We start from the raw sequence: 139,990 nt of genomic DNA, 5'->3' as shown, positions 1-139,990 counted from the left end.
TGCAGCAGACAGAGACCTGTCTACCAGCACTCTCCTAGTGTAGAGCAGGACACCCTTGGCCACTATAAGCACAGCTCTCGCAAAGCGGTCTCCTCTGATACTAGCTACTTGCCATATAGTTCTGAGAACTCTCTCACGAGGTCCTCTCACTCTTTCCCAGGCTATGGAGTGCCCGTACATCTAGCGGGTGGCGGGCATTATAGCATTCCCAATGAGTATAACACCGCAGCACGACATCTTCGTGAATACTGGTCTGAGCCGTACCAAATGCCTGCCACATCAACACGACCTAGCAACATTAGAGACCCTCACCCATTGCCGAGAGCCCCAGGGCCAGCGTACGGTGACCAGTGCCAGTGGGCCCTGCCAGACCGCTTCGCAGAGGAGCGAGCCAATGTGCATGTGAAACTCTGTGGCATATTCCACCCCCATTTAGTAGATGCTGTGATGAGCCGTTTCCCTCAGCTTTTGGATCCCCAAAGACTAGCTGCTGAAATACTGACGTACAAGTCTCAGAACCCAGGTATGTGAGGCAGTCGATGTGCTGGGAGCAATGTCTCTCCTGTGGACAGCACAGCACAAATGGCATGGCTGCCTCCGTGAGGGTTTTCACCTTCCTCTGAAGCACCAGGTCCAAGATGAAGGCAGGATACCAGACTCAATGGGCCAATGGCGTACTCTGGTGTGGCCAATTCTAATGCACCTCACAAAACCGCTTGTGAGGAAACTGTCCCATCCTCCCCTAGGGCATATTAGCAGGAATCTGGGGAAAGGGGGTGGATTTTGCCTTTCTCAGGAGCACAGAGCAGGGATTCCCCTGTAGGAGCAGGTGGGTATGTCCTGCCCATTGAGCTCCTGCAATTGTCAGTTGGGCACTTCGGACCATGGTTCTTCCCATTAGCCTGCAGCATTCAGAGGTGGCGTAGCACACAGTCAGATGTATGGCGCTTTGAGAAAGATCTGACAGTTACGTTTGAGTGAGTGGGGTCTGTGGGGTTACTCTGAGACGGTGCCTTTTGCAATAAGTGTCTGTGTAACTACATCTCGGGAAAGGCTGGAGTCTGTGCTCATTGTCCAGTCTGCTCCTTAGTTCTTAACTGAGTCGCTTGCCTTGAACTCCCATCAGCCATCTTCATTTTGTCCTTGTGAGGAGACGGCAGATTCCAATAGCTGGCTCGACCATTTTTACGGCCTTTCCGTGCCCTAACCACCCCTAATGAGTTGGCCTTATGTGGGGCTGCCCTGTGAATAGGGCAGTTGTTTCACCTGCTGCAGGGCTCCCGCTAATCCAAAGAGTGAGGAGTTAATCTTATCTCTGCTTGCCTGGAAGGGCCTGGCACTGCACCAAACCTCCATGTGACTTGTATTCTGGTCTCTGGAGCCTTGCCTCCTGCACTTTCTCCACCAAAACTACATTCTGTACCAAACTTCAGAGAAGAGCAGGCTTGTGCTGCTCTTCTAAAACACGTCCCTTATGCCCGGCCGTGGAATCATCTGTATAGTGCTGAGGAGAGGCCTGGAATGCCTGTGATATTAGCTCCCCCTTCGTCATCACCCCACCATAGCTGTGGGGATCAGTAAAATGAAGTGACTACGGTCCCACTTGGACTTGCAAGTTGTGTGTCTGCCCTTTTGCCGGTACAATTTTGATGGCTCCTCCAAATTCTTGGCAATATTCAGTATTTTCTCTTTGAATTTGCCACTCCTTTACCCTTTCACTCCTATATATTGTTCTCTCCCCACCCCCACAAGCACCCTTCTGACTCCCAAGATCTCCAAAGCGGTCTCACTTTTGTTTATGACTAATTGACCCTCTTAAGTCTGTTTCGGTTAAGGATATCTTTGGTGACTTGTAGATACTGTAACTAAAATTTTAAGATATACAAAAGCAAATACTGTAGCAATTGCTTCTGGTCCCAGCATTTTAATTAGGGTGCAAAGGAAACTTTCACTTGCAGGCCAGAAGCAGTTGACTTGTTGATACATATTGTATCTGTGTGGCGGTGTTTTTTTAATTATGTCCATCTTGTGGTTAAATCAAGGTCCTTCTAAGTGGCAAACCATGAGAGGGAGAACTGCGCACAGATGTGGCTGAGCCACCCCACTTCTCAGTGGTGTGTTGGAGGCTATTCTGTTCGCTGGTTCTTACCACTCAGATTTCCAGTGGATGGCCTAGCCAAATTGGCACCATGTGCCATGGAAACCACAAGGACACAGAAACCCTGTATACCTGGTTAATTATGATACATTACAAAACTGTAATGTTTCATGTTAGTAAGCAAAATGCTTCTTAATCTTATGTAACCTGATAACTTTGCATATTTGTAAATTACAGGAAAGATGTTTTTTAATGGTATTGTCCAGAAACTTGTTTGATACTATTTTACTTAGTACTGTACTTAACTCAGCCATTGTGTGTTAGTAGTGTTTTCTGGAAGAGTTAATAGCAATATATACTTGTTCTATTGCAGTCAAAGATCTTAGACACTTTTATACTTAAAGTTGACAGTTATTGAAACTTGCTGTATCACTTGGAGTCCACGCAGTCAGCTAGTCATGTGGAAGAGGCAGCCCTGTGTATGTCATGGCAAAGTAAGAACTTGCATTACCCAAATAAAAATGGCTAGGTTGCGTGGCTAGGTTGTTGGGTCTCTTTTTGATGGCTTTTGGGAAGACTGTTTTACAGCTTGGTGGGGATTTTTAAGGAGTGTACCACAATAGGCTTCTGGAAAGGCAGCTGTGCTGTTAAGACACTGGACTGAGACTTGGGATCTCTGGATTCACTTTCCAGCTCTGACACAGACTCCCTGGATGACCTTGAGGAAAATCACTTAATCTCTGTGTTTCGTCTGTGAAATGGGCATGAGACTTCCCTGCCTCTGGGGGGCTGGGCATAGAGACTCATTCATGGTTGTGAGGCTGAGGACCATGAAAGTGTTGGGATACACCATGGTAGCAAGTGTGGGGTTGGTCCAGGGAAGTGACACTTTGCTGGCATGTGGGTTTTTCAGCAGGCTGTGTGGGGAAAAGTCTGCTGTTGTGTTTGGCAGCTGCCATAAGTGACCCAGGATGCTACAGCCTGTTTTTGTTGTTGTTTTGGTAAAACTCATGAAGCCTGCTTCTCCTCACCCCTCCTAGCAATTGTTGGACAGAATTTAAAAACAAAAACCGGTTTTCTGTTCTGCTCACTAATTCAAACAGAACACTCAAAGCAAAGCTCCCAGCCTTGGCTTCTGCAGCTTTGTGATCTACATAGAGAGATTAGTGTAAACATCTGACCAGAGAGCGGCGATCTATTAAGGATGAGTACCAGTGCTCCATAGGCAATGAAAGGGGTCGGGGCGCAAGCAATGTTTTTTTAACTTTCATCAATGAAGCAGCAAATGCAGAGGTGCCAGGGCTATGAACCACCAACCCTAAAGGAGCCGGGGCTTAGCCCTGGCATAACTTAAGCACTGTCTAGCACCATATCATTTATGCAAGCTGTTGATATAAATCTATCACTATAAATCATGACACCACGCCATATGCAAGACTTTCTTGGCAGGGGCCTTTGTTAGTTTAGGAGGAAGTCTAGTAAGAATTTAACACTCAAATTTCTCCAGGGGAATACTTCCTCTCCCAACCCCACCCTCTAGAGTTCAGTACAACAGAGTTTTATCTGACTTTGTAAATTATTTTATGGTCTTTTATTCAAATGTGCTCCCTTGATCTAGTACAGTCAGATAGCTCTTTCCAGCTGATATGAAATAAATCCCTTCCCTAAACTGGAGGAAAAGAGGGACCTCCTTTGAAGGTAGTGGTGTATCTGTGTTCTAATGGGAATCTGAGAGCAGCAGCTGGGGAGGGGGAGGACTGGGACTCAGAAGGCCTGGGTTCTGTTCCTGGCTCTGGCTCTGAGCTGCTGCATGAGCTTGAGCAAGTCCCTTCCCTCTGTCAGGCAGGTGAGCTGCTCAGCAGTGGCAGGCACCTAGGGGAAGGAAAACTCTGATTTCAAACCAAAAACATCAGCCCTGGTCAGCCAGGCTGGAAAAATGGCACCAATCACACAGGCTCTGTGTCTGAACTGCTGACCCCAATGAACAGGATGAGGTGAAGTATTCTAATAAGAATCTGCAGTTTTCCTCTGAGCCCTACCGGGTGAAAGGGCTTTTATTGGTTGGGTAAGGGAAGCCCTTTCAAGGGCACATTTCTTCTGGAAAGTAAGTGTCACGGAGTCCCCAGTGATGCTCTGGAGCTGCTCCCCATGAAGCCAGTCAGGACTCTGGGGCAGTCGCCTTTCTGTGAGCAGCCTGTCTTCAGGACACACAGCTCACGCAGCTTCCACCTTCCTGGGTCTGACCTCGGAGCATTCAGCATCCTCTGCCCCTCCGTGCGCTTCCCCCCAGCGAGTCCGCTCAGGCGGGGCTCCTGGGGAAGCCAGAGGGTCCTGCACCCCAACTTCGCAGTCAGACGTGACTCTCAGCCAGCCAGTAAAACAGAAGGTTTATTAGACGACAGGAACATGGTCTAAAACAGAGCTTGCAGGTGCAGAGAACGGGACCCCTCAGCTGGGTCCATTTTGGGGGGCAGTGAGCCAGACAACCACATCTGCACTTCACTCTATGTCCCAGCCAGCCCCAAACTGAAAACCCCCTCCTCCTCTGGGCTTTGTTCCTTTCCTGGGCCAGGTGGTCACCTGATTCCTTTGTTCTCCAACCCTTCAGCTCTCACCTTGCAGGGGGGGAAGGGCCCAGGCCATCAGTTGCCAGGAAACAGGGCGTTGGCCATTCTCTGTGTCCAGACTCCTCCATGCCCTCTAGGGCTCTGCAATGATCATACACCCTTACTCCACCCCCTAGATACTTAAGAACTGCCTAGGGGAAACTGAGGCACCCCCACACTATTCAGAGGAAACATTAAGAACAGTCCCACTTCGTCACATCTCTCCCCCCTTCGAGATCGAACTGAGCGGGGTCACTTTAGCCGGTGACCTGGGGAAGTTCGAAGCCACCAACGTTCCCATGGATGCCCCAGCATCTCTCCCATTCCTTGGTAGGAGTTACACCAGGCCCTTCCAGTTTCACGCCCTGCCTTAGGTCAGGGTGGTCGATAGCACTCGCAGGCCGCATGTGGGAAGGTTTATGCAGCCCATGCCCTTTGGCCACCCCAAGAATGTCTCCCCATTGACCATCACCTTCTGCTCCCACTGGAGGTCCGAGGGGCCTGGCCCCAGGAAACTCCACACAGACATATAGGTTGGGGTCAGGAGTGGGAGCCTGTCCACATCCCCAACCATCTGGCTGACGGAGTCTATGGCCTTGGGACCCAGTAAGGGAGCTAGACACCGGGGCTTTTCCGCAGGGTCCCCTTGGTTCAAATCGCCAGCCTGCTCAAAGGCAGTGAGGTGGGCATCCACACACCCCCCCCTCCTTAACCAGGGGCAGCAATTTAGTCTCAAGGTTCCCTGCGGAACTGGCCCCCCGGGATCTATCCCCACTCACCCCAGGGAGGTCCCCTAGGCCTCTCCGCTCCCCCACCGCCAGTTCATGCTGCTGCTGCTTCTGCAGCTCTTTCTCGGGCTCTCGCTGTCTCCCACGGTCCTCTTGCTCTCTCAGACTCCGCTCCAATCCCGTCCGTCTCGATCCCCCGATGGGGAACCCGATCACGAAGACCCCCGTCTGGTCGGGGACAGGAGTCTTGGCGATGCCTGGCTCCCGCTCCAGCTGCTCCCAGATCCTGCTATAGCCCCATTTGGGGTCAGGAGTCTGTTCCTTAGAGCGGTCATCCTCCTCCAGCTGCACGATTAACTCTGCTTTGGTGAACTTTCCAACGCTCAGCCCTCTCTTTTTGCACAGGGTTACAATGTCCTTCTTAAGGAGACGGTGACAGGCCATCACTCCGCTCCTCCCAAGTTGTTATGGACTCACAGGCCCGTGTGTTCTCAGCTCCCCACGGTTTCCAGGGAGAACCCCTAGTGTGCCAGCCCTTCTCCAGGTCACCACCTCTTTGCCAGGGTCGAGCTGCAGACTCCTCCGCCCCTTGGACTGCTCGCTGCAATCCCCAGGGGAACCCTGTTACTGCAAAAGTCCTTCTCTCTCCCCGGGCCAAGCTGCAGGCTCCTCCGCCCCTGAGACTGCTCACTGCAGTCCCCAGGGGGACCCCATTACTGCACAGTCCTTCTCGCTGGTCACACACTCCCAGGGGTTAACCGCCCCCCGAAACCGCTCCTCTCTGAGCCTTCAGCAGGTCTGGTCCTCGGCAATCCCCCTTCATGTTACTGCTCCCCAGTCACTTACTGCAGGAAGCGCCACCCATGGGGTGCAGTACATCCCACCGCTGCCACCAGTTGTCACGGAGTCCCCGGTGATGCTCTGGAGCTGCTCCCCATGAAGCCAGTCAGGACTCTGGGGCAGTCGCCTTTCTGTGAGCAGCCTGTCTTCAGGACACACAGCTCACACAGCTTCCACCTTCCTGGGTCTGACCTCGGAGCATTCAGCATCCTCTGCCCCTCCGTGCGCTTCTCCCCAGCGAGTCCGCTCAGGCGGGGCTCCTGGGGAAGCCAGAGGGTCCTGCACCCCAACTTCGCAGTCAGACGTGACTCTCAGCCAGCCAGTAAAACAGAAGGTTTATTAGACGACAGGAACATGGTCTAAAACAGAGCTTGCAGGTGCAGAGAACGGGACCCCTCAGCTGGGTCCATTTTGGGGGGCAGTGAGCCAGACAACCACGTCTGCACTTCACTCCATGTCCCAGCCAGCCCCAAACTGAAAACCCCCTCCAGCCCCTCCTCCTCTGGGCTTTGTTCCTTTCCCAGGCCAGGTGGTCACCTGAGTCCTTTGTTCTCCAACCCTTCAGCTCTCACCTTGCAGGGGGGAAGGGCCCAGGCCATCAGTTGCCAGGAAACAGGGCGTTGGCCATTCTCTGTGTCCAGACTCCTGCACACACATGCCCTCTAGGGCTCTGCAATGATCATACACCCTTACTCCACCCCCTAGATACTTAAGAACTGCCTAGGGGAAACTGAGGCACCCCCACACTATTCAGAGGAAACATTAAGAACAGTCCCACTTCGTCACAGTAAGTCCTCCAGCTCCCAATGGATACAGTGAGTACATCACCATGATTTTGAAAGGTGAGGTGGAGCTGTGCACGTGCATTTGAGATCAGGTACTGAATGAAATGGCCCTCTACCTTGTTGTGCTGAGGTCTCAGGGTGAAAAAAAGAATTGCAAGTGGTAATGCTGAAATTCACGTGCAGCTGATGCTTGAAAGTTGTGCCCTAACAACTACTCTCACAAGAAAACTTTTTAAAAGCTTATTGTAGGAACTCAAGAATGCACTTCTAAATGAAATGCCTCCTTTATATCGATGAAAGCTCTCCCTTTCTAGGCCATTCCTATTTGTATACTGGAATCGAACCAAAAACTGATCCATGTTACAAACAAGTTGGTAGACAAATCCTGAGTAAATTAGTGCCGACGTTCTCAGGTTTGCTAACATAACTTGACAGGGAAGGGAGCTGGGCCCGTTCTGTTCAGGCGGTGATTGCGATGGAGCTTGGTCTTGCCTCTGTTTCTGCAGCAGATTTTGTAACCGTATCTGGCTCCCGAGGGAAAGACTTCAGGAGTGAGGGTTCTAGAGTTCAGACCCCACCAAGCAGCTTTTGACAGCTGAAGGCAGCAGGGGAGAATGGGACAGTGATTTGCCCACTGTCCCACAGCAGGGCCATGCCTAAGCTGGGCATGACATGCTAATCTCCTGACTCCCTGTCCCCAGGAGCAGGCTACCAGTCGAGCAGCGTTCTGCACTCCTTAGACAGGGCATGGCTTTGCTGTTCTGCAGCATCTCGCTGGAGCCTCTACAGGCATGCCCAAGTAGCGGTTGCTCAAGCTGGGCCTGCTGATGAAATGCTGCCCGTCTGTTTCCTGGTGGATGCAGTTGTCCTTCCTCCTGTTGTTGAGAAGGAATGGGCAGCGTTTATTTGAACTGCTACATGTATTGGTTCATCCTAAACTGCAGCCACAAAGAAACCTGCCCTAAACCCCTCCACACTGGTTCTAGTATATTCTGCTATTGTGTCATTTTCAAGAAACATCCGGTGGCTTACCACTTCCTCTTGGGTACCTCCGTGCAGATGGAACCCGGTGTCAGATGCGTGGTGATCATGGCATCTGCATCATATTCCTTATCTCTCTAAATAGGTTATCCCCTCCTCTGCAAGGTGCAGATCTACTCTTTTTAAAAAAGAGGTCACATGCACACACGTGCTCTGAAAAGCGTGTTGCACCTCGGCTGGGTACGCGGCTGGCTCAGTCTGGGGCACGCTGGATATGTTCAGCCCCTAAATACAGAACCCCTCAAGCCTATGTCTGAGCAACAGTCCCACCCATTGCTATAATGCAAGGAAAAATGTGGGGAACTCCTGCCTTGCTGCTGGGAAGCAGGGGCCATGGGGTAAGCAACAAATGCAAGGGAAGTCTTGTAATGTTGCACGGCAAGTCTGGGTATGGTGCATGGGGCAGTAGACTCCAGCGGCGCAAGATGAAGTGGAAGAGCAGGAGCCACTCCTGTAACACCCCAGGAAGCAGGGGCCGGACAAAGCTGATCAAGCAGCTCTGAGCCCTGCAGAACAAGTCTGACCAGACCTTCATTATCTGTTCTCTGTCCCTCCTCCAAACAACTGTTCTTTTCTTTACCCTGCTGCAGTATGGGTCAGTATGATTTCTCTGTGTCCTGCTTGAGTGTCTCCTGAGCCATACAGACCTCTCAAATCACTAGGATGGCTGAGCTCAGTTCTGCACATTCCCATCTCTGGAAAGGTATGGCAGAAATGGAAAGGGCTAGAGATGGCTGATAAAAATTAAAGATCTGGGCAAACTCTCATATTTAGTGAGACTAAAAGCACTGAGATTGTTCATCGTAGATGAGAGCCATGAGAAATGTACACAGGTTATGGTGAATGACCATCTATTAGGCTAATGTACAGGGGCATGGGAACATTCAATTAACTGGAAAGATGGTTACTTTAAAGTGGATAAAGGCAATACTTTATCACATGATGCACAGTTAAGCTGTGGAATTTACTGTCACAAGGGATCACTGAGGCCAAGAGTGCAGCAAGATTCAAAAAAGGAGTGGAGTTCTTTATGGATAACAAGAACCAGTAGAGTTTAAAAAACAAGAGTGCTGGAAGGGCTGGAAGCCTTCCTGGTTTAGGGCAGAAGCCAATCTCCGTGTAGGTTAGGAGGGAAGCTGCTTGTGGGCAAGTGCAATGCTTTCTGCAGGGTTTCTTCCACCGCTCTTGGAGACTGGCTATTAGACCTCTGTCTGATCCAGTCTGGCAATTGCTATGTGCTGTGTGTTCTGAGCTATGGGGCTCCCGATGACGACGATACCTAGCTCAGATACCGTAAATCCCAAAACGCTTCACCAACGGTGGCAAGTGCCATTATCCCCATTTCCCAGATGCAGAGACTGAGGCACAGAGGTGAAGTGATTTGCCCAAGGTCACCTAGAAGGCCCATGGCAGAGCCAGGAACAAGCCCACGTCGCCCACATCCCAGTCTACGGCTCTGTCCACTCAATCTCACTACCTCCTGATCAGGGGAAGAGGTTGCTTCCCCTTTACACTGGGCAATAGCCCTGACCCATTCACTGATATGTTTTTGTTGAACAGCGTGGGGGGGAGGTCCCTCTTCAGCCATTTTGATGTTTGACATTGGGTTTGTTTTGAATTTTGCACTAAATGCAGGAGGCGGAGGCATGGCCTGTGCAGGAAACAAAGACTAAAAAGGCAAAGCCCAGAGAGGTCTGGTCCTCAGGCTGCAATGACCCAGCTGGGAAGAGCCACAGGGGAAGAGAGTGGGATGGAGCATTAACCAAGGCTCCTCTTTCAGCTTAGCAGGGCTGCAGGTAAAACACCAGGCAGGGTGCAGGCTGTTTCTCAGAACCAGTGAAATTCTTGCCAGGAGTCTGCACTGCACTGGTCCTACCCCTGGTGCCCTGCAGCACTGACCTGCTCCTTAGGGGGCTGTCTGCCTTCCCTCTGCAGAGACTCCAAGGCCAGAAGGACCACTGAGGTCATCCAGTCTGACCCCCTGCATAGCCCAGCTGGAGAATCCTCCCTCACCTCCCAGTAATTCTTATCTGTTAGAAAAATGGCCAGTGATGGAGAATCCACCACCACCCTGGGTAAGTTGTTCCAGGGGTCCATTCCTCTTGCTGTTAGAAAGTTATGCCTTATTTCCAAAACTGGACACAGGATTCCAGCAGGGCCTGATTAACACAGGGGCTTTAGGGGCTGCAGCCTCAGGCTAAGGGGGCCCCTGCAAAAATAAATCCATAATTATATACAATTCAGTGGTCACCAACCCATTGATCCTGGAGCCTCTGCTCTGCTCTGCAAATGGGAGCTGCGAGGACGGCGCTTGCGGGTACTGGGCAGCGCACAGAGACACGCTGTCCCCCTCCCACCAGGGGCGCGCAGAGACATGCCAGCAGCTGGCTGCTTCCGGGAGCGGTGTAGAGCTATGGTAGCAGGCAGCCTGCCTGAGCCATGCTGTGTTGCCAGCCAGGAGCCGCCTGTGGTAAGCACCTCCAGGACGGAGCCTGCACCTCGCACCCCCTCCTGCATCCCTGCCCCAGATCCAAACTCCCTCCTCCACCCCAACCCCCTGCACCAAACTCCCAGAGCCTGCACCCCTCATCCTCTCCTGGAGCCCCCTCCTGCACCCAAACTCCCTCCCAGAAAGAAACTAATATAACAGCTGTTCTAAGGTAAGACGTAGGCTATTTTGCATTAACTTAACTATATTCTACATGTTTTAAGACTGAAATGTAACCACAGAACGGCTTTATGTTAATTAAAAGGCAAGTTTAGTATAGCGTTAATAGCCTCAATGCCATAATTGTGATCATTTTGTTTTAAATTAGGAAAAAGACTTGTAGACAGGGGTCCCACACAATCTAATAGCCCCAGGCCCACAGGAGAGATAATCCGGCCCTGTGCACCAGTGCTAAATATAGAGGTAAAATAAGGAGATTCCCCAGTTTATGCATCCTAGGACTGCATTAGCCCTTTTGGCCACGGCATGATAGTGGGAGCTCATGTTCACCTGATTATCCACCATGACCCCCCAGTCTTTTCCAGCATCACTGCTTCCCAGGACAGTGTCCCCCATCCTGTAGGTATGGCCGACAGTCTGTTGTCCTAGTTGTGTACATTTACATTTAGCCATATCAAAACGTAGTGTTTGCTTGTGCCCTGCTTACCAAGTGATCCACATTAGTCTGAATCTGTGACCGGCCCTCTTCATTAATTACCACTCCCCAATATTTGTGTCCTCTGCAAACGTTATCAGTGATGATGTCATGTTTTCTGCAAGGTCATTGATAAAAATGTTCAATAGTGAAGAGCCAAGACCCTAACCTTGATGTTTTCCCATTTACAGTGGCAAGGTGAGACCAGCTTTCAGTCCATTTAATGTGGGCCGAGCTCATTTCACATTTTTCTAGTTTTTTAATCAAAATGTTGTGCAGTACCAAGTCAAAGGCCTTACAGAACTCTTAAGTACATTACAGCAATGCTAATACCTTATCAACCAAATTTATAATCTCATCAAAAAAGATAGCAAGAGAGCTTGGCAGGATCTATTTTCCATAAACCCCTGTTAATTGGGATTAATTACACTGTCCTCCTTTTAGTTCTTTGTTAGCTGAGGTTTCCCATGCCTTTCTTTGGTACTGGATGTTCCTGTGAATTCAGCAGGTTCCTGGAGGGGATTTCCCAGAACCCAGGAAGTGGCTGGCTTAGAAGTAGCTTCCCTGACTTTAGTATGTGGGTGGAAGATGCAGCTGCACCTGCTAGAAATGAGCAACAATTCACAGTGGTGCTGGACAGGGATTCCTGCCTGACTCCTGGGGCCAAGGGAAAGAAGATGGGGCTTGAGAGCCCTGTTGTTTGAGCTGCTGTGCCCCCCTGCTTTCTGACTGGAACCTGGGGGTTTAAGGCACCTTAAACAATATTATGCAACAAGGGAGAAAGTCTCTGTCTTTAGCAAGGTGTGAGTGAGGGCCTCTGCTTTGACCCCAAAGGCTTGACAGGCGTCTGGGAGAGCCAGCCAGGCCCCACCCTCTCAACCTCCCCATCTCTGTAATCTGATAGAAGCGTGAGGGTATCCACTGAATAAAGGAGGAAGGAAGTGCAAAAGTAAATATGATACTAGGACACAGACAAAGGAACAGCCAGAAGCAGGGCTGGGTCCAGCAAAAGGGAAGGAAACCACCCAAAGGAGGAAATGGGGAGTATGTGTAAGGGTCAGAACAAAGATCTACTGCTGTATAGGAAATCTGGCTGGCTGGCTGGCTGTCCCCGTTCACACCCCTCTATCCATCTATGGGTTTTGTATAATCATAGAAATGTAGGGCTGGAAGGGACTGCGAGAGGTCATCAAATCCTGCTGTGGCAGGACCAAGTAAACCCAGACCATCCCTGACAGGTGTTTGTCCAACCTGTTCTTAAAAACATCCAATGACAGGGATTTCACAGTCCCCATTGGAAGCCTGTTCCAGAGCTGAACTACCTTTCAGAGTTAGATATTAGGACAAATTTCTAACGATAGCTCCCTGGCTGCAGATTAAAGCCCGTCATTTCTTGTCCTACCTTCCGTGGCCATGGAGAACAATTGATCGCCATCCTCTTTGTAACAGCCCTCAACATATTTGAAGACTGTGATCAGGTCTTTTCTCATGACTAAATGTTCCCAGTTTTTTTAACCTGTCCTCATACGTCAGGTTTTCTAAACCTTTGATCATTTTTGTTGCTCCCCTCTGGACTCTCTCCAGTTTGTCTGTATCTTTCCTAAGCATGACACTCCGTACTCCAGCGGAGACCTCACCAGGGCTGAGTACAGCGGGACAATGATCTCCCGTGTCTTACGTACAGCAATCCTGTTAATACACCCCAGAACGATATTAGCCTTTTGGACAACTGTGTCACACGGGTGGCCCATGTTCAGTTTGTGATCTACTATAGTTAAGACTACGTTTTAGTCACGGGTATTTTTAGTAAAAGTCACGGGCAGTAAACAAAAATTCATGGCCCGTGACCTGTCCATGACTTGTACTATATACCCCTAACTAAAACTTGGGCCGGAGGTGCTCTGGGGGGGTAGTCCAGGGGCACTGGGGTAGGTGGCCTGGGACCCCTGCTGGTCATGGAGAGTAAGCCGGCAGTGGCGTGCAGCCTGAACCCCTGCTAGTCTGGGGGGAGGAAAGTTGGTGGGCAGCTACAGAAGTCTGTGACCTCCGTGACAGACTCACAGCCTTAACTCTAACGCATATACATGATCCACCATAATGCCCCTCACCATAATATCCAAGTTTTTTTCATGTAAATGGCACTGGTGTAGCAAGTTCCCTACTGGGTCTCATGGCAATGGGGACTTCCCTAAATACACCAGCACTGAGCAGAAAGCTGTGGGCTGTTCTGTCTCACTCAGAGATGCAATCACAGCAAGGTGACAAAGGCACTTTCTTGCCATCTCAGACATTCTCTGGGTAGAATTCCCTGTGTCCTTTACCCTAGGCAAACCTTCCCCCACCGAAGCCTTGGGGGGTAGACAGTGATCAAAGGGGCAGAGGGCCGGTCAGTATCAAAGGCTAGTAATGAAGCCATCAGCTGCTAAAAGAAAAGGAGTACTTGTGGCACCTTAGAGACTAACAATCAGCGGCAGGTTCCCCAGCTGTGCGGAGCCCCCACCTGCTCCCCCCACCCCGGGCATGCCTTGCACAAACACGTCAGGGGAGATACAGCGTCTTGTTGAGCAACATTTCAGGAGAATTTGCATGTTGTTTTCACCCAGGCACTTGGCCTGGGGGGAGGTTTACGGGATCAGCCAAGCAACTGTTGCCCAGTGTGGAGATAAGTGGTGAATATTGCTGCAGCTGGGAGCCGGGCCACCACGACTGAGTGGGGAAGAGAGGCCGTGTGCATGCAGTTCAATGCTGTTTACCTCCATCCTGCAGTTTAAAAGTGATCTCCAGGAGAGTCAGTGACCCACGTGCAGCACCACCCTGGGAGGCTGTTTCTAACGTGGTTCTGTGGTTGACTGTAATACAGCTGAATTGTAGCATGGCTGGGATTTGATGTGCTGTGTGTGTCTGACATCTCAAGCACTCCCATCACGCACCGCACTATCCCAGCTGCCTGGCTGCTCATGATTTACTCTGCAGTAGTGTCTAGAGGCCCCAGTGGGGAATCAGGGACCTGTTCTGCTGGGGGCTGTCTACGCACATGAAAACACAGTTCCTGCCCCCAAGAGCTTTCCATCTTAGTGCCTGACACAGCAGAATCTAAGCACTGAACCAGCTACAGGCTAGTGAATGTCTGGGACAGGGGTTGCCAGGTGTCCGGTTTTCGACCGGGTGTTCCGGGACCATGGTGGCTCCGGTCAGCACCTCTGACCAGGCTGTTAAAAGTCTGGAGGGGCGCAGCAGGACTAAGGCAGGCTCCTTTCCTGCCATGGCTCCACACAGTTCCCAGAAGCAGCGGCATGTACCCCCTCCGGCTCCTATGCGTAGGGGCAGCCAGAGCGCACCGCATGCTGCCCCCGCTCCAAGTGCCACCCCCGCAGCTCCTATTGGCTGGGAATGGCAGCTCCTATTGGACGGGTCAGCACACAGAGCCACCTGGTTGTGCCGCTGTGTAGGAGCCAGAGGGGGGACATGCCGCTGCTTCTGGGAGCTGCCTGAGGTAAGCACTGCCCGGAGCCTGCACCCCGACTCCCTCCCATGCCCCAACCCCCTGCCCCAGCTCTGATCCCCCTCCTGTCCTCAAACCCCTCGGTGCCAGCCCAGAGCATCCTCCTGCACCCCAAACCCCTCATCCTTAGCCCCACCCCAGAACCCACACCCCCAGCTGGAGCCCTCACCCCTCCGGCATCCCAACCCCCTGCCTCAGCCCACAGCACCCTAAACTCCTCATTTCTGGCCCCATCCCGGAGTCTGCACCCTAACCCCAAGCCAGCCTGGTGAAAATGAGTGAGTGAGTGAGGGTGGGGAGATCGAGTGAGAGATGAGGGGGGGCAGGGCCTTGGAGAAGGGGTGGGGCAGGGCAGGGTTCAGGGCAAGGGTGTTCAGTTTTGTGTGAGTAGAAAGTTGGCAACCCTAGTCTAGGACTAAGAGTGAGGACCTCTGGCTCCGTTCCCAGATCTGCCACTTACTCTGTGTCCTTGGACAAGTCATTTCACCTGTTGATGCCTCTGTTTCCCCACCTGTAAAATGGGGAGATCTTGACTGAGTATTGCTGAGGACTGGGGGCTGGCTCCTGCATGGGCTGATTGTGGTGTATATTTTGGATTGTTGTTCTTGTCTTTTTTAAAAAAGAAATGCTTCTAAAAGTGTCTAGTGGCTCTGGGGCTAAGTGGTTGGAAGGAAAGCTGTTACATAAATACCTGGGTGACTTGGGGGAAGGTGGGGGACATTGTGGAAGTTAATTCATTAACAGTTGTAAAGGGCTTTGAGTGCCTGAGATGACAAGGGGACAGTATTGTTAATTAGGTGTAGTAGGGTGATTATTATTTTCCTGCTATGCTGGTACTAATTCCAGAGCAGGAAGGGGAGCACGGGGTTTGGGGAGTTTGCCACATGCTCACCTACAGCTACTGTGTTCCCGTGCAGGTACAATATTGCAGACGAACACCCCAGAGGCTGTCTGAGCTGACCCTCCAAGGGCACAGATGTGCCGAGGTGGGGTTGTGTGTCTGGATGCCATCTAGACTCATGTCAGTGTGGACATGATTTGGGTTTTGCAAGACCTTGTGGGCTGGGATTTTGATGTGACCCAACACCAGCAGGGGCTCAGGTCCAGGTCTCACACTATTGAACACCGAGTTTTGGTCGTTCAGACACGTAGCATTTTGTCCCATCTCTAGCTCCTAGTGCAGACAGGTCAGTGCAAACAGTGTGAGTCATGACTCTATTATCTGTGTTGCAGCCGTGCCCAGAATGTGCTGGGCGCTGCACAGACCTGTTGGGAGAGACAGTCCCCACGCTCTCCTAGCCTGTTCCCTGATTCCAGGTATGTGAGCTGGCTCTCAGAAGGGTGGTGCAAAGACTGGGGTAGGATTGTGCTCGTGCTTGCAAGGGATAGTGAGAGGGACAGGCCCAGCTTTGCCATAGCCAGTTATACAGTGCTGCTGGTCAGTTTCACCACGAGACCTTGGCAAATAGCTTCCAACAAACCCGTATCTCCTGGAGAGTAAAAGCCAGCGTAAGGCTCCATGCCAGAGGCCAGAGGTATGGAACCAAGAAGCATCACATCTCACTAGCTGACCTTAAACATTAGCCAAGCCAGATGAAAAGCACCAGACCAAAGCAAGCACTGATTAGGGAGGGACTGGAGCTTTGGGATCCTTGCCTGCATGCCAGCAGAGAAGAGCCATTTGCCTGTGTCAGGTGAGGTGGTTACTGTGCTGAGCTGGGACCCTTTGTTCATTAAGAGCTCAGAGACACTCTTTTGGGGCATCAAGATCTAGTCATTACGGTCTAATGGCTTCCAGGCTCTGCTGTTTGTCTGTGCTGGCCAGGGCGACACATACAGGCAGGAAGCTCAGTGCTCAGAAATCAGGAGTCTTGGACAGGACCCAGCTCTGGGGGAGTTCGGGGCTGGACTTTGTCCTCACCGCAGAGCTTGGTGCAGTTGGCAGTGTCTGCACAAGAGAAGCCTAGAGCAGGAGTCTGTGCGGGAGCCCAGAAATGGAGACAGCTTTGCTGCAGGTCAGGCACGAGCAACCGGCGGGGCTCAGGGACAGGGAGCAGCCCTGGAATTGCTGGGGGCTGCAGGTCCCGACTGAGCTGGAACAGCAGAGTGCGGCAGTCAGGGGATGAGTTGCATCACAGCTTTGGGAGTCAGACTAGTTCCTAAGGTGCAATTGTCCATGGCACCAGCCCCACAAGTGGCCCTGAGGGGTGCTCTGCAAACTAGCCTCGAGACTGAGAGGAGGGCCCTGCAGGCCAGGCTGGAGGCGCAGAGATGGAGCAGTGAAGGGCTGGCTTGTGCTGTGAGCGGAGAGAGGTCACTGCTGCCCAGGGCCCCGGCACCAGCCTGAATGGCAGGCTCAGTAACAGCTTGTTTCCCAGACAGTCATTTTGTATCTGGCACAAAAAAGAAATTGCTAAATCCAGGGGTTTCCCATCAGTCTCCCCCTGCCCTGGGAGGCCATTACTGCCAAGGGTGTCGCCGGCAGATGAGCGGCAGAACCTAGCTGTGCAGAAGCCCGCAGGGAAGGGCCTGAGAGCGGGATTCTGAGCCGCGAGCCATGGCAATGCTGCTGAAAGGGGGTTGAGCTACATCAGGTATGCGAAGGCTGGTTTGCCCAGACTCCTCTTAATGGGGATTATCTCCAAGACACAAGGTGCTGCTGTCACATGTCATCCCTTTGAACAACACAGCCCTGTCTGCAAAGTTGCAATGAACATTTCCGTGACTGTAGCACATGCTGATCTGCCTGGGCAATTGGCCAGGAGCACGGGCTTTCCTGCCTTGACAGAAAGGTGGAATCAATCCACTGTTTGCTGAACAGACACCTCGGAGCCCGCCTGGGAATGTGCATTGGTATAAAGTCACAGAGCAAACGGCCAGCCCGTCGCATCAACTCCAGTGCTTGGGGAACGGACACTTGAGATTAGCTCCCACCTATCCACGGCGTCCCAGACTTGCACAGGCTCAGAGAACTCCTCAGCTGTCCATGTTCCCAGCTGCTCCCGGCACTGCTGGTACAACCTGCGTTGACCCGCCGGCCTGTTGCTCCACGGCTCTCAGAGCCTGGAGCTCAGTGAGCACCAGAAACGCCCCATTTCCTTTTGCACCAAGATGGTTAGTTTGTGCTCCTGCCTGTATTCCGAACAGCCCAGAAGCAAATTGCCCCGTAGGCTGGGGACGAGCTCATCCAGACCCTGGTCCCAGGGAGAAGCTTCATCCCACCTGAGCGTCTTATTAGGATCAGGGTCATTTACTCCAGTAGGAGAGACAATAGCCGTAATTCCCCTTTCGCTTTATCCTCAATTTAAATATCATTATAACAGTGTCCAGCAGCTGCAGCTGAGGGCTGTGACGGGCTGGGTCACAGAAACCCTCTGATGGGCCAAGGCTACTTCTCCCCTGCTTTCCTGCCCTGCCAGCTTTGGACACCAGCGCCCTGCCTGGTTTGAGCCAGACCCACTAGCCTGCTGCAAACCCAGACCCAGGTCTGAACCATGTCCCCTAACAGCTGTAGGCTTAACTGAAAGCAGCTTACAGAAGCGTGCCTGTCCTTGACACTCAGATGCCCAACTCCCCATGGGGCCCAAACCCTGAATAAATCCATTTTCCCCTGTATAAAGCTTATACAGGGTAAACTCATAAATTGTTCGCCCTCTATAACACTGATAGAGAGATATACACAGCTGTTTGCCCCAAGTATTAATACATACTCTGGGTTAATTAATAAGTAAAAAGTGATTTTATTAAATACAGAAGTAGGATTTAAGTGGTTCCAGGTAGTAACAGGCAGAACAAAGTGAATTACCAAGCAAAAATAAAATAAAACCCACAAGTCTACGTCTAATAAAACTGAATACAGACAAAACCTCACCAGTTCCAGTAAGCTTCCTTTTACAGACTAATCTCCTTCTAGTCCGGGTCCAGCAATCACTCGCACCCCCTGTGGTTATTGTCCTTTGTTCCAGTTTCTTTCAGGTATCCTTGGGAGAGGAAAGGCTATCTCCTTAGCCAGCTGAAGACCAAATGCAGAGGTCTCCCTTGGGCTTAAATAGACTCTCTCTTGTGGGTGGAGACACCCTCCTCTCACCTATGCAAAGTCCAGCTCCAAGGTGGAGTTCTGGAGTCACCTGGGCAAGTCACAGGTCCATGCAAGACTCACAGTTTTTACAGGAAGAAGCCATTGCCCACCTGGCATCTTGAACATCTCCAGGAAGACTTCTTATGTGGACTGGAGCCTTCCAAGATGCACTGTTCCTTAAGTGCTTCTTGATTGGGCACTTAACTTTGTGAAGTCCTTTCTCCAGGAACTGACCAAATGCTCTACTAAGGTTATTTAGAAATCAAGCCAGTACACGGCCAATATTCATAACTTCGAATACAAAAATGATACATGCAAACAAAAAGGATTGATAGATTCAGTAGATCATAACCTTTACAGAGATATGTTACATGGCATATGTAGCATAGAACATATTCCAGTTATGTTATATATATTCATAAGCATATTTTCATAAAGCCTTATGTGGAGCACCGTCACACAGGCCTGCCCAGAAGAGTTCACAGTGAAAATAAACAAGACAATAGGTGGGAGAAAGCAAGGATCGTCATCGTCATCTCCCTGTCGTGGTTAATAGGATGATGTGAATCTGTTCCTGCTACCCTCTGCTAGGTCCTTAAAAGCCTCCAGGCAGGGAGGCCACACCTCGGGCATTTTGGAGAGGGGTTAGTCACATCCATGACCCTTAGTTTTATACCAGTCAGTGTGCGGGAGGGACAGACCCCTGTGCCTGTGGTACGGGCCACTTTTCACACCCAGCATGAGCCATCCGGTGACTGTGTTTCCTGCTGCAGAGGGTTAGTGGCTTGTTTGTTTCCAGGTCCCAGATGCAGTTCATTCCATGTGATTAAGGAGGAATGAAGTCACTGGGGATTAGCCGGGTCACGTTGGTGCAGCGTACGGCACATGGACACTCCTGGAACAGGGCTCAGTCCAGTCTTCCAGTGCAGAGGGCTGACTTTTGCCACTTTTCTTTGCAGACTGAGCTTTGCTTTCATTTGGGGTAAGAATGAGATGCTTAAAAATCTACAAATAGATGTGCACTTCAAGGGCAGCAGCCCCAGGGGGCTTGTTCCTCCACGTGCAAACAGTGTGTCTCCAAGAGGCCAGCGGAGAGTTACAGAGAAGCTAACAAAGGAGATTTATCTGTCCAAGCCAGGCAGTAACTAGGGCAGCGCCTGCATTTTGCAACCCTTCCATTGCTACAGCTTCTCCGGCTTGTGAAAGAGACTCATCCAGGCAGACAACAGTGGAACCACTGAGTGACTGTTCTGGCCCTATCCCTCACAGGAGAATTCCTGGAGGCTTCCAAGAAATTGCTCAACATTAAGGAAGCTGCCTCATGCAGCCATGTCCTGACTAAATCTTAGGCCCAGAGGAGATGGGCCTGAGCGCACAGGAGGTGGAAGTGTGGGACTGAGCTATGGTGCAGGACCTGTGGGGGGACTGGCTGGGATGGGGGGTCGGGGCGGGGACTGAGGTTCGAATGTGGTGCTGGGTCCAGACACTGACCCAGAGAGCCCCTTCTGTACCCGTGGTTGGGAAACCTGCACTGGCCTGGCACTGGGCAGGTGCTGCAGGAGAGCAAGTGCGCACAGCACCTGAGCTAGCCCATCGGCCGGCTCTTGTGGTAGAGATCCAGAAGTGTGCCCTTGTTTGAAAGGATGATGTGTGTCTAACGGTCCATTGTCTTTCTGTAGCTCAAAGCCCCTTCTTCCTGCCCCTTCAACCTGGCCCCGTCGCTCAGTCTCCTCGGAAGCTCACAGGCCGGCTGCATTTGTTTAATGACAACCCGTTTCCTTCAAAGTTATTAACGGTTTTAGCTGTGGCAAGTTCTGGGTTGGAGCCTGTGCCCACTGGTTTGTTCGGCAGTTCTGGGCCCAGTCCTGCTGTCAGGGAGGTGGGTGGCCTTGGATCACAGTGGGAGCAGGGGTGGTGCCCCAGGGGCGGATCCGACTTTGCGTTGTACCCAGGGACGTCATTTGCACCATGCAAGTGGGTGCCAAGTGCAGCCCAAACACAGCTCCTAGACAGCTCGGCTTTGAGCTCTGGCGGGAGAGACCTGTCTTTCGGGATCTTTCGGGCCTGGACTCTAGTCCCTACGCTCCAGGCGGATGCGGGCTGTTAGCAAGCGGCGGCAGCCCCCAGAGCGGAAATCCTCACGACCCCAGCTCCAGGGCTTTTGTCCTCACTGAGAGCCGGCAGCCCACTCCGACTCTCCAGAGCAGGCTCTAATGAGCTGTTTGGGAGTGAAAGACTGCAGCAGGCCCTTCTGAGCTGTGCGTGCCATGTGCCTAGGGGTCTGCGTGTCCCTCTGCCAGCCCTGTGCGACCGCACACCCAGCGTGTACGGACTCTCACCGGGTAGCCTCCCTGTCCCTTCTAAAGCCACGTTGGGCCACACACACATTAGAAATGCCAGCCAGCCAGAGAGGTGGGCAGTGACTGGCCTCGTTCAGCAGGCGGCTTGCAAGGACAGGGATCTTACAATGCTTAAGAAACTGCAACTAAAAAACCAAACAACTCGATGTGATTCCTGACAGAGGAAAGAGAGCGCTGCCCATGCGCACACCCTAGGGCAGCGCCACTCCCCCTGGAAATGCATTCAGTGACCACCGGACCGATCAGAGCCTGATGTATCACTTGGAGATGGTGCCTTTCCACAAGCAGACGCTTTCGACAGCAACATTGCGGCTACGGGTGGAATATGGGCCCTGACCCTGCAAATACTTAGCTACGTGCTTACCTCTGCACGCTGCAGAAGTCCCATTGATTTCAACAGGGTAGTTGCTCAGTGCATCAAGTAAAGCACATGCATAAGTCTTTGTTGGAAAGGGGCTACTTGCTCCTTTAATTCAGCTGCCCAGGAACCCTGCCACCCCACTTTGTTCTTCTTAAGCCATGTCTCCCGTCACCTGCTCAAAAGGGAAAAATGAAAGATCTTAAAGAACAAAAACCCGGGGGGCTCCAAATGTAAAAAAAGGTTTGGTTCAAAATCCAGGCAGGTGACAGCAGCACATTCACCTCCCAGGCCAGGCCAGCTACAAAGCCCCGGTGTTTAAAAGCAAAGCGGCGAGCACTTCAGAGAATAACGCTCCCAGTCACCATTCGCACAGTCAGCGGTGCCTGTCTGGCACATTTCTCCTGGGGCCAACAGCTAGTGGCACTGGCTGCAGGTTGTGTGCCATCTTCTCGCTGGATAACCACAGGCTGCCAGCCTCTGACTCAGTCCCTGAGCTCGTACGGAAACAGTAACACAGTGCATCCAGAGCTGGGCGCTGAGCTCTGACTCACGCAGCCAGTCAGTGGAGGTGCAGACACTCACTAGTGTGACTCAGGGCTGCGCACTGGGACTCTGCAAATAAACCCAGTGACTTCTGCCCTATCTTCTGGTCCCTTCCTGTCAGTGGGAGGCCCAGCAGGAGCCCTGTGCCCTGAGACTTGCAGCCTGTGAGCTTTGCTCCAAGCACTTGCCTTCGAGCATCCCGTGGATCAGCGACAAGAGGAAGGATTTTAACCAGCCCGCTCTGGTTTACAACTTTGCCTAGGTTCGAGCAGATTCACTCTGGACTTCCCCTGGCTTTGCACTCTAATAACCTACCTCCACCCCCCATTGCAGGACGCCACTCCCAGATCACTAGCCCCTGGTGAAGATAAGATCACAGTTCCTCTCTTTTGCTTTCTAAGTTCCTCTGACTCCGAGTTGGAGTCACCACGCATGAGAGGAGAACTCGTCTGTTGTGACCTGCCCTGCAGCTGGCTCCAAGGGAAACCATGATGAGCAGGTGTCCACATGCATACTGTGTGAGGCCCTGCTGGCCACTGGTCAGAGCAGGGGACTGGGTTATAGTCCAAGCTTTGTCTCATGATGAGCTGTGCAGCTCAACGCAAGTCCCTCTCTGTGGCTGTAAAATGGAGCTAATAACCGTCATCCACCTGAGACCTGCCGATGAAGCAGCTGTAAATGCTGTTGTTAGTTTAGAAGAGCCAGGCCTGCAGCAGACACTGGTGCTGGGAGGGCACCTCTAGGACAAAACAGGGCCCATGGGAGAAGCCAGCCTAGACCCACTCTGCATTGTTCTGAGACATGCACAAAAAGCCAAGGCGCTAAGAACGTAGCTTGTAAGCACCTTAGGACACAGGCCATGTGTTTGTACAGCACCTAGCACAGGGGGGTCTGGTCTACAAGGGCTTCTAGGAGGTATGCTAGTGTAAGCAGATTCAGGATGAGCTCCACCCTGACATCTGGTGGTGAGGTGTGGCAAGTTGTGGAAAAGAACTTTAGGGACTGATCTCATTTGCATAGACACACCCACCCCACCTAGCATGAGGCCATAGCTGCCCAAATGGTCACTTTGGCTGCTGTGGGATCCCCAGTGTCTCTGTTATTGGGGCAGGAAGAATAAATTGTTATTACCCTGATTATGGGAATCAAGGACAGTGGAACTGTACTTGGCCTTTTGTTATGATGGAGGGACTCGCCATCAACTAAGTAGCACTTGCTAGGCAAGGGACATGGGTTCCAAAACTCTGTGAATTGAGAGAGGTTGGGGGGTAGGTGTTAATATTTGGTGGCATGGGTCTCCTGGTGAGGGCTTTACATGCTAATTGCTCTTCCTCCTCTCTCCTAAGAGCTGAAATCATTGAGTGTTGTGTTAAGTAGTGGGGGAGCCTGAAGATATATGGTGGAGCAGTTTGCAGGATGGTGAGCCAAGCAGCTGGTGGAGTAGAGCAGTTTGTGGGATGGTGAGCAGAGCGGCTGGTGGAGCAGAGCAGTTTGTCGGATACACAGAGCAGCTTATGGGGTGGCTGGCAGAGCGGAGCCCAATGGAGAGGTGGGGCCATCAGCTTTGGACCATGTAAGGTGCCCCTTAAGCCCCACCCCCCCCCCCATCTCCACCCAGTTTGGGAGGAAAAACTCTGTAGATAAACTTTTGAACTCTGGGGCTGCCCTGACCAGGGACAGAGACTTTTGGGTTGTTGGACTTTTGGGACTTCGGGTGATTTTGGGTTGCTGGACTCAAGAACCAAAGGGAAAGGACATGCCCCAGTTTGCTTGGGGTGGGTTTTTTGCTCATGGGTTCCATTAGGAATCCTGTTGGTGGTGTTTCCCCCAACATAATGCCACATTGTTTCTCTCTGTTATTAAAAAGAAAAGGAGGACTTGTGGCACCTTAGAGACTAACCCATTTATTTGAGCATAAGCTTTTGTGAGCTACAGCTCACTTCATCCTTTTCTTTTTGCGAATACAGACTAATACGGCTGTTACTCTGAAATCTGTTATTAAAATGTTTTTCGCTACACTCAGACTCTGTGCTTGTGAGAGGGGAAGAATTGCCTCTTGGAGGCGCCCAGCGGGGGTGGTATATATTTGTCCCAGGTCGCTGGGTGGGGGCTCGAGCCGGTCTTGCATTGTGTTATTGGAATGGAACCCCTAGATCCTGACCCTGGTGCTTGTTGCTGCCAACTCCGACAGGCAGAAGGGTTACACTAGAACTAATGACTGATCTCAGCCTGGGCCTGAGCAGCACTAACCTCAGGTCTGACTTACCAGAACTTGCTGGCCGTGACGCTGCTCACGTCCAGGTGCAGCAGGGCGTCCCAGAGCCTAGCACAAGCCCTTGGCACCTCTTAAATCCCACTTTGGCCATGAGAATAGACTGATCGCTGACCCTGCCTGCCCAGGTAGCCCAGTGCCCCCTCATTCTCCGGTGAGGACGTAGCCTCGGTGGCACACACATTTCCCACCCCTAGAATGCGTTAACGTAAAACCCTGTGCCTGAAAGCAGCAGGAAGACACCACTTCGTATGGAGCTCATCCCCTCCAGCTGCTGGCTCCCAGTTTGCCTCCCACGCTGATTCAGAGTCTACCTCCGCATGACCTGCCCAGATAAGTGAGCGGAGACAGCAGCCAGGACCAAGGGTGGAGCTGGCAGGAGCTGCAGAGCAAGTGTCTTCAGCCGGTGGGCTGGGCTGGGCTTTCTGACCTGCATTGTCAAAGAGGTTTGTCCATCTCAGGTGGTGGGAATGAGCTGAAAGATGGGCCAGACCCACCCAATCACCCAGACTCCAGCATCAGGGCCACTTGCAAGCCACCAGCTTCTCAGCTATTACACAGCCTATCTGGGAAGCCCACAGACTGGCTGGTCAGCCCCTGCCCCCACAGAGCCTTGTGCTCACTGCTTTCGCTGAATGTTTGTGGGCATCCACTGGCTGCTGAGCGACAGAGCAGGAGAAGAAAATCTGGCTTCTGTCATCATTGCCTGGTCTTGGCCACAGCAGCTGCTGGAGAGGAAAGCACCCAGAGAGAAGCTTTCACCACGCTTGCTCTGGCGGAGGTGCAAGCAGGGCAGCCACCCTGTGGCTCTTAACTAGCAGAGCTCGCATTAGGGCTAGGTGCCCAGCACTTTCCTTCACAGCCCAGACCTGCAAGTCTTTATTTCCTCTTTTTGGAAACAGCTGCAGTTCTGCTGGCTGGGCTGGAGGAGGGGGGCCTGAGCTTTGCAGAATGGTGACTGAGAGAACCTGCAGCAAACCAGAACTGAGAGCTAGACAGAGACTTGCCTGTAGCCTAGATTAATTCCTGCCAGTGCCAGCCCATAACTACAATGGCTGGGCCAAGCTGAGGGGCTGGTGAAACACACAGGGGTGTAACTCTGCGTTAAAGGGTTTGTCAGGCCTTCTTACATTACAGTCAGAGACCCAACCATGGGGGTCGCTTCATGCGGAGGCGGTGGTGCTCCTCCAGCTTGCCACTGCTGTAGCTGAGAGCAGGGCTGGGCCAGGCAGGGATGATAGAGCGTGTGAGAGAGTCACTCTGTCTGCTGGCCAGAAAGGCCTCCTAAGCAGCTAGGACGTTCAATGGGAATAACAGCTGACCAGGAGGGAATCGTGTCTAAGCAAAGCAAACCAAAGGGCAGAGTCAGTGTCCTCTCCTTGCTGGCCCTGGGGTTAGTCTGGCCAAGAAACCCATCTCCAAACACTGAGACATCGAACCCAGGCCAAGGCTGAATGGGCCCTAGTGACCTTAGTTGCTGTCATTCACCCTGGCTGGGTCCAGTGGTGGAAGCAGACGACTAGCCAGGTCTGGGCGTGTTTAGGGCTCTGCACTAGCATTTACCCCATGGCTACCACGGGGCAGCTGTAGCCTGCTTGAAACCTGGGTACCATGTCTCTTAGTGCAGCTAGGCCCAGGCATGCAGTCCAGGTGTGACCACCGGTCCCCTTGGGCTCAGCAGCAGCCAGGATGCAGCCTCCAAGTGCCTGGGCAGGGACCCTGGCTGTCCATCTCACTGCCTCCTTTGGCGGCTTGCCCCCAGTTTGTGCCAGCATCTTTGTGTGCAGCGAGTGTGTCCAGCTCACTGCCCGAGTGGGTGTCTGGCAGGCTGGCTGGCAGCCGACTGAGCACAGAGCAGGAACAGCTGTTTGGCTGTGACCTTTACAACGGCACAGTGTCCTGGAGCAAATGCAGCCTTTCCATGCTACTGCTGCATTGTCTTTTATTCCTCTTTTCTAGGTCACTGGTCAAGCGTTAGCCCCGGAAACGGCTGCTGGTCTGGGGTGGGGCTACCTTTGGCGAGCATGCAGTGGCCAGGGCCAGGGGCAGACGGGGGAGTAGGGGCAGGGATGAAGGGCACGTGAAGATGGGGCTGGGGCACAGTTCGTCGCCTAGAAGGTTTCCTCCCTGTTCGGTCGTTACCAGTGTCAGGGTGTGGCCAGGATGGGCGAGCAGGACGAGGGTTTGGAGGGGCTGTTGAGGTTGTGGACAGAAGCTGGATGTTTCTCCAGTATCTGCATGGCTTCCCATATGGGAGCCCATAAGCAGGAGGGGGGCGCTCACCCCAACTGCCTCTCCATCCCAAGCAGCGTCTTCTGTGCCCCTGTCCAGACGCCCCGGAGCAGCAGAGCGGGTGTCTGGCCGCGGGGCTCCCCGACCCGCCCGAGCGAGCTGGAAGCCCTGCGCTGGGCGGGCAGGACAGAACGCGGAGGTGCCCTGCAGCGGGGAGGTGCTGCTCTCTCCCCGCCGCGTCAGCAGCATGGTGGCAGCAACCGTGAGGTGGGCCTGGTGCCGTTGCCCAGGGGCACAGAGCTTGCAGCAGCAGGATGCCCGGTGCAGCCTGGTGCGCTAGCAGCATGACGGGTGTTCTGTAACTCCTGGTGCAGCCAGCATGCCAGGGCCACCCCTGCCGTGGGCTAGGCCCCGGTTTATGACTTCTCGCTGAGCCCTGATCACTACCGGGAAAGGGCTGGGTAGCAGGAAGGAGCCTGGGCTGAGGACAAACCACCCAGTTACAAAACAGACCTGCTGGGAGCGCTGCAGGGCCAGGGCTGGGGGCGGGAGCTCTCTCCGCTCGCAGCAGGGCTGGGCCTGGCCAAGGGGCCTGCATGAGCCCACTCCCAGTGCTGGCCGGGGCTGGTCCCCTCCCTTGGCTCTCTGGGCGAGAGGCCAGGCCTGCCCCAGCTCCTGGCAGGGCAGGTAAGCCCGGGCCTGTTTGCTTTGTTTCCTGGCAGTCACTCCAGCCCCGTTTGCTGATACAGTTGTGTACCCAGCTGGCAGGAGCTGGGGCCAGTGCTGACGTGACATCCCTGGAGCGGGACTGCCCTTGGCTCAGCCTGGCATGTCTCTGGTTCCCCTCCCTCCTGTGATTTCAGTTCTCCCTAGGCTGGCTGCTCCCAGCTCCCCATGTTTGTGGCTGGTTTGGGTTCCCGGCAGCTGGCTGGTGGGCAAGACACTTCACGCCTTCCCGTGAATCAGCCTAGCCTGCTGGAGCCAGCTGCCAGCAGGCCACAGCTTGTCCTTTCTTCTCACCAAAACCTGGGGCACCAAAGTCAGGCAGGTGACGCCTGAGGCCAGGGCCTGGCGCAAGGTAGAGCCCCCCTGCAGGGGCATCATCCCCCCCCAGGGCCAGGCAAACACCGACAGACCAAAGGAGTGACTAGGGTCATGCAGTGAGAGTGGACCCGGGGGGGCGGCATAGATAGACTGGGCTGGTGCAGCTGCTCATGGGAGCCTCACTGCAAAGACACCAGGGCTTGGTCAAGCCTGGGGAGTTGGGAGTGGGAGGCCTCTGTTTCCAAGTGAATTTGGTGGGGAGGTGGTTTCCTGGCTCCCCACCCAACAGATGCCGCACATGCAGTTACATGTGGCCCCTGGGGCCAGTATGTAGCCCCACAGCCCAGCCACGAGCCAGTGGTGGGTGGCACCATCGGCAGGCTCTGCCAGCCCGCGGGGGAGTGGGTCTGTCGGCCTTTCAGAGAACGCGGCACACAACCTGAGGACCACGAGTGTGGGGGCCCAAGTCGCCAGTGCCCGACCCTTGGCCACACATTGTTAGTGCCCCATGTGAGGGGCAGGGGGTGTGTGTGCAGGGAGCCCTTATGCTGAGACGCGAGGCAGAGGGAGCAGTCCCCTGACCCAGACGAAGCTACTCCAGAAGTAGCTGAACACAGGCAGAGAGCCCAGAGACGGTCCTCTGAGAGGTAATCTGGCTAGCAGGGAGCCTGATCCTTCCCCTCAGCTCTAGCCTTGCCTAGCGGGAGGGCAGTGGGCTCTGCGCAGTGCAATGGCCCCTGCCCAGGCGCCTGCCCTGCCGATGGTGCTTGGTCGGGCGCTCACAAGCCGAACCTGCCCCAGCCTGGTGTTGCCCTCTCGGAAGTGACAGTCCCCAGGGTCCCAAGACGACCTGCTGCTGGTGGAACGGGTCCTGCCGTGCGTCTGGCTTTCCACACGGCTCAGGCCCTTTGCTCCGGGTCTTGCTGCAGCTCAGTCATGCTGGGCTCTTCCTCCTGGCCCCTCTTGTGCCCCATGGGCCCAGCCCTGGGCAAAGGCCATTTCCTGTCGCCCCGCGAATGTTTCCCGCTCAACACCATGCCGAGGGTGGGGGCCTATTCCCCGACCATCAGCGTTTTGCGGAAGGGCACGAACGCTCCATGGCCGGCTTTGCTGCAGCAATAAAACCACAGAGACACAGCGCGTGAAGCTGCTGCCAGGGCTGCCGAGAGCACGGCTGCCGTTCGTACAGCTCAGAGCATGGCCCCCGCAGGGCTGGCTCATCCTCTGCAGGGCTGGGCGATTCCAGGCCACTTAGGGCTGCAGAGACTTCTGCCTGTGCCCAGTCCCTGGCTGGGGCGATTGCAAAGGGACCAGGCCCAGTGCCTCAGCACTGCTCTCCAGCGCCCCCCACTGGCTGCTGCTCATACCAGCACCCACTCCGCAACCTTGGTGCACGGGGCTGCACGCCGCTCCTGTTGTTCCCATGGGCGTCCCTCCAAATAACCCCGCCTCCCTCCATCTGTGGCTCCCCTCCCTTTGGCTGAGCCTAAACTACGAGCGTCTTCGCTGTGTGGTGCCAACAGGCATCCCAGTGTGCAAGGGAGGGGCCCCAACCCTGGGACCAGCCCCACGAGTGCCCAATGCCCGTGCCCCGCTGAGGAGAGGAAGGACCCACCAGGGGAAGCAGCAGTGCCCCACCAGGACATTGTCGTGTGCCCCATGACCCGGGTCCTCTAACTCCACTCCCACGGAGACCTCGGCCTGGTCGGGGAAGACCCCCAGGTACCGGACGGTGCCCGCACCGACCCCGCCTGACTGCAGCAGGACCTTGTCTCTGTGCCCGAGGCGCAGGTCCCATGGTGAACGTGGCACGGACGCCCGGGTACCAGGGTGCTGCTGGGCCCTGCGAAGCTGGGTGCTGCAAGAGACAGCAAAGGGGACACAGTTGGTGGGGCAGCCCCCTGGAGCGAGTCCCCGCTGGGCCCAGGAGCACAGTCACTGAAGTGGGGGGAAGCCAATTGCCCATCACACCCAGCCCGGCTCTGGCAGGGCCCTTCCCTGGAGGCTGTAGGAGCTGTAGCCCTTGAGGTGGGGGCCACGCCATGGACTAGCCCAGGGGGCTAGTGGCCTGTGAGCCTGGAGCAGCCCCAGCAGGGCTGGGAGCCGGGCTGGGGCGCCAACGTGCTGCGCCTGCCACCTGCTGGCAGCTGCCCGAAGCTCACGGTTCCCCGTCAGCACCTGCCTCAGCTCATTGCAGCTGCATCCTCTCCCCTTCCACAGCCCGGCGTTGGGCCTGAGACCCTGTCCCTCCTCCGCCCCCCCCACACGCACACCAGGGCCTGCCACACCCACTGACACTGGGGCCAGGGCCTCTCCTTTCTCCCCCCACCCCCCAGGGCCTGTCTCCTCCTCCCAGCCGGGGCACGAACCTGCAGCCCCACTGGGGCCGAGGGCCTGTCCCCCACTTCCCACACCAGCACCAGGGCCCATGGCCTGGACCCCCCACCCCCTCCAGCACTCGCCATACGTGTTTTGCCTGGGCTCTGTAGGAGGGACAATACACTGCCCTTGCCCACGGCACTGGTGTGCTCTGGGGCACGGCGTGCCTGGTGACCATGTGAGGGGGTAGGCGCGAGCACCATCCCATGGAACAGGGACTGGGGGCTTGTGAGGCAGCGAGAACTGGGGCGGGGGGGGGGGGGGGTTCATTGCTTCTCCCCTTCGGATGTGAACTGGCCACTGCTGTGGGGAGCAGACTACAGGGAACAATCCTGGGGGCTGGGCCCTGCAAAGTCCGGGCTCCACCTCCTGACCATGCTGGGGGAGCTGGGCCCAGCTCAGCGGGTGAGGCCAGGGGAGCGAGGCTGGCAGCAGGAGCCTCGCCGCTTCCCCCTCGGCCCCATCCACAGCAGCTTGCACTCAGAGTGCAGGGCCGGAGCCGGAGCCGGGGATGCACCTGCCCACGTCCACGGGTGCTGAGCTGGGCCTGGGGATGAAGCATGCGAAAGCCGAAGATGCGGACGCCCGGCCTGGGCAGCTGGCAGCAGGACAGCGCTGAAGCGTGCAGCAGGGGCTCGTGTCTGGCCGGACAGGCTGCGGCCGCTCCCCTGCGAGGCAGCAGATGGGAGGGTGACTGGGTACGGGAGACGGCAGCCAGGCTCGGCCCATGGGGCATCCAGCAACAAATGCCACCTGCCCGACCCCTCCCCCCAGCCACGTGCCAGCAGGCCACGCCGATGCAGCACTGGGCACCACAGCACGCTGGCCACCTCCCCCTCTGCATGGGCTGGGACAGCCGCTGGCCCCGCAGTCCCCCCTGCCCTGGCTGTCGCCCTGGACCAACCTGCACCAGAGAGCCAGGTAGCGCTCATCGCCCAGGTGATGCTGCACCCTGGGTGAGGCTGGGGGCGGGGGTCCTTCCCCCGGCCCCCACCCCCGTGGCACACTCATGGGGGCACACCGTTCTCTGCGCCTCCTGCCACCCCAGTCTCCCGGAGATTTCCTCACCTGACGGCGTCTGGAGGCCCCAGCCGCTGTCTCCCATGCACCACCCATCAGATCCATCCGCACTGGGAGCCTCGGCTTTGCTCTGCATCTCCAGGGTGTCCTTGGCCTCGGGCCCCTGGCTCCGTCCCCACTCCTGGAACTGGGAAGGGGAGAGCAGGTGAGGAAAGGCCTCCGCCCCCTGGCACGCTGGGGAGGCAGCCGTGTGGCTGTGGCTTTTGCCTGGGGCCTACCTGTTCACGGAGCTCCTGCTGCTCCCTCAGCAGCTCCAGGTACCTGCTGCTCCACAGTAATTTCTCTGCATGCAGCTCAGTGCTGACATACTTGACCTCAGCCTCCAGCCCCATAAGCCTTTCCAGGACGGCAGTGCTGGCGTCCTGCAGCCTCTGCAGCTCCCCACAGCCTAGGAGACAGCAAGACAGCCCTGCTTGTGCAATTGCCCACAGCCACGCGTGATGCTCCCCGTGGGGACGCGGCCTTATGCTGCCGAACGCTCACACTTCTCCCGGCTGCATGGCCTGACCCAGCTGATTGCTGCAGCTGTAAGGCTGAGCACGTCCTCTGGACATGTACAGGGAGAGCCTGGGCCCCAGGGCCTGCATCTGCTGAGAGCGAAGTGACTAGAGAACCAGAAAGCCCCCAGGGCCTGTCTCATTGCAGCCCGGCACCTGCCCTGCAGCCCAGCACACCCAGCCTTCGCTGCCCGGTGGGGAAAGCCCAGGGAGCCCGCAGCACGACCCGGGCGCTGCAGGACACTGCCGAACCGGGGCAGGGCTTTGTGGCTTCCCAGAGTACTGACCTGCCCCGGGCTGCTGCCGGCCAGGAACAGGTATGCAAGCGCCACCCCCATCGCAATCTTCGCTACAGCTCTCCAGCCACGATCCCAGCGCTGCGCTGACCTGCAAGCCAGTCGGCCCCAGACATAGTCAGTGGGGCAGCACGCGCAGCCCCAGACACCGAGATGGCCAAGACTGGCTCGGCCCAGCCCAGCTCACTCCCTTCGGCCTGGGGCCCCCAGGCAAACACAGCCCAGGTCGTCGCTGCATCAGGTAGTGGGGGAGGAGGGCCCAGAGGCTGCCTGCTCGCTGCTTGGGCATCAGACCCTTCCAGGAAGGTTCAGACCCACTGAGACACACACGCCTGTAGCCCTTCCCTGGGGCGCAGAGACAGGGGAGTGAAGTGCACCTGGGTCAGAGCAGGGCTGACCCACCAGCGCAAGGCACAGACTCACACTGGGTGCAGGAGTGACTCTGGGTGTGCGATATACTGGATGCAAGTGAAACGTTCTGGGCGTCACGGAGGGTCCTCGGCAGGTGGCAGGTGTCTGTACCCCTCCCCAGTAAGTGCAGGGATCTGGTATAATGGATATGAATGGGTCTGAGAGCTAATTAACGCCCCCACACTCCGAGACCCCTTTCCGGGTGGTGGAAGCCAGCCTGCCCCTGTTTTATAAGCACATTTCCTCTACTCGGGATGCGCTGGCTCCATGCATCTTGGCTCCGAGTGCATGGGAGGGTGGAAACGTTTGGCAAAGCTCCGATGGAGACCCGTGTGCATGGTCATGGTTCGGAACAAGGAACACCATGCGAGCACGGCTGTGAAGGCAAGGGACAGAGCCAGCATTTGCAAGTGCCATTTACCTCACGCACGAAATGGAACACGAGCTCCCAGAAAACCTTGTAGCAGAACAACACGTGCTAGAGAGGAAGAGGAGAGATGGGTGAGAATAGCGTCAGCATGAGACGGGAAGCGCCCGGCCAGGACAGAGGGCAGGCGGCCCTGCACCTCTCTGTCTCTTGGAGCCTTTCCCGGAGCGCCTCCGGCTGTGGTGTCTGGGCTGGACTGTGTCCGCCGGAGTTACGCCAGGCTGGGCACACGGCGGTCAGAGCCTGTGGGGACCAATGAAGCTGGGCTGTTATTGGACCGGGGCATAAACTCTATTGGGAAAAGCAGAAGGCATAGAGGCAGGATTTCCCAGCTGCACCACCACGAAGAGAATGAGGCCCAGCCAAGCCCTGCCATGACCACAGTGCTGCCCTGTCACTTTTCCCAGCACAAATCCAGCATGAGCTGCACTTAGCGAGGGTGGGACACGCAGAGTGATCCAGGCCTCAGAGCTGAGAGCACCCACTCCCTGCCCCAGGAACCCCCAGCTCTCCCTGTGCTTCCTCCCCCAGCTTCTGAGCAGTGCCCCTCAACCCTGCCCTTCCAAAGGGAGCCGTGACCCTCCACAGCCGGAGTCTGTTCACCCTGCCCCTACCTCACTTCTGGGGATGGCGCGGGGGGAAGGGGGTCGTTGCAGAAGGCACACTCCCCGCCCCGGGTAGGAAGACAGGCCCCCATTAGATCTGAGTGAAGTACGGTTTTACATTGAGTTGGGACATTAGCATGAACAATAGGCATGGAACCAAAAAGCGTGAGAGCATGAGAAAGACGACTCGTGTCAAACTTGTGGTGACCCTTCGAAATACCAGTTACCTTCCTTAAGATTTGGGCAAAGTAACAGAAATCAGACATGGTTAATAGGATACCAGATGCAGTAAATAATTTATATTTAAGAAACTCCTTCATTTGGCCATGGCTAGTAATGACAACACATGATTGTCAAAGGGGATGAAAAAAGTAACCTGTGAAAGGGTTCATTGCTGATATCTGCCGACCACACCGGAGCCATCCCATAAGGGTCTCAGCACCCCTGGGGTTAGTCCGTGGGCTGTGAAGACGTAGTCAATTGCTTGTTCTTTAGGCATGTTTAGCATAATTGTGTAAATACTATTCCGCTTTCAGAGTAGCTGCCGTGTTAGTCTGTATTGGCAAAAAGAAAAGGAGGACTTGTGGCACCTTAGAGACTAACCAATTTATTTGAGCATGAGCTTTCGTGCTTTCGATGCATCCGATGAAGTGAGCTGTAGCTCACGAAAGCTTATGCTCAAATAAATTGGTTAGTCTCTAAGGTGCCACAAGTACTCCTTTTCTTATTCCGCTTTGGATTTAATAAAGGAATTTATGGTTAAATTAGTGTCAGTGTGATACCAGCCATAAATAATAACCATTCCAGCAGCCTGCCTGGCCTGGGGTGCTCCCAGCCACCCTGAGGTGCTCCCAGCCTTACCCGCCCAGGGAGCAAGCGCTCACACCTGGAAGTCAACACTCAATTGTGTCTGTGAAACCTGCATTTCTAGGAAGGGCAGGAAGCTCCCACTATTGTCAGGGTGTGGCCCAGCTGCTCCCTTCACTGCCTCGGATGACACTAACCCACATCAGCCTCCAGAGCACCAGCAGCCCAGACAGGGTCGTCCTTACTAGAGACAGGAGCCACCTGCACCAGGCTCGCGAGCGAAGCAGCCACCAATGGGGCAGTGATGGGGAGCTAGGTTTCCTCATTGAGTCCCTAAATAGGAGAAACCAGGAAGAAGAGTCAAGGCCAGGCCCCTGCATTGTTATCACATACACCCTGTGGCCACACACTGCCGCCAGCCGCTCGCCGGATCAGTTCTCATTCCCTTGATTGTTCCCTCTCAACTATGTGCTGCATGCAGCTTCCAAAAAGGCTAATAGTGTCCTGGGGTGTGTTAACTGCAGTGCAGCATGTAAGACAAGGGAGGGCATTGTCCCACTCTGCTCGGCACTTCTGGGGCCTCAGCTGGAGTCCTGTGACCAGTTCTGGGTGCTGCGCTTTAGGAAATACACGGACAAATTGGAGAGAGGCCAGAGGAGAGCAACAAAAATGATCAAAGGCTTAGAAAACCTGATGTGTGAGGAAAGGTTAAAAAAAAGGGGCACGTTTAGTCTTGAGAAAAGACTGAGAACAATCTTCCCATATCTTAAGGGCTGTTACAAAGAGGACGGTGGTCAATTATTCTCCTTGGCCACAGAAGGTAGGACAAGAAGCGACGGGCTTAATCTGCCGCAAGGGAGCTATCATTAGAAACTTTTCCTAATGTCTAATTCTAAGGACAGTTCAGCTCTGGGACAGGCTTTCAAGGGAGGCTGTGGAATCCCCGTCACTGGAGGCTTTTAAGAACAGGTTGGACAAACCCCTGCCAGGGATGGTCGGGGTTTACTTGGTCCTGCCTCAGAGAGTGCAGGGGACTGGACCGGAGGACCTCTCGAGGTCCCTTCCAGCCCCACATTTCTATGATCCTTTAATTACAGTCAAACATGAACTATTCCCTGCAGGGGCTGCAACTCCCTTTAATCCAGACAACGAGGCTCCTGTATAGAATGGTGTGTACAGAAGGGGACAGGTGCCAGCACCATCCCATCCCTTACCTGCTTTCAGGGCGCCAGAGCTGCAGGAGTTGGGAAGCGTGGGGCACGGAGCGAAATGCTCAATGGAAGAGTCTTGCACTTTACAAGGTGCTGAATGGGCTGGGGAAGGCGGTGACCAGATCTGCTGCTTCCTCTCTGCTGTTTACAAGCTCCTGGCTGTTGCTAGGCCACCTGCTCGGGACTGATAAACTCCTGGCTAATCCTCTTGGTGACCAAGGCAGTGAAGGGAATTAGTGGATTTTCCCTGCTGCCCCTGTTGTGTCTATAAGGAGTTTCTCCTGTACCAGCCCATGCCCTGTGCAATGGGAGAGAGTGGGTCTGCTGCCAGGAAAGGATGTGTCCCCCCTTCTCTTCAATGCCTTTTTCATTAGCATGTATATAACAGTCTGCCTAGATACACGGCCCTGTGGGCATATGCAATCAACGCACAGGGCTAGGGGCAACATACCAGGGTTCTATTCTTAGACAGCTTTGAAATCTTTACATTTAATCATTTCTGTTCATTAGAAAAAAAAGTGCACACAGGGAAGAGCAGAAGTTCCAGGTTCAGGAGGACACGGTCAGTTTCTGAATGCTCCTTTCCTAACCCTCGAAATTAACTGGTGTTTTGTTAACTGACATTGCATAGCGTCTCATCTGCTTTCCATGCTGAATACCCAGCTGGGAGAATGCTATTGAAGTGAAGGACACAGTGTTGGCTCTTACTCTGACAATCAGATATAGGAATGAGTCCCTCTGCCAGAACAAGCCCTAGGGAACGAGAGCGGGTCTGGTCTTTTCATTTCTCCTGTCTCTAAATGGCTACAGTGCTGCTATAATTCAATATAGCCTGAAAGGGAGCTGCTGGATATTAATATAACCAAATTTGCTTTGACTGTGAGCAAAGCATTTGCCATTTAATTTGCATACTCCAGTCACTGAGGTGACTCCTGAAATGTCAGAGGCTGGGGAAAAAAACATCGCTCGTTGAGGAGTGAGCTTTGCCTTTCTTTTTCTTTTTTTTTTCTTTACAGTGACTGATGCGGCTACAGCTCAGATTGTCCAGCCTGCCTAGGGCTGGGGATTTCTGCTCCCCTAACACACTGGGATAAAGAAGTGAGTCAAAACGTCAGCAACGCACAGAAGCCCGGGGAGGAGTGAGCAGCTCCAGCAGAGGTAATTACAGTGTATACATTACATATCAGAAAGGGCACCAGGTCTTCAGCTCTAAAACCAAAACATCTCTGCAGCTAGGCTGGGTTGGGCCCAGGACTGATGGGTGGTCACATCTCTGTTCAGCACAATATCGTTAAAGGGAACAAAAACCACAATGCATGGGACCTGCTTCCAAAGGCTGCTCAATCGCAGTTCAGTGTCTGCACAGGTACAAAGCTACCGTCCCATGCCCTACCCTGCTCCTGGCCTCACGGGGCTCCTGGCCCAGCCTGATCTCTCTGTCCCTGTTGCTGAGCTGAGTAGGGCACCAGACAGTTTGCATCGAAACAAAGAGATTCAGGAGCTGGTGCGGGCGGAGAGCACAGGCCTCTTGGGAAAGGGGACAGTTGGCTGTTTGCTGAAAGTCATCACCTCCCCAGAGATTCAAAGCCCAGGCCCCAGCCCCAAAATGCCAATCCCTAGCTCTTTGCTGATGGCTCTGCATTAACCTTGCTCCCCTTTATAATCATTACAGTACAAATCTCCTTCTGCATAGGTGTCTAGGGAACTGTAAGTGATAGCACGTATCCACCAGCCAGAGCACAGAGCAGTACCCACTGCTGGCACCACCAGCACAGCTTCCATTCCAGCACACTGTGCCCGGCTGCCAATGCAAGCTGTGTCCACCGCACCCTTCCCGCCGACGCTGGCTGGGAGCGGCAGCAGGTTTTCCGAGGTCGGAAAAGGTTCGCCAACGATACTCTACCAAGTTCATGCCTTTCTGCAGTCCCTGCGTTGGGCCAGGATAAGGGGAATTAGCACAGGAAAAGCTGTTGTGGGTTTTCCATGCTACCAAGGCCGAGTAGCCAAAAACTCAAGGCCAGAGCTGTTCTTATTCCAAAGCAGCTGGGGAACACAGGGCGATTTTCAGGACTTGTCCAGTTTCTTGGATGTTTACCCATCCCTAGTTTTAATCTTCTGACACTGCCAAGTTATAATGCAAGGAAGAACAGATTAGAGAAGAATAAAGCAGAACAGGTGTGCCTCTTCCTCTTAAATCAGTGTCTCTCAGCACTAGCCAGCACTCCACGATAGCCAAAACAGCAGCCGCCCCTGCCCAGAGAGGCTGCCTACAGGAATTGCCCAGCTATTACAGCAAGTGTGACTCTGTGGGTGAACCCAAGACTGGAACGTACAATAAGAAGGGACTCAGCCGCTGCTGCTGTCGCTTTGGACTTTCCCCGCAGGCAACCTGGCCTTAAATGAGTGTCTTAGTGTAGAACGGCACCTAACAGTCCTTGCATGGTATTGAAGTCAAGCCTCTGCTACTCCACTGGCAAGGGCAGAGCTGCAGCCACCCAAGCAAAAGCTAGGAAGCAAATGGAGTCCCCAAGAAGGCAAGGCTCAGTAACATGGAGTCTAATACGGAGCAATTGAGGGGCACAGCACACAGACCTCATGGCAATTTGGAGAGGTTTAAGCAAGTGGGCACAACTCCCTTCCAGAGACTGTAGCATGAGAACAAAGGTGCTAAAACCCCACTCAGCCCCAGGTAACACTGGTGAGCGGCACTCAAAGCTCTGCCCCCAGGAAAGGGCAGCACCACATTCCTGACCCTGGTTAGGACACCCATCCCTGTGCATGGGCGAGCTGGTTCAGAGAACAGTCAGGGCTGCTCACCCATTACCAGGAGGTATTCCGGCAACATCAGCAAGTGGTCATGTCTGCCCAAGATCTCTCTAGTTGTGAGCTGTGAATAATTAGCACAAAAGGAGGCTAGTTCCTGGCTCCCTTGACAGTCACCACTGTGTGTGTATACAAGGAGGAGGAGTAAAGGAGACAATTCCTAAGAGGCTCATGGAGCTGCATAAACACATGCTGTACCTGAAAGTAGAGGAATTCAGGAAAACCTCACAGAATAAATGGAGAAGAATGATGGAAATTCTTGAGTGGCTTAGAACAAACAAAACACAGAAACATCTCCAACTGCAAAGCAAGACATGAGAAGAGAGACAAACGTGACTTTTATTGTTTTATATACAAATGACAGATGTTTGTATTAAAAAGAGAATCCACCCAACCTTTAGGAGCAAGATGGCTTCAAGGTCCAACCAATCCTTGTAGCTCAGTGCCCCGAAAAAACCGGAGGGGAAGTGTTAAGATCAAAGATGAAGGAAAGGGGTGAGCCACTTTCTTCTCTACTAAGGTAAGAATTCAAGTGGATCATTCTGAAAAATGAACAGCCTAATCAGATTCAAGAAGGAAAAATCAAAAGCCAATTTGTCAACTGTATAGTTTGGTTTAAAAAAACAAACTAAGTATCAGTATTAAAAAAATAACCTAACAGATTTACAACCTGCATGGGACACACAGAGCCACGCCCCCATTCCGGTATAAAATGGAACAACAGCATCTCTCAATGGTTATTACAGACAATGGTGATGGCAGCAGCAAAACCAGCCGATTGCAGGGTGTGTGTTGCCAGCTGTGGGGGAAGAATGTCGCACTCGGGAACCAGAGATTGGTGACACCACAGCTTAGTCCTCCTGCATTTCAGGTGATTTTAAAATGACACAAAGTACATGGTCCAATGTAGCCAAACAAGACTATCCCCCCCCCCCCGACCCCCCCCAAACACACACACACTTTAGTACTTTTGAGTGAACTATTCCTATGTGCAGACACTCGGTGGGAGAGCTGCCCATTGTGCTCATTCAGTCGACTGATGTTTTTCTTAGTGTGGACTCAACGTGGGGGCCTAGATCCGGGAAGCTTCGGCACCGATGAGTCTAGTAGTCCTGCAGAGAGGGGAAAGGGCAGGACATTAATACCCCCAGAGTAGCTTTCACAGCTTTCATCAGCTTTCACACGCAACGGCATGAAGCACACACATCATTCTTTGCACGCAGGCAGAGAGAAGAGAATTTTAATGTAGCTGAACACCCTCATCTGCACTTCAAAATCTTCAACTAAGAGATATGTCAACCAATCACCAATAGTTTTCAATTTACTAGATTAACAATCACAGCTGGAAAGGGTGTGAAACAATTTTTCTTGAGTAAAATATATGGGGCTCTCAACTGTCACCAACATCTGGTAACAAGCAACAGATAAATCCAGCTATGATAAATCCACAAGGAAATTGCTCATTTCACGCTAACTATTCCCCCACCATGAAAATGAGAGAGCATAAACCATGGCAGATGCAGACTCTAGAGTGCTGGGGATTAGCCTGCAACCTCAGACTACAGACTAACAATAAAAATAATGACACAGGAGGACGGATACTTACAGCTCGTGGCTTTTTGTTTAACTTGAGATCAATCCTGTGATGGGAAAGAGAAGAGAAATGTCCATTTCAATACATTACACTTCAATGGGAGTTCCAAGAACCAGCTACAGCATATGGCACAGGCTACAACAAAGGCTATTTGGTTAATTCAATCCACGTTCTCCGAACTGGACGAGCCAAATCATTGTCCCAACATTACTGGGCAAGGACCAAAAACATCAATGAGAGCGGACTCTTTACACCTTGCCGAAATGCATATTCCACCCACTCAATCAGAGAAACAGTTATCAAAGGTTCATAATAAAATCACAGGGAAGTTATGCAGCGTGCAAAAATGGGATTAAAATGCATGCTCTATGTTAATTTGTTAAGAGATAGATGTAACTATGCCACAGGTAATTATTCAGACATAGTGGTAATAGTTACTTACTTGGACTATACAGAGAAAGAGGATTTTGAGACAACAGGTATTATAAAATCAAGGGGATTGGCTTTATTACATTTCTCCAGAGGAAAATATCCAAATTTATGCCACTAATTTCTTTAGGAAGCAAAGCCAGAAATCAGTTTTTAACTATTTATTAAGATAAAGTTTATCTGTAGTTTTAAAAACAAAATAAAGAGGCAGAAGAGTAAAGTTGATTTAATTTTGCTGAAGTTATTAAATAAAATGTTACCTCCATCATGTTTTTCTGTTTTTTAAAAAAACTTCCCAGCCTAACCTAATATACATACCTACAATTAAACAGATAAACTATGGGTTAGAAAGGTCTCAGAAAGGCACATCGGTGTCTACACACTAACAAGACAGCACAAGTACTAATTCAAGTCAAACTTACTCAAAGTCATAATCAAACATGCCAGGCGGGCTGAGGGGCAGCATTTGAAAGGAAGAAAGCAATAGCCATTAATATACTAATGAATTCAATAAATAGGTTGATTAGCCACCCTAGCGAGATTATAGAAAAAAATAAAGCCAATGTCCAAATGCCATAAAGTTCTTATTTTATATAGAATATGTTATTTATTTATTTACCAGAATTTGGCACAAAAAAGCACTCCGGACTCGGCAGTGCAGAGCCCCCCTCCCCAAGTGGATTGCTGGGAAATGAGGTGTTAAACAGAGGAAGAGTGGTTTATGTAAGGTATTTTTATACGCAGAGAAAGGAAGCCATCAGCTATTTGGAATAGCACATTAGCTTCCAGACGGAGACTGAACTTTCGATGCACGCAAAGACAACCAAGTGGGCACTCAGAAAGCAGAGGCTCTCTCTAGATTATTAGGGCAGAAGCAGAGAAGTTGGTTCAGGCAGCTAGATGGAGGCTGTCATAGAAATATTTAGCAATTTCGCATTCAAATATGGTTGTATGCACACACGCACACACACACACACACACTTACTTTTCACTTATAAACCTAAAAAGAAAACACTGTGAATTGTTTGAATCTAGGTACCAAACAGTTACACTCCCATCAGCAGACTCTAGCATCCATACACACATGCTCGCACATCCACCATGGCGCTCTGTTTCCAGAGAGCTCCTCCTGGAATCCAACAATTGTATTGGTTAGAAAGAGGGGAGTTAACATGACACTTCAATGGTATTAAGTCCTAACTCAGTAGCCTTGTTGCAACGGAACGTCTAAGAGGAAGCAGCATTCCTGCGGAAGGTGAGCTCTCCCTCGGCTGATGCAAGTCGCTGAATTCGGGACGGTTTGGTAGGGGACGGTATCCCTGGCACTTGCACAGCAGAGTGGAACTAAGGGCCCCCATGAGCAACGGCCAACGCCGTTCACCTGGTTCACCGTGTTCAGATGCCGGACGTGAGAGCTGGATATTCCCGCCACGCCGGAACAGCACCAGTACTGCTAGCAGAGCTGGTGAGGTATGAAGTAGGAAAGCTTGGACTACTTTGCAAGCAGTGTCAGCCATGCCTGAAGACAGCCCATTCCAGCGGCCACCAAAGCTTCAGTCAGCACTCAGCTTATGCAAACGACTGGGAGAGCCGTGAATCAGGATTTGCAGTCAGAGGGCAGCCCCAGTGACAGACTTTCAAGATTTCTTATATAATACTTTCATCTCAGGACATTCAAGAGAAATGGGCAAACAAGGAGGTGTCTGTTTCCAAAGAGCATTTCCCAGTATATTTCATTTCAAAGCACCTAGAGTTACATCATTAATTTCTTGCGACTAGCTTCACGTTCCTGGATGGTGCCTGGAATTTTTCCTTTGCTGGAAGGATTTTAGGAAGTAGTTAGTAAGAACAGTCCGTTTTAACGTCACAGAGCTGTATCAAATACAGTTAGACTTGTCAGATTCAGTAACTGGCCACACTAAGGCATTTTAGAACAACAGTCAATTAATTGTAAGTGACTTTGTATTATTTAGATTTCTCTCTCTGCTTTACATTCTAGGATCATAGGAACTGCCATACCAGATCAGACCCGGCTTCCATCTTGTTCAATGTCCTGCTTCCAACAGTAGTCAGAATCAGCTGCTTCAGAGGAAGGTACAAGAAACCCCGTAACAGAATAACTGGCCCAGAGTGGCAGTTTCTTTCTAACTCCTGGTGCTAGTGGTTGGCTTATGCTCTGAAGCATGAAGGTTTATAAAGTTTTTATCAGATCTAATGTAACTGTGAACTTTCTTATTGCCCACATAAAGGCTTACTGCTATTTGAATCCTACTAAGCCTTGGTCTCAAAGATCTCTCACAGATGGGAGTTCCACAGGTTAAGTATGCTTTGTTTCAAAACTAGTTCCTTCTGTCAGTTTTAAATGTGCTGTCTATTAGTTTTACAGGATGTCCCTTTCCTCTCATATTGCAAGAAACCTATAATGTTATCTACCCCTTCACATAACACAAGAACCAGTGGTCACCCAATGCAATTAATAAGCAGCAGGTTTGAAACAAACACAAGGAAGTACTTCTTCACACAGTGTTCAATCAACCTGTGGAACTCAATGCCAGAGAATGCTGTGAAGCCAAAAGTATAGATAAGTTCATGGAGGATAGGTCCATCCATTGCTATTAGCCAAGATGATCAGGAATGCAACCCCACGCTCTGGGTGTCCCTAAATCTGACTGCCAGAAGTTGGGACTGGACAACAGGGGATGGATCACTTGATAATTGCCCTGTTCTGTTCATTCCTTCTGAAGCATCGGGCACCAGTTCACTGTCAGAAGACAGCACACTGGGCTAGATCATTGGTCTGATCTAGTATGGCCGTTCTTATGTTCTTAAACTATTGTTACTTCTGAAATTGTTTCTAGCTACCTACAGGAAAAACCAAAAAGGTCTTTCTAGACTACTTCATGATTCCTAGCTCATGAGGAACTAAAAGGAGATATAACTGAGCAAACGTTTTTAAATTGTAATATTATAGCAGGAAGGAAATCCTGGATCTAAGAATTAAAGAGACACTGACACCGCAAAATCCAGTCAACTTCAAAAAGGGAGTTGAATGTATCAGGCAAAACACCTGCCCATAACCCAGCAGTTCCCAATTGTGAGTTGTGACCCCAAATGGGGGTGCGCCTCCAGCAGACGGGGCAGCAGTGATCCCGAGTGTGCAGAGGACGCCATTTTGCTCTGCAGTGTGTCCTCACATGTATGGTGCATGCGAGGTCACACAGCCTGGAGGACACCATTTTTCTCGACAAAATGGCATCCTCCACACAGAGTGACTATGAATGCACAATACGTACGAGGTCACATTGTGCGGAGGACATCATTTTGTAGAGAAAATGGCATTATCCATGTGGTGTGACATTATCTCTAATAGGCCATCTCTAAAGCCACCTATTTCGGAATTGGCCACCCAAGGGCAACCAAGTGAAGGTTGTGAGATCTTTACTACTTCTTACATGGCTGTGAGGTCAGCTTCCTTACAACTGCGTTCAAATGAACATGAAAAGCAAGGCAGCTCCAGAACACCACATGGAACAGAGGCTCAGTCTGGAGCCAAATGACAACAAAAATGGCTCGGGAGCAAAGTTTGGGTGAAAATATCCAGGATTTCCAGGACTTTTATAATCACTGGATTCCCAAAGCGTTTTTGTTTATTTCCCGATCCTCTTCCCCAGACAGATCTGTCAACGTCCCTACCTCACTCAATTCCAGAGAACAAGATGCAGGCACCAAGGGGACTGGATTGTAACCTCTCCCCCTGGGAGGCAGGCCAGTATTATTCTGCTTTACAGATTGAGAAATTGAAATGGCACAGAAAAGGGAGGGGTCCTGTCCCAAGGCCATACAGGTATCTTATCAGAGCCGGGATTAGAAATCAGAAGCTCTTGCCTTCCAGTACCCTGCTCAGTCCACTAGCCCAACTATTTCTAAATGTCTCCCACTCTTATCCCTCCCGGAGATTATGGGAGCGGGGCCAGATAGGTTGTCTGATGTCACCCAGTGAATGTAATAAATTTGATTCAGTGATTTGCAGGTTAACATGAAGCGAGAAATCAGATTGTCATTTGCACTTAATGACCCCAACTAACCAGTGGTCTGAACTGCTCATTGCTTGAATACATTTGGCTACTTTCAGGCCATAATGCCATTTGGGCAACAACCAGCTGTTCAGAGGACGTGGTGAGGGCAGCTGGCCCCACTAACCTGTGTCGATTTTTGTTCTTCCGTTTTTTGTGGCTGCTGTGGTGACTCCCGGAGGAGGTGGAAGATGCGGCTTTCTGCGGTTTCACTCCCTGCACAGTCCCATCCAGCTCTTCAGTATCCTCCTGGCTGGGCTCATTCTCCTGATTGTGAAAGTCTGGAGAAGCATCACTCTCTGTGCCACTACCTGGCTCCTCTAGAACACAACAAACCCACAAGAGCACAGCTGTTACTTCCCATCCGTTCAGCCCCACCGCAGACCCTGGTGAATCCCTTCGCACCCAGAATAAGGAAGCGCTGGAGCCAAATCCCAAGTGCAGCAGCAAACCGCATATGGAAGCCACATGGAGGGCAGCTTAACGTCTCCAGTAGATAGCACAGAAAAAGGTCACTAAGCGGGACTAAGCAGCATTTCCTCAGTGTGGCAAGTTACCCCCTTAGAAACAGATGCATGCTAGAATCAAATCCAATTCAATCAACACCTGATTCAGGAATAACCCGGGTAAAAATGGATTTACTGCATACCAATTTCTATAGTATATGCCACACAATGCCCTTAAGCACCCAAGAAAGAGCAAAAACTCTCAGCCCCAAAGGCAGAGAGCCAGCACCAACAATCCCTTTTATCGTGGCTTAAAAGTTGGTGCACTCAACCTCTACATCAAAGCCGAACAGTGAGCGATTCTGCTAACTCAGGAGGGAAGATGTAAACTTGTGTGAAACTTGTGACAGATGCCAGGGGTTCTGGGCAGCAGGCACTCAGATCCACTGACAATTACTTACCATTTAATGTCAGGAAAGAAAAAGAGCCAGAGCTTCAACCCCCAGAGCCTCACCTCCCAAAAATACCAAACCCACTTAAACACACTTCACTTGCAGTCAGCAGTTCAAGCAGACACAAAAGATAATGCCATTGCTAAAAGAGAGGTCTACATTTTAACATATACACTTGTAATGAGTACAACTGTGACCTTATTTAGAGCAACACAATTGCTGGGGTGTGAAAAGCAGCATACCTAACCAACAGGGAATCACAAGGACCAATTAAAACAGTGCTGGAAGGGGAACCCTCTAACAGGACCATAATTACCCTTGGTCGTGCACCTGGTAAGGGGAGAAGCATAGGCGCTGGAGCACCCACAGGAAAAAATTAGCTGGTGCTTAGCACCCACCAGCAGCCAAACTCCCCCCACCACAACTCCTGCAACAGATGGCCCCCGCTGATCAACTCCTCCCTCTCCCTCCCAGCGCCTCCTGCACGCAGAGGAACAGCTCCGTGGCATGCAGGAGGTGCTGGGAGGCAGGAGGAGGACCAGCGATGGGGCGTGCTCAGGGGAGGGGGCGGAAAGAGGCGGAGAAGGGGCAGGGGTGGAGTTGGGACGGGGCCTGGGGCTGCGCAGGGGTTGAGCACCCCCAAGGAGAATTAGAAGCCGGTGCCTATGGTGTGAAGAGAACAGACACGTGACCTAATTCCTCAGGAAGCAACTTGCTTCATTCCAAGTTAGTCAGGTGGTGAGAGGAAAGAAGTAGCAGCTTACGCTTTTCAATGAGCTGGTCCTGAACTCCGGCCAATGCACTGACTGCCTAGAAAATCAGAAGGCACATTAATAAAGACAGATTCCCATTTATTATTTTTTTCAAGCTCTCAAAAGCATGCAAGGCCCCTCACAGCACAAGAGGTGGTTCTTTGGTCTCTGCTCCAAAGACCCTGCAGTCTAAACTCAGCATGTCACGACAGGAGAGGGCATTAAAGCCAAAAAGGAAGAGAAGGGAGAATGCCAATGAGGGCAGAAATAGGATCGTGAGACACAGAAGTTTCTTGATTGGTCTGTCCCCCACTCCCTCCTCTCAGAGACATTTGGGCATTGCGGCAGATGTGAATTTTATGGGCAGATGGGAGATGCTTGTGAGAGGAGAAGACAGATCAACAGAGCCACTGAAAGGGCACAAACTATGCCAAGGGGACTAGTCCTAAGAACAGGGAGAGATCAGCCACCCCAGGGTTTCCTCTCAATGAGGCCAAAGAAAGTAGAATAAACAGGCTATTTTCCCCTTGTTAGGTACAAAGTGAACAACTGAAGGAAACTCCATGAAGAACAATTCAGCACAACCTGGAAGAAAGGAGAAGAGTGAGAAATGATGGAGGGGAGAGTGTACAATATAGGATCTGTTCAGCTCAGATTTGTCCTCCCCGATGTTCATGGGCAAAGGCCAGGCAGTTCTGCCCAGGAAGCTCAGGACTTGAGTTGGCGTTGCATGCTGCCAGGCCACAAGCGCCGTACTCACTGCTGCGGAGGTGACCGAAGATTTGCTGAAGAGTCGTTCAGCTTCTTTAAATTTCCGGTTCCTTCGGTCGTTTTTGCTGTTCGAGTTTCTGAAATACACAGCATGGCCTCATTGCAAATACTCAGTCACCATGTCAGACGGTGTTCTGTTCCCTTATCTACCCACGCAAGGCATAACCTGCAGGTTAGGACAAGGCAGAAAGACACTGCAGCCCAAGGACACTGCACAAAAGTCCCTAATGGACCAGTTACTAATCCCTGAGAATGCCCTACACCTATGTCCTTACAGTTATCTGAAGAGAAATTGTGCCTGTTACATGCTGTGTCCCCTGAAAACATATGGAGACTTGGGGAGCTCCACGAGTCCCCGGTACCCATAAGGCCCCCTTTAGTGCTGGGAAGAGGGAGACAAGATGCAAGTGCACAGAGAAGTTTTACTGGCTGATGTAGTTTCAACTGGTCCACACACAAGCCATCTTAAGAGAAACAATGCCCTGTGTATTAGCTAACCTCAGGGACCATCCCAATCTCTTATTTTTTTAAAAGTTCCACTTATCAAAGCTGTTTAGAAACCAGAACCTCAGGACTGGGATGGAAACATATTACGAAGCAAAAAGCCCAAATGTTACATGCCAGAGTGAAACTACTATCCCCTGAACCAAGGCACCCAGAAAAGTCACCTCTCTCCACTCACTTCTGGTTTGTCAGGTAGCGGTCCCAGCCACGGATGATGTTGCCGTACATCTGGGTGTCCTCTAAGTAGCTGCCCTCAAAAGCATAGATCTGCCTCTCCAAATTCGCTAGGGTCTCCTGGTATAAGAAGCACAGAACAAAAGAAGACGAGGCTAACGCCAGCATATCCCCAGAGCCGGTCAATGATCCCAGGGGTACCAGAGCTGGCCACTGCCAAGGGACTCCCAGGAGTCTGCAGAGGCTGTGAGCGCTCTGGACGTGGGTCAGCTCCCCCAGATCTCATGGTTCATGCCTGCTGCAGGGGAGCAGGCAGGGAGGGATGGGCACAGATGGAAAAGGGGGAAGGATGCAGGAGATGCCCGGGGATTCGTGCCTGTTGTCATGGAAGCGGGATACCCCCCAGATACCGCTACTCTCCAATGTGCCCTCTATATCCCCCCCGTTTTCTAATCCCCCTCAGATTCCCCCATCCTCACTGCCCCCCAGAGCCAGTGCACCCCAATCCCCACCGCCCCCAGAGCCGCTGCACCCCCAACCCCACTTCCCCCCCCGAACCGCTGCACCCCATTCCCCACCCCAATCCCCACTGCCCCCCAGAGCCGGTGCACCCCCAATCCCCACCCCCCCAGAACCGCTGCACCCCCAACTCCACTTCCCCCCCAGAGCCGGTCCCCCCCATGCCCCACTGCCCCCCAGAGCCGGTCCCCCGGCCCCTCCCCTGGGCTCTCCAGCCCCATCCCCCAGACGCCCCCCTGGCCCCACGGCGGGGCTGCGGGCCCAGCTCGACCCGGGGCGCGGGCGGGAGGCCGGGGGGGGCGCGGGCGGGAGGCCGGGGGGGGCGCGGCCTAGCCGCCTCCCCAGCCCGCGGCCTCTCGTAGCGCGGGCGGCCGGGACGCGGCGGGAGCGGGGCGGCCGCGCCCCCTGCCCCTCACCGCCAGCTCCTGCTTGCGCTTCACCAGCTCGGCCAGCTCCCGGCGGGTGTCGGGGATCTGGGGGGGGCCCCCGGCCTTGGTGTGCAGCGCCGCCATGATGGGCTGCGGCCTGCGGCGGGGCGGGAGCCGCGCCGGGGGGAGGGGGCCGCAGCCGGGCTGCGCTGCCGGCCTGGGCCGCCGGGGGCAGCGCTGAGACCCGCCCGCGCCGGCCGGCCGGGCCCCGAGCCGCGGAGCCCCAACTTCCCGCTGCCCCGGGAGGGCCCCCCCCCGGGTCCCCCCGGCCCCCCCCGCGCCGAGCCCCCCCGGGGCCTCCCGCGTCGAGCCCCCCCACAGAGCCCCCCTGGGGCCCCCCGCGCCGAGCCCCCCCGGGACCTCCCGCACCGAGACCCCCTCCCAGGACCCCCCGGACCCCCCCGCGCCGAGCCCCCCCCGAACCCCTCGGGGACCCCCATCCACCCCGCGCCGAGCCCCCCCCGGGACCTTCCGCACCGAGACCCCCTCCCGGGACCCCCATCCACCCCGCGCCGAGCCCCCCCCGAACCCCTCGGGGACCCCCATCCACCCCGCACCGAGCCCCCCCCGGGACCTCCCGCACCGAGACCCCCTCCCAGGACCCCCCGGACCCCCCCGCGCCGAGCCCCCCCCCGGGGCCTCCCGCGTCGAGCCCCCCCCGGGGCCCCCATCCACGCCGCACCGAGCCCCCCCCGAACCCCTCGGGGACCCCCATCCACCCCGCGCCGAGCCCCCCCCCGGGACCTTCCGCACCGAGACCCCCTCCCGGGACCCCCATCCACCCCGCACCGACCCCCCCCGGGACCCTCCTGTGCCGAGCCTCCCCCCATCCACCCCGCACCGAGCCCCCCCCCGGGACCTCCTGCACCGAGACCCCCTCCCGGGACCCCCATCCACCCCGCACCGAGACCCCCTCCCGGGACCCCTCGGACCCCCCCGCGCTGAGCCCCCCCGGGACCCCCATCTACCCTGCACCGAGCCCCCCCCCAAACCCCTCGGGGACCCCCATCCACCCCACGCTGAGGCCCCCCCGAACCCCTCGGGGACCCCCATCCACCCTGCGCCGAGCCCCCCCCGGGCCCTTCCGCACCGAGCCCCCCTGAACCCCTCGGGGACCCCCATCCACCCCGCACCGAGCCCCCCCTGGGACCTCCCGCACCGAGACCCCCTCCCGGGACCCCCATCCACCCCGCACCGACCCCCCCGGGACCCTCCTGTGACGAGCCTCCCCCCCATCCACCCCGCACCGAGCCCCCCCCCGAACCTCCTGCACCGAGCCCCCCCCCCGGGACCTCCTGCACCAAGACCCCCTCCCGAACCCTCCCGGGACCCCCACCCACCCCGCACCAAGCCCCCCCCGAACCTCCTGCACCGAGACCCCCCCCCGGGACCCCCCTGTGCCGAGCCTCCCCCCAGGACCTCCTGCACCGAGACCCCCCTGCACCGAGACCCCCCCGGGACCTCCTGCACCGAGACCCCCTCCCGGGGCCCCCATCCACCCCGCACCGAGCCCCCCCCCCGAACCCCATCCACCCCGCACCAAGCCTCCCAGGACCTCCTGCACCGAGACCCCCCGGGACCCCTCTGCCCCCATCCACCACGCACCGAGCCCCCCCCGAACCCCCGGGGACTCCCATCCACCCCGCACCAAGCCCCCGGGAAGCCCCCATCCACCACGCACCGAGCCCCCCCCCCCGAACCCCCGGGGACACCCATCCACCCCGCACCAAGCCCCCCCCCCAGCACCCTGCTGCCCTGGGACCCCTTTAGGACCCCCCCAAATCTCCCAGGCACCCCCATCCCCCACGCACCAAGACACGCACACCCCATATCCCCATCCACCCTGCAGCGAGCCCCCTGGGACCTCCTGCACCAAGCCACCCGCCCAATATCCCCAGCCACCCTGCACCAAGCCCCCCCGAATCCCTCAGGGACCCCCATCCACTGCACGCCGAGCCCTCCCCCCGGGAACCCCCCGCACTGAGACCCCCCCGGCATAGAGACCCCCACCCCAGGACCCCCATCCATCCTGTACTGAGAGCACCCTGGCACCCCCCCCCCAGAGCTTTCCTCCAGCCACCCTGTACTGAGTCCCCTATGGCATCCCTATTCACCCTGCATTCAGAGCCCCCAGCACCATCCACCTGAGCCCTACCCACACTTACCTCCATCCAGTGCCCCCCCGTCCCATCCACCCTGTAAGCAAAGCCCTCCCCAGCCTCTGGTGCTCTCATCCAGCCTGCACCAGAGCCCATCCCTGGCACCCCCATCCAGAAACTCCCCCACCCAGCCCCTGGCACCCTCATCCAACCTAGACCCAGACAAACGCTAAAACCTGCCACCCCCTACTCAAGTTCCACCCACCACCCCATCCACCCCTCAACAAGCCCTTCGTATGCATTTTGAAGGAGATTCACTGCTTAATACTTTCCTAAAGGAAACAGTTTTCATTAGCCTAGTCACCCCTTGCTGTTCTCTGGAGTTAGGTTAATCTCTTACAGTGACCTCACTGTAATCGTATCAGTTGTTCTCCGAATAAGCTTGTCTTTAATTAGCCCTGGTTACTAACTATGCAAACCTCACACGATTTTGTTTTGCTTCTCTAGCAAAATGATCATTTTTTTCTACCTGGCAGTTAGTTTCTTGTAAAGAAAATGTACATCCCAAGGGACATTGTTGGATAGATCAGAATTTTATTGAGATTTTTGAAGGAGTTTGGAAGTTTGTAATGTCCTTCATTGTCCCCTTGAACATACTGTAACCTGTCAAGGGCTCTGCTCCTGCTGCACACAGCAATGTGGACCTCCCACTCTGATTTCTATGCAAATACCACTTATGCTCCAGAAGATTTAGAAATACTAAAGCTGCCTCCAACAAGGGGCTTCATTTGCTCCATTTTTGCTGAAGATTCAAGTTTACTGACACCAACTAATAAGCACGTGACACACAGGAGGGCCAGCAAGGCCCTGTCTGCACTGGAAAGTTGTACTGCTCTAGCTCTACTGGTATAATTAAAGCATTACACTGCTCTTGTGTGGATGCAGTTATGGGGCTATAAACATGTCCCATCCCCACATAGCTATTCCTGTATAGGAAAGGGAATAAGCTATACTGGTGTAACTGCATCCACCATTTGTACCAGTATATCTGTATAATTTAAAATACAAAAAAAACCACCTCCCCCCCAACATAGTCACATCAGTACAACTGTCAGTGTAGACAGGCCTATGGCACTGACGTATTTCATAGCTCTAGTCATGTAGCATGGATTAGGGTTATTAAAGTTTCTCTCTTGGCCGTAGTCAGATATCCAAAGGGGCCAGTAACCAACAGCATTAGTTTCTCATTTGTTCTCTTTATAACCTCTACACCTGCCCAGCTGATCCCAGCTCCTCAACCCCTCCCCCCAGTTGAGGTGGGAAGCAACTCCTCTCTTCCTGCTCCATATCCTTCTGAAGACTCACCTCTCCCAGGACACACTAAGAAATCAGCCAAATTACCGATGGCTAGATTAAAGGGTATATGAACAAAAGGCTATATTATAAGAAATATTGATATGTATTCCCTTCCCCTGCGCTACTGCAGTATTAATAAGTACAGTAATAGCCTTGCACCCAGCACCTTTGTTAAAATAACACATTCACCATGCCATTTAAAGCAGGTCGGATGAAATTCTAGAATTTTAATTTAAAATGGATTTTATACATTTGACTTGATACAAATGTAACATACTTTTGAACATACTGTATGCTAAATACTGTGCCATTTATAACAAAGTGTAGACACAACCATTCAAAAGATACAACTGGTATATTTCCACATACTGTAGTAAAACACTTTTCCATAGGTAAAACTCAGTTCCAAAATGTAAACCTCTGTGATGCTTAGCAAATGGCAGCTAGCTTGAACTGCCGTAAGATATTTTTAAAAGATGCAAGCTTTTAAACAATTTAAGGAAAATTTAATCATATTTGAATCAATACTTCAATCACCAACAGTAAAACATCACATTGCATTGGTAGTTACTGAGCTGGTCCATGCCCAATTGGGGCAAGCTATTTCCCAGGAACAGCAGAACAGAGCGATGGAAAGAAATACTGAGTAAAATTCTCATATTGTCCAAGCAGGACAATTTATGGGCCCAATCCTACAAACACTTAAGCACATCAGTTGCATAATATTAATAGTTCTAACTTTACACACATGCATTTCTTAGTGTTTTCATGGCCTGATACAAGGAGTCATCAGATTTTACACTAATAAAAAAAAGGGCAAGAAATCACTTGCACGTAAATTTGGATGTTGCATTTAGAAAGAGGGTTGCTTTGGTTTTCACACCACCATAGAGAGTGTTGGTGTACCTGTTGTTGGATTCCACCACAAGAAACCGGTTTGGTCTAGCATAAAAAAACCCCCAAACTGATGCAGTACAGCAAAATCAAGATAATAGTTTTGTGCTATTGTACACAGTGGAATCAAGTCTGAAAAGGGTAATTCACAAATCACCACATTGTACACTATTTAGGAATTTCAGTAGACATTTCATACATCCAGACCCATGACTGGACATGGCTTCAGCCTGAAGCAAATCAATGCCACTCCTTAGATGGAGCTGAAAGGGTCACAAATCAGCAACATCAAGAAGTGTATAGTGAACAAATCTGAAAAAGTGTTCTACTCATATTTTTCATCTCACCTTTACATCACAGCTATGAGTATTTGAGCTCTGTCTCTTCTCTTTGTGGAAGGAAGATCCATTCTAATGGGCCAGTGTCATATTTATTAAAAAGAAATCAGTACCGCACTTTATTAGGCTTTATATGTTGTTTTGTCTAACTAGGTTAAACCTGTTGAGCTAGTTGCAGCCAACATTTTAATTTTAAAAATAATCCAAATGTGCTGGTGACGCTTTCTGAAAAAAGTAAAGATTTAGGGCAAACTAGCCCACTTTCATAGTATTGGTTGAATCTGTCAAGTCATATAATCTGTTTGGTGATCTAGGCACCCCTTAATGAATATATGTCCACATTCCAGAAGACACAACACAACAGGAAATCGCAGACACTAAACTTGGTTAGATGCCATGCAGCCACGCAAGCATTTCAGGCATTGCCCAGCAATAGCAGATGTGCACACAGCTCTGGTTTGAGCCATATGCACCCCCTCTCACTTTCAGAACAAACTCACTGCATTTTTAAGAGTGTACAGATAGGATCTGCCAGAGTAGAACATAAAATCACCTAGCTGGAGTCTTTGTTGACCTCAGTACCTGATGGGTGTACAAGCAGATTACAAAAGAAACACGCAACAGCACACAGACACCAAAAACTAGGATGGCATGGGTGCTGCCGGTAGAAGTGAGAGACTGCTCAGCTCTGCGAGAAGTATAATCAGCACTGGTTTGAATTACATGTGATCACTCCGACTTTAAAGCAGACACACAAAATAATCTTCAAGTGTACGCACGCAGATCTGCCACTGAGCCATGAAACCACATTAATGCCATTTGTAAAGATGAGAGATTTCATCCTACGACTGGTACTCCTGCTTTTTATGACGAAATAAAGTAGTACTATAGTATTAACAAAAAATAAAAGTAATGAATTACCAAACGTAATACAATTCTAGAATTATCTATGTTTCACCCATCTAGCCTTTCCTTGAATGTATTACAGCATTCTAAACAATGCCTACCCTCAATATTAGAATTTCCCCCACCCTCTCTTTTTGTATTTGTGCGTTTTTATTAAAAATATATATAGTATCTATTTCAGAAAATATAAAGCAAAACCAAGCTGGACACTAGAAAAACGTTACAACTAAAGGCAGCTAGGGCTAAATTTACAAATTCTTTATTTAAAAACCCCAGAGTACATATAAAGGACAGTCTGCTATCCAAAGCACATTCTTCTTATACCTACTGTTTGAAAACCCGCATGTACACCCCATATTTACACAATAAAATTTAGTTGTGTGTATAATATACAACTTATGTATATACACACAAGAAGTATATACATAACACATGAAGACAGTATGTGCCCATACATCACAAATACGAGGGAAAATTAGTAATCAAAGTGAAATAAGTTACATTTCTTATATCACAAGGTAAAACTCAGGAAGCAGATGTCTGAATATATGCAAATCTAAATAGTTCCATGTTTTCAAAACGTTTCTCTGAAACTTCACAATTATAAAATATTGACTGTTTTCTGTTACATGCAGGTGAAAAACTATTTCAGACATGACAGTACGATATTTTCCATAACGTAAAATTTAAAAAAAAAATAGTGCAAATTATGGTTAAAACATTGGATATTTTTCTTTTTGATGGTAACATAATTAAATGCAGAAATTATGTGAAATGATTCATGGGTCAGAGTGGTGTCAAAGTAAAGTGGCTTCAAATATGGACAAAATCAGCATCCAGAGGCAACGTCAGCAAACATTTGCAACATACTGAGTGCATACAGCCTTCGACAGCAAGCCACGCTATCATAGCTTCAGGTCCCATGAAGCATTTTCTTTCTTTTCAAGCTACACTGCTTATAAATTACAAGGTATTCTGGTGAAATGTCCTTCCCTGAAAAATCATTTCAATGCAAACTGGCTACCCAAATCATATGAATACTAAGAGAAGATTTGCAACATTTCCTTTTCAGTGACACAAACCTGATCAATTCCTCTGCTTAGTGAGTGGTTTGCTGTGCGTACAATTCAGCAAATCACATCAAATAATTGGACACTACAAAACATCAGATCATGTTCACTGTACCTAAGATTCTAGTTAAGAATAAAGGAGCAATTTCAAAGGATTGTCGACAAAAGAGTTTGCAAAACCATGTTCTTTTTAAAAATGCCTATTTTGTTCCATATTCTTTAAGTACAACCTTACATATTTATTTTTACATGTGATGAAGAGCTCCATCCCTGGAACTCTCACTTTCAGGTGCCTTCTATTTTATTTTCTTTTTATTAGGGAAAATCCTCTTAAAGCAAAAGCTGTATTTCCTGATGAATTTCAAAACTACAAAGGAGATGAGTAAGTCAGGAGTTTCCCAAAATTAACTACAGTGACAGCTGATCAGCAACAGAGGAAAGACTTTAAGGCAATAAGAGGCATCAGTGCTGTGATGCTCCAACGTTCACATCCAGATTCAAGTTCTACTGGAAGAAGATCTCTGAAGTCTCTTTCTGATCTGTTAACTGTCTGACTCTTCCTCCTCCTCTTCTTCCTCCTCCTCCTCCTCCGGTTTCCTGTCCACCTCAGATGTATCTGAAGATTCGTGGAGAAGGACATATTCCCTGCTGCTGAACCCAAACTTCAGCACATCCTTTTCTTTCAATTCATAGTAACGCTGAGGTTCAATCCGTTGGTTATTTAGGAAAGTACCATTGCCAGAGCCAAGGTCAATGATGTAAGGCTTGACTCTGCGCCCAACTGTACCATCGGCACGGGTGTATTCCACAAGCCTGGCGAAAACAGAAAACCTTTAAACCATAATGATAGTATAACCAGCAACTTTATGCTGTTAATAAAAATGGAGATGGATCTTTCAGAATAACTTCAAGATCGCTAATACCTCAATTTCCAAAAATCTCATTAAATACAGAAAGTTAAGTCTCTGAAAAGATATGAGGCACTCAGCCTGCCTAAAAAAAATTCTCTCCATATAGAATGAGCTGAAGTTAAACGAAAGCCTGTGCCATGTTTTAAACATTAAAAAGATCAAGATTAGTAATATACAAATTGTTAAACTAGAATAATTAATTCCATCAACAAACAGCAACTCTGCCTCCAGCGGTGGGCAATCCCTGCTGCTTCAAAGGAAAGCCAGCACCCCATATTGTGTTGGGCCAATCTGGAAATGCTCCTTTTCACCTATTAAGCAAGACTACAAGTGTTACTCCGGTTCCAATGTATGTCTAATTCTATTTTGACTACTGCTGTACTCTTTGCCTTACTTAAAGGCTGCCTATGGTTAGATGTGAGGAATCAAAGGTAATTTTGATTACCGCTAAAAGGATACGCAGCTGTTGTATGTAAAATCTGGCTAATTCTGAAATAGAAAATAAATTTATAAATTTACTAGTTTGCAGAGGATTTTGAGTACCCTACATGCCATTCACTTCTAGCCTCCACTACAATCCGGTTTTCTAGGCGGACACAGTGAGTAACACTTACCGATACTGAAACACAGCATGCTGTTTGGAGCAAGAGGGGTGGTCAATAGGAATATCTGCGATTCTTCGGTGCCTGCCCAGCAGGTAAGCACTCTGTCTGTGAATGTACATGACTGGGAGAACCTCATCATTCTTAAAAGGGTAGAGACGCCATCGTTTCTTTGGAATCCGAGCTTCCGGGGGCTCACTATATTTAATCACAACACCTCGGAAGGTGTTTGAATCCTCTAGGAGTGCACCAGACAGTTCAAAACTTGGTTTCTCTTTATTGGTTGGATCTTTGTCTTTATTTTCACCATCAGGTTTCCCAAGGTCCAGAGTCTCATCACCACTGCTTGCTTCATTCTTCTGGCGATGCTCACGTCTTCTCTCATTATAAAATTCCCTCTCATCTTGCTGCTCACGGAGATTTTGGGTATCCCTCTCTCTTTCATACCCTCGACCTCCTGGCCTTTCATTGGGATTTTTCCTTCTCTTTGAATGATCTCTGTGTCTGTCTCTGTCACCATTTCTATCTCGTCTGTGTTCTTGCTCTGACTGACCTCTGTGCTGTCGTTCCTCATGTCCTCTCCGGGAATGGTCATCTCGCTCCTGTAACAAAGAAAACCTTACAGTGATCTATTTAGAATTAAGGATGAAAAAACACAGGGAATTTTGTTTGGTCTTTAAAATTTCAATTTAATACGGAACTATAGAACAAAACTCAATCATCAAGTATACAGGTTTTTAAAAAGTGGATGAAAATTACTTCCTCATTCACCTGCTAAGACCCATGTTTAGGTCTCTGAGTTAGAGCAGATAACATTAGCTCCAGAAGAGAATACAGACCTACAATCCCTGCATTGAATTAGGGGGTTGATGAGATGACTGACTGTTCAGGGAATATGTAACCATGAACTCATGTTTTGTAAGATAAATATAAGCAGAATAGTTTTTCAGTTACTTTATTCTAAAAAGTAGAGGTTCTTGAGTTACATACAGTTTACTAGTATTTGGCTTCTTAGCTTAAATTGTATATTATTATAAACATTTATATTATGGTAGTACCCCAAAAGCCTCACTGAGGATTATGCTGGGTCCTGTACAAACAGAAAAGATAATCCTTGGCCTGTAAGGTTTACAATCTAAAAAAAAAATTAAATTAAAATATTTGATATATTTTCTATGGTCTAACAGTTTGGTCACTTCCACACATGGGGAAAAAAACACCTAAACCAAGTTTCCAAACCACTGCTCTTCTACTGACATTTCACAGAGCAATGTTAAGAATAAATTTTCCTAATATTTTGTCTATTCAGTTTTCTGCATGTTTCAGTACTATTGACACTTGCATAAACCCTAAATCTTTCTTCCCTCAGAATTCTTCTGCTTTGCCTGCTTATTCCTTGCCTGAACTCAACAGCCACAGTTTTCTAGTCATTCCATTATGCAACCCTCTTTGCAAGAGATTCTTCTCATGGTTTATCTCACTTACCAACATCCCATATCTTGGTTCTCACAGAATCACATGTGGGGAAACTGAGAACCAAGATATGGGATGTTGGTAAGTGAGATAAACCATGAGAAGAATCTCTTGCAAAGAGGCTTGCATAATGGAATGACTAGAATAGACCACATGTATGAGTAACACTCTGGAGGAGCACTGTACAATATTAAAGTTGGAAAAATAATCCCCAACTATAACAACTCAGTAATTTTTATGTTAACGATTTAGGCCCCGTCTACACTACAACTTATGTCAGCAAAACTTATGTTGCTCAGGGGTGCGAAAAAACCCCAAAACACCCCCTTGAGCAACGTAAATTTTGCCAGCGTAAGTGGTAGTTGTAGAGCTTCTCCTGCTGACAAAGCCACCATCGCTCATTAGGGGTGGTTTCATTATGTTGACAGGAGAGCTCTCTTCTGTGGGCAAAAAGCTGCTGGCTACATAGAATCACAGAACGAGAGGTCATCAAGTCCAGTCCCCTGCACTCAAGGCAAGACTAACCTGCTCTTAATCTCCAATGATGAAGATTCCACAACCTCCTTAGGCAATTTATTCCGGTTCTTAACCACCCTGACAGTTAGGAAGTTTTCCTAACATCCAACCTAAACCTCCCTTGCTGCAATTTAATCCCATTGCTTCTTATCCTATCCCCAGAGGTTAAGAAAAACAAAGTTTTCTTCATCCTCCTTGTAACATCCTTTTACGTACTTGGAAATGTTATCTTGTCCCCCCTCAGTCTTCTCTTTCCCAGACTAAACAAATCCCTTTTTTTCAATCTTCCCTCATAGGTCATGTTTTCTAGACCTTTAATCATTTTTGTTGCTCTTCTCTGGACTCCAATTTGTCCACGTCCTTCCTGAAATGTGGCACCCAGAACTGGACGGAATACTCCAGTTGAGGCCTAATCACAGCAGAGTAGAGTGGAAGAATTACTTCTTGTGTTTTGCTTACAACACTCCTGCTAATAATTACAACGCAGAATGATGTTCACTTTTTTTGCAACAGCGTTACATTGACGACTCATATTTAGCTTGTGGTCCACTATGACCCACAGATCCCTTTCCAGAGTACTCCTTCCTAAGCAGTCATTTCCCATTTTGTACGTGTGCAACTGATTGTTCCTTCCTAAATGGAATACTTTGCATTTGTCCTTATAGAATTTCATCCTAATTTACTTCAGACCATTTCTCCAGTTTGTCCAGATCATTTTGAATTTTAATCCTATCCTTCAGAGGACTTGCAACCCATCCCAGCTTGGTATCGTCCGCATCCAATAATATTAAAGAAACTGGCACATGAAACTGCAAGGCCAATAGCAAGGATTTGTAATAAATCCCTAAACAAGGGGCACTGGCTATGACTGGAAAATTGCTAATATAGTATCATTTTTAAGAAAGGGAAAAGTGATCCGGGAAACTACAAACCTGTTATTTTGACCTCACTTGTATGAAAGGTCTTGGAACAAATTTTGAAAGAGAAAGTAGTTAAGGGAATAGAGCTAAACAGTAACTGGGATAAAATACAACATGGTTTTACAAAAGACAGACTGTGCTAGACCAACCTGATCTTTTTCTTTGAGAAGATAACGATTTTTTAGACAAAGGAAATCCAGTAGCTTTTATCTACCTGGATTTCAGTATGCATTTGATATAGTTCCACATGGCAAATTATTAGTTACATTGGAGAAGATAGGGATTAATATTAGAAAGGAGTTCCTCAGGGATCAGTGTTGGGACCTATCTTATTTAAAATTTTTATTAATAACCTTGGCACAAAAAGTGGGAGTGTGCTAATAAAATTTGCAAATGACACAAAGTTGGGCAGTACTGCCAATTCCGAGGAGGACTGAAATATCATACAAGAGGCTCTTGATGACCTTGAAAACTGGAATAATAGAAATGGGTTGAAATTTAACAATGCAAAGTGCAATTAGGGACTACCAAGAATTTTTGCTATAAGCTGGGGACAGATCAGTTGTATGCGACAGAGGAGAAAGACCTAGGTGCATTGGTTGATCACAGGATGACTAGGAGCATCAGGTGAGGTATTTCCTGCAGAGACAGGGAAGTGTTATTCCCATTATACAAGGCACTGGTGAAACCTCATCTGGAATACTGTGTGCAGTTCTGGTCTCCCATGTTTAACAAAGATGAATTCAAATTGGAACAGGTGCAGAGAAGTGCTACTAGAATAATCAGAGGAATAAAAAGCCTACCTTACGGGAGGAGACACAAGGAGCTTGGCTTGTTTAGCCTGATAAAACAAAGGCTGAGGGGAGACATGATTGCTCTCTATAAATACATCAAAGGGATAGATATCCAGGAGGGAAAGGAGTTATTTAAGTTAAGCACAGCATTCCACATTTTCAGTAACTCAGCCAGAGATTGTGGGTCTAGTATAGGAGTGGATGGGTGAGGTTCTGTAACCTATAACATGCAAAAGATCAGACGAGATGATCATAATGGTCCCTTTTGGCCTTAAAGTCTATGAATCCTGCTGCTGTCACCAAGGCCCCAAGAAAGCGTACTACTCCACCTGATCAGAATCCTGTACCTGGGTGTGACAACACTGAAATCAACAGCACTCTGTGCAAATGGAACAGCTTGCACGGTAAGGTGTACCATGACACAGTCCTGATGTTCTTACTGAATCATTAATAGCTAATTCCTGTGGATACTCAACCATTTACAGCAAAATCTGAGGTAGTTATAATTTGTTTATTTTTAAGAGTTAAATATAGGTTCCTAAATATACAGATTACAACAACTGATAAAAGAAAATACTGGGGTAATCAAGTGACACATTAGTCACATCGCCCAATTTAGACCCAGTTCCCACATGTTACTCCATGGAGACAGATAACTGTGGTTTCACAGATCCCCACAGACTTCAAGAAGGAGATTAATCATGTGGAGTAATTTTCAGCACTGGGCCCTTAGTAGTTAACATCCAGTAAATTACCTGCTTTACTTTGACTACAATATGATGAGGGCTTCTACTTCTTTTACTTCGAGGAGACTTGCTTCTTTTAGTAGAGGACTTGTTCTTTCTTTTTGCTGGTGACCTTTAAATATTAAAAAGATAATTTGTTGGGTCCACAGTCCCCAAGAAAAAAAGGAAAGGGAAAGTTTGTGCGAAATGCACAGGGTAATTTAACCTTGACCTATAGCTACCCCTGCACTGTATTGCGTCGCGGGAGGATGGGGTGACGGTGAAGGGTCGGAGGGCCCCCCACTGTGCGTACTGGGGGTGGGGGAGATGAACGGGCCTGACAGGAGGAAGAGGGGGATGAGGAGGAAAGATTTGAGCGGGGTGGGGGATGGGAAATCTCCGGCGGGGGGGCTCTCCCCGGGGGCACGGGGTCCCCTGAGCACAAGGCGGACCGGCAGGGACCGCCCGGGAGGACGAGCGGGGTCTGGCGGCCGGTACCTGCTGCGGCCCGGGCGGGCCGGGCCCTGCTCGGCGGGGGGGGACTGGCTGCCCCGGGCGGAGCGGGGCCGCCGGGGGCTCCGCTTCTCCGCCGCCTCCGCTGGCTCCTGCCGCCGCCGCTTCCGCCGCCGCCGCTCGGTCTCGGCCTCCTCCATGGCTGCGGCCGCAAGCCCCCGGCAGCCGGGACGCAGCGGCTGCGCGAGGCCCCGCCAGTCACAGGCCAACGGGAAGAGAGACTCCGTCCCCGCCCGCGCCCGCTTCCGCTTCCGGGGCGCAGCGCGCGCGCCCAGCCGGAAGCACTGCCGCCAGGGGGCGGGGCCGCGCGGGCCCGGCGGCTCCGCTCAGGGCGCTCCCGCAGCGCGCGGCACCGCCCTGCGCGGCACGCGCCGGCTGGGATGGGCGGGGCGCAGGGGCTGGGAGCGAGCGGGGGGGCGGGGCTTGCGCGAGGGCACGGGGGAGCGAGCGCGCCGCCATATTGGGATCCCGGAAGCCCTGGGCCCGCACAGCCCCAGCCGGGCTCTCTGCGGGGGGGCCCGCTCGGGGGGCGGCTGGGCCGCGTGGGCCCGAGGAGCGGTTCCCCGCCTACGGAGGCAGCGAGTGACGTCCCTTGGTCTCGCTTACGTCTGAGGGGCCGCCCGAGACGCTTTACACTCTACGCATGCGCACGGCGCAGGTGCAGTCGTCTACCTCCCCACCCCGACACACCTGCTACGGCGCATGCGCGTCCAGCCGGCGGCTGCTTTTTGCATATGCGTCTTCGTGGCTTAACCGCTCGCGAGCGCGGAGGGGGGACGTCATGACGAAACGACGCTGCGGCGCGCGGCCCGTTGTTGCCATGGTGACGGTACACCGCTCACGGGGGGAGTGCGGGCCCCTGAGCCGCCATGATCCCCCCGGCGGACTCGCTGCTCCGCTACGAGACCCCGGTGCTGGTGAGCCGCAACCCGGAGAAGCGCTCCCCGAAGGTGAAGGACTGCGGGGGACGGGCCCGGGAGGCGGGTGGGGGGCGAACTGGGGGATATTGGGGGGGGGGAGCCGTGGGGCGGGGGGGGCTGAGCTGTGAGGAAGGGGGTTCGTGGGGGGGGGGCCGGGCGGAGCTGGGGGTACGCGGGGAGGGGGTACGCGGGGGGGGCTGGGGCGGAGCTGGGGGTACGCGGGGAGGGGGCTTTTGGGGGGGGCCGGGCGGAGCTGGGGGTACGCGGGGAGGGGGCTCGTGGGGGGGGCTGGGGCGGAGCTGGGGGTACGCGGGGAGGGGGCTTTTGGGGGGGGCCGGGCGGAGCTGGGGGTACGCGGGGAGGGGGCTCGTGGGGGGGGCCGGGCGGAGCTGGGGTACGCGGGGAGGGGGCTCGTGGGGGGGGCCGGGCGGAGCTGGGGTACGCGGGGAGGGGGCTCGTGGGGGGGGCCGGGCGGAGCTGGGGGTACGTGGGGGGGGGCTGGGGCGGAGCTGGGGGTAGGCGGGGAGGGGGATTTGGGGGGGGCCGGGCGGAGCTGGGGGTACGCGGGGAGGGGGCTCGTGGGGGGGGGCCTGGGGCAGAGCTGGGGGTACGCGGGGAGGGGGCTCGTGGGGGGGGCTGGGGCGGAGCTGGGGGTAGGCGGGGAGGGGGCTTTTGGGGGGGCCCGGGCGGAGCTGGGGGTAGGCGGGGAGGGGGCTTTTGGGGGGGCCCGGGCGGAGCTGGGGGTACGCGGGGAGGGGGCTTTTGGGGGGGCCCGGGCGGAGCTGGGGGTACGCGGGGAGGGGGCTCATGGGGGGGGCCTGGGGCGGAGCTGGGGGTACGCGGGGAGGGGGCTCGTGGGGGGGGCTGGGGCGGAGCTGGGGGTAGGCGGGGAGGGGGCTCTTGGGGGGGCAGGGCGGAGCTGGGAGTACGTGGGGCGGGTGCTCGTGGGGGGGAGGGGAGAGGTATGTAAAGGATGGAGCATGTGAGAAGCCTAAGATGGGGACTCTGGGGGTGACCCTGTTGTGGGGTGGGGGGTGTATGAGATGGGGACATAGGGAGCCTGTGTGTGTTTGTCAGTAGAGTCCTTAAAGGGCAATAAAGAGCCTGCTTCTCCCTACTTTTCCTTCCCCACGTGTGCTGACAGTCTTTGTGGGGAAGGGCTTTCTCTTTTCTCCTGACTTGCATAGATCCTCTGAACATGTGGGAGAGGGGTGTGTGAATGGGGGAATGGGCAGGAAGGAGTGGGAGTAGTGGAGGATGAGGGGGAGGTTGGCTTCCCTTGTGGGATCAGTGGCCTCCTTCTCTGCCCCAGTGTCTCTCTGGGGTCTGCTTCCGCACACGCTATGGTTGGAATGTGTGCCCTGCCTGTATAGTCCCGGGATGTTTCTCATTTGCAGGCGCGTTCTTTGAAAGTGAGTCCTCAGCAGCCTGTGTCAACAGGACCTGTGCCACCTCCTCCAAAACCCAAGACAACTCCTACATCTGTAGATCCAACAAAACAAGCAGAAGAAATCTTAAACGCAATCCTGCCACCAAGGTAAGAAGCTGCTCTTTCTCCCTTTCACCATGGTTCTAGGATCGCAGGAAGAGTCAGCAATGTATAATTCTGACCTGGAGGGCAAGGGAGAGGCAGGCAGTGAGGGGATCTGGAAGTTGGGATTCAGTGAATGTCACAAAATGGTGTTGGGGAGAGAGTGGTGGATGGATTTCTAGCTAAATGAAATATTTGTGCCTGTCAATGAATGTGGCCCATCTAATAGCTGGTTATTTGTGCTGGGTGATGAGTGGTAGTTAAGTAAGTATGTTGTCTAATTTGTAACAATATTGGCTCTTTCTGAATCTGACAAAGATGCTTTCCTCAATGACGTACTGAGGTAGCAAATGGCCCTGATTAATTATACATCAGTTTTTAAAGTAATATAATCCAAATTTTTTTCCTGACGTAGCATCAGACACAAATCAGCAGTCTCCAAGCGTTTTTAAGTCTTGTGTCTTGCTTGATGGTTGTGTAGTGTGCAGTTAGCCATGTTTGCTGTCATCCAAGTGTTGTGTAGCTAAAAGTTCCTGCCTTGCTAGACTACTTTCAGGGATCATTTCTATAGTTTGTAACTAGAGAAGTGTACATGCATGTGTAAAACGCCGGCGCTCCCTCTGCTGTTGAAATGCCAGTTCAGCAGGGATAATGAAAGATGTGAAGGCAGCATTTGTTTAAGGATCAGGGCAGTGATCGGAAGCTGTGCTGACATTGTCTCTCAGTTGTAATGACTATGGAGGGTGGAGAGAATGCTTGCATTGCACACTTCTGTGAACAAAAAATGGGATTCTTTCAGTCTGTGGTGGAAATCAGTGCTCAAGCATATGCTTGATCAAACCATATCCAGAGGCAGCTCCTAGGTTGTTGCTGATAGCAGTCAATGCTTGTTATTGGCAGTGAAGCTATTATGAAAGCCATGAATATGGCTAACAAACTAAGCTGTGCTGCTTTTGTGATGCAGAGAATGGGTGGAAGACAATCAGCTATGGATTCAGCAGGTGTCCACCACTCCCAGTACCCGAATGGATGTAGTTCATCTGCAGGAAGAGCTGGATCTCAAACTACAGCAAAGACAGGCTCGAGAAACTGGGATTTGTCCTGTCCGCAGGGAACTCTACTCACAATGCTTTGGTTAGTGAATACATCCAGGTCCCAGAAATCATAGCAAAAGGCTTATTTGAATGATACTAAAACACCTGAAGTTTCTGAATAGCTCAGGACATAGGGAATGGGAAATAGAGACTTTCATCTAAGGTGGTACGGGTTCCAGTCTACCCTGGTCAATAGGGAATGAGAATCATTACCATCCCATGCCTGTTTGATGACCTGTTGATCTCGGTTCAGTTCCTGGTGCAGAGATCGACATCAGAATTAACACAAGTAGGGCTCTGTGCGAAGTCTCAGCAAAGAACCCAAGGTTAGAATGGACGTACATTCTAGAAAGAGAGAAAGAGAAATCTAAAGAGAAATTTTCCTCTTTCAGCCTAAATGGGTCCTACAGGGCAGGGTTGAGGCACACTGGCAGGAGACAGTGCATGTGGGAAGCTTGCACTGTTATTAAACATACTGTACTTGCCCTCTTGAGGCTGCCCAGTCTGTCACTCTAGCATCTCTCACTACCATGTATAGATGAAGCACTCCTGTTGCAACTGGGCTTCCTCTTAGTGTCAGCTTGTATACAGAACAGTATTTTTTAAAAAAAAATCTATATACAAGCTGACACTGAGGAGGTGTTACTGTGGCAACAGAGCATTGAAGAGTAAACTGGGATTTGTTGCATATTTGCATGGGAGGGAAAGATTCATCCAACCACACTTAGATCATACTCCAGTAACTAAATTAATTCATCTTAAATTATTAAACATCTTGGTGACACTATGCTAGTCCTCCAGCTGCTACAGACCAACTCCGGAGGCTGGAGGAAGACACCAGCCACTGGTTTAGAGAGAATTCTTATTAATATAATTGATTTGTAATTCCTTAGCAATAGGAAGCTTCAGGTCTACACTGCCTTGCCTTGAACACCTCAAATGTCATGGCCATAATTACCTTGCCAGGCACACTGGCCCATGTCAAAATGTTTGTCTTGATACTTATGTAAAACATTTTCCCTCTATCTTTACTGTTATGCCCTTTTTATTTAAAGATGAACTTATCCGTGAGGTTACGATTAACTGTGCAGAGCGGGGACTGTTGCTGCTTCGAGTCAGAGATGAAATCCGAATGACCATCGCTGCCTATCAGACACTGTATGAGAGCAGTGTTGCCTTTGGTATGAGGAAGGCATTACAGGCTGAGCAGGGCAAATCTGACATGGAAAAGAGAGTAAGTGGGGCTGATAACTTCATAATGTACCTGTGATCTGGCACACAAATGTCTCTTATCTTCCTCATGCTGGCTCAGCAGATCATATTTTCTCACATATCTAGTAGAGCTTTCTGACAATTTTTTGCAAACAAAATCAACCAACAAAACCTTCACCATTTTTCAGTCAGCTCCACTACTCACATTTGAGTCGTTTTCTGATTTCATCAATAAACTCGTTCAAAGTATGCCATTTAAATTTTTTTTTTAACTTTCTAGTTCCACTGGGTGGCAGTACAGATCATCAAAACACACATCTTGCTGATTCCCTGAGGCTGCTTTTTAATGGATAAATTGGCTATTATCATTTTTATTCTTCAAAGACTGTAAAATGCATAACTTATATCTTCATTGTATTTCACAAATATAGCAATGAATGTCAGGCATATCTATGTTCTTTAAAAGATTTCAGAATTAGAAGATGAAAAGCGAGAGTTGGAAAGACAAGTGAATGAGCAGAAAGCTAAATGCGAAGCTATTGAAAAACGTGAAAGTGAAAGGCGGCAGGTAGAGGAGAAGAAACATGGTGAAGAGGTGCAGTTCTTGAAACGAACTAATCAGCAGTTGAAGGTTAGTAAAAAACCCTGACGGCAATGTCTTAGTAGGAAAACAACTGAAATATTTGCTTTGTAAATAACAGGGAGTCTGGTGGCATCTTTAAGACTAATATTTATTTGGGCATAAGCTTTTGTGGGTAAAAAACCCACTTCTTCAGATGCATGGAGTGAAAATTACAGATGCAGGCATTATTATACTGACACATTATTACACTTCTCTTCATGTGTCAGTATAATATCCTATCCACCTGCTGACCTTCACAGCTTGCTTGTGGGTCAGAGGCAACTTTGGGATTTAGTTGAAGAACTTTTGGATAGGTCTTTTGTTACAAATTTAAATGTGTGGGTTTCCAGTAGAGGGCAAAGTAATTGTTTGGAAGAAACTTGAATCTGAACCTGTCACATGGGCTGATTCTGTGAACCCCTAATTTTTTATAACCACATGTCTTCAGCTGCATTGGAATCTCAATCTTTAGGGGAACTCGTTGGCAATATCACTACATTTTCTGGGAGCTTCCCGTCTCTCTCTCCTGTTGTGCAGTAGAATTACAGATAGTAAATGGCAGTGACACATTATTAACTAAAAGGAGTACTTGTGGCACCCTAGAGACTAACCAATTTATTTGAGCATAAGCTTTCGTGAGCTTTACTAACTGGGTTCCTAAGGCAGGAAGCATTTGCTTTGGTCAGATTAAAGCATAACTACTGTATTGTAACTAGTAGTACTTCTCCAGTTGTCTGCTAGTGCTGTCTCCTGGAGCCAGAATACGTCAAAATAACTCTTCCAATGGCTGTGCTTCGCTGGTTGATACATGTGGATCACGGCAGTCTAGTTCTCTGAGACAGAAGGAGTAACTCTCACTCTAAAACAAAGCACCCTGGCTTTGGCAATTAAGATGCTTCTCCAGGCCAAAAATATTTAATTTGATGGAAGCAGGGTTTGTGTTAGCTGATCCCAGGATAACATGTCTTTCTTTGCTGTTGAAAAGTTACTTCATGCTTGTGGTAAAAATATCTATTTAAAGCAACCCAGAACCTTCCTGGCCAGAACTAAATCTCTTTACTTAGCACTCAGAGCTACTTTCCTTATCTTTGACTTTATCACATTTACACTCAAGACTTCCTCAGATAATGTTAGTTTCAGACCACCTTGCAGAGTCTTAGGCCACAGAATGGGGTAGCCATTAGACCAAGGATATGCTGCTACCAAATCCATATTCCTTTCCTGAGCCAGAAGTATTTATAAAGAGCTGTACACTTACAATTGCTACCACTTATTTTGTTGATTTAAGTACTGGAAGTTACATACAGTACAAGCTCCCTGTGCATTAGTAGCAAGTTCTTTTATCCAGGACTTGGGCGTCAAGTTGTCTCTGTGACTGAAAAATTTGCAGTTCCCAGATACTTTTGTCTCTGAGTCAGAGCTTGCATTCCAAACCCTGAGAGCCAAGTGTTTAATTTAGCAAGCATAATACAGCCTGAAATCGGAGAACAAACGACTTTTTCAGCAACTTTTATTTAATTTCATTTTCAATACTTTACGTTATAAAATGGGTCTTTCACTGAATAGAACCAAGACCAACTTTTAGTTTTCTTCTTATAATGCAACACATCTGTTCCAAGAATGAAACAAACTAATTTATAAAACATGGAGTAAGGAATGAAATAATCAGGAGAAAAATCCTGGCCTGGTTCCGCTGGAGTATTCAAATAACTTCCTAGCATCCTCGCTTTGGAAACAATGGAAAACTGTCACCTTTCAGCAATGGTGGGTGGGGGTGTAGATTGAGTCTAGTGAACTTAATGAGTTGTTTGTCTTTCAGGCCCAACTTGAAGGTATCATTGCACCAAAGAAGTAGATTTCCTTGTGGGGCCCTGCAGGAAGAACTCATGAAATCTTTCTCTCAGCAAGGCCGTTGTGGTTAGTGACCCAGGTCTGTCTCCTTCATAAAGTGATCCTGATTTCTACACTTAAAGTAACTAGAAACATTGCAATTGTATTTCTTCTCCCCTTCCCTAGTCTAATAGATTAAAATGTTTTGCTAATTACTGTGACCTCATTTTCAGTGACTTTTCAGCATCCAGCTCTTTGTATGCTGAACATGTCTGGGATTTGCCTCTGTGATTCTCTAACCTATCACTGTTAAGGTCATACTATTTTTAATAAACTTTTTTTACATTAGCACTTCTGCCTCTCTAGATCTGTTAGATGCTGTACAGATTTCAGAAGTACCATACACAAAGCATTGGACTAATATCAAATGGAGTGTACCGTTCAAATACTCATTCTGCTAAAATGAGTGTATTTTGTTTCTGGGGTGGAAGCAGGTCCAGACTCCTGAGCTTTCTATTAAGCTGTACAACTGCCAGTACGGCTGGATGTGAATGGTAAGGGGCCAGCCTGCTTTCTGCTCTTCTGAGCTGTATGTGTGGGAAAGATGCTGTAACATTGCTAGCCTGCTTTTCCTCATCCCAGTCACTTGTCTGGCCCAGCACCTTCATTGCTACTGTATAATGCATCCCACATCTCACTATTTTCCGTGCATGTCTGTGACATGCTGTACTTCCTGCTGAGCTCTAGCATACATCACATGTACCTCCCTGGAATAAAAATTTATAAAACAGGACAGAATGCAACTGGGTACCTTTGGCTCCAGTGTTCAACAGGCAGTTGGTGGGGCACTCTGACCATTTAAAAGTGCTGGTCTTAGTTAAGGAATGGCAGGTTTCGGTGCATTTTCTGCCTTTCCTAGCAAGGGCCATATCTACCCCAATGGAAGGTTAAATTCTTGGAACCTTGTTATGGCACAGAGCCCAGCTTGGTTCCAACCCTGAGTTCTCTTTACTATTCTGTTTATAGTTCATCACTAGTGTTAAACATGCACAATTACCACATTGCCCACCCAACCAAAAGTGTGATCACTTGGTGTCCTCAGTTCCCTTCAGCAAGTAGAACACCTACGTAATCCCCAACCATCCAGCCAAGGGGGTGCTCTTTTCTCACTGCCTGCTGCAACTGCATTTCTTTCCTAGAAACTCTGGTAGTGACACCTTCTGTACATGCAACTCTGTATACGAGAGGAGAAACAGCAAGTCTAATGCTGGCCTTGCTCGGTGGACCCCATGAAACCTGTTTGTGGCCCCCCATGGGGCCTTAGACCCCTGGTTGAGAACCACTCAACTTGAGGCCTAAAGGTCTCTTTGCTGTGTACCACTCAGAACCAGATACTAGACACTTCACTAAAGAAAACTTAAAAGGCATTTCCCATGCAGTTGTATAGGTTTTTGTTCTACTGTTAACTAAAGAGGGAAGTAATTTATTAGGAAAGTAGAGTTCAGAGGAGAAAGCTACTGTTCGCCATACCAAAATCCTCTAAAAATAGTAACTTATTCCCAGTGCACCTTGAATTAATTCAACATTAAAAATTAATCTGGACTTAATATCATTGCAAAAAGGGAGTGTGGGGCTCATCCAAGCACAAGTTGTCTTAACAAGAGTGACTGAAATCTTCACTTGTAGCACTTGCATAACTAGCATGTTCTATACAACTAGATATTGTTGAAAGATGACTCATTTTAAGTCATAAATTGGAGTCAGAAAAGCTCATTTTCAGAATCTGCAGAAAGACTTTCTAAAGAGCTTTGTGACAGTAGCTGCAGAAGCAAGTTTCAGCCTACATTTTGGTACTACCAGCTGTACTCTGTTCAGCTGATGAGGAATGAAAAGGATCATAGGGTAACAGTCATTTAAGTCATAATTCGCAGCTTCTGTTTTCACAGCATAGGGAAAGTTATTGCAAATGAGGGCTGCATCCTTTTTTCCATTATCTTGGACTCTAATATCCAGAAAAGAAGAAATTTTGAGGGACTTAGACTTTAGTCTCCTCCAGAGACTTCCATTTTGTGAATACCTAAAAAAACAGTGTTTCCTGTTACTGCTTCAGTTTTCCCTTGCTCATTTTCAGCCTGAAACTTAATTTATCCCAGGCTCATTCCTTTGCCAAAATCACTCTTGGGGCTCAATGGTCCTGACAAGCTACAAAGTGGTTACTCACTCAAGTAAGGAATTAAGACAAGGGATTCATTTTAAGTAAGAGCAGGACTCAGTGATTCTATAGCTCCAAAGACTCAAGAACACTTCCAAGGCATGTCTCATTTGGATGCTCAAGAATTGTGGATGGCCAAATATCCAATGAAGTGGACGAGTGTTTGGTTTAGCAGTGATTAGAACTCCCAGCAAGATAAACTCACACATGCACAGGTGAGAATTCCCAGGTTCACAATGTAACTTTATGCCATGTCTCTGCTTTCCAATAAGAAAGGATTCCCATTACTGCCATTTCCAGGGGCATGATAATTTGTTACTCTGGAAAACAGCACCTTATTCTGACAAAGGCACTAGAACATAAGTGCTGCTCCTGCGTCAAATCCCATGACAAACATGGCCCTTAATAAAATTCATCGAATTAAAAACAGTTAAGAGGCTCAAAGCCCTGTGAATGACCCCTGCCCCAGACACACATTTCCAGTGTCTCTTCATCTGCCATAGCCCTTCCTTCCCTGTCCCCCAGGTCTCTTAGCAAGCAGTTGCGCTGAAGAGTGCCTAATTGTGCGGTTGTTTCGTGATACAGAGAGATGGCTAGCAGAGTAAGTGGCAGGTAATGAAGCTGGAGGCACTATTTGTCTTGAATACATGGCTAAACTCAAATGAGGTAAAAGGCTGAACCTATGGCATGAATTCAAGCAATCGCTTCCACTATTCCAACCCTGTGATGTTTACAGACTGCTGCCTATCCAGCAAGCTGCAGCTCCTAACTCAAGTCACCCCTTCTCCAAAAGGATTTTGTAATTATGGTTCTAGGTTTTAATTTGGTGCTAGATCACAGCATGGACTAACATTAGCCACTTTTATGCAGTGCCATTGTGGGAATACCGTGTACTCATTTGAATGCTTTTTATGCACACTGAGACCATGAAGCAAATGTGATGCCATGTTGCCTCTATATAAATCCATGGTACAACCACATGTTGAATCCTGCGTGCAGATGTGGTCGCCCCATCTCAAAAAAGATCTATTGGAATTGGAAAAGGTTCAGAAAAGGGCAACAAAAATCATTAGGGGTATGGAACAGCTTCCATATGAGGAGAGATTAATATGACTGGGTCTTTTCAGCATGGAAAAGAGATGACTAAGGGGGGGATATGATAGAAGTCTATAAAATCATGACTGGTGTGAAGAACGTTAATAAGTAAGTGTTGTTTGCTCTCGCATAACACGAGCTAGGGGTCGCCAAATGAAATTAGTAGGCAACAGATGTAAAACAAACAAAACGAAGTATTTCTTCACACAATGCACAGTCAGTCTGTGGAACTCTTTGCCAGAGGCTGTTGTGAAGGCCAAAACTATAACAGGGTTCAAAAAAGAACTAGATAATTTCATGGAGGACAGGTCCATCAATGACTGTTAGCCAGGATGAGCAGGGATGGTAGCTAGCCTCTGTTTGCCAGATGCTGGGAATGGTGACAGGATGGATCACTTGATGATTCCCTGTTCCTTTCATTCCCTCTGGGGCACCTGACATTGGCCACAGCTGGAAGACAGGATACTGGGCTGGATGGACCTTTGGTCTGACTCAGTAAGGCCGTTCTTATGTTCATCTATCACTGTGCCAAGACACATGGCTGGGCTTTGAATTTAGAAATGCAAGTCGTACATGAAGAAAAAAATTCTATCTAGAGGCACTGGTTTAATGATAAATTTAATAAGAGCCCCAGTTATTGCTTATGTTTAAATTTCTTGTGTTTTGAGCTCTGTCCCTCTGAGTCACTTTTCTTCTTGTTCCTGTTCTTATTTTTCACATTGTGAGTTTCGTAGTATCGGACCCCAACTTTCTTGGTATGCTGCTGCCTCTCAGCTCTTCTCCTCTGCAAAGAGATGCAGTCACACTTTGTAAAACTAACACACTGCACTGTGCATCGCCCACCACTTTTTACATGCAAGAAGCTGAGGTATCTGGAAGGAGCCAAAGCTTCCACTCCCTGCCCTCTGCAGCTGGAATTAGAGGTGGTAACACTTACTTCTTTGGATGTAAGCTTCTTACAAGGCTTTTTACCCTGAAGGGCATCATCCTCCTCATCATCATCCTCTTGTGCTTTCCTTTTCTTTCCCTTTTTTGTGCACCCTAAGAGCAGTATTTTAAACAGTAAGACACCTTCCAGCACTGACCTCTGTTCGCATAGGTCAAGGGAGCTGGCTCCATGCCAATCCTGCCTTTCAGCACATGGAACAGTGCCAGAGTTGCACAAGACACATTTGTAATACATGGGGTCTGTTTTGTCAGAGAACTGTTTGACATTTGATATGATAAAAGCTGCTATTAAGGGCAGATTTTCAAAGCACTGTGCAAGATTCTATCTAATGGGACAACTCCACTGCACACCCATAGTGTCAGAGTCAAATCCCCATCTGCTGGTTTCAAACCTCCCAAACTGAGCCCGCTCAGTGGTGACTCCAAGGGAAACAGGATCTTGGATGCCATCAGATCAAGCCTCACCATGTTTCCCTGGGAAGGGAAACTGCTGGGCCAAGACTATTGCTCAGTACAGGGAGTGCTATGTGAGCTGTCCATCACCCCCCTCCATGCCTGAAACACCAGGACTCTTACACCACCCCTTGGCCCTCATTCGCATAGCTAGAGGGGGCAGAACACTTTACAATCTGGACAAACAGGTGAGAGCTCTGAAACAAGAACAACCTACAGCTTTGCAGGGAGCCATCAAGTCATATTAGCTCATCAGCAAGTTTTAAATAGTTTTAGGGAAAGAAGAAACTCGCCCCAGAGACTAGCAGTAAATGCCCCCATTGCTTGGAGTTTCTGTGCTAAGACCTGGGGCATCCCTAGACCTTTTCATGTTACCTCTGGCCTCTGGTTCTTTGGTTTCTTCAGACTTCTGCTCAGATGTTGTGAATACCTTTTCACTGAGCCCTCTGGGGATTCTGCAACAGATAAAGCAGAGACATTTTTATGGGATTGTGCTAGCCCTAAACAGCACCATGATACCACCTTTTCTATAGGCCTCTCCTACATATAGACAAACAGTACCCATGGTGCTCAGCAAAAAGCCAGTTCTAAAACCACAATCTTATTAACAATTCAAAGAAGTCTGCAAGATACCTGAAACTTGTACAAGGTCATATGGCTTTGCTGGGAGCCCTCCTCAGCCCTCTTGCTAAGACCTAGAAAGTCCATTCTTGACAGATAGTCTAACTTATCCAAACTTATCTGCATGCATGAAAATCATGAAGACAGTAACATGAGAGAGCAACAAAAATGATTAAAGGTCTAGAAAACATGACCTACGAGGAAATATTGAAAATATCAAGTTTGTTTAGTCCAGAGAAGACTAAGGGGGACATGATAACAGTTTTCAAGTACGTAAAATGTGGTTATAAAGAGGAGGGTGATAAATTGTTCTTAACCACTGAGGACAGGACAACAAAAAACAGGCTTAAATAGCAGCAAGGGAAATTTAGGTTAGACTTTAGGAAAACCTTATGTTAGGTAGTTAAGCACTGGAACAAATTACCTAGGGAGGTTGTGGAATCCCTGTTAGGTTTTTAAGAATACGTTAGACAAACGCCTGTCAAAGATGGTCTAGATCAGTGGTTCTCAAAGCCAGTCCGCCACTTGTTCAGGGAAAGGCCCTGGCGTGCTGGGCCAGTTTGTTTACCTGCTGCGTCCACAGGGTCAGCCGATCGCGGCTTCCACTGGCCGCAGTTCGCCGTTCCAGGCCAATGGGGGCTGCGGGAAGGGCAGCCAGCACATCCCTTGGCCCGTGCCGCTTTCTGCAGCCCCCATTGGCCTGGAGCAGCGAACCGCGGCCAGTGGGAGCTGCGATCGGCCGAACCTGTGGACGCAGCAGATAAACAAACTGGCCTGGCCTGCCAGGGGCTTTCCCTGAATAAGTGGCGGGCCGGTTTTGAGAACCACTGGTCTAGATATGACTTAATCCTGCCTCAGTGCAGGAGACTGGACTAGATGACCCCCTACGGAGGTCCCTTCCAGTCCTACATTTCTATGATTCTATGAAGGGACTCCATTAGCAGCTCTGGGAACTCCCCCATAGAATACCAGCAAAGCCATAAGCTTCAGTCACGTTCAGGAAATAGATGCTCAAATAATCTGGTCTCCATGGCTTGTGCAGTGCAAGGAGAGTGAAAAAGTCATCCCTAGTACCAGGGAGGGCATGGTATGGACCAGAGGTGGTTTCTACTGCCCCAGCAAAAACTAGTTAATCCCAGTTCAAGGCATTTTCTGGTTTAAAAACTGTTTTGTTACTGCAAACCACATTACACTTAGTTTTAGTTACACACTGAAATGGTGGTTACTTAAGGCAGCAAATTCAGAGATTAATTTAGGGTTTACAAATAAAGAGTAAAACTGCAGTGAGTATAATACAGATACATGTAATATAGTACTAAACACTGGAATGTCTGTGCCATTTGGCTCAGTATTTTCTCAAGGAAAATGTCACAACTCATTTCAGTTTTCTATATGCATTGCAAAACTTATCAAATTGCTAAATATTTTTCAGTAATTTTCATGAGTATATTTTAATAATTTTATTTTTTACCAGTTTCCTGGTTTTAATTGGGTTGAAACCAGTATTTACCAGAGCTCTGTCCTAAACAAGTTTTTCTGGGAAATTGCCAACCCTGCCGGGTCCCCATCCTTTTTGTCCTGCACAAAGTTGGTGGGAGATCTCCAACTATCCATGCAGACCCAGTTATGCCCAAACTGGGCCAGCAGTATCCGCCAGCCAGATCTCAGGGATGCATGCATGTCCAGATGATGCATCAAGCTACAACCACTGGCCTCACTACATCAAAGATCAAGCAAGATCTCAGCGTAACTGGTTCTAGATTCGCTATGTGGTATAGTTCAGTGATTCTAAGGGCCTTTGACTAAGGACACCAAAATGAGAAACTATGGCTTTTCCACTGGCTCATCTCCGTCCGGAGAGCTAAAGAAGTGAGCATGGAGCAAACTAAATGTTTTGAAAGAACATGTATCAGCCCAGGCTGGCAGAAACAGAATACTAACTCACTCATGACAGCACAAGGAGCTGTTTTTCCATAAATGTCAGAGCATTAGATGTTTTTAAGATGATAAATATGCCTCATTCAAAGTTCAGCTAAGTAGATGTTTGGTTCCGAGAGAAGATTATTCAATTAAGGTGAATATATTGGCCCAGAACAGAAATTCTAACACACAGAGAAGCAGCTGAATGAAATGTGATTCAGTGAACCCAATAATAGGACTGAATTCAGCCCAGTCTCTTCTCCTGTACAATTCTTTACTCTCAAAACTGAAGAGAGTCCAGTACCTTATTGCTGAGAATCTCTTGGCTTTGGCTTTGTCCAGGAATTTTTTGTATTTTGCAATCTTTTCCTCCAAAACCTTAATAACTGCCTTGGGGCCCTCCCTGGCACCTTCTCCATGGGAGTTGGAGTCATCCTCAGCTAAATTTTGCTGCTGTTCTTCTTCCTCCTCCTCCTCTCCTCCAGAAGGATCACTGTCCATCGTGTTAATATCTGACATATCTACAGGAACCAGATCTTCTTCCAAGAACTGAGTTGCTACATTAATCTTCCCAAAGTTCTGCCGGACGTGAGACATGAGTTGCTTCATTTCTGCGTTTGCTTTGTTCTCCCCTTCCCCTATCGACTCTGTGTTTGAAGCAACAGCCTCTGAGCTCTGCTCGTCACTGTCAGCTTGGCTTGGCACCGCAGCTACTTCTAAGGAAGATGAGGGCTATAAACAAGAGGAAGAAAGGTGAGACTTGCACCACAGGCATTTCACCTACAGGCAAGATCTTAAACATTCAAATACACTTTGACCACCAACAATCTGTACCAAATCAGCCATGTGCCTTGTTGTACCGCCACAGTCTCAGGTAGGGTAGGAAGAAGCTGGGCCAGTAAATTGACTCAGAAACAATTAGTATCTTCAAATAATTTGCCATCAGTTACCACATCCTACAGAATGGACCCTCTGTCCTTTATGTATCACAGCAATTCACATTCACTTACATTTCTCAAAAAACAAATAATCCTGAAAGAGTGCACATAATTCCAGAAACTCCATCAGGGGTCACAGGGCTATGAACTGGGACTGGCCATAATGCAATCCCTTAAAAAAACATTTGTGGTAAAATATCCACAGTTGCTACTGAGTGGCAAAAGCTGGAAACAATCCAAGAGTCTCTGCAATTCAGGAACTACCGAATAAGTAATTCATGTGCTACACATCAGATAAGAGCTTCAAAGGACCATCTGAAACAAAGTGAACTTTCAAAGTTAAGTGGGTTTCCCAGGAAACCTCTAAGGGGAGGCGTATGCACATGTAACCCCTTTGGTTAGACAAGAAATCAGCCATTTGAAGCTTCGCCCTGAAAAGGAGCCCATTGTCAGAATCACTTATTCACAGATCCAAGTCCCAAACTGTATAGAGCTGTGACTCACAGACCCATGGGGGTGCTTGTTCTGAGCCAACACCTGTTATGAATGTGTGGCCCCAGAAAAACCCATGTGGAGTTTGAAGGACTGATCACCTGCCAGAGCCCTTACTGGAGTTGGTGTGATCTCTGGTGAGCTTATTAGCATACTTGTAGGTTCTTTTATTGTTTATGTGTTTTCTCTGTAGTTTATGTGTTTTCTCTTTTATCTTAACAAAAAGTGTGCTTGCTTAGAAAGAGCTGGGTGGTAACTTAACTGTGGACAATTACGCTGTTTATTGCCTCTGAGGAGAAAAGCAGAGCAGGCCTGCTTAGACACGGGGAATTGACAGTGTAGGCAGGGAACAGTACAACCTGGAAATACCTTGGTCAAAAGGGAGAGATGCAGGTCTCCAGCTAAGAGAAGTGATGGCCAGGGCCTAAGGGTGGATGCCCTTGGTGGACCATAGAGAGGGAAGAGAGGGGCCATGGTCCTGAATGGTTAGACCTACTACAAAACAAACCCTAATGCTGTGCACAAGTTTCATGATAACAAATTTCCAATCATCTCTTTGGAAAAGAGAATTTATTTGCCACCCAAATTAAACACCAGTTAATACTGTGAAAGTTACTGAAATGTCTGCATGTTAGCCAACACAAACCAGCTAAAATAACCAGTCAGGACACTGCTGCATTCTTGCTGTGTTCTCTCTGTTTAATGAATTCAAATGAGCATTACCTGAAACACTAAGGGAAAACCTTCCTCAGCTACGCTAGTGAAGCTGCTAAGAAATGGTGTGCAAATGGGAAATGGGTTACCACGTCTGCAGGAATGGAAGTAAGTGTTCTCACCTGAGGGACTGGCTCTGCATTTGGTGGTTTAACGAAGAATGGTATACGGCCCCTCTGCCAGTCGTTGAGGACCATTTTGCTCACAGTCTGCATGTCAGGTTCTCCACCCTGGAATAGACAGTAATGATTTGTGTCTGCACTCACAAGGGCAAATGTACCCGCTTCACCTCACCTCACCGGAGCTTGGCGATTTGAATTCCCCGTGTATAATGTGGGACTTCACTCAAACACTCCTCACTCACCTGAGGTTACACAGAGCTGTGAAAATGCAGACAGTGTTTTAATCTGGCTCACCTTTAACAGTTTTCCAGTCCTGAAGGCTAGCTTCTCAAGGAAATCCTCTGCATTTTTCCAGGTATCAATTTTGTACGTCTTGCTGATGTACTCTGGCTTCGCTCTTTCGAGCACTGCACTGATATGGTCTTCAGGGCTCTTTATTTTTTCAACTTGAACCTAAAAATGAGGGGGAAATAGAGAGCCAGCCCCTCTGAGCTTCACTGTGGGTCAGACAGAATTCAAAGGCTCAGATGCTCTGGGCAAGCACAGCTGCAAACTGATTTCAGCCTCAGCAATTCCTCTCCAACTTCTTCCTCCCACCCACAGTGGAAACTCTTCTAGCTTGATATTAAAGGGAAAGGCAGCTCTTCGTTATGCTCTAATACTGCAGAAGTTCTACAGTGTACCAAGCAATGCAGAGATTCTAATGAAGGGTCAAACTTTACACCCCACCCCACCCCCCAAGACACCTAGGTTCACTATAAATGTGTAAAAAACTTCCCTTTACTCTGTACGTTAAGTAAGATATCATGTGTGCGCACTGCTTCGGCTCCCGGAACCCTACTCCATCCTATGGTCGGGCCAAAGAGCACGATTACTGCCCGCAGCCTCATCCCCATTCTGAAGTTTACCATACGTACAGATCACAAGTTGTCCCTGGGGTGAGGGAAGTCAGTGTTAAAATCTCTCCAAACCACCTGCATCAGCAGCAGAGAAACGGGCCTTTGCAGCATTCTCAGCAGACACTCACCACTCCCTTCAGCACAACGTCAGTTTCCGAGTCCTCCGAAGGATAAACTACACCTGGGCAGTCAATGAGGAAGATTCGCCGCATCAAGGTGACGTACTGCCAGACCTGCAAGAGACCGACAGGCGCCCTGCTTTACCCTTCTCCACAAGCAGCCCTGGAGTCTGCATTTTTAAGGTTACCCTTAAAACAGGCACTGCAATTTACGAACCTGAGGGACCGAGAGACCCAGAGTTAAGGACAGTGACCAGCTATTGCCCAGCGCCAGGAAGCTGAGCATTATGTGGGATTCAAGAGGTTGGATCCCATCACAAGATGGTGTTTGTTCAGACAGGAGGACTGGACCAGGTCGTAATACTAATGTCCATGTATTTTTGCATAAATTCAAGCCCATGGTTTGCCCCAGGGATTAAGTTTATATTCTGTGTCTAGGAACTCTTACCTGCCCAAAGACCAAGGTTCTTTCATGGCCTGCCTACCTACCTTTGTTTCACCAGCAATGGGGGCCACGTTGCAGACCTTCTTGGATCGTAACGTATTAATCACTGAGCTCTTGCCAACATTTGGATAGCCAATGAAGCCCACACTGATCTGTTTCTTGTCTGTGTGCAACTGTTAAGAAATCACACACATTTATGAATGCCTTGTAGAAAAATGCATGGTTGCTATTAAAATTCCAAAATGTGAATTCTCAGCAATTCCTCTCCTCTTAGAAATGAAGAGCAAATTCAGTCCCAACGCAAACCTGATCACAAGGAACTGGGTTCCTCTAATAAGAGAAATTTATTGCAGCTAGCAGGCCTTCAAAGAGCTGATTTGAAGTGCTGAAGGAAATATTCCATAACTTTTGTTTGAAGAGTCAGAATTTTTCAGCTGCTATGAAGTTACTCATTGATGTCTTAAGTTGAAAAGCACTTAGGTTGAGAAACAAATATAAATAGGAATCTGTCAACAAGATAGACACAGATGTGGGACTCGAGAGGAAATCAGTCCTCTACAAAGGAAACTATTCTGTTGACTTGTCTCTCCCAGGAAGATGAATACTTCAAAGTGGCAGCATCTTCATGGGATAGTACCTGTTTGCAGGGCATAAATGAGCCTCACAAGTACATTCTTCCCTTCTACATGCTCATGTGTTCCTAAGTAGTATTAATGGGAGTTTACTGGGTGACCTCGAGACAACACCAATTAACTAGTATGTATCTGGTCAGACTGGGTTTTGAGCCTGGCTGGGTTGTGTTGCACATTTCTCAATAACTCCCAATAAACAGGGAATGCGTTCCAATCACTTCCCAAAGAAGGGCTTTTCACAGATAGAGTCAGCCACTGACATGGATAGCCCAGTGTCTAGGCTGCTGCAGAAAGACATGTTCCACCCTGAAGCCCAGCAACTTAGAGAAAAAAACCCCCAAACCTGTTATATACCTTTCCGAACTGCCGTAACAGCTGTATGAAGGCTCCTTTGCCAAAGGGATTTGTGAGACTGGCGTGGAAAGCAAGTGTTGGATAATCCTGGGAGAGGATTGCAACCCAGCGTTTCTAGAGAGAAAGCACAGTGCTGAGCAAGGAGGGTCATGCTACAGACCCAGAAAAACAAGTGCAGCAACTTAGCCTGATCACAGGACTGCCTAAGGAATTGGCTAAGGAAACTGCTAATTCAAAGATCTTTGAATTGTTTCTCAAACGCTACAGTAAATGCTTTGCCTTCCATTTTATACATGCAAGACAATGCTCCAAAAACGTTCCATTGCTAGCTAAATCCAATTTGCTGAACAATATAAAACAGGCTAGCTCTTAAGAGGACTAACACTTAGCATACTCGCGAGAAAAAAGCTGAACTGTTACAATCAGCTGGAGGAAGTAAAGAGTTTGTGGCTGGTGACTGTTGATCAGCTAAGCAAAACATGGGAGCATTTGCAGTGTAACTGTTACTCTGACGGCAGGAAGTCCTAGAGGAGCTCCCACTGACCACAGTTACATTGTACCCTGCGGCATGAGGGCTGACACTTGCACCTGGGCATAGGCTACAAACACCCCCAAAGAAAAACGAAGGCACTGCAGGAAGGACAGTACTCACGGTGGCCCAAGTAGGGACAAGGTCACATTTGTTCAAGACGAAAATGAGATGTTTCCATGCTTTCTCCTTTTTGAGGTAAGATTCGACATGTGGGGAACGAGTCCCGAAGGGATCTCTAGCATCAAGAACTTGCACAATAACATCAGACGAATCGATCACCTGAAAATCCATGGAGAGAGGAGTTTGGACCCTCATGCTGAAAGCTAATGCAGCACTTTTAAGGGGAAATGGGCAAGCTAAAAAAACTTATATTTTCCCCCACTCAATGTGCAGCTCGCACTATCCCTTCCGTTCGTCAAACGGACTAGGTGTTTACTTTCCCCACTGAAGCTGTGGTGGACAGTGAAGTTACTCTGTGTCCATAGACTGTCACTGACTTCCTGTGTGCAAGGCAAGGACGATGCTGTGGCAGTTTGGTTGCAAACACTCCAGAGAAAGGCTCTAATTAATCACCTTAATAAACAGAATTAAAATGACTCTGCATAAACTAGGAGAGAGTCACTTTGATTTTGTAAAACTCTACACCTAAATGTGGAGCCTAGGCCACCTGATCGTGTTCCTTTACTGGCACTGTTTCCAGCAATCAGTGGAGTTGAAGAGCAATTGTTTCACAGCAGGGGCACTAGTAAAACCTTGAATGGAGTACAAATGCAGTTCCAGCAGGCAAATTCCAGAATCACTGCTACCATTTTATCGGTGATCATGATGCAAAAAATGTTTCTTGAATCAATTTTCACACACAAGAAACAAGGGGAACGTGCAGTCAGCTAACCACCTGCAGCAGGGAGAAGTCATTTTATGGCTTGATTCAGACCAAGTGAATTTGTTTCACATCTATTTCTTGCATTTTTGGTACCCATTTAATTGAAATCCATTCAGGGGGCAGGGATAGCTCAGTGGTTTGAGCATTGGCCTGCTAAACCCAGGGTTGTGAGTTCAATCCCTGAGGAGGCCATTTAGGGATCTGGGACAAAAATTGAGGATTGGTCCTGCTTTGAGCAGGGGGTTGGACTAGATGATCTCCTGAGGTCCCTTCCAACCCTGATAGTCTATGATTCTATGATTCTAGGTTGCCTTATCATTCTCAGCACTTTTACAAGGTCTCTAAGTGGAGAGGTGGCTGTACAGGTTATAAGCTGCATTCAGAAACTCAGAGCAACATCACGTTAGTCTAGCAGTAAGAGGATGCACATCTGTTCCTGTTACCACTCTAGCTTTGGCTGTTTCCCGTTCCTCAAGCAGTCAGTGTGACTCAGAGGGAGCTGAAGGTCAGAGCCTTCCAGAGGAAACCCTGTCAAAATACCGGAATTTGATGTTTTAGGCTAAACAACCTTGACATAGTCTGAATGGTTTATCTGTAGTGAAGACCCAGGGAAGGTTTGTGCCTTAACCCTGACAGTCACCCACTAGGTTGTATGCTTACATGAGATGTGTGTCCCCTTGAGGTAGGAGTTCAAGATTCAAGGTCAGTCTGAGTGAAGACTGTGGGAATCCCTATCCGTTTATACCTTTCTTCTCCCATGTTCTAGTTGCTGTTGCACAGTGGTACCAGACCTCGGGGTTAAGAGGGGTCAAGTTTCAAATTAGATTCTTGAACAGGCTGACGAGAGAGCAGGCAGGCAAGCAATATACCTGCCACCCTTCCTTATAAGGGAAACCATCACCTATTTTACGGTTCCAGTGAGCTTTAACCATGGAAATGCTGAGGGATATGGATCGACGTTCATATCACGCTCCTCATCAGTGCCCGGGCCGGGAAATTTAATGATCCAACCAGCAGACCAAGTTTGGTGATAAAGTCTAGTCACGTGCCAAGTGAGGCATGTTGTACATATGTTAAGAAAAAGAAGGGAATGCCGCTATGCCCACACTTGGTTTTACAGTCCAGCCCCATCAACAAAAAGGGTCTTCACAGAGCCATCCCAATCATTGCTCTATGGAGTTACTAGTTTGTGCAGGCTTGTGTGCTGTTGCCTTTGGCTGAGTGATCACCAATTTAAAAATCACCTCCCATGAGCAAGTCGTGGGAATTCAAATGTATGAATCTCTCTCAACTTCTACATGATTACACTTACTTTGTAAAGCTCACCCCAGATTCTTTTGGACTGTCCCTTCTTGTAGATCTCCTCTCGTGCTTCATCCCTAAGATGTGGATATCAAACACATGTCAGCAGCTGAAATACCTGGACGATGCATTCTCTGATGCCATCTGCACTCGCAGGAGATGAGGCCAAAGTGACAAATACTTGGGTTATACACAGTCCTGATCAGCCTAGGAATATGCAGAAAGAATACCTATAAAGAGGTTCAAACAGATATATCTTTTCATATGCCTGTATTTGTGCACCTACTGGGCTCCTTTCAGAGTAACAGCCGTGTTAGTCTGTATTCGCAAAAAGAAAAGGAGTACTTGTGGCATCTTAGAGACTAACCAATTTATTTGAGCATAAGCTTTCGTGAGCTACAGCTCACTTCATCGAAAGCTTATGCTCAAATAAATTGGTTAGTCTCTAAGGTGCCACAAGTACTCCTTTTCTTTTTACTGGGCTCCTGTTAATCTCAAGACACCCTTGGTAAATATTCAGAGATGCCACACATCATGAATTACACTTGAGGGTACATGCATATGGAAGCAACCACTAGGTTAACTATGCAGGCACACAGATGGCAAGAGAAAAAAATCCAAGCCAAATACTGACCACGTTGGACACCTTAAATAGTCTAGCTCCCCTCAGCCTCTCATATTCTGTAGGCCCCGCCCAAAAGGTGTACAGTACTAGTAGCGCAGGGGACATTTTCCAGGGTAAAACTAAAATATGCGTTGCTCTTAGGGAATTTAAACACTGACCGTAACTAACTCCTCCCTGCTTTTTACCTCACTCCAGTATCTTCCATCACCAGGTCTCGGTCCTTGCCCCTGTCATAGGTCCCTGCGGAGACCTCAGCATTCTCCAGAAGAGACTGCACATCACTTGCAGAAAGATTTGGTCTTTTCCTTTGCGATTTGGGGCCAAAGGTCGTTTCAAAAGTTTCTGTGTCAAGAATGTGGACTTTGGAATTCTGAGGGAAGATAGGTTGGTAAAAAGTAATAAAAACATGCTTTAACTTTGCCATGGCTCAAAACATACCAAGGCTGAGTTCAGTTCCAAAGAGCCTGTCACAAGAAGAGTTGTATGCATTTTCTGGATGAGTTAAATTTTTTTTTTTTAACTCCCTTCGAGAAATACAAGAATAGCTGTTTAATAAAAAGGAAAGCCAATAAAAATGATGTTACACTTGCCAAAGAACTGTGTTTCATTTCTTTTATTATAAACTTAGTCAAATATAATTAAGACAACAATGATGAAAATTAAAACTGTTATCTTTGATCAGTCCTTTGTTTTTCTAACAAGTGCACAAATCTCGCCAAATTCACAAATTTTGTCAAGAATAATCATGCTCAAATTCGTAGTTTTTATTTTAGACCAGCTACAAATGCCAAAGTTTTCTTAGAAATGAATCTACTTCATGGATAGAAAGAATCACTCATTTTTAATGTGCATTTTAGTTTCAGATAACATTTCCCTTAATTTAGGTAAAAATTTTATTAGATGCACATGGAAAGTCTTCATATGAAAACATCTAGCAAGAGTCCAAAATAATAACCTAGATGTGATAAAAGAAACTTGATCCTAACTAAAACTTGATGTGCCTGAAAGAAGGTTATATGCACAGGAATTTTTGACTCAGGATCTGTCATACAACAGGAGGCAAGCAGGGTGAGACCAGCATCCTCAAGAACTCATTGTCAGGCTGTCACTTGTGCCATCACAAGCACCAGAACCAGAGATGGCATGGGAACAAATTGCCACAGCCAATCCTATCCTGGCACTTTAACACAAACTGCTTTCAGGCAAATTTCCTGCCAAAAGAGATTAAGTCCCAATGGATAATACAGACCTTCTTACTGGTTACACACAGCTAATACACTTGCTTTACTTCATTCATATTCATTTTATAAATCTTCCCAGTCCCTGGGAAATATTCCAGCGCAGTAACCCACTCAAAGTACTGCTAGCTACAGTCTGAGTTCACAGTACATCAACTGCGAACCACAGAGGATATTCAAGGGCAAACAAGCAGCCTGATGAAAACCCAGAGTCAGGCCTTCTCACTCAGAACAGAGCCACACTCTCACCAGTCATCAGACCAGGACACCCAACATTACAACCACCTTTGCCTGCTCATAAGCAGGATTCCAGAGCTACATTTAAACAGGATCATTTCGGGGGGTACTGAAAAGCAGAATAGGGGGTACTGATGTACTCTCTGTAGCTGACTGAACATGAAGCGATAACTATGCCTTAATTTCTATTTTGTACTAAGAGGAAAGTGCTTTGAACTTGTTTGATATGTGTGTCTGGTTAAAAGTCTTCTACTAACAGGAATGCTGCTAGTAACTACTCTGCAAGGCATGGGAAATGTGTCTTACCAAATATCAGGCTATTTCGCTGTTTCATGAATAGTAGAAATGTCACAGCCCAGCCAGCTCTGACAAACAGATTTGTTAAAGGAATAAGATTTTGGAGCTTCAATGCACAGGTGGGAGTGCTCACCCAGGATGCGTTACTTACAGGTCCATGGCAAGTTAAGCAATTAACTCTGTAGAGCCTCAATAAAATCCGGTTTCAGAGTAACAGCCGTGTTAGTCTGTATTCGCAAAAAGAAAAGGAGTACTTGTGGCACCTTAGAGACTAACCAATTTATTTGAGCATAAGCTTTCATGAGCATCCGATGAAGTGAGCTGTAGCTCACGAAAGCTTATGCTCAAATAAGTTGGTTAGTCTCTAAGGTGCCACAAGTACTCCTTTTCTTTTTTCAATAAAATCCAAGCCTTTAGAGACCAAGACCAATTAAGATACAGATTATCCTGAAGTAGGTGGTTAAGTAGGTCCCATCCAAGGACCCTGTTTACAGGTGAAGAACAAAGGAGTGGTCTAATATATCTAGGGGTGCAGAAAGATGCCCTGTCATCCTTCATCTGGGGAGACAAGCTTATGAAAAGAGGGTCTCAGCCATCCTGGCTGGAAAAAAAGCTATGATAAGGACTTGTGGTAACCAATACCTTATTAGACAAGAGGGCATCTTGTTAGTGAAGTTTAGGCTCTAGAACATGTGTAATTAATTTATGTGTAATTATTTTATAATTAACCCTTTGTTTCCAATATTTCTGCTTGCTGTCATTTGAATCTCTGTTCAGTTAAATACACTTATATTTTGCTTTCTCTATAAAATAACCTAAGTGCTGTGTGTTAAGCAGAGCTGTGATCCACAGTGTAACTGGTAAGCTAGGGAGTACTGTTTCTTTGGGAGCAGAGGATCTGGGAATTCTGCGAGTGTTCAGTAGATCAGGGGCTGGGAACTCTAGGGGGATGCCCAGAGGACTCAAGAGTGGGAGCGTATCTATCGCTAACCTGCAAAGAGATGGCGAAGCGTGCATAGACTGAGAGGAAAGTGCTTGTGTTGCCTGTGGAGTTAGGGAGCTGACCCCCGGCAAGCACAGACAAGGCTCCCTCACGCTAAGAGCAGGTGGTAGTGAGGTGCCTCACAGGCCTGGGTATCCCTGGGAAGCGTCAGACTCCCAGTTCAAAGTGTAGACATATCGGGAGTCAGCACCAACCTTTTCTGCAGCATCTTGTACTCTCCCACCCAAGTACTCACAGGTTGATACACTGCTTAGCTTATAAGACCACAGCCAAGGATAGTAAGCAGCTACGAAACCTAAGATAACTCAGTGATTCCTTCAGGCTGACACAGTGGCCTTAACAGGCACCCAAGAGAGCTGCATCCATCCTTCTTCTACCAGAGAAGAGACAGTGACATCAAATGAGGGAATCAAGTCTGCCCCTAGAGGACACCATACAGTTCTTCACCTAACTGAACAGATACAACATGACCATTCATAAATGACTCCAGAAAATAACCCTAGGAACTAAGGCTCCTGCCCAGAGCTATCCGAACTGGTCTTTCGTGTGAGGAAATGAGAGATACTCACATGAGGTCTAATTCGATCATGGAGAAGGGACATCGGCACCTTGCTTTGCTTCATGACCACTTTGTACGGATCCTTCATAACAGTCTCCATTTCCTCTTGGAATTTCTGCAGAGATGACTGCTTGATCACACGAGTATTTCCTGGTATAGAAAAACAAACATTGCACCTTCACAGGTCCCCCACATTGGGCACAGGGCACACAAACCGAGTGATGCACTAATGCTCTGTCTGGAGCTGAAAATACCAGGGAGAAAAACAGATGGTTTCACTGGATAGAGGCACAGTCAAACCTTAGAACATCTGAGTGACCATTATTTTAACCTCGCTGAGTCACGCGGTAGAAACACTCACCAAACCATTTAATATTTGGTTCCACTCTTGCCACTGTGCCTGGTGCCACTGTGGACTGGTACTGCAGAGGCCTAATCACTTTACCACGATTGTTTCTAAGAGAGAAAAATGAGAGCTTGTGTAAGTACATGAGCAGCAGAGACACATAACAAGGGTCACAGTTCACTCTTCCCAAGACAATACGAATACCTTGTGGTTTGTCTGAATGAAAGGCCCTAAGCAAACAAACACTGTATACACAACCAGCAACAGCACTGTTTGGAAGGGCAGAATAATTTATATAGCTGAGACAACAGGAGAATTTAGGTCAGCCAGCATATCCTTACCCACACTGGAATTTGGCCAAGACGCCAGGGTTATTCTTGCAAACATGCCACAGGGCCCTGTGTGACCAGGATCTCAGTCTGCCATCCAAGTACTGACCAGACCTAAACCTGCTCAGTTTACTGAACAAGGGATATGACGTCAGGCTTTAGGCAGTCAGTTTTATGGCACAAGGCATATTTGGATGGAGCCGTTATGTTTGGCCGTACGTGCCAGAGCCAATGGAACGAGCACACACAGACATTTGCTCCCTCAGTGAACCTTTCCTCCCCCTGTCACTATAGGTGAAAAACTGGAAACAACTGCCCATTGGCTCATAATCAGATTAGGAGACATCTGGGTCACCCAGGTGGGAGACAAGAACATGCATCATCAATGAGTCTTTATGGGCATGGCAAGCTATACAAGTGCCGCCAACCCCCATAACATTGTGCGTAGGTTGGTGGGTTGGGAACCACCTAGAAGACCTGGAGAAGACTTGCACCGGCTCCAGTGTTGCAGGAGAGCGGTGGCCCTTCCTGGCACAGGTCTGCACCTAACAGGCGACCCAAGGCTGCCACCGGGAAAATTTTTATTCTGGACCCAAGTGCATGTGCAGGATGGGGCTGCTGGGATTCCCGTTGCCCTGGCTCACCCACAGCTACAAGCCAGGGGAGGTGGCTCAGCGGACCCCCATGAGCCAAGAGGCAGCCCACTGTGGAGGGGCCACTCCGGCCCGTGCTCAGGCCCTGGACAGCTGCCAGCCTCACCTGCGCTCCTTCTGCCGGTACATGTTCAGCCGCCGGATGGTTGCCCGGTCCCGCACATTGTGCCCCCCGGCGCCCAGCACCCGATCTGGAGACACAAGGCAGAGTCAAGGAGGAGGAGAGAAGAACCTGGGGGGGGGGGGGGGAGGAAGGGGATGGTTGTGGCACAGCACGGGTGGGGGTGGGGGGGGGCATGGCAGAGCATGTCACGGGGGGGGGCAGGGAAGATGGCAGGGTCGCAGCACAGCACGGGGGGGGCCCGGGGGAGGGACTTGCGGGGGGGGGGGCAGACAGGGAAGGTCGCGGGGGGAGGGTCGCATCCCGGAGGAGACTGTTGTGGGGGGGGGTCGTGGCACAGCTCCCAGAGGGTGGGGAAGATGGTGGGGGAGGGCCCGGGCCCAGGGTCGCAGGAGGAGGAGCAGGGAAATAGCACGGGCGGGGGGGGGTGTCCCGGGAAGGAGGCGGGGGGGGGCCGGGCGGGGGGGGGGTGCCCCGGGAAGGAGGCGGGGGGGGCCGGGCGGGGGGGGGGGTGCCCCGGGAAGGAGGCGGGGGGAGCCGGGCGGGGGGGGGGGTGTCCCGGGAAGGAGGCGGGGGGGGCCGGGCGGGGGGGGTGTGTCCCGGGAAGGAGGCGGGGGGAGCCGGGCGGGGGGGGGGTGTCCCGGGAAGGAGGCGGGGGGGGGCCGGGCGGGGGGGGGTGTCCCGGGAAGGAGGCGGGGGGGGCCGGGCGGGGGGGGGGTGCCCCGGGAAGGAGGCGGGGGGAGCCGGGCGGGGGGGGGTGTCCCGGGAAGGAGGCGGGGGGAGCCGGGCGGGGGGGGGGTGTCCCGGGAAGGAGGCGGGGGGGGGCCGGGCGGGGGGGGGTGTCCCGGGAAGGAGGCGGGGGGGGCCGGGCGGGGGGGGGGTGCCCCGGGAAGGAGGCGGGGGGAGCCGGGCGGGGGGGGGGGTGTCCCGGGAAGGAGGCGGGGGGGGCCGGTACCGGGGTTGGTGCTGGCGCGGGACGGGTTGATGCTGCTCCGGCCCTTGTAGCGGGGCTTCACCATGCTGAGGCCGGGGGCTCTCGGGCCGCGGGGTCTCGCTTCTCTGGCGGGCGCCCCACGCGCTGCGGCAAACCCGGAAGCAGCTACACGAGCACTTCCGGCGGCGACGGGACGTGTTTCCGCCCGCTCTCGAGACCTGGCCCGCCTCCCGGTTACCTTGGCAACCCCGCCCGCTGCGGCGTCCGTAGCTGAGCCCTGGGTGGCTCTGACATCCTGACGTCACCACGGGGGGGCCTATGACACGGGGTCATGACCTCACCACCTGCCCCCTCACACTTGCCATGACGTCACCACGGGCCAGGGTGATCCAGGGCCATGACATCACCCTGGGCCAGAGTCACACGGGGCCATGACATCACCCTGGGCCAGAGTCACACGTGCCGTGACATCGCCACGGGCCCGAGTCACATGGGGCCATGACATCACACTGGGCCAGAGTCACACGTGCCGTGACATCACCACGGGTCCGAGTCACATGGGGCCATGACATCACACTGGGCCAGAGTCACACGTGCCATGACATCGCCACGGGCCCGAGTCACATGGGGCCATGACATCACACTGGGCCAGAGTCACACGTGCCGTGACATCACCACGGGTCCGAGTCACACGGGGCCATGACATCACCCTGGGCCAGAGTCACACGTGCCGTGACGTCGCCACGGGTCCGAGTCACACGGGGCCATGACATCACCCTGGGCCAGAGTCACACGTGCCGTGACATCGCCACGGGCCCGAGTCACATGGGGCCATGACATCACACTGGGCCAGAGTCACACGTGCCATGACATCGCCACGGGCCCGAGTCACATGGGGCCATGACATCACACTGGGCCAGAGTCACACGTGCCGTGACATCACCACGGGTCCGAGTCACACGGGGCCATGACATCACCCTGGGCCAGAGTCACACGTGCCGTGACGTCGCCACGGGCCCGAGTCACACGGGGCCATAACATCACGCTGGGCCAGAGTCACATGTGCCGTGACATCACCACGGGCCAGGGTGATCCAGGGCCATGACATCACCCTAGGCCAGAGTCACGTGTGCCGTGACGTCACCACGGGCCAGGGTGATCCAGGGCCATGACATCACCCGAGGCCAGAGTCACGTGTGCCGTGACGTCACGAGAGTCCCGGGGCAGGTCTACACTACAGGCGCTGCGTGCAGCGGTGCCGCCTTGATGAAGATGCTCCGAGCTGGGCGCCTCGCAGCATGGGCACAGCGCTGTCTGCACGGTGGGTTACGGTCGGCGTAACTGCATCGCTTGGGGGTATGGACGTTTCACAGCCCTGCGCGACGTCGCTCCCCCAAAGGAAGCATGTAGGGTAGACCCGGGCCCAGCCGCTTCTCATACGGAAGCTGTTCCATACCCCTCCTCATACCTGTTCCCATCCTAGTAAAGCTTTTGTGAGCTGGGGCAGCCAGAGCTGCACACGGTATTCCAGGTGTGGGCGCACCATGGAATTGTATAGTAGCATTATGGTATTTTCTGTTTTATCATCTATTTTCCTAATAGTTCCTAACAGTCTCCTAGCTTTTTTTTACTGTAACTGCACACTGAGCGGACATTTTCAGCGAATTACCCTTCTCTGAGGCTCCCCGCCGCTCACTCCATCCCCCCTCCCTCTGTCATTCGGTCTCCCCCACTTCACTCACTTTCACCAGGCTGGGGTAGGGGGTTGGAGTGCGGAAGGGGGTGTGGGCTCTGAGCTGGGGGGTGGGGACGAGGGGTTCAGAGTATTGGAGGGGGCTCTAGGCTGGGGCAGGTGGTTGGGGTGCAGGCTGTGGGAGGGGGTTTGGGTGCAGGATGGGGCTCAGGGCTGGGGTGCGGGAGAGGGTGAGAGGTGCTTATCTCGGGCGGCTCCTGGAAGCGACCAGCATGTCCGACTCCTAGGCTCAGGGGCAGTCAGGCAGCTCTGCATGCTGCCCCTGCCTGCAGGCACCGCCCATTGGTTCCCGGCCAATGGGAGCTGAGGAGCCGGCACTCGGGTCGGGGGCAGTACACAGAGACCCCCTGGCTGCCCCTGTGCCTAGCCAAACACTCCGGTTGCTTCCAGGCGCCACACAGAGTCAGAGCAGGTAGGGAGCCTGCCTTAGCCCCACTGCACCCCGACCGGATTTTTAGCCGCCTATTCAAATCTCCCGGATTGGTGATTTCAGTAGCCACCAGGAGATTGATGCCGATTCTGGTAGACTACCGGCCAATCTGGGAGGGTTGGCAACCATATCCCTCACAGAAAGCCATTCAGGGAGTGACCTCCCCACAGCAGGGCTGGAGGCAATACTTTACCTACTGGATAGGCTAAGCAGGGCCGTCCTTCCCTGGCCTAAAAAGGGGGTGCCACAGTCATCCAAGAGGAATGGAGAGCTGAATTTTCAAGGACACTGCCAATGGAATTTTCATTGTTTTTAAATTTTTGTTTTACCCACAGAAAAATAATAAGAATCCTTAGTCTGAGCGTGAAATCTATTCACATCCTGAAATGCCTCCATGCAGACTGCATGCTGGTTTATTATGGTAGCATGGGGCACAGAGGCACCAGTTTGTTGTTGTAGGGATGCCCATGGATGCACTGGTTTGGTATTGTAGTGTTGGTCATGGTGGCACCACCTTGTTGTTATAGCAGTGATGCTCATGGGTTCACTGGCTTGTTAGTGTGGGGTTGTGGGCAATGATTTTTAGGAATAGAATTGATAAGATTGAAACGTGTTTTAAGCAGTCATGTTAAGAACTGCATGGACATTGCAAACAAATACAAGAAAACAAGTTGGGGTGAATTGTATATCTAACATCCCTGTATGTGTATATATAGATATATATATACATATTCATGTCACTGCCAGATTTTAATAGACATTGGACAAGATCCTCACCGACTGTAAATTGGCATAACCTCAGAGAAACTACCCTTTCCAGGATCAAGATCTAGCTGAGGTTCTAGCTCCTCACTTCCAAATACTTCTTGTTAGCACTGGAGTGGGAAGTCTACTTTATTGGTTTTAGAATTCTTTTTATTTCTGCTAAGACACTCTAAAAATGAGACTGGGTTTTGTATGACTTGCAGCATTTTGCTTTTTGATACTGTATAGTCCCTGTGGTCTGAGGTACTTTTAATTTTTGAAGTGCTCCGGAATGATTTGTAAGATGATATTAATAGCCTCTAATTTTCAGTCTGTTTTGGATAAGCCTAGAATTTCTGGTTTTCTCTTAGCAGAATTATATGTGCCTTAAGCATTTACAAAATACACACTGATGTGGGAATTAAAAAAATTAATTCCAAATTGTAGATAATTTTTAAGCTATCAGACTTAAGGCTTATGCGGAAGAGTTTTCCCAGGACTGGTGTGTTTTCTATTAGAGTTGATATCAATCTGTCAAATGATCCTTTTGATTTTCAAACTCTTAGACTAAATAGTTGAGTAATACTTGCCTTCCTCCCCCACCCCTCCCCTTTTCCCTCCCTTTTCCTTCGGAAAACACTCTTTTTATTGTTAACTAAAAATCTTGGACTGCTTCCAGAAAATTAATGTTCCTTTCTTTGAAAGAACAGAAAAAGTCGGTTTCATAAATGTAGTGTATGTTAAGGAGAATCCTGTTATAAATGCATGCTGGATCCTGCGGGCATCTGGATTGGTTTGTTGGGGGAATTTCTGCCTTTCAAAGGAGTTGGCATACAGGCGACAATGCTGATCCCCCCAGGCTTGAGAATGGGAAGTCCTGTCGTTCAAATCCAGATGTACTGAGTGGGCTGCACGCATTTATTCTTCCACTGGGCAGCAAAGGGTGAAATACAGGGAGTTTATTGACATTAATGTGCGTTCCTCCTTTCATCTTCAAAGTGCAACATCTTTAAACATCTTTAGACATTTTAAAATCAGCAGGTCCAGATAACGTGCATCCAAGAATTTAAAAAATCTGGCTGAGGAGCGCATTGGACCATTAGCATTGATTTTCGATCAATCTTGGAGCATTGGGGAGGTTCCAGAAGGTTGGAAGAAAGCTAATATTGTGCCAATTTTTAAAAAGGGTAAACGGGAGAGCTGATTAATTATAGACCTCTCAACTTGATATTGATCCCAGGCAACATAATGGAGTGGTTGATATGGGACTCAATTAATAAAGAATTAAAAGAGGTTAATGTCATTAATGCAAATCAGCATGGGTTTTGGAAAATAGATCCTGTCAAGCCAATGTAATATTTTTTTGATGAGATTACAAGTTTGGTTGATAAAGGTAAAATAGTTGATGTCATAAACTAAGACTTCTGTAAGCTGTTTGACTTGGTACCGCACAACATTTTGATTACAAAATTAGATGTAAAATTAACATGGCACACATTAAATGGATTAAAAACTGGCTAACTGATAGGTCTCAAAATGTAACTATAAATGGAGAATTGTCATCAAGCTGGTCTATTTCCAGTGGGGTCTCCCGCAGGGATCGGTTCTTGGCCCTACATTATTTAATATTTTTATCAATGATCTAGAAGAAATAATAAAATAATCACTAATTAAATTTGCAGATGACACAAAAATTAGGGGAGTGGTAAATAATGAAGAGGACAGGTCACTGATTCAGAGTGGTCTGGATTGCTTGGTAAACTGGGTGCAAGCGAACAGTATGCATTTTAATACAGCTAAATATAAATGCATACATTTAGGATCAAGAATGTCAGTGTGATGGGGCGCCTGCCCCACACTGGGCTCTAAGGGATTAATAGAGCCCTAGGTAGGCTGCATAGGAGGCAGCCAATCAAAGAAGGGCTGAAGGGAGGAGCTAATCAGAGTCAAGCATTCCCATATAAAAAGGGAGCTGCAGAGCAGAGAGGAGTTCTCTGCTTGGAGTCCAGGGAGGAAGATCTGTGTCTCTGGAAGGTTGAGAGAACTGCCAGCACTCTGGACAGAGCAGTGCTGCTAGCAGGAACCAGGGGAGTTAGAGACTGCTCCTGGCTCACTGCTGAGGTTTGCAGGCTGAGGCCCTGAGGCAAGGGCAAAGAGGATGCTGGGGCCACGAGGAAGTGGCCAGAAAATTTTCTGCAGTAGCCACTAAGGGAAGTGGCTGTGAACAGTGGACTGCTGGTCCCCCAGAAGGGGAGAGCACAGTGTGTGGCATGGCCGGAGAGCTGTGTCGCTGAAGAGGATGCTGCGGTCCTTGGAGAGACGCGGGTCCTAGATCAGGAGTGATGGCGGCGAGGCACCACCTGAAGATCTAATTCCCATGACAGCTGGCAGGAGGCGCAAGAGTGGTGAGTGAACCCCATTACAGTCTGCCATACTTACAAGATGGGGAACTCTGTCCTGGGAAGTAGTGATTGAAAAAGTTTTGGGGGTCTTGGTGGATAACCAGCTGAACATGAGCTCCCAATGTGATGCTGTGGCTAAAAGAGCGAGTGTGAACCTAGGATGCATAAACAAGGGAATCTCGGGTAGGAACAGAGAAGTTATTTTACCTCTGTATTTGGGACTGGTGCAACTCCTGCAGGAATACTGTGTTTAATTCTGGTATTCTTAATCCAAGAACATAAGAATGGCCATACGGGGTCAGATCAAAGGTCCGTCTGGCCCAGTATCCTCTCTTCCAACAGTGGCCAATGCCAGGTGCCCCAGAGGGAATGAACAGAACAGGTAATCATCAAGTGATCCATCCTCTGTCACCCATTCCCAGCTTCTGGCCATTGATGGTCCTATCCTCCATGAATTTATTTAGTTCTTTTTTGAACTTTGTTATAGTCTTGACCTTCCCAACATCCTCTGGCAAGGAGTTCCACAGGTTGACTATGCGTTTTGTGAAAAAGAAGGATGTTGATAAATTGGAGAGGTTTCAGAGAAGAGCCATGAGAGTGATAAAGGATAAGAAAACCTGCCTTACAGTGATAGACTCATGGAGCTCAATCTATTTATCTAAACAAATAGAAGGTTAAAGGGGTGACTGGATTACAGTCTGTAAGTGTCTACAAGAGGAACAAATATTTAATAATGGGCACTTTAGTAGAGAAAGGCATAACATGATCCAATGGCTGGAAGTTAAAGGTAGACCCATTCAGACTGGAAATTAGGTGTAAATTTTTGATGATAAGAGGAATTAAACATTGGAATAATTTACCAAGGATTGTGGTGGATTCTCCGTCACTGATAATTTTTAGATTAAGATTGGATATTTTCCTATAAAATATGCTCTGGGAATTCTTTTGGGGGAGTTCTTTGGCCTGTGTTATGCAGGAGGCCAGACTGGATGATCATGATTGTCCCAGCTGGCCTTAGTATCATCTATCTAGTTTTCCATGACATTAACTACTTTTCTGAAACTACCATTTTCTGTTCTTTCAAATAAAGCAGTGTTAGTTATTTGTAAGGATTCCAGGATTTTTCAGAAGTCTTAGCAGAGTCAAGCTGAACTGACTATTTGGGCATTCCACCTAAGTTGACTAAATATACCACATAGGCAGTATTTGGCCTGCAGTATCTTTGCAGCTGTGGAAGGAATCATCCTCAAATTTGGTCTGGCAGGAAGAATTCCAGCATCTAAGGTTACTGGGCTGATGTATCTAATTATATATGATTCAGCCATTTCCATTTGTTGCCCTGCAGCCCACGAGTTTATTCATTTCAATACTGATACATACTGACTTTGTTTTTTTAACTCACTCTGTTGTTTCTCAAATAAGTAGAGTGGTGTGTTTCCCACCATAGCTCCCAGACCAGGAGGGGCAGGTCAGGGCATCATGCCAGGCTGTCATACCTGTCAAATGCCTTTAGTTTCATTGACAAGGCCGGTCTGACCTTTGTTGATGTTTAGTCATTTTGAATTTTGCTCAACACCTTCTGTTATGGTTTGATTGCTGTAAACACCCCCCAATGAATGTGGCCATGTGATGGCAGCAGAATGACTCATTGCCATAATTACATGTGTAAGGAGTATGGGGAATAAACAGGAAGAACTGGAAGTATTAGTACATAGCCTAAATTATGACTGAATTGGCATCACAGAGATGTGGTGGAATAAATCTTATGACTGGCATATTGGTATAGATGGGAATTGCTTGTTCAGGAAGGACAGGCAGGACAAAAAAGGAGGGGGTGTTGGCAGTATACATCAAGAATATATATACTTATTCTGAGGTCCAGAAGGAGGCCAGAGACAGACCAGTTGAAAGTCTCTGGGTAAAGATAAAAGAGGTAAAAAATATGGGTGATGTCATGGTAGGAGGTCTACTATAGACCACCAAATTAGGAAGAGGAGGTGGATGAGGCATTTCTAGAACAAATAACAGAAATATCCAAAACGCAAGACTTGGTAGTAATGGGGGACTTTAACTACCCAGACATCTGTTGAAAAAGTAATATTGCAAATAGCAGAATTTCCAATAAGTTATTGGAATGTGTTGGGGATAAGTTTTTGTTTCGGAAACCAAGAAAAAACCATTTTGGACTTAATTCTGATCACCAGGGAGAAACTGGTAGCGAAGCTGAGGGTGGAAGGCAATTTGGGTGAAAGTGATCATGAAATGATCGATTTTCATGATTCTAAGGATAGGAAGGAGTGAGAACAGCAGAATAAGGACAATGGACTTCAAAAGAACAGACTTTAACAAACTCAGAGAACTGGTAAGTAAGGTCCCGTGGGAAGAAAATCTAAGGGGAAAAGCAGTTCAGGGGAGCTGGCAGTTTCTGAAGAAGACAATCCTAAAAGCAGAACTGTAAACTATCCAGATGTGAAGGGAAGATAGGAAGAATAGTAAGAGGCCAATATAGCTCCATGAGGAGCTGTTTAATGACCTGAAAGTCAAAAAGGGGAAACATGAGTGAATTGCTAAGGAGAAGTCCAACAGAATCGCACAAGCATGTAGAGATAAAAGCAGAGAGGCTGAGGCACAAAATGACATGCACCTAGCAAGGGACATATGAAACAGTAAGAAGAGGTTCTTTTACTACGTTAGGAGCAAGAGAAAAATGAAGGTGACTGTAGGTCCTGTACTTAGCAGGGAAGGAGAGCTAATAACTGATGACATCAAGAAGGCTGAAGGGTTTAATGCCAATTTTGCTTCGGCCTTCACGAAAAAGATTAGTGGTGACCAGATACTCAACACAATTAATATTAACAACATGGGGGAAGGAACATGTTAAAGAATATTTCGATAAGTTGGATTCAAGTTGGCAGGGCCTGATGAAATTCATCCTAGGGTACATAAGGAAGTAGCTGAAGCAATTTTGGAACCATTAGCAATGATCTTTGAGAACTCATGAAGGACAGATGAGGTTTCAGAGGGCTGGAGAAAGGCAAATATAGTACTTGTTTTTAAAAGGGGGAACAAAGAGGACCTGGGGAGTTTTAGATCAATCAGCCTAACTTTGATACCTGGAAAGATACTGGAACAAATTATTAAACCATCAGTTTGTAAGCACCTAATGGCCAATAGAACTGTAGGGAATAGCCTGCATGGATATGCCAAGAACAAATCATGCCAAACCAACCTATTTTCCTTCTTTACTGGCCTAGCAGATGGAGAGAAGGAATAGACATGATTTGTCTTGATTTTAGTAAGGCTTTTTGACACAGTCCCACATGTCGTTCGAACAAGAGAAATGTGGTCTAGACTAAATTACTATAAGGTGGGTGCGCAACTGGTTGAAAGACCGTACTCAAAGAGTAGTTAACCTGGGTAGGCATAGCTAGTGGGGTTCCACAGTGGTCAGTTCTGGGTTTTGTACTCTTCAATATTTTCATTAATGACTTGGAAAATGGAATGGAGAGTAGGTTTATGAAATTTGCAGATGACACCAAGCTGGGAAGGATTGCAAACGCTTTGGAAGAAAAAGCTCTAGGTGTTATGGTGGATTGCAAATTGAACGAGAGTCAAAAATGTGACACAGTTGCAAAAAAGGCTAATATCATTCCAGGGTGTAATAACAGGAGTGTCATATGTAAGACATAAGAGGTAATTGTTGTGCTTTACTCAGCACTGGTGAGCCCTGAGCTGCTGTACTGGTCCAGTTCTGGGGGCCACACTTGAGGAAACATGTAGACAAATTGGAGAGTGTCCAGAGGGAAACAACAAAAAAGATAAAAGATTTAGAAAAACTGACCTATGAGGAAAGGTTAAAAAATGGGCATGTTTATTCTTGAGAAAAGAAGACTGGTAACAGTCTTCAAATATGTTAAGGCTGTTATAAAGAGGACAGTGATCAATTTTTCTTCATGTCCACTGAAAGTAGGACAAAAAGGAATGGTTTAATCTGCTGCAAGGAGATTTTGGCTCGCTATTAGAAATAATTTTCTAACTGTCAGGGTAGTAACGCACTGGAATAAGCTTCCAAGGGAGATTGTGGAATCCTTATCATTGGTGGTTTTTTAGGTACAGGTTGGACAGTTTATAAGGGATGGTCTCAGTTTACTTGGTCCTGCCTGAGCACAGGGGGCTGACTTGGTGACTTCTCTAGGTCCTTTCCAGCCCTACAGTTCTATGATTCTATGATGTTCTAAGGGGGTTGGTTAAGTTATTCTTACCATATTGTTAGCAACTGGAGTTGTCATTCTTTTTAGCAAGCATCATCTGCAATAGATCACCTCCATCTTTCTTCAAGTTTTCAATGATCAAGGAGCAAATCAAGGAGAAAGTCTCTTTCTGAGACTTGACTCTATTCAGAGCACTTTTTCAGAGTGGTGTGGAGCTACTGTATTTGTTGTTAGTTTAATGCTGCTAGGATAAGGGCAACACCAGTCTAGAGACTCCATTCACTGCACTGGTCCCCACAGAATACCAGGGCAGATTTATGTTTCAGTATTAGTCTTCAAGGTTCTCCAAGGTGGCACAAGAGATCTTAAAAAGGAAAGGAGTACTTGGTGGCACCTTAGAGACTAACAAATGTATTTGAGCATAAGCTTTCGTGAGCTTTCTTTTTGCGGATACAGACTAACACAGCTGCTACTCCGAAACAAGAGATCTTAGATACTTCACCACAACCTCTCCTGATGACACTGTCCCTCAGGGACTATGAAGTTGTCATCCTCTAGGGTGAAGCTTGTGAAGGGAGACGGGGTGACAGGGCTTTCTTGGCACATGGCCCAGGTTTGGGGATTCCTTAACAGAGGAATAAGACCCCAGAGCTCAATGCCTTTGATTTATCCTTCCCACAGCTGCAGTTCAAATCAGCAAAGAAAAGAGAGCAGGAGGAAGAGGGGGGGGGGGAAAGGAGGTGATGGTAAGAAAACAGGGAGAATGAAGAGCATGGGCAGTGATTGACTTTAATGGCACCTGTGGGTGGTCAAGACCTTGCAGGATTGAGTCCTCTGAGAGCAGGGTGCTTGTCAGACTCAACCCCTTCAGTTCTCTTAGATGTATAGGGCCTGACTGAGCACTGCGTCGTTCCGTGGAAGGCCACGGAGTTATGGTAGCATTGGCAGAGCTGGGGCGGGGGGAAGCACAAAAGGTGCCTTTTTTTGGATCGCTCCCCCTGTTCCCTCCACCTGGCTACGTGGCTGGAATCAGGCCAATGTTCTCTATCATATGTATAAAGTATTTATTAGGAACCTGGAATATAAAGCATTCACACATAAATATTCTCTCTGAAAATAAAGTAAAACAGGAAGATTTTGTGATCTGAATTTATTCGGCACAAAATGTGATTTATTCTCCAGAAAGCGGTGCATATCATGTGCTGCATTTTATCTTCCAGCAGCCCAACGTCCTGGGACTTTTGCATACAATTGGTCCATGTGCAAGACGGGTGGCACGCAAGAATCTAGCCAAGCTGCTTTGCACTGGTTGTAAATAATACTATATAATCAACCTACAACACCCAGACTGCCGTTGTTCTCAGCAGGGCTCTGCTGCTCTTCAGATACCGGGGGGTGCTGGCAGGCTGCTCTGCCTGACCTGTAGTGCGGTATTCAGGTGGGTACACGATATTATCCTGTATATAAATACCATCAGAATGATTTATTTGGGATGACTGGTTGTATAAAGTTGGGATTTCTGTCATTTAAATGGAGATTTAAAAAAAAACAAAACGGTTCAGCATTACCATCCCTTTCTGTGAGGTCCATTGATTTACTAAAATCTGTCAATAGGTGCTGAATCTTCTCTCAGCAATCCTTCAGCAATGTAACCCAGATAGTGGCATCAAAGAGCACCGAGGCCACCATCCGAGTATCCTTCCTTTAATCAAAGCCTGGACTTCTTCTGAGTGAAAAATCATTTCAATGTAAACATGAACTAAAACATGTATACATTCCCTCCACTTCTACGGCAGTAGAAGGTTAGTAAATTATTATTTGAGGATTCTGTGTGTGCACATTTTAAACCTAACCATGGCAGGTGAAAATCTGGATTTATATTAAACATGGAGGGTGAAAGCATAATACTTATAACCAGTCTGTGTTTGGTGAGATTGGTCTGTCTCGGCGCCTAAATCTCAGCAAATGAGCTAGAAATTAAACAATTTCAAAACTGAGGGTTGTAGGGTGGTGATATTTTGTTCCTTCTCCTTTGCTCTAGTTCCATCAGAACTGGGAAAAATTACCCAAATGCTAAGCAAAATATCTGGAAGCTATGCAGGCAGATTTTGAAAAGAAATCTGCCATTGACTTGACATGTGAGTAAAAATGTTTTTGTGTCACTAATTTAAACAAAGACATTTCTGTCCAAAGGAGCTTCCAACAATGTCCATGATTCTATCTATCTATCTATCTATCTATCTATCTATCCCCATCCCCCACCCCCCATCTCATCTATCAGAATAGCACAGAACACTCCTCCAATTCCATTAAAGATTGGGCGGAGGTGTGGGACAGCTTTAGATGCCAGAGGTAATAGTGTTGCCTTACAGGTAGCCATACAGATACCTGAAGCATTAATCTGCCTGGAATTGTGGAGAATAAACTGCTTCATAAGAGATGTTTTGTCCTTCCTGTAAATATTTTTAAACCACTTGTTTGAGAAACACCCTGATCTTTGTGAACGATACATGAACAAAAATTATCAGCACCACAGCCTGCTAAGAAGCATGTTTTATGGTGATGCCATGAGGAGAATATCACAGCAGATTTTGTATTGTAAAGGGAAAGAAAGCACATAGGTGGTGGAACTAGGAGTGTTGGGAGGGGGCTGCAGCACCCCCTGGCTTGAAGTGGTTTCCATTATATCCAGGGTTTACAGTTTGGTTCAATGGCTCTCAGCACCCCCACTATACAAATGGTTCCAGCACCACTGAGAAAGCATTAACGTGCAACTGAACTGAGATGAATGAAGCTCTCTTAAAAAATTCCAAAAGTGGGAGCAGTCGCACCCCCAAGCATTCCCTAGGTGTTTGAACCCAGGCCCCTCTTCTTGGAAACATATTGGCTAAAGGGAAAATGCTTTTAAATCCCCAAACACAAACCAGCTATCTGGGGGTGTCAATGAACAAGCAAAACACACGGGGAAAAATCATGAACATTTTCAAAAATTTTAGAAAAAAAAATTCCTGTCAAAGTTTTCTAAAAGAACGGATTTAAAAAAAAATCACAATTTTTTACTGAAAAATTTCAAAACTAAATGTTTTTGTTTTGTGTTTTTCCATTTTGCTGCTGAAACAGGCAGAGAGGGGAAAAAATTTAAAAAAAACCCTCAAATTTCACAAAATAAAATTCTTTTGCAAAATTTTCAGTTTAAAAAAAAAAGGCCATTGAAAAATTTTGACTAGCTCTAAGTGGATCCAAACCAAACCCCAGGTGGTGATGCTCCCTGGACACACCTGGCATTAATGGGTGAACCCTCCCTGCACTAACTGTGAAACAGAAAGATCCGAGTGACATTTGTGTAGAAAGTTCTGAGTGTCAGACATCTGTACTGAATGTATTGCTCTGACAGGAAAAGCAGACATTCCAAAACAACCCAGCAGAGAGGATTGGAAACCTTTGCCAACAGTCCTCGCTAATGACCGGGGGCCCCACTGCAAGTTAACAAATTTGGAGTGAAAATCCTCCCTGGGACAGGGTTAACACAAGGGCTATGCACCACTTAAGATGTCAAAATAGGGCTGGGGTGGAACTGAAGTGTTGCGTAGGCCTTGTTCTCCTCCTCTGAAATAACAAGTAACTGCCAAACCAACATGACAACAACAGCAAATCAAAGACCCTGCAGCACCACATGTGCCTGGTTGATTTATCTTGATGTGCAGTTTAGTTTTTAAATATGGAGGCTAATACTGGATATTCTGTACTGTAGGGAACCCTGAATGGTAGCAGTCAGGAATATAATTATCATTAATTGTTAATGCCCTCGCTCTCTGCTTTTCAATCTTTGCTGAGGAGCGGGTTGGGGCCCTGGGGATGGTGCTGGAAATTAGTGAAGTGAAACTCCCAAAAGGGTTACCGGATATTGCTGCTGAACAGCTGGAGGGGAAAAGGTCCATGTTAGGTACAAAGCCACAGTACAAACAGACTACTCCTCTCACCGCTCGCTGACAACAGAAAATAAAGCAAGATCCAGCCTTTCAACTGGGGAGGTCTCCTCCAGGATTCATCTAAACATGATCTATAAACAATTGAAAAGACGAGTTTTGAGAACCTCTCGCACTCTCTGCCTGGTATGCTGCTCATTTATCATTGTGCTGAAATGGAATCCCCTCTAAAAGATATAACGGCCGCTTGTTTACTTAAATACAGAGTGGATGATGGGCCCAAAGGCCTTGCTGTCAGCACGGCAGGCACGGAGAGCTTCGTGCAGCTCTGGAACGGGGACAACTATGCGGCTCCCACGTTCTGAACCCCGCCAAAACTGCACTAGGGCAGGTGGGCCAAAAAGAGAATTCCAGTAGCTTTTCCTAGAATTGCAACTGCATGGACTTGTGTTTCCAAAATACAACGAGCACTCTTCCCAGCTAGCTGGCAGGACGGGTGTGTGAGGTGATGCAGCCAGTCACATCAGGTGGCCATGTGTGACCTCGGAAGGTGTCAGCACATTACGTGTTGGGGGCAGCTCTCCCCCAGTGCATGTTCTTCTGAGAAGCACTGGTTGCTTTCGCACTCTGCGACAGCCAGGACGCAGAGGGGGAACAAAAGAGGTGTAATAATAATGGTAAACCAAAACCTGCTGAGTGCTAGGGATCAGCTGGGGGGCAGGTCAGCTCACCCTGATCCCCCCTGGGGGCAGGACAGCTTGCCCCTGACACCGCCAGGAGGGTGGGCAGCTTGCCCAGGATACTGCCCTATGGGGCAGGGCAGCTCGCCTGGGCCCATCCCTCGGGAGCAGTGATTTCGGCTGGATCTTAAAGGGATGAAGAAGGGTCTGCAAATATCTACACCAAGGGATGCACACTTTGAAAGATAAGACCAGTGGGGCAAGTAGAATTCATTTCTTACCAGTATGCTGCACCAGCTGGGGGGGTCACGTGGCCTCCCCACATGACCCCCCCACGGGACTCCTCACATGAACCCACCCCGCCCCCAGCCTGGGGCCCCACACTCTCCCCTTCCGCTCCGCATGATCCATCCCACATTACCTGAGGGGATCTCTGTCTCCTCCTGCTGCGCCAGAGACTTCTGAACCGCAGGCCTCTCTGGAACCACAGGGGCGAAAGGAGCAGAACATGGGGCAGCCCCACGACAGCAGCTCCTCCAGTGCGGCTCTACCGCCCCCAGCCCTGTCCTCCAGCGGGGCTGCCTACAGACCCCAGACAGGAGATGCTAGTCGCAGCTGCGTGGAAGGGCTGTGGGGCCGCCGTTCTGCTCCTCCCGTGTCTTTCCAGTACGGCGGACGGGCTAGAAATAGCTCACTGGTACGGCCTACTGGCTATAAATAGCTCACTGGTACAGCGGACCAGCTATAAATAGCTCACTGGTATGGCGTACCGGACCGGACCTCCCTCCTTGCACCACTGGATAAGTCTGAATACTATGCAGCCTCACTACAGTGCTTTGGGTAAAATCCACCCTGTGCACAGGGGCTGCACAAAGTGTGTGCGCACTGCTTCAGTCTCCTGGAAGCCCTGTGGCCACAGGCCTCGTATTGCACAGTGGTGAATTTCACCCGGGAGATTAAATCTTTGCTGAGAAGTGGGGAGACCTAGACAGTGCTGGTGCTAATTCTGAGCCAGTCCAACTGGCGACATGCCGATGAATGGTTTTCTAATAGATGTAAAGGTTCTGAACATTTTGCCCCCTGCAGAGACGGGACCGCACGGCTTTTCTCCATTAGGTTAGGGAGGAGTCTGCACAAAGGCATCAGCACCTTCCTCAGTCCAGCACAGAATCCTTTCAGCTGCGACTGTTGTCAGAATCGCAATATCAAACAGCCTGTGGTTTGCTGTAACCTCTAATTTTCTCAACTTGCTGCATGATGGGAAATTCCCGACGGGACTTATTGAACACAGATGGGGATTGTGCAAGTGAATGACGACTGATTTGTGGCTAGGATGCAGCTGGCAACATTTTCTGAGATTTTCTTAAAGCTTTTATGAGTTTTCCTTCTGCAAACAAGGCCCTGCCCCACGGGCCACCAGCTTCTGCGGGGGCTGAGCCATGAACCATACGCTCGGAAATTTGGTTGTCATTTTGTTGGATTTTTTTTTAATTTGAAATAAATTTTTGAAGCCATTTCAGGGCAGACATCTCTGACCTCTTCTCACAAAGGTTTAACATACATTCTCTTACAGCTTAAAACACAAAATAAAGGAAGGGGGAATAGAAACAGGCCACTGCCTTTGCACGATTCCAGATCCTTTGATTTGGAATAGGAGCAAATCAGTTCTAGTCTCTGGCTGAAGCTGCGTTATGCTGGGGTTTACATGGCTGGCTTCTATTTGAGACATTTAATCAGGAATATTTGCATCACTGCCCTCCACTCTGGTTCACACTTTCTCCCCAGCTTCCCATTGTAAAGTCCTTGGCATTTAAGCTTCATCTCTTATATTTTCTTACTCCTCTTCTTAGAAGTTTGCTCTTTGCAGTCTATGTTGCATATGTGTGTGGTCTCCGTCAGTCTTTGTGTGTGTGTGTAGTTTCTGTGTCTGTCTGTCTATCTTTCTGATTGTGTCTGTTGTGTAGCAGTGCTCTGGTTCAATAAAGCTTTCATATACATAGCAGCAATGAACTCTTGCCATCATGTGACTGTAAAGGGGCAGCTATTGAGCAGGGCTAGCTGGAGTCATGGGGACCACAGTCCCTCTCTGTTGGCCTTTCCTTTTCTTGGTGCCAGATTTAGCATCTTTGGTGTCTTTCTGGTTTCTGTTTCCATTTGTGTTATCTTGCTCTTCCTTTCTCTTCCTTTTTCCTGAAACCAAGCAAAGGAGCAAAAATGAGACTATCGAATGGAATGCTGGCTGATCACAGAGCTGAGCACTCACTGCCTTGTGACCAGCAGGCATGCTGGCCCAATGGCTAGTGAGTGCTGACATTGCCTCGTGACCAGCTTGCACGCTGCAGGCCTGTGTTTCTCCTGCTCTCTGAGGCGTTAGGGTGGTTGAAGTGCATGCCCTTGAGCTCAGTATTATTTGTGTTCACAGAGGGGTGAGATGACTGAAATTCTAATTTGGTTTTGTAATTTTCCATCTCTGGCAGGGCATTCAGAGCCGGCATTTGCTGAGGTTACAGGCCAGACTCCTTAGCATGATTGGAAAATTCACTTTGTGCATTTGAGAGCCACTAAACTCAACGCCTGCCTTTTCCCCTCTGCTCCTTATTGTCTTCTGCCTGGAGGGTTAGGCACTATTCAGAACGGGGCTCCCCAGAGCAGCCAGCACAACTGCAGTCCTAATGCAATCCGGAGGGGAATGAACAAGCCATCAGCCTCCATGAGTTCACAAGTCCAGTGACTATGAGGAACAGCAAAGAAAACACAACATTCTGCAAAGGGGGCTAGAGAGGAACCATCCATCACATTGACAGGTTTCAGAGGAGCAGCCGTGTTAGTCTGTATTCGTAAAAAGAAAAGGAGTACTTGTGGCACCTTAGAGACTAACCAATTTATTTGAGCATAAGCTCTCGTGAGCTACAGCTCACTTCATCGGATGCATTCAGTGGAAAATACAGTGAGGAGATTTATATACACACAGAACATGAAAAAATGGGTGTTTATCATGCACACTGTAAGGGGAGTAGAGACTGGGAGTGGTTGAGTCATTACACAAAGTAAAACTATTTTCCCTTGTTTATTCCCCCCCGCCCCCCACTGTTCCTCAGACGTTCTTGTTAACTGCTAGAAATGGCCCACCTTGATTATCACTACAAAGGGTTTTCTCCCCTCCCCCCACTCTCCTGCTGGTAATAGCTCATCTTAAGTGACAGGTTTCAGAGGAGCAGCCGTGTTAGTCTGTATTCGCAAAAGGAAAAGGAGTACTTGTAGCACCTTAGAGACTAACCAATTTATTTGAGCATGAGCTTTCGTGAGCTACAGCTCGTAGCTCACGAAAGCTCATGCTCAAATAAATTGGTTAGTCTCTAAGGTGCTACAAGTACTCCTCATCTTAAGTGATCACTCTCCTTACAGTGTGCATGATAAACACCCATTTTTTCGTGTTCTCTGTGTATATAAATCTCCCCACTGTATTTTCCACTGAATGCATCCGATGAAGTGAGCTGTAGCTCACGAAAGCTTATGCTCAAATAAATTTGTTAGTCTCTAAGGTGCCACAAGTACTCCTTTTCTTCATCCATCACATTGTAAGTGGACCAACCATCTACCAACCATCACATTGTAAGTGGACTATGAGCTCCAGCCCTTGGTGTGTTCTCTGTCTCCAGTGAAGAAGCTAATGGAATAAGAATGCCAACATACAGCAGACACGGCAAGCTGTGTCCAGGGACAATTTTTTAAGCTTGATCCTATTAGAAACTAACCGCTCAGTGGCTCATTCTGTTTTTACAGCCAGGGGTTCTTTCTAGTTGTCATGTTGCACACCGGCCCTGAAAGGCTTTTGGCAGGGCCGCGTTCCTATGAAAGGCAAACTGGACACACACTGTAAAGAGCAAGGCAAGACGCTCAGTGCCTCATGACATTGCATGAAACACATCACAGCTGCTCACATCCGTCAGTTCGGGCTGTGGCAAGGAGGATCAGGCAGCACAGACGTGCCTGTCCTGTGGAGGTGCAGCACAAAGCAGGGCCTATTTGGGGGCTGTAAGGCCCAGCAGGTCTCAACCCTGGACCTACAGAGCTGCCAGGCAGCGGGCATCTCCAGGCTGCCACCCAGTCTGCGCTCCACTGCCCATGATCCGCTGAGAACACAGACTGGGGAAGTCCCTCCTCAAGGGGTCTGATATGGAGCAGCCTGGTGGTTCCCGATTGGTTCCCTGCCCTATATAAACCAAGGAGCATTCCAGGAAGTCCAGGCAGCAGCATGGATCTCAGGTAGCTGCCGGGACCATTCCTGCTCCTGAGTGCCTGGCCTTGCCCTCAGCTTGGTTTGGACTTCACCTTCCACCTCGGCACCTGAAACTGGATTCTGACCTTCGGTATCAACCCCAGCCTGGAACCTGACTACGAACGCAGTCTACGACTTCCAGCCCCAGGTTCCCCCTGCTCTGACCCTGGGTCTCGACTGCCCGGGCCTTGTTTGTTACATCCTGCAGAGAAACTACATGTTAATGCCAAGCAAACAGAATGTGTCCCCAAAGGGAGAGGGTGAAATGCCTTGCCATCAGCTCACCTTCAGGGCACTGGTTCTTCTGCACTGTGCATTTCCGGAGCTCCGTGGTGGCAGGACACACAGACACATCTCCAGAGGGAGCCTGCAGAACCTTCCGCGATCGCTCTTCGTTGCCTTTCTTGAAGCCACACAGCTTCCTTTTCTTGGCGCACGGGCCCCAAGGGCCCCACTCGCTCAGTTCACATTGTGCTGCCAGACAGCAAGAGAGTCAGGAGAAAACTACTTTTCCCAGTGCCCCCGACACGTCCCCGGAGCCCTTTCCCTCCCCAGTGCCACCGGCTGCCTGCTCCTCCCAGACAGATCTCTGTCTCCCCCAGAGCTGCCTCTGGCGAGGTGCAATACTCCCACGCACCCCAGCCCAGCCAGAGCTCTAGGGTGGAGCCGCCGGCATTATTCAGAGACTTAAACAATGCGGAAAAATCTATTGTGATGGGAATTTTCTGGGCCTGTTGCGAGACACTTGGAGTCCAAATGCCAGTTCCAGGCTGCACCACACAGGGCTGTGGTGATCAAGGCAGGGACCGCGTAACAAGTCAGTGTGCCTGAGGAGAAGGCTCTGACTGCACCTGGCCTCAGCCAGAAGGTTCAGTGCATCTCTCCCGAGGGGACCGTTCCTCCTGGCCCGTTCTCTGCTCCACCTGCAGAACAGGGTCCTGGAGGCCCAGCAGGGGAATGGGAAGCCTCACTTCGAACATGCCTAGACCCTCAGAGCGCATCACATCTGCCTCTCCTAGAACAAGTCACCACAGTCCCTTCCTGCTTTTTCTACTCACTCTTGTCTCCTAGCCTCACGTGGCCTTTCCCTTTTGGCAACCCCAGATGTGGGTCACTGCAGACCTCACCCACATGAAGCTGGGCGCCAACAATGGGCATGTCTGCACTTTTTGATGTCTGCCTAACCCAAATAACCCCATGGCCGTGGCCTGCATTCTGCCGCACCTCGCACACCTCCCGAATGTCCCTCGTTTTGAGGGACCCCAACCTGCTTAGCCCCCAAGTTCCCCGCATTCCACACAAACACGGTGCTCCCTCATTTTCACTGCCGAAAATTATTTACTTTAGAAACAAAGACGGGCGAGACCGAGGAGCCATTCGCATGAGGAGGGGAGCCTGCCACAGTTTAAGTTTCCTGCATGGTTAATTTTTGTGTGTGCTCATATGGGGTCTTTGTCACCCACTGCACCCCACATCTGGGCCTTTAGCAGGTCAGAGGTGTACTCCCCCCACCCCTTCCTGAGGCTATTATATCCTTGAGTCCATCATTTAGATCGTGAGTCTCAGCAACAGGTGTTTTCGGAGAAGTAACGAACAAACAATGAATCGGGACAGTAGTATGCTGGGCTGTAGTATGCCAGAAGGTTTTACACTCCTCCAGGGGGTTGAGTATCTGGCTGTACTTTCACTCATTAGAATGCTGCTGCAGCTAGCCTTGTCCCTTGCAGGGTTTATTGACATCTTCCAAACCACAACTATGCTTTAAGGCAACCGGCACAGAAAACCGATCACGCATTTTGCAACTAAATATTAAATTGGCAAGGGCGGAGAGTTTCCTGCAGAGTTAAGCCCCTGACTGTTTGTTGTTTTTTGCAGATGCAAATATGCCACCAGTGAAGAACAAATGAAGAGGCAGATTCTGGTTTGCCTGGCTTTGCACAGCACAGCTGGGATGCAGGGAGGGGGGTTCAGGTGCATGTCTTACAGGGAAAATCTGTCTCCAGGCAGGAAAGATCACATATACACTCTGTGTTTCCTGGGAGGAAAGACTTTAGCTCCCACAGTTTTACTAGGATGTTCTCATAGGGAAAAGAAAACTTTTCAACAATGTCAGCTGGAATTTCTTGTCTGTTGCTGAACCCTTCAGGTACCTCCAGGTCATCTAGCCCAGTGCTTCTCAAGCTATCTGATGCCGGGGACCGGCAATTTTTTTTCCCAATGTGTGCGCGGACCGGCAGCAGGTGGCTCATGGACCGGCACTGGTCTGCAGACCACCACTTTGAGTAGCACTGCTCTAGAATGCACCTGCTGAGCTGTTAATTGTTCCATTCACATACTTGCTGGGCTGCCCACTCTGGCACCCCAGCAGGTCACTGCTGTTCATGGGACGTCACTGAAATGCAGCAGGGTGATGGAGGAGCAGCAGGGAAAGCGGGCAAGGATTAATACGCTGTTGCATACAGACAGGCAGCACAAATCTGAGCCTTCAGAATGCTACAGGACCCGGCAGAAAAATCAATCGCTCTAACAGCTTTAATGCCACTTACCAGGACTGCTGCACTCCATGGTGCCATTGGCAGCAGAGTAGCCGTCTGGGCAGGTGGAATAACATCTCCCTTTGTGCAAGTACAAACCTTCCTTACATTTGGTGCAAAAGTTTCGGCTGAAACAGGCCTCACAGTTCTCAATTTTGCATTCTGGGGAGGAAAAAGGGAAAAAAAACCAGCCACATAGTTTGAATTCTACCCCCAGGGCCAAAATCAGCAGATCCATGGATATGATCGAAAAGCAACTCCCGGCAGGCTTCTGTGGCCTTTAGGTACTGAAAGTGGAAAGTGCGTATTGCAGTCAAGTTACATTTCAAGGTGGAGACTGGGCACCATCTGCTGGAGAGGGGAAAGGAAGAGTGGAGCTATGCAAAGGGGAGGACTAGATACCCCACTAGAGAGCCCTCCTGGCCCACAAAATCTGCAAACAGCCAGTGTATGTCTCTGAGCACTCTGCCAGGCCTGGTGGTGCTACCACGAAGGAAACTGGTTTCCTTCTGCCATTGCCCCTTGCAAGATAGAGCCACTCTGCTGAAGTTATCACATCAGCAGCAGCCTAGGCTGGATTATATCTCGGCAATATGATTGCAAGAGGGTTGGGCTCCTGTTTAGTTTGACAGACAATCAGCCAAAATGGAAGAAGACAAGGAGCTGACTCCAGTTTCAGTCACTCCTTACCCAGCTCTAGTGTGGCTACAGAAGTTGCCTGTGGTGCCAGGTTCTATGAAGCTGCTAATGAAATGACCCCAGGATTGTTCACAGGTCCAACTCACTCACTGGTGTTTCAGTCGGCCCAGCCCCTTGCAATGGAAGACAGACAGACCCAGGCCAAAAACCCAATTCATTACGGATGGGCAGACGAAGGAAGAGGTGGTGTCAGTGGCAATGGTTCCCCAGATACCACACAAGATCCTGGAAGTAAGAGCATGCCCACCTCAAGAGGTCAGCTACGACACCAATGTGTTAGCATCACTTCGACCCGGTGGGTAAGCCAGACAATTCACACAACAAAATAAGAAATGCCCAAATTAGAGACTGTGTCTCTAAGTCTTTCTGTTTGACAGTTCACTGCTTCAGCCCTTCGCCCCTCCCACCCCCGCCCCATGCCCATCTTGTAAAGACCCATGATAGCAACCTGACCCTGGCTGATGGGCCCGTGAGGACATTTTGTCTGTCACTGGCTGTGGCTCTCCGTGGTTTAAGCATAACGTTTAACATACGTTGGGCCAGACGTTTAGTTGGTGTAACTGGGGGTAGCTCCATTGACTTGAGCAGAGTTGCACCAATTTACACTCTCTTGCAGTAGTTCCAAGCCACATTTCAGCACTTCCCACCTAATTTCTGCAATTTCCAGTTCCTAACAAGAATGACTGCAGTCAGCTCCTAGCTTAGATCCCGGGGGACCCTGACCAAAGACACAGTAGCCAAAACGCAAGTCAAAAGCTGAGAGAAGGGGCTGATGTCCAAACTAACCGATGCCGGACAGGCTTTTCAGGCCATCATTACGTGAGTGTCCATTGATGTCTCTCTCTCTGTAGGACAATCTGTGCGTGCTCTTTCCCACCTTAGAGAAACTCACTGCGCTACTTCTACTGACCCTGGCTTGGTAGGAGCTATTAGGTGGCACTGGGAAAGCCTAAGGCACCTCGGCTCATGCTATTGCTTCTTAATCTGTTTCAAATAAACCCCTATGGGACATTGCATTCGTGGGTGGAAACGCAGCCACCTCTGCAGGGGAGAGAACTGCATTCCCATCTTAGGTGCAAAACGGGATAAATCTCTCTTCTGCTCTCATGCCGCATTCAGGGCTGCAAGCAGCAAATCGCAAAGGGATCCCTTTATATGGATATTCTCTGGGCAAGTCACTTTCCCGCTCTGGGCCTGTTCCCCCATCCATATAATGGGGATATTACCCCTGATCCACATCCTGGGGGCAGGCAAGGGTTGACTCACTGCAAGCCCTGGATGTGAGGACCTGTAAGTGCAGAGCATGGTTTTGTATCTTTCTCTCTCCCAGGCCCTGGCACGTACTGATGCATTTGTTCATGTCTGGATTGCGAACGCCGAAGTACCCCAGCGGACAGGATGGCAGGCAGATCCCGATCTGTCGGATGTCGTTCCTCTCCAGCAGTATGAAGAGTTTGGGGGAACATTTCAGGCACCCGTTGAACTCAGAGCACAAGTCACAGCCTTTCGCACAGCCCTGGCTCACCTCGGTACTGACTGAAAAGGCAAGAGAGATACCCGCAGGTTAACAAACACATTGCAGAGCAGCAAGATTGTCCAGGGAACTGGCTGTAACAACAGCAGCTTGCTACACGGCCCACTCTCGCGCTGGCTTCCATCTGTTATTTAGGTTTATAAAACGTGTTCATGTGGTTAGTGGACTCAGCCCTTGTGGCCAAGTGTCTGCAAGACACAACCTATCCCTCACCCCCAACCCAATCTGGGCCCTTTGGCGGTCTCAGCAAAGAGTCCCCGGGCTGGATCGGCAAGAAGACTGAGCCCTCCTCCAGACCAGCACTCCTCTCTCCAGTTGGCAAGGGGTAGCACATGTAGGAAACTGCCCCTTCTAAAGACAAGTAGAGGATGCTGCCTTTCAGGGCAGACCAGCTGGCGTGGAATTCCTGGAGAGTGGGTCTGGCCCAGGGATCAATAATTAAAGTGTCAAAATAGCCGACAAGCCTTTTGGAATTCTTTGCAAGAAAAATTATCAGGCATCAGAATGGACGAAATGGCTCAGGCCTGAGATAATCTGGTCGCTCAAACCCTGACCTCCCAGCCCCCATTTCCGAGTCCCCCTTTGTCTCTGTCTCCTATTTTCCCCTCACTTCAACCTTTTCTTTGTGGGACAGCAGGCCAGATGTGGCTCCAGAATAAACATTTCAGACAGGAGTGTTCCCGAGCTCCAGTTTTAGATCTGCCCAGGCTCTGTGGTGAAAGACATGGCAGAGTTACTAGGTGTGACATCGCAGTATGGATGGTGCCTTGGCCGCACCAACATGTGGACAATAGGGGAAATGTAGAAGAATTATGATTAAACGATGGGAGAGGAGGATGTTCCAGTGGGTGTCAACAGGCACAAATCTGTCCAACATGGGAGTTGTCAGAAAGAAGAGATTACAGGAAAACCCTTCGCTATGCGTGTTCCTGAGCTAACCCAATCTGTCTTCTGTTTGGTGAAACCCGCTTCATATCAGCCTGTCAAACCCCAACCTTTCACCACCCCAAGCCAACCTTCAGCAGAGCTGTGCCTCCCTGGCCAAATGCAACCTCATACCAGTGAGAATGTAACCTGAAAAGTGCAAGCCCGTCATTAATTTGGTCAGGATTCAATGCTAAACTTCCAATGGATAACAGAGGATGGGACACTCTGGGAGACAAGAGAAGCCCCCTGAGATGAGGGAATCAGACAGAGTCCTATTGTCCCATCTAACCTGATGTTCCTTCTAAGCAGACGTTACTGTTGCTAAGTCAGGGATGGGGTGGAGAGGATGGAGTGTGAGCACTGACACATGCCCGGAGATATAATGGTTTAGGTACATGCCTCTGGAGAACCCAGATTCAAATCCCAGCAGGAGATAAACTGGGTCCACCTCTCCGCAATGTTCATGTGTCTTTAGGACAAAACTACTGGCTAATTTGGCCGTTTCTGCTGAAGAGGAAAACCAGGACTCGGCATAGCAAGAGCTGCTGCAGGTCGGGCTGCTGATGGAGGAGCAGAGCTGGGGAGGAGAGGGGAAATGCAGAGCATGCTGCAGCTCAGGGTGGAGGTACATCAGCAGAGCTGGACAGGGAATGCTTGGACAGGGTCTGCCTTGGCTCTCCTCCCTGTTGTAGCTTCTCATTTGAAATTCGCCCCAAAGGCTCCCATTTTAACCGGGATTGACGCTGCCCAGGTTTTGTGCTGGAACGTTCTCAGAGTAACAAGACATCCTTTCTGCCAGAAATGTGACCCAGCTCAAGCTGGCTCCAGAAGAACATTTGAAATCTCCAGTTCCAAAAGCCCCCATGAAGAGAGCTGAATGTTTCTTGTCAGCAAGCAGCCCTGTGTCTTTGGGCCTAATAGCTCACACATCATCTCATGGGAGATGGCACAAATGATCCTGCAGCTTCGAGATGGTTTATTGCTATGTGAAATGCTCCCTAGCGCTGGCTCTTAGGTAAGAATGGACCCTTTGCTGGCCAATCAGCAGCATCATAGAAAAAAATCCCTCTCTCAGGAGACCTGTCATTAATATTTGATGCAATGAGTGTGCTCATACTCCAGCTTAAATGCTGCCCAGAGAAAATGAGTCAAACCCAGATAAATAATTGATTGCTCCTGTGGCCATTACAAGCGCTGTTGTCCTTTGTGGCCAAGACACATCTGTTCCTGAGGCCCTTTCCAAGCCTGGCCTGCATCTTCCTCAATGGGACACAAGCATCTGTCAACTCAGCAAGATTTAGCAAGCTCCTTGAGCTAATGCGGCCCAGCATTCTCGGGATTCCGGATTCCCTGGTCAGCACTGGCCTTCATATGTGCTACTGTGAGAAAAACATATTTGGCCGTGAGAAGGTAACGTTTGCAAAACTCCTCTGTGTCCAACTTGCAGCACAAGGGAAAGAGACTTCAAGGATTCCCTGTTCTTGCCCATTATTCCTCTCCCACCCTTCCAACCCAGGAGGGCTGCATGCACATCTCACGCCAGAGCCTATCCCATGATGCTCCAGGACCGGCACCCAGACACCACGTTGCTGAGTGCTCGATAGATACCCGGATTAGATAGTCAGAGAGATGGGCTCTCTCCTTCCCTGCCCCCTTCCCCCGGGCTGAGCAGGCTAGAAGAGATGACCAAGGAGCAAGTGATTTGAACTTGCAGCCCAGCATCGCACAGCCACTATTCTCAGCCTCGTTTCAGATGCAACTGCAGCAATATCTGGGACAAGTGTGATTGCTTAATACCCAAAAGAGATGGAGTCTTGCACTCTGTCTTGGTCCATACGGATGCATCGGTGGATGGAATCACGCGCCCAAATCTACTTGGGTGGGGAGGGAGTGGGGCTGTTGCACACCTGGTCTGGTTGCTCTGAGCATGGAGATAAATATCATGAAAACAACAGCAGCAATTTGGGCCAGCATCCAAACCCTGTAATAAACCCCAAATAACCACACACACACACCCCCGACTCCCTCACCAAAGCGATTCCATCAGCCCCGCCCAGCGACTCCATCTCCCACTCAGAAATAACACCTGGCCTGGCTTTGGCTACCACTCCTAGAGCATCTGCAGGGGAACGCATCTCTGCACGTCCCCGGCCACGCTCCTGAAGTGGGCTGGGAGCATGTGCCTGCAGCAGGCCAAAGTGGGGAGGGTCACATGCCTGCCTTGGCTTATTGCCTGGCTCCTGGAGCAACTCACTCAGCCCAGACTCACACGCCCTCATCCGCCTACAGCCATATACTTTACGGGGAGGTAGCCAGCTCAGCCGAGGAGCATCCTCCCTCATGAGCAGGGTCCTGCCCCAGATAAGCTGGACTCACATGTCTGCAGACTCCAAAAGGGGAAACCATCCGAATACCTCTCCACGCTGCTTGGAGCTGATTCAGGTCCCAAACTTCCTATATAGGTCAGTTACATCAGGCAACAGGGAGCTTTTAGTACCCCCTAAACTGAGACCAGTTCTGAGGCCCTAATCTCAGGCCAAGAAAAATGTCCACTTTCATGTTTGAACATCTTCTGCTTCTAATTATCATAAAAAACTCTGCTTTATTTTGAAACTAACATTTTTTGCAGGCTAGAATGCAGGTTATTTTTATTAGTTAATTATGTAAGCATTGTCTGTGTTTATAGAACATCTACATCTTTTTGTATTTTAAATACTGCATTTATTATACCTCAAAAGCAAGCACTGGAATGACAGAATCTTTAAATTCCAGGCTAGTAACTGAGCGGCAAGGACTTGGATTCGCAAAGGAAAAGAAAAACCTCACGCTTGCTTCCAGAGCAATTTGCAAACCCCTTAGATCGCTTCAGTAACCTCTGTGCTCTGCCTTATCAGAACCATGCAGTTGCTGATGGCATTTGTTCTGTTTGGGTTACGGAGGCTGTTCTAAGCACAGAAAATGTAACAGAAATCGGAGCAGATTCCTGATTCAACAGAACAAATTCTAATTACTGGTCAGGACTGAATTCTTGCTAACTCTGGGACTTGGCCCCTCCCCCTTTTAGGGCCAAGTTCCCCCTTGTATTGGTGCTGGGGCTCCCACTGAGCTGCATGAGAGGGAGCCACGGGGGAGCGTATGGAGGCAGAATCTGGCCCCTACCTGTAGAGAGGAGATGCAGCTGATTTCATCCTCTCATTGTGCCTGCTCCGGCAGGACAGGAATTTTGCACTGTTTTGTGAAACCCTTTCCCTGTGTTTCGAGCAGCCCTGCTCATCTGTTCCCTGTGCTGATGGATAGGGGCTCTCTTTAAGCGGGGTGACACCTCCCCTCTTCTTTCCCCACGTCTCAGCAGAGCTGCACTGCCCACTGGGGCAGAGAACCACTTCATTTTGACCCTCTTAGCAATGAGCCCACCCTCTGCCTTGATGTTCTGATCCCGCACTGGAGTGCGGCCAGAGAGCTTGCAGCCCAGCCTCGGGCATACGCGAGCTCCTCTCCCCGTGGTCCCCGAACGCAGTGCTCACTTCTCAGCCCACTTCTCTGTGGCCAGATGCTGAGGTTTTTATCAGCTCCTTCTCCCCAAGTCTTGTTTGCTCAGAGGCATGCTCACTATCACAGTACGTGTCACCAACTCGCCTCACGCCCAGAATAGCGAATGACCCACGAGTTTCAAACCGAACATAGTGACTGCTCAATGATCACCGAGCAGAGCCACCCAGCTCCGCTCCCGAATGGAAATCGTGCGATGGTTTGTATTAACCAGCCCTGTGCCACGCAGACAGACGGCTTCAGTGCGGAGCTACAGCCTGGGGCATCTCATCCCAGGGGCTGCTCCATGAGGCTCCGCTGGATACCGGAGCGGTTTGAATCGGGGCTTGGGGTACGTTGTGCTAGAACTCGACATCTCCTCGTATCCGCACCGGCAGCACCACTGCAAGCTTCCCAGCCCGCCTGCCCACTTCCACTGGGCCTCAGCCCTCACCGCCAGGGCCCACCTCTGGGGCCAAGAGGGGGATCCCGTTTCTGGTGCAGGAGGCTGGACTGGAGGGGATATGCCCTGATTCCACCCCCCTTCCCCAAGGCCCCGTCACCACCTCTTCTCCGCCTCCTCCCCGGAGCAGTGCGGGCACTCTGGCTCCGCTTCTCCCCCTCCCTGGCAAGGGCCATCAGCTGATGGACGGCAGGGAGGGAGGGGAGGAGGAGGGGCAGGACCCCAGCAGGCTGGGGGAAGAGGCAGGGAAGGAGGAACTTGCCTGCCCTGCAGCAGCCGGCAGGACCAAGCTTCTTCACCCTGCCCTGGGGGGGGCAGGGGGAAGAGCGGGCCTGGGCAGGCAGGATTTTTAATGGCTCGCTGCTGCCTGCCGGGGCGGGGTCCGGCCTGGGTTCGGCAGCGGGCTGAGCGGGGCCGGCGGCTGGGACCCGGCAGGCCTCAGTGTGCCATTAAACATTGGCACGCGTGCCATAGGTTGCCAACCCCTGGGATATAGCACATCCCCTCGGTCTGCGCTGGGTCAGAAACAGAATGGGGATACCCCCCTGAGAGCAAAATCTCTCGTTTGCTGCAGGCCTGGGCTTGTCCTCTGTGGCTGCGGCCAGGTGGTGCTGCTGCACCAGGTTCCCCAGGAGGAGCTCCCAAAGAGGTGGGAGCGGGCGACGAGACCGAGGAAGCAGGTGGAATCCCTGGGTGTGGGCGCTGGAGGCTCAGGCTCCAGGACAGGACCCAGATGGCTGAATGGCAGCACCCATTCTCTGGCCGCATCGCCCTCTGCGCTGCCCAACTGGGGCTGCTTCAGGAAGCTCACCCTGCATGTTTCCCCAGCTGATCCGCCTGGCTTAGCAGCTGAAAAGGGGAGCTAATTCCCAGCTCGGCCGGCAGCATGGCGACCCTGCCGCGCCCTTCCGGAGAGATGACAGCTTGCATCCAGCCAGATCTCACTCATGCAAGAGAGGCACCGACACTGAGCTCCAGGGCTCTGCTCCCATGGGACACTGAGTCCCAGGCTCTCTGTAACAGGGAGATCGCTTTCCTGCCCCTTCCCTTCTCGGAGGGGGAAATGCTACTTCTGTCCAAACGCGATAGCTGCGGAGGAGCACATGGTTCGGACAGACCCAACCCTTGGGGAGGGTTTAGTAAAGGGGATGCTCTATATCCTTGTAAAGAGGAGAAGATAGAAGTTGATGAAGTACAGGTAGGAACTGAAGAGAAACAGTCAAAGGAAGAGTCCTGTTCAATGACATCACACGAGACAGACAACTAAATATTGACACCTTTTAGAAGTGCTTGGATACAAATGCAAGAAGTCTAAATACTAAGGCGGGTGAATTTGAGTGTCTGGTATTTAATGAGGATATTGATATAACAGGCATCACAGAAACTTGGTGGAACGATGCTAATCAATGGGACACGGTAATACCCAAGTACAAAAGACACAGAAGACACAGGAATGACAGAGTAGGTTGTGCTGGAGGGGGACTGGCATTATATATGAAGGAAAGCATAGAGTCAAATATAGTAAAAAAAAAAAAAAAAAGGAATCAAACTGTACCATAGAATCTCTATGGATAGTAATTCCATGCTTGAATAATAAGAATCTAGCAATAGAAATGTACTATCGACCACCTGACCAGGATGGTGACGGTGGTTGTGAAATACTCAGAGAGATTAGAGAGGCTATAAAAATCCATTAATAATGGGGGATTTCAACTATCCCCATATCGTCTGGATACACGTCACCTCAGGACGGGATGCAGAGATAAAATTTCTGGACTCCCTTAACGTCTGCTTCTTGGAACAGCTAATCCTGGAACCCACAGGGAAGAGGCAATTCTTGATTTAGTCCTAAGTGGTACACAGGATCTAGTCCAAGAGGTGAATATAGTTGAACTGCTCAGTAATAGTGACCATAATTTAAATTAAATTTAACACCCTTGTGAGGGGGAAATAACTCAGAAACCCACCATGTACCATTTAACTTCAAAAAGGGGAACTAGACAAAAATGAGGAAGCCACGAGTTACAAAGGGACCTCACAAAACTGGGTGACTGGGCAACAAAACGACAGATAAAATTCAATGCTGATAAATGCAACAGTGGAAAACAGAATCCCAACTAGACATATACAAGGATGGGGTCTAAATTAGCTGTTACCACTCAAGAAAGAGATCTTGGAGTCATCATGGAGAGTTCTCTGCAAACATCTGCTTGATGTGCAGCAGCAGTGAAAAATGCCAAAAGAATGTTAGGAACCATAAGGAAAGGATTCAGAGCAGCAGCCGTGTTAGTCTGTATTCGCAAAAAGAAAAGGAGGACTTGTGGCACCTTAGAGACTAACCAATTTATTTGAGCATAAGCTCTCGTGAGCTACAGCTCACTTCATCGGATGCAACAATGCATCCGATGAAGTGAGCTGTAGCTCACGAAAGCTTATGCTCAAATAAATTGGTTAGTCTCTAGGGTGCCACAAGTCCTCCTTTTCTTTATAAGGAAAGGGATAGATAATAAGACAGAAAATATCATATTGCCTCTATATAAATCCATGGTACGTCCACACCTTGAATACTGCTTGCGGTTCTGGTTGCCCTATCTCCAAAAGGATATATTGGGATTGGAAAAAGTGCAGAGAAGGGCAACAAAAATTATTAAGGGTGTGGAGCAGCTTTCTTATGAGGGGAGATTAAAAAGACTGGCACTGTTCAGCTTAGAAAAGAGATGGCTATGGGGGAGAGGGGATGTGATAGATCAGGAATGGTGTGGAGAAAGTCAGTAAGGAAGTGCTGTTTACCCCTTCCCGTAATACAAGAACCTGGGGTCACCCACTGAAATTAATAGGCAGCTGGTTCAAAACAAACAAAAGGAAGTATTTCTTCATACAACACACAGTCAATCTGTGGAAACTTGCCAGGGTTATGTTGTGAAGGCCAAAAGTATAACTGGGTTCAAAAAAGAACTAGATAAGTTCATGGAAGATAGGCCCATCAATGGTGATTAGCCAAAATGGTCAGGGATGCAACCCCCATGCTCTGACTGTCCCTAAATCTCTGACTGCCAGAAGTTGGGACTGGATGACAGGGGATGGATCACTCGATAAGGTGGCCTGTTCTGTTCATTCCCTCTGAAGCACCTGGCATCAGCCACTGTTGGAAGACTGGACACTGGGCTAGGTGGGCCATTGGTCTGATCCAGCCTGGCTGTTCGTATGTAACAAGGCAGAAAGGGAAGGGCTGTTGTGAGCCCTCAGAGCAGGGGAGAGCATGGGTCCCTGGCTTTCCCACTCCTGGCAGCTTTAACATCTCAGGAGTGCTCCAGCGGGTCCCACAGTTTCCTCAGGGCAGCAACCTCTCTAAGCACCATCTCTTGCCATGTAGCGTTCACACGCAGCAGGAACAGGATCCACACATGGCCCTGATGCAGGATGGGCTGGCAGCGACCATCAGACTGGAAGGGGCCAGGAGGGCAAGGCTTGGCATGCAGCTTCCCAGGTGCGTTATGGATTGGGAGAAGGGGCCAGTGAGTGCTAGCCAGGGAAAAAGGAGGTGGGGAGCCCTGTGGGACAGAGGCCTCACCCTGGATTGGTTCAGAACAGCTCTGTACTTCAGTTCGCAGATACAGCCTGCCCATTTGTACTCCCCTCCACAGGTGCTGGAACTGGGGGGGGGGGGGCTGCCGCACCCCCTGGCTTGAAATGTTTTCCATCATATCCAAGGTTTACAGTTTGATTCAGTGGCTCTCAGCACCCGCACTATACAAATTGTTCCACCCCCCTACTCCCCTCTGTTGGGGGGGTGGGGAGGAGAGAGGAAGACAAGAGAGGGGCATTGGGCCAAATTCCTCCTTGCTGTAACTCTGCTGATGCCCCTGAAGTTGCACCAGGGATCAATATATTTGGGGTAAAGTCCTCCAGGCCAGATGGCTTCCCCCATCAACTGTACATGCTTCGGGCATTACTTACAGGCACGGAGGGGTGGGTGTGTGTGTGTGCACGCAACAATGTCTGTAGTGGGAGTGCTGCTGATGGGAAACCATGTATTTGGCGGGGGCAGGAGGAGGTGGCAGCCTCCCCCCAACTCCCCGTGGTTCCAGCACCAACGGCCGACACTGCGTGGCTCGTTCCAGCTGCACACGGAGGGTGTCACCGCAAGGCCAGGGACGCCATGCTTACCCTGCCGCAGGGCCCCCAGGAGTCGCTAGCTCGACACAATGATAGATATTGCCTCGCTGTGGTGCTGATGGGTGGCCCCCCAGCTAAGAGTGTAATTGAGACCCATTTGGGACTCGTAATTTATAACATTAACCAAGAGAGCACATCTTCCCTGGAGCAAGCAACTGCTGCAGGCATCCCTTAGGACTCACAGACCCGCACTAGCCGGACCAGTTTAACTTAAATCAATTAAAAAGCCAGAGTAGTAAAACCAGTGCAAACCCCTGTGTGGATGTTCTCACATCAGTTTAAAACTGGAGATATCAGCTGCTGACTTGCACCTGCACACGTCCTGATGCGGCCGAAGTGACCTGAGAGCATCCACACACAACGCTGCCCCCATGTCACTACCTCAGTTTAAAATGCACTGTTAGTTAAACGGGAGCAACTCTGTGCAGAGAGCAGGCTGTAAAGCAATAACCAACTCCCACTCCGTCAAACAGCAGCCCCTTTCATGCCATGCTGACTTGCACCAAAATAACTAACTGGGTTTTAAGTCACCCCCCTTTGTTATTTCCATGCAAGTTTGTGTGCAGACCAGGCCTCAGAGCCCCTGTGAGATGCAGCCTCAGCTGCTGAGCCAACCTGGGCCCAGCTGTTAACCCCCACTTGAGAGGCTGGGTACTTACGGCTGAGTCATGCTGGCCGGTGGGCCCAATTGACTTTCACCAGGCTTTAGAGAGGGTGAGGCCAGCTCATTGGGCTTGAGACAAGCAGAGGGTTTTTGCAGGAAGGGCAGAGGGGGAGCGACAGTCTCTGGGCTCTGCCAATCTCAGGCAGGAAGTTTAGGCTGACATGGTCTTATTGCTTTGAGTGACCAGACCAGCCCATCCTCAGAAAACTCAGAGTCTGGGTGCTTTGTTAACAAGGGGCAGGGGCTTGGCCCATTCATAATCCCTGGAGCTGAGGCTAGAGAGGAAATTCCCTTTTTCAGTTTCCCGGGTGCACTCGCCAGCCCTCAGCACAGTGAATTTTCCTGATTCACCGGCAGCCCCTGTTGCAAGTCTACTCCTACCTCCCTGCATCCATGCACCTGCCTCTGGTCTCTTCCACACACTCTGTAGCCACCGCAGGCTCTCACTGGCCACCCCTGCCTCTCCTGCTCCCAGGCCTAGAAGCTGCAGGTTCCTTAATAGAAATCTGGAACAGGCCTGCAGGTTGTTACAAACCCAGCACTCTGCGGTGGAGAAAGAGTGGAGCCCAGCGGGTCTCCCTTAAGCTACAAGCTGGGGGCAGGCTTTGGGGTAACATAAGATCACCGTGTTCCTGCAGAGTCAGAGGAACCAGGTCCTGCTCTGTGCTCAGTAAGGGACGAGGGAACCATCAGTCCAGCCGGTAGAAAAAGCTGGGTGCAGAGGAAGCAAACTTATAGATGTTCCCTATCTGACAGCAAGAGAAAGGGACGTATCTTTCCAGCCAGGCTCCTTGTGGGATTTGTTAGGTACTGATGTGGCAAGACACAAACAGCCCCAGCCCCTGCCCTGAGGAGCTTACACAGCCAGGGACTGAGCGACATGTCAAACTGTTACCTTATGTTTTGGGTGCGGTAATGATCCCACGCCTACCACCCCCTTCTGCATTGCTTACCCTGAGCCAGCTTCTCCCTAAACAGCTGCTCCTCCCCACCCCTGCCCTTTGGGTGCCAGTGAACAACAGGGGCCTGTTACTCACAGACACTGACATTCTGCATCGCGAGAGCGAGTCGGAGAAGAAAAGCATTTCATACATACTTCGTCTTTGCCTCTTGCCCTTCACCACCTTGCTGCTGCCTGTCAGATCCATCAAGCTTAGAAAAACCACCACCAGAAACAGTCCAAGCTGCATAGTAACTTCCCAGTGCCTAGACTGCAGGGTGATCGAGAGTCCGTTCCACAGCGTGGTGTCTGGGTTTGCTCCTGCTACTGTGTCTTGGGCTGGATCAGAACTGAAAGTCTGTACACGATGCCTGGTACGGGACCATATCCGCACACCATAATATCAGCCACAGAAAACTTAGGTAGTAGGTAACATGAGTCTACCTTCAAACCCATAAGGAGCACAGGAGCGTGGATCTAGTCCCATCTGGGGGCTCCCACGCCGTGAGCGTTAGCTGCTTGTAGCTTCCAAACACACACCCACACAAACTGGAAGGGAAAAGGAACAGATTAACCTTATGGAATAATGAATGTTATTTTACGTCTTGTGCATAAACTGCTCAGCGGGACGCTGCGAGAATTAACATACAAGTGCCGAAACAGCAGGCCAGGAGGAATAACAACATCACAGAGCCCTGGAAGGGCAAAAAGGGGGGGGCCCAGGCAGCCGATCTGCAGGGAGGAGATTGACTGGTAATATTACTTCACAGACATATCTGGAAGTTCCTGTTTGCTAAAAAACTAATAGCAACCTATTTCCTTTGACAGGTTTCAGAGGAGCAGCTGTGTTAGTCTGTATCTGCAAAAAGAAAAGGAGGACTTGTGGCAGTCTCTAAGGTGCCACAAGTACTCCTTTTCTATTTCCTTTGAGAAAGTTAACATGACATTGAATAAGGGATGGCCTGTTTCTGGCTAAATTTTACTTAAAGTGCAGCAATCCTGATCACTGCTCATCTGACCGCTACCAGCTTGTAGGTGAGGCTCTTGTAGGCTGCCAGCATCACAGATGTCTCCCGTCAAGGGGGCCTCATTGAATGTCTCGTGACCTAACGTGGGCAAGTAGCTATTGATGTGATTGTAGCTACTGAGATTTCATGCTGTGCGTAGGGACAGTGCTGCTCATGCTCCCTCACACAGACTAGGTACGATTGTCCCTCGGGCAGGTCAAAACTCAGAGGTTCTGTTCCCCCAGAAATTACAGCATTTTGAAATTTCTATTAATCCCAGGTCAGAACCACAAGCCAAAATTTCCTGCACAACAAAATTAAAAAAAACCCACACCTTGGAAATAGCAAAATGACTCTTCTGGCATGTGTCAGTCAGCTCTGCCCGGGACAAGGCTTAGGCCCAACAGGGTCCCATCCTTAAAACATTGTCAGTACCTGGAGAGTGTCCTAGATCATTCAGGTTTTAAAAATCAGAAATAACTGATAAATTCACCAACCCCTGCGCAGGAGTTGCCATTTTAGGGCTGTCTCCTGCCTTCGCTCTGCTGCTACTGCAGATCCAGCCAGCAGAGGAAGCCCAAGTTAATTAACAAACACTATTCTCACAGCTGTGCTGACATCACCGCAGTGAACAGTGATGTAACCAGTCGGGAAGCAATGGCGGCATGTGCTCGATGAGGAAAACCATGGCGGTGTGATGGACAGATCAGGGCAAGGGCAACTCCGACAAAAAGCAAATTGTTCTGCGCCATTGCCTGTAATAGGGGATTGGAAGTCAGGGCCCCTGAGTTCTCATCTGCCTCCACCACTGATTTGCTGTGTAACCTCTGAACAAGTCTCTTACCTTTTTTGTGCCCCATTTCTTTTATCTGTAAAATGGACGTACTATATTAATACTTGTATTACAGTGATGCTCAACCAAGTACAGGCCCCCCTTGAACTGCTGCTGCACACACACATTGTAAGAGACAGCCCCTACCCCAAAGACCTTACAACCTAAATAGACAAGGCAGAATTATTATCCCTATTTTGCAGCTGGGCAACTAAGGCATGGAGTGATTAAGTGACTTGCCCAAGGTCACACGGGTCTGTGACAATGACGCCTGATGTCCTTGGTCCTGGACCAGTGCCTTAACCACAAGACACTTTTCCACTCCAGTAATATTGACGTGCCCTAGAGCAGATTAATTCATTCATATTTGTAACACTCTCAGGAACGTGGGAATTGCTAGACTGGATCAGACTCAGGGTCCATCTAGGCCTGTGTCCTGCCTCTGACAGGGGCCAACACCAACTGCTTCAGAGGAAGGGGTAAGAAACCCTGCAGTAGCAGGTACGGGATAATTTGCCCTCATGAAGGTCTCATCCTAACTCCTAATAGTTAGGGATTGGTTTAAGCCCTGAAGCCTGGAGTTTTATCTCTCTTCCAATACCCTTCTTTCAGGATTAACCATAATGACTCTGATGAAGTGGGCTTTAGCCCACAAAAGCTTATGCTCAGATAAATTTGTTAGTCTCTAAGGTGCCACAAGTCCTCTTCGGTCTTTTTGCTGATACAGACTAACACGGCTACCACTCTGCAACCTGTCATGACGACTCTGGACATTCTTGCCCTCCAGATAAATGCCTAATTGCGCATCGAATCTTAAGTTTCTAGTCTCAGTGGCATCCTGTGGCAGTGAGTTCCATGGTCTAACTGAAGATCTTGATGACCCTTGAACAAAAGATGCTGAAAAAGGGCAACATGTTTTCATGATAAAAGCAGTTTCCTTCCAGCTCCAGCACGACACTTCCCAGACTGAGCAATGATGGATAAAAGGGGGAAGCTTCAGGATTTGAGGTGTGATCAACAGCTACAGAGTTTGCTAACAAACCTAGCAACCATGCAGAACTGGCAGGGTTGGCCTGGACTTCAGACATATGCTCACTGCCCCCCCAGACAGTGCAGCCAAGGGAACAAAGTGCTGCTTCGCTCTGGAAATGATCGAGGAGGTGATCTTTCTGTGTACTATGTGTCTGGGAGGAAGCGAGACATCCCGGCTAAATAGAAAGCTCTGACACAGCTCTTCTGGGTGCAGCTGGCAATGCAAAGCCCTACCAACTGCTGCCATTGTGTGGGAATAAAGGGGACAACATTCACGCTGAGAGGCCAAATGAAACGGAAAATTATTTTAATCCCTTTAAAATAACTCTGCATCACCGATGCTCCCAGGGCCTGTCTAGATGGGGCTGGAGCTCGGTGGGGGCTGCAGTAAGACCCACACATAGCTGGAAATGGGCTTGTGCTGATTCTAAACCGCTAGGCGCTTGGCACGGAGAGACCCCACCCCCCATGGTACCAGGATCTCTCACATGCTGAGGGGAATGGGGCTTTGGCAGAGTTTGTACACTAGGAGCCCAGGTGCTTGGCTGGCATAAATTGGTGCAGCTCCCTTGGTGCAGCCGTGGCCATTTGCAACAGCTGAGGATCTGGCCCTAGGCCTCCAAAATGAGTCTGCAAACCGTTCAAGCCGAGTGCCGTGCTGCTCATCTCAGCTATGCAGCGACCTGCAGGTGCCTCCTCCAGCTCAGCGGGGCAGCCTCTCCCTCCCTCAGCAGGTCAGCTGGGAGCAGCCAGCGGGCTTTTTACAGTGCTCAGACTTTGGCTTCAGACCAGCACTTGCAAACACAGCCTCTAATCCTTCTAGCATGCAGGTACTAACCAGCGACAGCTGGCCTGGAGAAGAGGGCTGGATGGATCTTTCAAACCCGTGCAGGCATTACCTATGGGAGGGGGTCACCCCTCTGGTTCCCCACCCCAGGGACTTCTCCTGGGAACCTGTCCTGGCTTGGAGACACACGGGCTGACAAAGAGGATTCTGATGGTCATTCCCATCACTCCCCCCCAGCCCATCACCACAGCAGCCAAGAGCGCAGAGAAATTGTATCTCCACTGCACTCCTCTGGGCGTTAAACCCACTACTTTAAAATATCTTTTTTGTGCAATCCTGCTCCCGTTACCCCAGGCTGGCCTTGGTGTGCAGAGACACGACAGCCCTGCTAGTTCCTCTAGGCCAGCCCAGTGCATTTCCTAGTCTTTTGTCCCATCTAGTGGGACACGATCTTGAGACCTGAGCCAAAGCCCAGTGCAGTCGGTGGAAGTGCCTCAGGGCCTTCGAGAACAGTTCTGGGCCTGCTGAAGTCCTTTATCCCCCTCTCACTCACTGTGGCTTGCCCTGCCGCCAGCTGGAAGGAACAGATACACGCTTCCGCAGCAGCGAGGGTGAGAACGTGCCTCAGGGCCAGCGCTGGGGAATATTCAACTCCGTTGCTGAACACAGGCCCCATGGCCAAGAGGAACTCTGGGCTAGCCGCTCTGGGCACTCAGCACGGGAGTAAGGAAAGGGGTCTCTGGCGCTGCCCAGGATGGGGGAGATCCGTCCCCCGCGGCAGAGGGCCAGGGCAGGGCCTCCACTGAACAGGCTAGAGGAAATCTGCACGGAGGAGCTGGATTTGGGAAAGTCTGCCCCTCCCCTGCTCTGAGAAGGTAACAACCCCGAGCACTGGTTGGCATCAGGATTTGAACCCAGCCCCAAACTACAGGCCTCTACCACTTGAGCTGAAGGAGTAAGTCCTGTTAGCTGGTGGCAGGACTAGACCATCATCCTCTAATCGACCAGCCGCTCGAGGGGGACACGACCCCTGGATTGCCCCATGTGCTGTGACAGCATATCTCCGATTGAAGTGTTCATGCTAAAATGGAAAGCTGAGGGCTGCTTTGGTTGCAGAACAATGCTGAGGCCTGGGAACTATTTCTCACACACCCGGCAAAGGGTCATTGTCATCCTCCGGTCCCCGTGACTTTGAACTTCACCACAGCCCTGCTATGGCCCCCCCAAAAGCTGCCCTGGCAGGAGCGCAGCGCTTCCCATGTGCTTGTCGTTAAGGTCCTGCAGCAGCATCCAGGGGGTTTTCAAATAAATAGTTAGTCACTCGGGTAAACACCATCTTGTGCTGCGCTTTGAAGGCTGTCTGCTGCAAGCTGCTTTATAAACATTGTCAAGAGCTTCAGCTAGGCCGAGGAGCGTTTACCGAAGTGGGGATGTGTGCAGGGGAGGCCTGATCCTTGGGCAGCTCTAGCCCCTTCCCCCTGGCCCGGACTGAGACACAGACACACAGACACACACACGAAGAGAGGGTGTGCATGGTCATGTGGCGCAGCATAGACATCCAGCCCTGGAGCAGAAACATTTTGCAGGGGAGGATTGTGGCTGAGTTTGGGCCCTTCTGCAGCAAAGTGAACGTCGGATACACTTATCCTAATCTGCAATCACCTTCCCAGCTCCTAACACCTGCAGCCAGGCACTTCCCATGCCCAGAGCTTTGGCCTGGTCCGATTGTTATCGTTTTACTCCCTGGGGCCCAGGCAAGGTTCACAGAGCTCATCGGAGAGGCAGAGTTGGCCTGGATTTGGGCCCAGCTGGTGCCCCACCTCCCCGGGCTCTGCTCCCACCCGAGGCGCCGTAGGAGGGAGGCAGAGCTAGCAAAGGCAGATAAAAGAATTCTCCTCTAAACAAGCGTCTGGGGCTCCAGGACAGGATCCCGTCTGCCACAGGCGGCTCCTGGGGAGCCTCCACCCGCGACACAGTGAGGCCAGGAGCATGGCTACGGAGCGGGCGGGGGGGACTCGTCTTCTCTGGACGCGCACGGCAGGGTTTGCACGGGAGCAACAGGCAGCCGGGCTCTTATTACAGACTAGACAACACTGACTTGTGCATAGGACAAGTGCAGCACAATACTGCCTGACGGTGACAACCGCCCTGTGTTTGCGATGATTGCCATCTAGCTTTAGTCACAGGGAGCATTTTTGCTCCAATTCCTCGACATCTGCACTGGCTTCCCGCTGCAATTCTGTGCATTGCTTTTGATCTAGAAAGCCTTGTGTGGCTTGGGACCTGAATGTGAAGCCCACCAATCTCCCCACGTGCACCCCGCTGCTGAGGAGTTCATGGTAACATCTGCAGGCCAGAGACAGGGAATTTGCAGAGAGGAGAGAGGGCTGGACTCCGGGATGCATTTCCCTTGCTGCTCCAACAGACTCAGATTCAGGAGAAAGGTGAAATGGAGTTTCCAAAACTCCCCCTCAGACTAGAGCAGGGTGTAGAATTTGCAACAAACAATGAATCTGGCATGTCCTGCCTCCTTCTCCCCCTGCAGATGGGGTCCAAGTCTCCCAAAGGAATTCCTGGTGCAAAAATCAGTCGGCGAACAATTTCTGCAGATCATTCTCGGCCCACAAGCTATCCATTGCAGTGGTTAATTTGTGCCAGGGCTGAGCCCCAGCACCTCTGTGCCTGGCAGTTCAGAGCCCTGGCACCTCTGGGCTTGCCATGTCAGTTATGACAGTAAAAAAATTGCTTGAGCCCTGACACCTCTTTCATTACAAATAAAGCCCTGGTTCATTGCATGTGTCCAGTATTTAAAATTCCAGCACTATTCCTTTTGTTTGGACCCACAGGTCACATGGTAGCTTTCCGTTTGCTGATTATAGCAGGTTTCTGGTTCAAATAGTCATGATTATGAACTCAAAACTGGCTTCTGAGAACCGTCTCCAGTCCTCCTGCAGAATTTGCTGTCTAGGCAAACCTTCCCACCTGTAGATGCAGCTGCTAGGACTTTCGAGAGAAAACTCCCCGCATGCAGAGGGCCAGCATCATGTCTGTGGAACACTTACATCCCACATAAACCCTCCAGTTGGGGCTGCTGCTGTGCAAAGGCCTTGGAGCTTCACCTGGAAACCAGCCTCGGAGGGTGCCAACATACTCCAAGCAAATTCCTTTCATTTTCCATGTTCTACCCCAGACAAAGCCTCAGAAGCCAGGGTGGCTACTGGCCCAGCAGAGCAAGCGAGTTTGTGTCCTGGCTGGAGATGGGGCATGCCGAGATATTTAGCTAAAATTTGGCTTTGCTGCAGACACTTCCGAGATTTTAAAGCTAGAAGGAAGCTACTACCCTCCTACTTTCAGCTTGCTAGGAAATTATCCTCTGCTCCCACCCACCTGTTTGTCAGGTTCCAGTAACTGACGGCATGTGAGACTGATGGCTCACTGACACTGCACAGACTTGAGCCACTTGATGGGCCACTTGAGATTGCACAGACCCTGCTTTCATAGCTCAGAGGGGTGGGACCTGCCCCACTCGGCTCAGAAACCTAAAGACGACCGTGTAAATGTCAACGTCGCTGGCTGCTTCACTGCTGCTCATCCAAGCAGGAAGATCCAGATAACGTGCTTTTCCTGAGTATCCCCCGACAGACCCCAAGAGTGAATTCCCGCTAGTTATGCAGACAGCCCACAACACAATAACCCAACCAGTACACGAGCTCCACAGATTAGTACAGGCTGCTCCAACTCTGTCCCACGGGCCTTTCCCAACTCATCCTAAAGGGCTGCTCCAACTACACAGAAGAGGAGAAAAGGAGCGAGGTGCAATTCAAATGTTTCCATGTACATATGTTGTAGGGGGATTACGCCATCAAGTGTCCATTCTGCATCTGTCTGCAGCAGCTCCGCCGAGAAGACCCACTGTGATGAGACTAAGACCACGTGCAGACCATGGGGCCACGAGGAAAGGGTCTGAACTGTGATGTTACTGGTGCTCATTCGAATGTTTCAATCATGGGATGAAATTCAAAGTGCGAGGTCATGCACTTAGGGTCTCATAGTAAGAATTTCTGCTACGAGCTGGGAGCTCATCAGTTGGAAGTGACAGAGGAGGAGAGAGACCTGGGGGCGTGGGTCAAGCACAGGATGAGTGATGTGGCTTTGGAAAGGCAAAGGTGATCCTAGGATGTATCAGGCAAGGCATTTCCAGTAGAGATAGAGACAAATTAATGCCATTGGACAAGCCCCTGGTGAGACCTCAGCTGGAGTCCTGTGTGCAAGTCTGGTCACCCAGGTTCAAGAAAGATGAATTCAGACTGGAACTGGTGCAGAGAGGGACTAGGAGGCTGACGAGGGGAATGAAGAGCCTGTCTTTGAGAGGAGACTGGAAGAGCTCGGCTTGTTTAGTCTAACATAAAGACAGCTGAGAGGGGAATCTGACTGCTATAAATACATCGGGGGTAAATACCAGGGAGGGCGAAGAGCTATTGAAGCTACAGGACAATGCTGGCACAGAACAAATGGGGATAAATTGGCCATGAACAAATTCAGGCTGGAAATTAGGAGGTTTGTAACCACCAGAGGGGTGAGGTTCTGGAACAGCCTCCCAGCAGGAGTTATGGGGGCAAACAACAATTAGTTTTAAGAGAGAATTGGACTAATGTATGCGTGTGGTTGTAGGACGGCGGGGACCAGGACTCAACCGTCCTGGAGCTCACAGGTTCCATCTTGTGTTCCGAAAAGCTCATGCTCCAGGGTTTCAGGCAGCCAGGTGCCGGGGTCAGAAAGAGATATCCCACCCCTCCCCTCCCCCAGTGTATTCGGGGGTTTTCTTTTAACTCCTTTTTCTGATGCGTTAGGGTGGCCGTGGCTGGAGGTGGGAGGCTGAACAGGTGGGCCACGCTCGGCGGCGGCATTGAGCATTCTCCCTCTCGGGGGTTTGCCTGGCTGGGTCTTGCTCACGTGCTCAGGGTCTCACCGATTGCCCCGTGTGGAGCTGGGAAGGAATTTCCCCCCCGCTCACATTGGCAGTGACCTGGGGCGGTTTTATGTCTTTTGTTGTTGCCGCCTTCCCCTGCAGCTGGGCGCGGGTCACTTGCCAGGGTGGTCTGGGTGTCTCTCACGTAATCATCTCCCTGCCATTGTGGGGGCCTCATGCCCTGGTGCACTTTGGTCCCTCCTCATGGCACAGAATGGTCCCATCTCCTGAGGGCTGTGATACTTGGGGCTCGTTTCAGTACATGGCTTTAGTGTGCGGGTGCTGGCCTGACACATACAGGAGGTCCTAGTAGCTGATCTGGTCCCGTCTGGCCTTAAACTCTATGCCTAGCACAAATGCAGTCCATTGCATTCCTAGGCCCTGGTGCGCTGTGCAAAGCTGGGTAGCTTCCATTATCCCCATTTTATGGATGGAGAAACAGAGACACAGAGACATGCTGACGGCCACCCAGCAATTTGGCAACAGAGCTGGAGCTAGAAGCCAGGCCTCCTGCATCAGCCACTTCTGCTCCATCTCGCAGCCAGGGCAGCCTTCCCACCCCTACTTGGAGCTGCTTGTGTGATGCTCCCAGCCAGTTCCCAGGAGGAGCAAAGCCCAGCTATTATACACTTACACATCTCGTCGGGAAGGTCAACTAATCATCAGAGAGATTTGGTGTGGACAGGAGAATCTTTTTCTGACAACAGTGCCTAGTCCTCAGCATCGTTAAATAAACCTACTTCATAAATACAGATTAAAATAAATCTTCACAAGTTAAACAAAGTAAAACGCCAGGCTTGCACGCAGTGATTCAGCCTGTGTTTATATTACACCAGCTCCGTTTTGCTTTGCCTTTCCCTCCCATTAAAAATGTGCGATGAGGTTACTTGGAGACAGTGAGGGGTGGTAGTTAGAAGGTTTTCTAGGAGGGGTGGGGTGAGGCAGGTGATCTGGCTTCTAGCTCTGAAGCTGACACTGAATTGCTAGTTCCCCTGGACTAGTCACTTTTCCTCTCTGAGCCTCAGTTTCCCCATCTGGAGAACCAAGTGAGTGCAAACACCCACACAAGGGTAGTGCTTTGAGATGCTCCAGTGAAGAGTGCCACGTATGTTTATAGTCGGATCACTTTGTCCAGCAAGCATCCGTCCACATACACACGCAAAGCCACTTTGTTCTGCTTAATCCCTCAGGCAATAAAGATCAGCGGCGTTAAGCCAAATGTCCTACCCCGAAGGTCTTTATTTGATATTATATTTCAGAGCCAAAGTTCTGCCAAAACCATAAACCATCAAGCTAAGCACTGGAAAAAAACCAAAACCTGGCAGCAGCATTGTTGAGGTCTGAGTCCTTCCGCCAGCTTCTGCAAAGCACTCACACCAGCGCTGCTGGGAGCCTACCAACAGGGACTGTGTCTAGAACTGACTCCTGCCTGCTAGAGGTCCCACCTGTCCCTTGCCACCGCCTTGCTTGGCTACGTTACCAAGTCACTTTCACATCCACCCGCCATCCTGAGCTGGGTCCCAGATTCTCTCTCCAAGCTGTATCCCGCAGCTCATGCGGTCACCACCTATCAGCATGGGGTGGAGATACCATAGTGCTGGTTAGACTGACAAGGAAGAATGCCCTTGCAGTAAAGGGGCAAGACTGGGCCTCAAGAGACCTGGATTTGGTCCTTGGTTCTGCCACAGACTCACTATGTGACCTAGGGCAAGTCACTTATTCTTATCTGTGAAAAGCGGGTGATAATACTCCATTTTTTCCACGCTTAGTCTGCCTGGTCTATTTGGACGGTAAGCTCTGGAGAGCAGAGACGGTCTCTCACTAGGCGTCTACACAGCCCCTAGTACACAGTAGGCCTCTAGGTACCTGCTAAAACCTTTATTAGAATCATCGCTGCATGTACCAGTGCTCCAGGATTGCCTGTAGTGCAGCGCATTATAAACAGTCACTTAAGGTAGGAAACTTCGTCACCGTCTCAGTTTGCTTCTATGACAGACGCGCTGTAGTGAAACAGGCCACCTCCCAGAGCAGACCCAGCAATCCAAAAAGGAGCCCTGAAGTTCTGGGAGTGATGACGAGGTCAGGTGCGTGTGTGAGTGAGGGAGAGACACAGCACCTGCGTTCCTTCTGCACCTTAACCTGCCTTCTGGCATCATTATAAATGCACAGGAGGCATCATGTCAGGCACTGCTCCATTAAATGGGATCAGGAGCAGATTTGGAGCGTGCATGGGGATTTTGTTTGGGACAGTGGGACGTTCCCATCTGGTGTTATCAGGACCGGTGATCTGCTAGGCCACTCCAATCCTTGACTCTGGGAGCCAGCCTGACCCTGCTCTGCTGTGAGAACCCCCACTCCTGGGCTGTTCATGCACAGCCTCTGGCATGTAAGCTGCTCCCAACTATTTGCAAGCGAATGACACTAGCCAGTATCTCCAGTCCCAGACACAACCCTAGGAACCTCCATCTTGCAGTGTCCAGTTATGCCTGCTGGACGCTGTAAGCTTATATAAGTTTGTCAATTTAACAAAGAAATTGATATGTACCATGCACCCAAGGGGAGCCTCTGACACACTGCAAACCAAACACACTGCTTCAGGTAGAACAAACAAACAAATTTATTAACTATAAAGATAGATTTTAAGTGATTATAAGTCAAAGCACAACAAGTCAGATTTGGTCAAATGAAATAAAAGCAAAATGCATTCTAGGCTGATCTTAACACTTTCAAGGACCTTAAAAACTTAGATGCTTCTCACCACAGGCTGGCTGGTTACTTCTCAGTCAGGCTCTCTGCTTTGATCAGCACTTCAGTTGCTTGGCGTCTGTAGATGTGGTGGAAGAGAGAGCGCACGGCAAACATCTCTCCCTTTCATCATGTCCTTTCTTCCCTCTTGGCTTTCCTTCCCCCCCTGCCCCCGAGTCAGGTGAGCATTACCTCATCGCAGTCCCAAACTGCCCACAGAAAGGGCGGGGTGACTCCCTCAAGGGTCTAACAGATTCTTTTGTTGCTGCCTAAGCCAGTGTCCACTGTTCCTGTGAGGCTGGGCTGGGTTTGTCCCATCCATGCCCTGAGGAGGTGTGAACTGCCTCTCTGTTCTTGGAGAGTTTTTGCGTGGGCTTGCTTTAAACCATGAGGATACATTTTCAGCCTCATAACTATATACATGAAATATATAACCTTACTATAACATCACTATAACAACCATGCTCAGTGCATTATGAGCCTTCCAAAGACACCCAACATGACAAACTTTGCATTGGATACCATATGATCATTTTATAAAGATGAACAAGGGGATGTAAGGTGTTCCCGAGGTACAGAGCATCACAGACAGGTCAAATGCAAACGTTCCCTAATTTCCCCCAGTGCTTTTTTGCACAGTAGAACTTTACATTGCATAATTTCAGCATCATCTGCTGAAACTGTCCCTGGGTTAAGTAATGCACTTACAAAATGCAAATTAAAGATGAAAAGCAGAGGTCCAGACTGAGGGAGAGAAGACTCAGAAGAGGTGTTTTCAGCTGCATTTTCAGAGCAGACCAAGGGGGAGCTAAATGTGCGGCTGTTCCCTTAGAAGCATCCTCTGAATATTTCTGCTAACCTCAGTTACCAAAAGCCAGTGTTGCCTCCCTCACAAATACTTAAAGACTGAGAGACAAGTGAAGAGGCACCTGCCCACACTACATGAGGATAGAACCCCCCACTCTTCCTCTGTGACCCTCAGAGAACTAGTGCAAAGCCCCATACAGTTCTGAGCAAACTGCCGAAGGCTGCAGGCTGGTCAACAAACCAACCTCTTTGGTTAAGCCTCTGCAAGCCCCTGTTCTTTCGGTTTAAGAGCATCCACGCAGCAATTTGCATCCGTTTAATTAAATTGCTTTAAATTCACACCAAGCCTCCATGGCTTAGGCCAGGCGTCCATTCAGAGCATTTTGCCAGGAGAGCAACATCAGTCTGCTACGTTGGCAGAGCGCTCCTAGTGTGGACACAGTTTATACCACAAAACGGCCCCTTTGCTGGTAGAGCTCATTCCGACCCCCTGGGCAAAATAAACGAAAAGCGCAGTTTTGCTGCTGTAGCGGTGTCTACATTAGGGCCTTTTGGTAGCAAGCTATTGTGGTCACATCTCCTCATACCTCTGACCAACAGAGCTGCCAGAGCTGGCAAAAGTTTTCAGTATAGACCTGCCCTGAGAGAAGCCAGCTTGAGTCAAAAGCTGATGTGCTAATCACTCTGTGCAAAACAGGGATGAAACACAGGGGCTTGGAATTCCAGGGCAGCATGCAGCGCTGTCTGTGCAGAGGATGAAACCCCATGAAAAGGAAGCATGCACTAAACACAAGATTCTTAAAGGATTCCCAGCACTCTTGCCGTCCTGTCTAACTGTCACACTGGCTTCAAAATCTGAACCCTGCAGAGCCCCAGAGTCCTGCGCTGCCCCTCAGAAGCAGATGGAAAAACAAGACTGGGAAAAATCAAGAGAGACCCCAGCTTTGTTTGGGGCAAGAGAAGGAGGTTGGGGGGTGGGTGTCTTGTGCTTTCCCTGATCAAGGAGTTCCAGCAAGTTTAGCTGTGAACTAATTTGCAGTCTGTCTTCTTAGGGGAATTCTACTGCTGCCACTTGAACAGAGGGACCCAGGGGACTGGGCTGGGGCTGGGTCAGGGACAGGAGAGATGCAGGGAGGACTCCAGCAGCACAAGCCTGGGGCGTGCTGCCGGGCTGCCCCCAAAACCTGGCACTGCTCAGCTCCTCTCACAACCTGCCTGGGTTGGTCTGTAATGCAAGGTTTTCTCCAGTAGACACAGGCCAAGTTCAGCATGTAAAAGCAACTTAGGGAAGCTAAAATCAGAAGGTGTGATTCCCCAGGAGCTGTCAGCTGGGGCTGTCTGAACCAGGGATACTGGGCAAAACCTGATTATTCTGTCTGTTCATACCCCAAAGGAGGGCATCTCTCTGGGTCAGGGCTGTCTCCAGATCCCTGGCTGAGGTCAGGGAGTCGAGCTGGGAGCAGACATGGCATGGGAGAACCTTGCCCTTCTCGAGAGCATATTTTGCTCCCTGTTGTTTCGTTTTCCTCTCTCTTTGCCACATCTGGTATTCCTTTTACACACCCACGGGTGTGTTTGTGTGGTGGGGGGGGGAGAGCTGAGGTCTGAGTGCAAATCTGTGCAGCCTTTTACATGCACTGGTATGTGACACAGAGGCAGGACGGTCCCATACTCAGGTGTTAGCCTAGGCTGCAGAAAAGGCAGGTTCAGTTACCTGCTCTGCTGCAAACGTCTGATGTAAGTTTGGGCAAATCCCTGTCTCAGTTTCCCCATCTGTACAATGGTGAGGATCGCCCTGCCCTGCCTCACCGGGGTGCTGAGAATAGACCCGGTCAATATTCCGACGTGCTCAGATGCTATGGTGCCAGGTCCCAGAAAAATACCTTAGACTATCTGAAATAATGGGAACCACCCAGGAACCTTCGATGTCTCAGTGCAAGCCAGCTGTCTCCCAGGAGCCTCAGCTGTGAACAGTCCCACCCCAGGTACCCGTTGGGCCACCCCTGAGCGGTACGTACTCCTGGGAGTTGTCCCACTGAGTGCACGGATCCCTAAGCAGGAGACAAAGGTTTCTAGCATTGCCCAGCTCTGTGCCCAACAGTGCTGGGCAGAGAGAGAACGCTCAGTGCCCGCAGAGCCTGCCTCCTTCACATGCCTACCGCTCCCAAGGGATGCGTCTCCCTAGGGTACTGCTCTCCATAATGAGGGAGGTGCAAAGGACCCCGTAGCCCTGATTTTGCAGGAGACAACAGGAATCTGTGGGGCAGAAAGTCCCCAAACTCCTAGCGTTCTGCCTTCTCATAGCTGTAGGCAGATGGCACCGGGAGCCCTTTGTACCCAGAGGTGCTCCCCAGAAAGCAGGCTTTTTTCTCCACACTCTGACCTTTCAGTAAGCAAAGCAAAGCCAAACATCAGCTGCCAGCCCCTCTGGTTCTGGGAGCACCGCCTAGTGCGGAGCCCAGTGCCCTGTTATCCCACCCGTTTGACAGCCAAACAGGGAGACAGCAGCACTTCCCAATGGGTGAACTCCCACTGCACATCAGCAAGGGGTGTTAACTCAGATGTCTGATTACTACCAGCATCACTTCTAATCCTTTCCATGTTGCTACCCCGTGAGAAACGGCCAGTCAACGCACTTACCGGGTGCTGTGCAGGTACCTGCTATGCACAGATGGCCCCTTCCTTTACAAAGAGGCTGAATTATCCATGGCAATTTAAATATGCAAATAGTTTCCTACTCAGTTAGCTACCCTCCTGATTGTTCAGGTAACCAAGACGCTTGCTACTCTCTTTGAAAGTCAGGGTGGCCGTGGCTGCGGTGGGACGGCCAGTTACGAAGTGCTAGACTCCTGCGCAGCAGCTGGTGGGATTTTGTAGTTGGTCCAGTAGCAGCAGCTCACTTTAATAACCTGACACATATTTCTGAATAACTCCCCTTGTGTCCTACACTCAGATCTGGCATGTAACATACAAGCAGAGAACAAAAAGCAATACCCCACCTTCCCCGTAACACTTCTCCCAGGTTGGTGGTTGGGGTAGTGAGGAAATCCCCACAGAGTTTGCTGTAATTCTTCACAGCTTTCCATTGTCCAAATTCATTAGCGATATTGCAGGAGGCAAACCCACAAGTCAGAAGCCAACAATGCTCACACTTCTAGCTAACAGCCTGCATTGCGAAAGCTTAATCTCAACAAACATGCATTGTGAAACCCTTACCTCTGAGCTGTCAGTCACTCATGACTGCTGAAGAGACTCTACTTAGTTTCTCAGTTTTAAAATACCACAAGAACAATCACAAAAATCCTCTGTTCCTCCAGGGAAAGTTACACGCGAGTTTCTGTCCAAAAAAAAAAAAAAAGTAGTCCCTGGGAGCTCACGGGGAAGTCTGGTGCAATGGGGCTTCAGGGGGTTGTTTGGCTGGTTGGTTGAAGCAGATTTCGAGCAGCCTCACAAACTCTGCAGAGAGAAACAAACCCTTCTGGGATGTGCAGGATTTCAAGCTCGTAAAGATTATCCAGGCTAGTTTATACTCCATCAGCCCACACTGCTCCCTGTGTATGTGATCATATCAGAGCAACTGGCACATTAATAACGCCTGCCCACAAGGCCACAGACTCCATCCCCATTCTAGGAGTATGGTTGTGGTTTGTTGTTTTTTTTAAATTATTATCATTACCAGAGTATCCAGCTTTGTAAAAGCATCCAGTGCATACTCCAGCATGAGGGAATTCCACCCGACTAGTACCACCTCCTAAGACAATATCCAGCCAAAATATTGTGACTGTTGCAAAACCCGGACTGGAGCTCACCAAAGGACCATCCAATGTAACATCCAGAGCCAACAGGGTCTCAGTAAATCCCTGCAGGGGGACAGAACATACAGGGTTCTTCTGTTTTATTTATGACCGTTAATTCTGACTTGTTACTTACATTTCAGTGGTAACTGGCATATGAAGTCTTCAGCAGTCACTACTGCATCTGTTCATAAACACAGCAAATATTAGAAGCAGCTTGTTACCCTCTCGAGGGGAGAAGAGACTAAGTAGACGAGCGTTAAAGCCTAGTTATTTTTCAGGCTGTAACCGTGCTGCAGGAGGAAACATTCATGCTTAGGAAGTTAAATAAAGATTTTCTTAGGAAAACAACCCTGCTATGGCTGAGAGCTGTGTTCTGATACCTGCTGTCTCGGATACCTAATCTGCCTTTCCTCCAGCTGCTGCTCAGCTGCTGTATCCCCTTCCTTTCCTCTCATTAACATGGA

At 49.8% G+C, this 139,990-nt stretch overlaps 7 protein-coding genes across 11 annotated transcripts in view; 2 read left to right on the top strand and 5 right to left on the bottom strand.

Annotated features, from left to right (window-relative positions):
- Positions 1–2,635, top strand: part of ZC3H12A (zinc finger CCCH-type containing 12A) — a 16,137-nt gene extending 13,502 nt beyond the window's left edge. The window contains exon 6 of the mRNA XM_048825789.2: positions 1–2,635. This exon is cut by the window's left edge and continues 515 nt beyond it. Within this exon, the coding sequence (XP_048681746.1) occupies positions 1–531 (531 nt within the window). The 3' untranslated portion in view covers positions 532–2,635.
- Positions 2,636–18,459: 15,824 nt separating this feature from the next.
- On the bottom strand, positions 18,460–35,559 carry LOC125624663 (uncharacterized). Its single transcript, XM_048825790.2, has 8 exons — positions 35,350–35,559; positions 34,333–34,468; positions 32,718–32,774; positions 31,877–31,976; positions 31,311–31,480; positions 31,081–31,219; positions 30,530–30,680; positions 18,460–29,491 (listed from the first exon to the last, which is right to left on the bottom strand). The coding sequence occupies exons 2-8, from the start codon at positions 34,459–34,461 to the stop codon at positions 29,125–29,127; spliced, it is 1,113 nt and encodes a 370-aa protein (XP_048681747.2). The 5' UTR covers positions 34,462–34,468; positions 35,350–35,559; the 3' UTR covers positions 18,460–29,124.
- A 2,925-nt stretch (positions 35,560–38,484) lies between these two features.
- MEAF6 (MYST/Esa1 associated factor 6) lies at positions 38,485–48,457 on the bottom strand. 3 transcript variants are annotated; one of them, XR_007353366.2, is made up of 8 exons: positions 48,300–48,457; positions 47,369–47,484; positions 46,676–46,763; positions 45,928–45,973; positions 44,393–44,585; positions 40,453–40,510; positions 39,776–39,809; positions 38,485–39,281 (listed from the first exon to the last, which is right to left on the bottom strand). XR_007353366.2 is itself a non-coding variant. In XM_048825791.2 (8 exons), the coding sequence occupies exons 1-8, from the start codon at positions 48,393–48,395 to the stop codon at positions 39,273–39,275; spliced, it is 612 nt and encodes a 203-aa protein (XP_048681748.1). In that variant the 5' UTR covers positions 48,396–48,457; the 3' UTR covers positions 38,485–39,272. The 3 variants fall into 3 exon arrangements, 2 of the variants coding, with proteins under 2 accessions (XP_048681748.1, XP_048681750.1); XM_048825791.2 differs by lacking the exon at positions 40,453–40,510 and adding an exon at positions 40,615–40,644; XM_048825793.2 differs by lacking the exon at positions 40,453–40,510.
- Positions 48,458–54,147: 5,690 nt separating this feature from the next.
- On the bottom strand, positions 54,148–61,669 carry SNIP1 (Smad nuclear interacting protein 1). Its single transcript, XM_048825672.2, has 4 exons — positions 61,414–61,669; positions 60,946–61,048; positions 56,500–57,089; positions 54,148–55,787 (listed from the first exon to the last, which is right to left on the bottom strand). The coding sequence occupies exons 1-4, from the start codon at positions 61,566–61,568 to the stop codon at positions 55,517–55,519; spliced, it is 1,119 nt and encodes a 372-aa protein (XP_048681629.1). The 5' UTR covers positions 61,569–61,669; the 3' UTR covers positions 54,148–55,516.
- Positions 61,670–61,887: 218 nt separating this feature from the next.
- On the top strand, positions 61,888–68,985 carry DNALI1 (dynein axonemal light intermediate chain 1). Its single transcript, XM_048825674.2, has 6 exons — positions 61,888–62,378; positions 63,746–63,885; positions 64,844–65,013; positions 66,029–66,207; positions 66,652–66,816; positions 68,627–68,985. Exons 1-6 carry the CDS (start codon positions 62,298–62,300, stop codon positions 68,660–68,662), a joined length of 771 nt encoding a protein of 256 aa, XP_048681631.1. The 5' UTR covers positions 61,888–62,297; the 3' UTR covers positions 68,663–68,985.
- Positions 68,986–72,545: 3,560 nt separating this feature from the next.
- GNL2 (G protein nucleolar 2) lies at positions 72,546–89,838 on the bottom strand. Its single transcript, XM_048825671.2, has 16 exons — positions 89,682–89,838; positions 88,712–88,796; positions 87,639–87,733; positions 87,288–87,427; positions 84,129–84,313; positions 83,329–83,395; positions 81,254–81,412; positions 80,602–80,715; positions 79,660–79,788; positions 79,180–79,284; positions 78,447–78,605; positions 78,153–78,260; positions 76,191–76,618; positions 73,721–73,800; positions 72,882–72,985; positions 72,546–72,728 (listed from the first exon to the last, which is right to left on the bottom strand). The coding sequence occupies exons 1-16, from the start codon at positions 89,743–89,745 to the stop codon at positions 72,579–72,581; spliced, it is 2,172 nt and encodes a 723-aa protein (XP_048681628.2). The 5' UTR covers positions 89,746–89,838; the 3' UTR covers positions 72,546–72,578.
- Positions 89,839–105,265: 15,427 nt separating this feature from the next.
- RSPO1 (R-spondin 1) lies at positions 105,266–139,480 on the bottom strand. 3 transcript variants are annotated; one of them, XM_048825965.2, is made up of 6 exons: positions 138,946–139,480; positions 123,995–124,099; positions 112,663–112,854; positions 110,632–110,781; positions 108,371–108,559; positions 105,266–105,996 (listed from the first exon to the last, which is right to left on the bottom strand). In XM_048825965.2, the coding sequence occupies exons 2-6, from the start codon at positions 124,035–124,037 to the stop codon at positions 105,848–105,850; spliced, it is 723 nt and encodes a 240-aa protein (XP_048681922.1). In that variant the 5' UTR covers positions 124,038–124,099; positions 138,946–139,480; the 3' UTR covers positions 105,266–105,847. The 3 variants fall into 3 exon arrangements, with proteins under 3 accessions (XP_048681922.1, XP_074977395.1, XP_048681921.1); XM_075121294.1 differs by having other exon boundaries at positions 139,406–139,460; XM_048825964.2 differs by lacking the exon at positions 138,946–139,480 and having other exon boundaries at positions 123,707–124,099.
- Between the last annotated feature and the right edge of the window lie 510 nt (positions 139,481–139,990).

The sequence above is a fragment of the Caretta caretta genome, chromosome 19 (assembly GCF_965140235.1).
Source record: "Caretta caretta isolate rCarCar2 chromosome 19, rCarCar1.hap1, whole genome shotgun sequence".
In the NCBI taxonomy this organism is placed as follows: domain Eukaryota; kingdom Metazoa; phylum Chordata; order Testudines; family Cheloniidae; genus Caretta; species Caretta caretta.
This window is presented reverse-complemented; position numbering and strand designations above follow the sequence as displayed.

Bases quoted from the DNA above. Each gene is read 5' to 3' on its own strand.
- LOC125624663 (XM_048825790.2), bottom strand. From the start codon at position 34,461: ATGAGGAAACCTAGCTCCCCATCACTGCCCCATTGGTGGCTGCTTCGC. The intron at 31,977-32,717 runs GTAAATGGCACT...ACTGGCTTGCAG, and splicing joins TGTTCCATTTCGTGCGTGAG to GTCAGCGCAGCGCTGGGATC. The intron at 30,681-31,080 runs GTGAGGAAATCT...GCTGCCTCGCAG, and splicing joins GGGCCTCCAGACGCCGTCAG to GGGAGCGGCCGCAGCCTGTC.
- MEAF6 (XM_048825791.2), bottom strand. From the start codon at position 48,395: ATGGCGGCGCTGCACACCAAGGCCGGGGGCCCCCCCCAGATCCCCGAC. The intron at 44,586-45,927 runs GTAAGCTGCTAC...GTTGTGTTCTAG, and splicing joins GGACCAGCTCATTGAAAAGC to AGGAGCCAGGTAGTGGCACA. The intron at 40,645-44,392 runs GTTAGTGGGGCC...GCTGCCCCTCAG, and splicing joins AAGAACAAAAATCGACACAG to CCCGCCTGGCATGTTTGATT.
- SNIP1 (XM_048825672.2), bottom strand. From the start codon at position 61,568: ATGGAGGAGGCCGAGACCGAGCGGCGGCGGCGGAAGCGGCGGCGGCAG. The intron at 57,090-60,945 runs GTAATTTACTGG...TCTTTGTTACAG, and splicing joins TTGTAGTCAAAGTAAAGCAG to GAGCGAGATGACCATTCCCG. The intron at 55,788-56,499 runs GTAAGTGTTACT...TGTTTTCGCCAG, and splicing joins CATGCTGTGTTTCAGTATCG to GCTTGTGGAATACACCCGTG.
- DNALI1 (XM_048825674.2), top strand. From the start codon at position 62,298: ATGATCCCCCCGGCGGACTCGCTGCTCCGCTACGAGACCCCGGTGCTG. The intron at 66,208-66,651 runs GTAAGTGGGGCT...GTTCTTTAAAAG, and splicing joins AATCTGACATGGAAAAGAGA to ATTTCAGAATTAGAAGATGA. The intron at 66,817-68,626 runs GTTAGTAAAAAA...TTTGTCTTTCAG, and splicing joins GAACTAATCAGCAGTTGAAG to GCCCAACTTGAAGGTATCAT.
- GNL2 (XM_048825671.2), bottom strand. From the start codon at position 89,745: ATGGTGAAGCCCCGCTACAAGGGCCGGAGCAGCATCAACCCGTCCCGC. The intron at 87,428-87,638 runs GTGAGTGTTTCT...TTTCTATACCAG, and splicing joins ACCAAATATTAAATGGTTTG to GAAATACTCGTGTGATCAAG. The intron at 80,716-81,253 runs GTGAGTACTGTC...CTTTCTCTCTAG, and splicing joins TTGTCCCTACTTGGGCCACC to AAACGCTGGGTTGCAATCCT.
- RSPO1 (XM_048825964.2), bottom strand. From the start codon at position 123,800: ATGCAGCTTGGACTGTTTCTGGTGGTGGTTTTTCTAAGCTTGATGGAT. The intron at 110,782-112,662 runs GTACGTGCCAGG...TTTCCTCCCCAG, and splicing joins AGACATGAACAAATGCATCA to AATGCAAAATTGAGAACTGT. The intron at 108,560-110,631 runs GTAAGTGGCATT...GCTGTCTGGCAG, and splicing joins CATGGAGTGCAGCAGTCCTG to CACAATGTGAACTGAGCGAG.